The sequence below is a fragment of the Chionomys nivalis genome, chromosome 15 (genome assembly GCF_950005125.1).
Source record: "Chionomys nivalis chromosome 15, mChiNiv1.1, whole genome shotgun sequence".
NCBI lineage: Eukaryota > Metazoa > Chordata > Mammalia > Rodentia > Cricetidae > Chionomys > Chionomys nivalis.
The window spans coordinates 33,360,158-33,499,383 of NC_080100.1; the positions used below are offsets into that span (position 1 = coordinate 33,360,158).

The window sequence follows — 139,226 nt, forward strand, 5'->3', positions numbered from 1 at the left end:
CTGCTGAGCATGGCATTTCAGATAATCTGTCACAATTGTGGAAAACTCTGAATGCCACAAACACTGTCTTGGTGACACCTATTGCTTCAGGATCCTGTCTGGGCTCAGACCGCTAGCACTGCTTTCCAAGAAGAAACCCTCTCAACCTCATGCTTCTTACATCAGCCTCAGAGAAGCAATGGGATCAGCTGCCTGAGAAAAACCCAGACCTAGAGCTCCCAGGTCTGACTTGTTCAGGCAGCCAAGCACCCAGCTTTTAAAGGATCAAGTGACAAAAGGATCTATCTTGGGGATTTACTGCTTTATGGAGACTCTAGTAAATTTTAAAAGTATAACTTTAAGCTTCTTACGCTAAGATAAAGACTACATGTAATTTATGAGAAAGAAAAATAAAATGAATTTTTAAAAAAAAAAATACAATGCAGATGGTAGAACTCATTATGAGGATCAGGACAGCCTTGGAAGGAAGGACAGTAAAAGATGGGGGAGGCCAGAGAGCAGATTGTGTAGACAAGGGCAGAATAAATCTCTATTAGTTTCTTTTCTCATCACTGACAAAATAATATAAGATTTTGGCTCATTGCTTTAGATACTGGCCATTATGGTGAGGTGGGCGTGGGGACAGAGATGGGTCAGTTCCTAGCAGCAGGAGATTATGGCACAGTCAGTTCTTGGCAGTGGGAGATTGTGGCCCAGCTTATTCATATCTTGATAGTCCAGAGAGCAGGGACAAGATGAGAAGCAGATCTCACAAGTAAGGCAAAGTCCTCAAAGCCAGACTTATTCTAGCTCTTCTCTCCATTGACCAGACCGGGGAGCGACAGTGGTGAGCATGCTGACCTTTCCACTGTCCTCCATTACACTCTGCTCTGCAGGCTGCCTTACACAAGACTTCCTCTGGCATTCTTTATTCTCCATGCAAACAAATATTTAGTAAGTGTATATCGAGAAAAGCCAATCTCACCTAACCACGCAGGTCTGGATTTTTCATTCAGTTCCCCAAGATCCCTACACACACACACCATGTCATAGTAAACTCCATTTTCAGACTTTGACTTCCCCCTTTCTGCAGGCTCTTTCCTCCTGTGTTGCCTCATATTTGAACGTTTTTAAATCTTGAACTAAATTATATATATAATATATTATATATATATTATATATAAAGCTTGCTTGAAGATCAGAGTATGGAGCTAGCTACACTAGTTGGCCATAGCAGCCAGGCAGTGGTGGCATCTACCTTTCATCCCATCACTCGGGAGACAGAGGCAGATGGATCTTTGTGAGTTCAAGGCCACCCTGGGCTAGACAAGACTGAATCTGTCTAAAAGAGAAACAAAGCTAAGCGATGGTGACTCACACCTTTAATCCCAGAGCTAGGTGGAGACTGGAGGTAATATATATATATGTATGTATGCTCCAGCACTAATTCCAAAAGAAATCCCAATTTCTGCCACAATTCACACTCTTCATTTCTACTTTCTTCTTAAATATCATCTTTAATAACAGGTCTCACTGCATAGCCAAGGTTAAGCCTTGAACCCAACAATCCTCCTGCCTCAGCCTCCTGAGTGCTGGAATTATAGCAGTCACCATCCATAGCAAAATGTCATCTTTTCTTGACTAGTTATAAAGCACTCCTAAATTTTCTGCTTTTATTTTTTTTAATGAGTATATTTTGTGTTTTCTCTTCTTCTTTTTTTTTTTTTCTTTTTTTGGTTTTTCAAGACAGGGTTTCTCTGTAGCTTTGGTGCCCGTCCCGGAACTAGCTCTTGTAGACCAGGCTGGCCTCGAACTCCCAGAGATCCTCCTGCCTCTGCCTCCCGAATGCTGGGATTAAAGGCGTGCGCCACCACCGCCCGGCGTGTTTTCTCTTCTTTCATTTATCCCTTAGAAGGAAATATTCCTTAGAGTTCTACCCAGAGTCATCTTGTTACATATGGCCTATCTTTGAGGAATCTTAGCAATTCTTATTGGCTTTGAGTTTTGTGTATATCTGTAGTTTCTAATTTATACTATCCTGTCAAGTTTCATGCTCCATCATGATGAGAGAACACTCTTGTGATTAGAAGAAGGAGAAGGAGGAGGAGTTGGGTATTAAGGGTTAGCAGATTAAGGGTTAAAACTTTTCAGCAGATTCCCAGAGAGAAGCACCTTAGAGCTTTCTGGTTCTCTTTGTTTTCGCCAGAATGAAATTCAAGATTCCTTGCGTGGTTGGAAGACTACCGTGATCTGTTCTTCTCTCTTCCTTTCCACCACCACCTCTGTACTATCCAAGCCAACCACACAAACTCCTTCAGTTCCTTGCAAGGATCAAGATCCCTGGCTTCTGGGCCATGTGCATGACATTTGTGTGTCTGGAAGAGCCATTCTCCTTTCTACTTGGTAATTCCAACTCTTCTGGTTGTCTAAATTTAGATTGCTGCATCTTTTTAAGAGCTTCCTTGATTGTTAGCTTTTTTTTTTTTTAATCGAAGTGGTACATATCAAAGAAAAACCATTTGAAAGGAAGAAGGATCAGTGTTGGGCTCCTGACAGAGGGTTCAGTCCACAGTTGTGCAGTTCTGTTGTCTGGGCCTCTGGTGAAGCAGGACATTATGGAAAGGGGCCCAGTGGGACAAGGCTGCTCACCTCATGGCATCCTGGAAATTAGAGCAACAGACAGGACGAGGCCAGGGCAAGATAAAGCTTTTAGTAGCGTATCCCTAGTAACCTCCTTCCCCCAAACAGGCACCCCTGATAGCTCCTTTGGTATAAGCTCACCGATAGATTAAATGATTGTTAGAGTTGGCATCCAGCAGCCCACTTACCTTTCATGACTTGAATCACCAACATACAGAGTGTTGAATACGTGAGCCTTTTGAGTGGTTCTCAATTTATGGATTGCAACCCCTTTGGGGGTCATGTATAAGATCTCTACATATCAGGTATTTATGTCAGGATTCATAGCAATAGCAAAATTACAGTTAGGAAGTAGCAACAAAATAATTTTATGGTTGGGCTTCATCAAAAAATGAAGAACTATATAAAAGGGTTGCAGCATTGGAAAGGTTGAAAACCACTGCTTTACAGAGACATTTCTGAATCTATTCAGTCTCCGCTTCTCCCCAAGACTGCTTTGTTATTCTGGGCTTAGAGCCCTTTATATACTTGCGCCTCCTTTTTATGCACCCACAGTGTGCATCATTCATATTTATTCTTTTATTCTTCTCATTAAGCTCAAATCATTTCAATACACAGCTGAATCTGTTAAGACATGCTGGTTAAAAAACATAAAACCTCTCTTGAACTCATTCAGGTCAGGACAGCCTCAGAACTATGAACATTTTAGACGAGATAATTCTTGGAGGAACTATCTGGTACTTCACGGAATGTCTAACAGCATCCTTGCCCTTGACCCACTAGATGATAATCACACATAATCTTTCAAACATGGCTCTTTACAAGTGTCTTCAGGTGCTACTGAGTGGCCTTTAAGAGCCAAGTTGCTCCCAACTGAAAACCATTGTTTTAAGAACCCAGAAAGCACACTTCTGGTATTGCCTAGAATCCAGACAGAGGGAGCAAAATTCCCCTATAGATTAGGATTATTTTGTTTGTGAAATACAGAGAGTAAGGTGCAGATAATGGGAGCCGAAATCCAGGGAGGCCTTGGAAGTCACATGCTAGAGAAGGGCTTTAACCTGTTGGGTGTGGACAGGAAGTGACATAGTGATAACAAATGGGACAGTTATGTGAACAGAGGTACAAAGGGTAGAGGTTTAAGACATGAAGTCTGGCCTGTCCATTGCATGACCATGAAGAAGGCTGTATGATAGGTTCAGGAAGTTTGAGGTTCTCTGTCAAGGCAGGTTCCCATTTTTCCCCTCTATTCTTTATAATGCTTCTATAATCTTCTCATGTTGTGGGATAATGCTATTGTATACTGTAAGGATTTATTACTCATATTGGTTTAATAAAATGCCGATTGGCCAGTAACCAGGCAGGAAGTAGAGGTGGGGTGACCAGACTAGGAGAATTCTGGGGAGAGGAAATGCAGAGATATAGCTGCAAGCCAGATGCAGAGGAAAAAGATGAGAATGTCTTACTGAGAAAAGGTACCAAGCCACGTGGCTATCTCTGTTTATTATAATTTAAGTGTAAGAGCTAGTTAGTAATAAGCCTGAGCAATAGGTCAAACAGTTTATAATTAATATAAGCCTCTGTGTGTTTATTTGGGACTGAATGACTGTGGGATTAGGTAGAACAGAAACTTCCATATACCTATATACCTTATTATTTGACAAATTGTTTCTTTTTATAGAACTAAAGATCTAAATAAAGGGAAAGACAGTAGGGTGCTTTACTAATTGCTATGCTAGTGTTGAAGAACAAAGGAATGACTGAAACAGAGTGGAGAAACACTGTCTTTAGAGCATGAAAAACAATTTGGGTTTGCATGTGCTTTGCTTTTATGGAGTATTTTCCCACATGTTTTTGTCTCAATACACTTAGGAGGTGAATCATAACTCCAGAATGTCCCTTGACACAGTTTTCTTTTTTCCTATAACTGGGGAATTCTGATTTTTGATTTTTTTTTTTGTTAAACTTGTAGATTTTTGCATCAAGGTTTGCAGGAATGATATGGATAGTAGACATGATAAAGGGACTAACTTCTGGCCAGATGAAGCATAAATGAAGTTATTTTTAGATGGGAAAAACAATTTCTTCTCTTTTGCAGTGACTTGAATGCAGGTCTAGCAAGATGGTAAGGAGCCATTTGGTCTGAACTGAAAACCTACACTAAAGATGGTAGAACAGAAAAGAAAAAAAGAAACCTGATTCCATAACACTACAGACCAGGAGCCAGCAATGTTTTTTGACAAAGGACTATATAATAACAAATTTCTGTTTCATAGACTTACGGGTCTTTGCCACAACTAGTCGATTCTGTCATTCAGAGTGATGATGGTCATAGAGAATATGTAATTAGTGAGTTCTAGTATGCTTCACCTTGTGTCCCACTGTGACTTTGTAGACAGAAAATACAAATTTCTTTTGAGACAGATTCCCATATGTCATGTGTTTCAGGTTGGCCTCAGACTTGCTAGGTAGCCAAGAACGACCTTGGACTTCTAATCCTTCTGCCTCTACTTCTTGAGTGCTACATGCATGTACCACCAAGTCCACTTTATGCTATGATGAGGAGTGAACCCAGGGCTTCGGACATGCTACGTGAGCACTCTACCAACTTACCCACACCACAACCCTGAAATGTGAATTCCTAATAACTTTTCTACATTCCCCCCAAATTATACAACCTTCACAGTACTATTTCACTTTCTGCGGTGATAGGAAGGAACGAGTTAAGCAAGCACTCTGCAACTGAGTCCGTTTTCATTGATTTCCCTTCAACTGTTTAAAAGTGATGTGTAATTCTTTATTCTAAGGCTACACCAAAGTCGACAGATGAGTGCCTTCAGTATGCTGTGTGTTGGCTTGCCCCAGCTGTGAAGCATCATCCTGTCTTCGACAACTGTGCCTCAGGCTTTATTTACAGGGGAGAGATGGTTCTCTATTGGTCAGGGTGAAACTTCCTGTGACTAAGCAGAACTGAACCCTGGCACATGGAAATTCAAATTCGATGCAGCTGGGGATGCTCCACCCATCAATAATCCAGACCAATCCTGTCCGGGCTTCGGATGTTTCTCTGGCTTTTGTGATTTTTCTGCCTAAGTTTCTCAAAGTTGCTATTGTCGTTGAGGATCTTCCTCAGACTACCAGAACCTGGGGGTTGGAAATAGTATTGCAAATTTATTTTCCCTTACATGTGCACATGCATCCACACACCCAGAAACAGTCTCCCTCTCTTTTTCTCTCTTTGTCTCTCTTTCTATCCCTCTGTTCTCCCCTCCAAATAACTACAGAAAAGGGTTGCTTTGAGTCTATATAGACTACCAGCAGTTTCATACTGATATACAGTAAAGATTGTGCAAAATCAGTTTGCGCTAATGTAATAGGACATCACTGGTGTTTATCGTTTCCCTTACTGCATTCCTTTGTAAGTAATAGAAGAACAAACGCTCTCTGTTCTTTGAGAAGCTAAAGGACAGTCAAACAAAAGGTTTTCTATCTTGTAGATAGTGTTTGGCTATTAAGCACCACTCTCAAAAGTGTCCATGTTAAGGGACATATTTTATGCTAAAATTTCAGCAATAAATCAGACTCAGCTGTACCATGCAATGAGGGACCCGGGAGCTGCAATCCCAGCTCCATTCCTTCCAACTTGATAAAGACCTTAGTATTGATTTACTCAGTGCAGCTGCCAATACTTACCTCCTAAGGCAAACAGAACTCTGCATACAGAACATTGGCCATTGCTTGTTAGGGAACTAATGTACCAGGCACAAATCTGTTGTTGTCCATTGGCTGATTGCACGGAAGAGGAGGGGAAAGACTCCGAACATCACTCAGCTGCCCTTGCCCAGTGACAGTGTTTTAGCCATGGTGCCAAGTCTCAAAATACAGTCTTTTGTAAGATAATCCCCTGAGTCTTTCCTTGGCTGTTGAACTCAACTTTTTTGAGTCCATTTGCTGGAAGACTACCATCCCAGCAGAGAAACACCAAGGAAAGCGGGCTTTGTTCCGCTGTGCCTCCTGCTCACACGGCCAATTCAAGCTAGTCTCCCTCTAATCAATCCTTGGAAGGGTAGTGCGGCTGCCTACCACCATCCGGGTGTCTCCCAGGTAGCCCTTGGTGGAGTCTGTAATCACCTTATTCAAGTCAGAGCTCCAGCCTAGACAGGCAGAGTATTAGAGCTTAAAGGCAAAATATACCTCTTCTGTGAAGGCCATGAAAGTCCCACTGAAGAGCCCTCTGTGCTAGGGGAGGAAAGAAAAGATAAAAGCCAAAACCTTGTAATCTGGGGGACACTGTAAATGCATACAGTCTGCCAACTCACCAATTTGGTTTGAATAATAATTCCCCTTATTTAAATTAATAAACGATCAGTAGGATTGTATTTCTATGAGCTGCAGAGTTCTTATTTAGGGGCCCAGTTTTTGTTTTGTGTGTGTGTGTGTGTGTGTGTGTTTAAGTTTTCCTCCACATTCAGCAATTACTATCTGTTGCTGAATGCCTGCGGTCACATGCCCAGCTTCCTGTTTATAAACGCGCCCCGTTTTCAGTGAGTCAGCATTTCGTGCTCTACACAGAAGCGCAGCAAGTTCTGTCAAGGCTCAGGAGGCCCAGGGGGCTTTGTGAATGGCCTAAGTATGGAGGGCCTTCCCTTGAAGGGAGCAAGATCTCACACCGAGTGACTGCACAGAGCTAAAATTAGCGAGTGGGGTTGGTAGTTTCTCACCTAGTTAAAGGCTGGACCACTGCCAAAGATGAACAAAGCCAGCTCCTGTTGGATTAAGGTGGCAAAGACAGATTGCAACTGCTGCAATAAGAAAAAGGTGTTTGTGTAGAGAGAGGTGAGGAGTTTTCTCCCTGGGCTGAGAGGAGACCAAGAAACATCTATCATCTTCTAAGGTCCCAATGATAAACCCTATGGAGTGTGGATGACGGGTTACTGACAGGAGTGTGCCCCTGCCCACAGCCACACTGGACCGACTTCACTCTGCATGGGTGATGGCTTTGAAGAAATATTTCTGACTTCTTAGTCAGAAGCTCAGGTCTTCAAGCAGGAGACTCCCACCCGCTGCATAGCAGGGGCTCCCTCCCAGATCCCGGAGTAGGCGCAAACCACACCCAAGCATCTGCTTTCTCAGAGATCCTTTATTGAGCAGGGAAGAAAAGTTAAAGTGGCTGCTTTCTGACTCAGGTAGAAAAACAGCAGCAAATAATCTTGCAGATGTGATTCTCCAAAAGAGAAAAAGGGGAGGTCAGCGTTAGAATGGGCTAGGATGTGGTGGGAAAGGAGTTAGAGGACGAGGGAGAGGGGGAAGGGAGCAAGGGAAAGGGCTCAGGGATGTTTGTCCCTGAGGGACAAAGGACTGCCTCTGGATAGAGGGGCGACAGATGTGGCACATGGGCAAATGGTGGTTTATAAAGGTAAAATGGGAAACCCTGTGTTAGGATGAGGTGTGGGCATGTTAATGAAGTGAGCCAAAGGGGGCTTCTGGTCTCTTAGTAGTGGACCTTGGTTGGTAGTCAGCCTCAGGAGGAGGGAGGCAAATGAGACTCTAGACCTTGGTGGCTAGCTTTAGGAATGTCATCTGATGGTTTAGCATGGAAGAGAGAATTGGGGGGAAGGGTAAGGCCTGCAAGAGCCACATGCTCAAGTGGGCTAGTGTCCCTTTCACATGCTTGCTCCCATGATGAAGCAAAATGTGCACCCCCTTTTTAGATTTCTATGAGAAGTCCCCCAATGCCCTACTCTGTCACTCAAATACACCACTACCCTGCCTTGATTCCAAAGGAGCAGAGTTAGTCACTACTTCCTCCTAAGGGTGGGGGAAGGTCACGTTGTGGAAGACCTTGTGACGTGGGAGATGTCACTGTGGCCTGCTCTTGGTCACTTTTGCATCACTGTGCTCCAAACCTGACTCAAACAATTTCTGCAGGAAACATTAATCCTAATTTCCTGTTTCAAAACAGCTTTTATGTAGCCCCGTGTAGTGGCACACACCTTTAATCCCAGCACTTAGAAGGCAGAGGCAGGCGGATCTTTGTGAGTTCAAGACCAGCCTGCTCTGCAGAGTGAGCTCCAGGACAGCCAGGATTACATAGAGAAACCCTGTCTTGAAAAACAAAACAAGGCAAAAATGGCAAAAAAGAAAACAAAATATGGACTACCAGTGTTGACTGTGAGAAAATACTAAAGACAATCACCTTAAAAGGAGAAAGCATTAATTTTGGCCCATGATTGCAAAGGCCAGTGTAGTCTTTGAGCTCTATGTTCAGCCTGTGATGAAGCAGACTAACAGGCAACGGGAGAAATTGCTCGCTGTGCAACAGCCATGAAGCCAAGAGGAGATAGCAATGGACTGGGGTTCTAGTGTTTCAAGGACACACACTCAGCCTCCACCTACTGAGGGTTCCACCCAGCGGTAGCACAAGCTGAAGACACGTGGGCCTCTGGAGAGACCTGCAGTCTTATAGCACTGTGGAAAGCTGAGTGCAGGAGAGATCTTGGTAGTTGCTTTTTGGAGGAGCTCAATACATATTTCCAGTGATTCTACAGGATAGGTGAAGGTACTGATGAATGTTTTAGAGAAACCAATAATGAAACGGCTTACTTAATGAGGCATGGCATGAAGACCTGAGTCCACATTGCCTTTGAATCATTCAGAAAATGTGTTTGACCCAAACTGATTGAAATAGAGATTGTGTCAAAGAATCTATGGGTCTTGTGATGTTAGTTTAATAAAAGGTATTACTATACTTCATGAAAATAGGGGAAAGGAATGCATTTATATATTTATAAGCATACATATATATTCATAATATGCTTATATACACAATCCATTATATTGTACATATAAGCATATTTGGGCTAATAGGATAAGAAATAAAATTAAGATCAAGGAAAATCCTTTAATAGAAACTTCATTTCTGTCCCTGCACAATCACTCCTCTCGCTAGCTCCCCTCCATCCTGCCCATTCTGAGTGATGCCACATGCTAGACTGTGCCCCAGGCCACTGCCAGATCACCTCACTTTGGATGGCATAAGTGGTCTAGACCCAGCCAGGAAGGTCCCACCTGCTTTCTTTTGCACTGGAGCATCACGAAAAGTCATGCAATGCCGTTTTGCTTTCTTCCCCTAGAGCTTTTGGCAGGTCACTGAGCAGGACCCTTGCTGCTAAGGGTCGCAGGCAGGGGTACCTCATAGAACAAAGCCTTTGACCAGAGCTGCCTCTGTTCAGTGCCAAGACTAGTGTGACATGCGAGTCATCGAGTCCTCTGCAGCAAGACCCCTCCAGCAGAGATTACAGACAGACCCACTGAGGTTCATCAGCTTCTCATTCATAGAGCGAAGCTGACCTACAAGATTTAATGGACTCATCCCGCAGGTAGCAGCTCCCAGCCTTTTGAAGTTCTTCTTTAATATTTTTATTGAATTCCCCTCAAGGAAAAGGGAAGGGTTTCTTCTCCGCTTCTGATTTGCCCTTTGCAGGTTAATTATCTGCTTTAACCTCTAGAACTTCTTCACAGCCTCTGTGAGAGAGAATGGGCAGACTTGCCAAGATTATCTGTTTTCTTCCCTGTCCCCTTTGTATGAGGACAAGGACAACGTGGGAAAGGCTCATGTTGTTTGGTATACAGACACTATGTCAGGGTCAAGGGTAAGGGAAGAAATATTTTGAGCACGGCACTGTCACAAAGCTGACTCATAAAACTAATGGCCTGTGACATAGACTTGTGTCCCAGAGAGAAGAGGCCTGAGGCTAAGCTACCGGGTGTTGGGTGGGCAGTGCTGGGCGGCCTGAGAAGTGGTGTTGTCTCCTTGCACCTAACAGAGATGAGACCAGAATATGGGAAGCAGGGTTGCTATGTATTAAACACTTATTAAGCAATAGCTTTCTATAGACCTTGGCACAATGGTGAGCACCAACTAAATATTGTCTTTGTTAACCATTGCTTTTTCCCCCTCAGTCCTCGCCATGGCCCCATAAGAAAATTATCATTACTGTCAGTTTATAGATGGCATCAATGTGTCATCTGGCCTGCCCATGGTGATGTGAGGTATGGCAGAACTGTAAATCCCCATATGAGTACAAGTGTGTCCATGTGTGAGTGCATGCATGTGTGTGTGTGTGTGTGTGTGTGTAAAAGACAGAGAGAGAGGGGAGAGGGAGAAAGAGAGAGAGAAAAGGGGAGGGAGGGAGGGAGGGAGGGAGAGAGAGAGAGAGAGAGAGAGAGAGAGAGAGAGAGAGAGAGAGAGAGAGAGGGAGAGAGAGACTCATTAAGCCTGGGGAAATTTCCTTCTTGACAAGATTGCCTGGGATCCACCTGTCTCTGCCCCATCTACCAGTGTTGGGGCTACAGGCAAGCCCCACCATTCCTGGCTTTATGTGGGTGCCAAGGATCAAACTGAGATTTTCTGGGGCAAGCGCTTTGCCAACTGAGCTACCCCATCAGCTCCCCCTGCTTTTTCCCTGTAGTCTGGGATTGTAGCTATGACCTCACCCCTTCGAGGCAAGCACTAAACGATTTGTGCTCTTATTTTCCTGGTCCCCCGTGGAAGTAACAACTGCCTGAACAGCAAGCACTGTTCTTCATTAAAGCACCAAAACTGAGTGATGAAAGTCAAGAGAAAGCCATGCGTGCAAGGTAGAAGCTCCCGAGACAGAGAAGCCAACACCTGGAGGAAAAGTAAGGCAAAGGCACTGTGAAGGGGTGGGGAGATGGCTCAGTTGGTAAAGGGTCTACTGTGACCCTATTTGATCCCCAAAATCTATATAAAAATGCAGAGTTGGTGAATTCATAATTGCACATTTGCAGTTCCAGTGCTGAGGAAGCAGTGATGGGGAATCCCTGGGACTCGATGACCAACCAGCCTCGTCTACTAGGCGAGCTCCATGCCAATGATAGACCATATCTTCCAAAAACAAGGTGGAGGACTGGAGAGATGGATCAGTGGGGTAAAGGTGCTTCTGCACAAGTATGATGTCCCGAGCACAATCTCTAGCATCCATGTAAAAATGCTGGAGCCTGGGGACATGGAGATGGGAACATAAATGGTCAGCCAACCTAGATTAACAGACGGTGAGCCCTACCCAGGGTCAGGGCAAGTCTCTGTCTCAAGGGAATATGGTGGGGAGTAAGGGAACTGAGCATCCAGTGTCTTTCTCTGGCCTCCACGTGTGCACACACATGCTTGGGTCCACACACACCTAATAGATACATTTAAAAACAAAACAAGGGAGATATCACCTCGTGACAAGCAAAGTTGGCATTTAGCCTCGGCAGTCATGTGCTCCCACGCAAGGATGGACCCACAGGAAAACACATCCACAATGTCATGTAGTAGGTGAAAGATGAGCCCTGGAAATACAGGATGCAGTCATCCCTGGTGGATTCTAGAATGCATTGGGGAGAAAAGAAACAAACACGGTGTGATGGCTATTCTCGGTTGTTAGCGTGACTGTATCTGGAAATTAACTATAATCCAGAAGTCAAAGGATGAGATGATCTGAAGGAGGCTAAGGATCAAGCAAGGGGAGTGGAGAGAGAAAAGGGGTGAACGTATAAGGGGTTCAGCTTGAAAGGGACTTAGTAGGCTAAGATTTCAGAGGTGGGACAGATCTGAAAAACGTTTAAGGGTGTGGATGGTGTCAAGGGTTAAGTAGAAAGCCTGCTGTAATAGAGAAAGTTCCAGAACTTGAAGGTGGCTTGATGGATGGGTACCCCATGTGGTAAAAGCACCCTTTGGTGCTGAAAGGGCAATGGTCTGCATGCTGGAGATGGCGCAAGATGAAGAAGACATTACTGGGGCTTTAGCAGGTGACAGCAACTCAAGGGACATTTTGGAGGACAATGAGGTCTTACAAAGGAGAGTCAGTTATTCCAGTTTGAGAATGTCCCATGGAACATTCGAGGGAGAAAAGGCAACCTCTTTTCATTTAAATCACAGCAGAAAGCAGACAGTCCAGCTATGGGGGAAGTCTAAGGAGCGTGTAATAAATGAATTAGTGCCCCAGCTGTGAGGTGAGCATAGGGAATCCAGAAGCAATAGGGATGTCCTGCGTCAGCTACAGGAGCTCATTCCTGCCCAGACACAGGAACCCTCGTGCCTACTCCACTTGACCCCAGCCCCATCCACATCCCTGACTCTTATCTCCCCTCAGAACTGCTACGCTTTTGAATCTTAGCAGTTGTTATAAGACGTTTAGAACCAGTCTTTTTCTTTTCTTTTCTTTACTCTTATTTTATCAAAAGTTTGTAATCTGCTAGCCTAGCTCCAATCACAGCAGCAGAGTTGAAGCATTTTAGCAGTGTCCAGGCCTTCTCTACCAGTTTTCGCTTCCTGGAGTAAAACAAGGGAATATGAAATGCTCACACAACCCTGCCTTTCAGCATGTGAAACTGGTTTGATCTACTGAGATCTAAGACCTCTTGGTAGAAATAAGCAGAATTCCTGCATGTTGGGAACATTAAACCCAGTACAGGTCCTGTAAGATTTTATTTTATGTAGTGGCCAAGGGCAAGTCAACACACGACTGGATTGCAAATAGTAAGTGGGCTGATTCTAGGAGCCCTGTGATGGCTTCCACACAGAGTTTCTTGGAAATTATCTCACTACAGTCTGAACTCTCATTTTTAACAAAAGAGTGACTTTCTCTGAACCAATTTCACTCATGTTTCACTTGTTCCAAGAATGTAATTTTTATGCCTACCCAGGTATACCCAAAGTATCAGGCAAGGTGGCACAGGTCTATTGTCCCAGCATTTAGGAGGCTGAGGCAGGAGGATTATAAAGTTAGCCTAAGCTATATAGGGGGTCAGTATCAAACAAAACAGAACAAAACAAAACTAGCCCAAGGAAGACTAGACCCAAACATTGGGATTGTGTAGATGTAGCATAAGAAGGTTGAACTATCTGATGGCAGAAGTCACTTCCAAATCTAGTTATTGATAAATAGAAGAGCCCATTGAGTAGACTGGCTGCTTGGGTTCTTTTGTGTGATGCAGGTTTCCCGGGGACATTGCCTTGTTCTATCATAGAGCTACAAGTGATGGGAAAATAAGAGTAATTCATTGGAGGATGTTCCTATCTGCTCCCAGGAGTCCTTTGGAGCTTTGGACCTTGATCCCTGCTTGGACCACTCTCCATCCTCTCCTCCATGTGCTCACTAAACAATTCTACTTCAGAAGCCTCCTTCCAAATAAAGCAAAGGGCACATGCAACTGACCTGCAACAATTCGAACAGTCACACTGCTAGCTCTTTGTGAGCAGACTGGTTTATCCCTCTAGAATGTCACACTCGGTGTCACATCCATTTCCATTACAGCATCAATGTATTCCTTAAAGGATGCAGTTTTCCAGCAGGACAGCCCAAACTGGCTGCAGAAAGAGACCGTGCCACGTGCAGTTCCTTCTGCTTTCAATTATGTTTTTCAGGAGACAAATAGACAGGTTTCTGACTCCAGAAATACGTCCCAGTATTAGCCAAAAATACATTCGCTCTTGGATTCATAAAAATGCAGGCCATGTGAAATATGCGGGGAGCAGGAACTCTCATGAAAAATATTGACCAGAAAGAAGAAAAGAAAAGAACTCTTTAAAAACCTTTGATTGGGAAGCAGCGAGGATGGTTCAGCTTTTTGTGTAGCAGGAAAACAGAATGGGAGATGGGAAAGCTTTGCCCTTGAGGGAAACATGTATCTAGGACCACCCTCCTAGCATCCCAGAAAGGCCCTGAGCAACCACAAGGCAGCTCTCCCCTCCTCCTGATTGGGGTAATTCCTAAAGCAGAGGTAAGAGCTATCACAACTCAAAGCCTTATCTTTGAGATGTCTATTCTGAGCAGCCAAGTTTGGTTTTTCTTTCTCCAGTTCACAATAGGTCAATGCTCTTACAAAAATACAATAAGAATGGACTACTAAAAAAGGAATGCAAATATAATTAATAATAATAATAATAGTCTCTATTTTTTAGAGTGCATTTGATTTAACACACACAAAGTTACCTTTGCAAATCGTAGTCAGAGGCCATTTTGACAGGGCGCCCGTCATGACGGGAGCCAAAGCAGCGGCACAGGTGCCTTTGTTTCCTCCTCCAACACAGGCTGACTCCCCTAAGCTGCCTACACTACATGGTCTGGGTCTCACCATGTTCCAGAAACAAGAAGAGGAGACCCATGTAGAAGAAACAGGTAGGAGAAGCAGAACATGAAGGAGTCAGAAGGTATTTCCTGGAAGAGTCTAGAAGGCAGAGAGAGGACAAAGGCCTCGCTCCAGCTTCTTCATGGTGAGACTCAAAGGGCAAAGGTGCATTGACTGCGGACACACCAGTATGGCCAGAGCCCCAATGAGCAGCATCTGTGACATTCAGGGCCGGACAAGAACCCAGGGACTGGCGACCACAAGCCTTCCCACGGCACGTGGCCCCAGAGTGTATCCTCTCTCGCCAGCAGCAAGCTCTCAGGTAACCTGGGCCCTGTCTCTTATCACTCAGGACTTTTCTCTACCACAGGCAAGGATGGACTGCACATCTCGTTAGACCTCACTTTACTAGCCTGGAAAAACAATGGTTTTCCTGGCAGTTGCTGAGAAAGTAATATGGGCTGATGAGGGGCTCTGCGTTCATTTCTCTGCTTAGACTGAGATTCCCACAACCCCGTTGAGCCTAGAGAGGTACCTAGAAGTAGAAAAGACTACATTGAGTAAACACTGCTAACTCTCTCTTTGGTGAGACTCTGGGGAAGCAAATGTTCCAGAACTGGTTAGGCAGAACCTTGGGCTCATATGGCAGGTTTAGCACCCCAATACTACAGATGATATGGCAGTGCCCCAATACTAAGCTGCCATGACTGAGAAAGGCAGAGTTTTTGAGTTGCATATTTATAAGCCAATGGTCATTTATTAGGTCTGTATTGCTTTCAGTACCACTGGTTTAATCTACAGTTAAAAGAGAAAAGACAAAAATAAAAATTAAGAAACATTGCCCTTCATCTAAAATACTTTAACAACAAGTTTGGTTTAGTTCTCTGGCTGAGTCTTACAGTGCAGCCCGGCTGACCCAGAACTATGTAGAATCATGCCTCAGCATCTCAAGTGCTGGGATAAAAGGCACGTGCCACCACACCCTGACAGTGACTTAATTTGGCTGACATTGGGATACAAGCAAATGCTCAGACTGTCTGGGATTCTGAGAAGTTTGACAACAAGGAACATAAAATATCCAAGGTAGAGTATGATGGAATATGACGTGCTCATGAAAATGGTCATCCTGTCACCTAATAATAATATTTGCCAACATTACTACTTAAAGGCAAGTGACAACCTGGTTTCCATGTGACAGAGCAGTGGCTCCTGACTGGAGACGTGTTTGCTGGTCATGACTATGCAGGTAGGGGAAGTGACAGTGGCATTTAGTGGGCAAAGTCTGATAAACATCACACAGTGCCTCGCAGCAAAGAATTTTACAACCTGTAATATCAACAGTGCACAGGCTGATGAATCTACATAAAAGTCATAATCAGTGTATTAAGCCCTATATTAAGGGTCATGCGTGAGGGAGCAGGAAGAGAGAGGCGTAAAGGGGACAACAAAGAGTCAGGGCTAGTTCTTGGGGAAGTTCTAGAAACCTGAGGTTCCCACGTCAAACAGTCTTGGTGGTAGATGAGGGAGCAGGACTATTTTTGTCCTTGTGTAGTCTTTGATGACGCTGCCCTTGTTCCAGTCCTCTGCCTATAGACAAAGCAGGTTCTGGCACCTGCTTGATCTGCCTTCTGCTCCAGACTCACGCTACTGGAGAAGAAAAGGCCAAGGAGATGGAGGGGCTAATGGGAGCTCCGACAATAAAGCGGCAGTGCTGTCATCCCCAGCGGGGCAGCCACTGCCACACAAATCATTTGTGTTAGCCCGTCTCTCTTAGCATGATTGAATACCACAGACCAGATTATTTATGAAAAACAAAGTTCATTTAGCTCATGGCTCTAGAAGTTGGGAGGTTCAAGGTTAAGTGGTTGCAAATATGAGAGCTGCTTGTTCTATCATAACAAGGGTTGGACATGAAAAGACAGAACAAGGAAGCCAGAGAGGCTGCTTCAATAAGGGAGTCACTTGGCTCTCGCCTGTGAATATATTGATCTACTAGTCCATGGAAGGTTTAATTCATTAATAAGAGCCTGGCCCACATGTTGTCCTCACCCCCCACCACACACATAAAGGCTCTGCTTTCGAGTTCCGTAACATAACTGGGAATTAAGCTCCCAATACACGAAATTTGAAGGACACGTCAAAACCATACCATTCTGCCTCTCCCCTCTCCAAATTATGTCTTTTTAGTATTCAAAATACATTCATTTTTCCTGAAAACCTTAAGTTTTAACTCATTCCAGTATCAATTCAGAAGTCTAGAGTCTCACTGGAATCAGATATGAGTAATACGCTCATATATACTCAAATACATTCCAATTTACCGTAGCCTATGGAATCTACTTCTAAAACATACAGGACAGGCATTCCCATTCCAGGAGAGAAATGAGAGAGAAAGAGAAAGAAAGAAAGAAAGAAAGAAAGAAAGAAAGAAAGAAAGAAAGAAAGAAAGAAAGAAAGAAGGAAGGAAGGAAGGAAGGAAGGAAGGAAGGAAGGAAAGAAAGAAAGAAAGAAAGAAAGAAAGAAAGAAAGAAAGAAAGAAAGAAAGAAAGAGGCCCTAAGTAAGTCTAAAACCCAACAGGAAAGCCCACAGTGTCAGGATATCACAGAATCTTGGACTCCATATCCCAGACCCAGAACACACTGGTATAGTGTTTGGGTTCCCAGTACCTGGACAGCAGCAGTCATATGGCTTACCTGGGCTCAGTATGCATTTCAATTCTGCCAGGTTTGAGTGTTCTTTCCTCAGCTCTCCCATACACTGATAGCTACGGTTCTTGGGGTTGACCATCAGTCTTCCTGCGGCTCCACTGGGCATTACCCTGGTGGGGGCTGGGGCCTAAGACAAGTCTCTTCTTGGAACTTGTCCAAGACATTCTTTGAATTCTCCGTGGCTCTTCCATCTATGTGCTTACAAAATTAAAACCACATGGGATGGTAGTTTGAGTCACACTTGAGTCCCTGAAGTCACATCTGGGAGACGACGCCCAACACTGAAATGAGGGAATAGAATCCTTTGGTAGCTTTATCAGGAAGCCCTTGGAGGGTACCCAAAGCCTGTCCTCACAACAAAATCTGATCTTTGAAACCTTATAATGGGAAGGGCAACCTCAGAGAAGACACTGAGGTCCTGTCCGTTGGTTTAACCTTAGTAAACAGGCCTTTGCATGCCTTTCCTAAAAGTGTGCTTTCTCTGTCAGATGGCCGGACTGAGACTTCTTTCAAATGTTTCCACTCTGTTCATCTTTTAATCATAAACTCAACCCTTTTTAGTCATTGTTTTGCTCCCTCATCTTTCTGGAAGCAATCAAAAGTAGCTGTGCAACAGCTTGGATGCTTTGCTTCTAAATTCCTTCTGTACAATGTAAGTCCTACATTCCAGGAAGTCCTACACCATGAACACTGTGCTGCCAAGTTCACTGCAGCAGATTCGTAACAAGAGCGGCCTTTTTTTTAATTTCAAGCCCTTGCTTCTCATTTCTGCATTAGACCCTTTCAGAATGACCTGCACTGACCCTGTCTCTATTGTCATTCTGGTGACAACTGTCAGAATCCAGACCAGACTTCTTTAGAACAAATCCTTTTTCCATAAAGAAATAACAAAGCCTAGGGAATCTCTCACCTCAGGTACCCGAATTCCAAGAGAACAGTCAACAACATTCTCAATTTTCTAAAAAAGTTCATTGTAGCACAGATAATAAAAACCCAGAGATAGAAATCAGGGTTCAACTCCCCCAAAAAACAGAAAAGCAAGGCAGCCAAACCACTAGAGAAGTCTTACCTCAACCAAGGCTGGGCAACTGCAAACTATGCAGACTAAACCTCTCCCCCATCTCATGTGATATTCCCTCTAGTGCTGGAATTAAGGGCATGATCCCCTAGTCCTGGGATTAAAGGTGTAGGCCACCACCACCTGGATTTGTTTCTGCATTGGTCTTGTGCACTCATAGAGATCCATCTGCCTCTGTCTCCTAAATCCTGGGATTAAAGGTGTGTGTCACTATTACCTGATATCTAGTGGCTTTAGCTTTTTCTCTGGCCTTCAGGCAAGATTTATTTATTAAAATACAAATAATATACCACTATAGTTCCTAACTCTCAGGTTGCCAGACTCCTTGGACACTAGAAGGCTACCAGCGCAGCTCATCCTTCAGGTAGGACATTCCTACCTGAGAATTCGCTCTCTTCTTCCTGCCTCTCGGGAGTGGGGCCAATCTGACTCATGAAACTGCTCACCTTTTCTCTAAGATAACTGAGAAGGGACTTGCAATCTGCCCTGATGGCCTGAGCTCTCATTAGAGCCCCTATCACATTCTTAATCTGGGGCATTAGGCCTGAAGAGCCTTCACCGTGTTGATGTCTGTATTTATGCATGCCCATGGCATGAATAACTCTCCTAATAAACTTCTTACCCAAAGGGAAAATTCTGTCAATGATACCCTTAAGCCCCAGACTCAAGACCTTTCAACAGTCACATAAGAAATGTCTATGGAATTTCAGACATTCTTCCATCTTTCTGTCCTCTGGCCTTAAAGCACCCCTCACAGCAAGTAGGCTTTCTCTAGACCGTTCCTTTAGATTCTTTTTATTTATTTTAGATTCCTTTAGATTCTTCCATCCTCTGACCATTACTCAGTTCCCAAACCATTCCACATTTCCAGGTATTTTCTGTCTAGGGCACTTTTCAGTGACTGTAACTGGACACCACAGACTGGTAAATTTATAGACAATAACTTTTTATTCAGCTTGTGGTTCTAGGACCTTGATGACTCCAGGTCAAAGAGCCTTTATCCTAATGAGAGTTTTGTGCAGAGTCTCAGGGCAGCACAGAGAATAACACAGTGTAGTAGAGTAAACAAAGCCACTTTCATAATAATCTGCTGATTCGTCAGTTCTTTAATACCCCATTCGTCAGAGCATAAGACCTGAAGACCTTCTCACTTCCCAAAGTATGCCTCTTCAGCATGACTTCCTCCTCATGACTCCAATACTGTGTTTCCACTGCACATCTTTACCCCAAGTTCCTTTTCTTGTAAGGGCCCCTACTGGATTAAAGCCCACCTACTACCTTACTTTAACCTACTCGTTCTGCAAGGTTCTCTCACCAAACGCAGTCACGTTTGCCATATGAAGACTTAGCCATGAATATCGGCAAAACAATTTAGTTGATAACGTGGACAATTCTCCAAATCCTTTGCATCATTAAATGTCAGTGTCCAGTAGTTCTGTCTCGGATGCTTAATCATCCTTCCGCAGGCATTTTTGAAATATGTTGTGTGTGAAGATAAAGCAACGTGAGCACCGGCCGTGGGAATTTACCACCTATAGTTGAACCCAAGAACACTTCAAAGAGTCTCATCCTTTACTTACAGTCAGGAGTAAAGAGAGAGGCCTGTGGGTGACACACATAGACTGGGAGGGGCCAATGGTTCCTCGTGAACACTAATCATAACGACAGAAGAGCCTTCTCCCAGCCAGTCTCCTACGCCTTCTGCACACCACTTGGGGGATGATGAGAGAGATGAAGTCTCATTTGCAGATGTGGGACACAGGGAAGCGCGATCATCTGAGGACACATGGTACTCAGCTTTCCACCGCTCACTAGCCAGCCCTGGGCCTTTGCCCTCGGGACTATTTGACCTGGTCTGTTCCAGTTCTTCAGGGATCAGCATCCAAAGAGCAAAATACTTGGCGAAGAAGTGGGAAGAGATGATGTAATATTTTGACTCAGTAAGTTGTCCATTGTAGAAAAGGTTCTCACAGCTGATTTGGTTGAAGAAACTCTAGTTTAAGTTGAAAAGAGTCAGATGTTTACAGTGGCCTTCTCCTGTACCGAGAACCCTTCTAAGAGGTTTGCATAGAATTACCCTTGCAAAAGTCAGTGGGGTGAAAATCACTATTACTCCTGGTTCATGAGTAAGGGATCAGCAGTCAAAGGGGGGCTGGCTTACCAGAAGAGAATTTGTTCCTGAAGGTACTTCTGAGAATCTTAACTAATGATAGTTGTAATGATAAGGTTTGGGGGTTTTTGTTTGTTTGGGTGGGTGGATAAGTGCATACAAGGTCATTTTTCAACCCCAGAAGGAAAGTTCCATGGCTTTAACAGTGGCCCTTCTCACTGAATAAGAGTTCACTAAGATATAGTTTAGGACTGGGGAAGTGGGTTTTTTTTTTTTTAGAATTGACAGAGATATCTGGCTGCCTGGAGAGTCAACCAAAGTTCTTCTGTACCATTGGGGCATCCATCTTCAGCCTACAGGCCCATAGTCTCCAGCAGACTTATCCATGAATTTTGTATGCAAATGGATGGAAACAGAAAACACTTTACTGAGTGAGATAACCCAGACCCAAAAAGAGGAATCTGATATGTACTCACTCATAAGTGGAGTCTAGCCATGAACAAAGGACATTGGGTATATAGTTTGTGATCCTAGAGAAGCTAAATAAGAAGGTGAACCCAAAGAAAAACATATAGTTACCCTCCTGGATATTAGAAGTAGACAAGATTGCCAGGCAAAAGTTGGGAGCAGAGGGATGGGGGTGGGCGGAAGGGGAGATGGGGAGAGAGAAGTGAGAAGGGGAGGATTGGGAAGAGCTTGGGGGAATGGGGTGGCTGAGATGGAGGAAGGGTGGATATGGGATCAGGAAGAAGATATCTTAACTAAGGGAACGATTTTAGGGTTGGTAAGAGACTTGGCTCTAGAGGGGTTTCCAGGTGTCCAAGGGGATTTCCTCAGCTAGGTGTATGGACAGCAAAGGAGAGGGTGCCTGAACTGGCCTTCTCCCCTAGCCACACTGATGAATAACTTGCATATCACCATAGAGCCTTCATCTGGCGATGGATGGAGATAAAGACAGAGACCCACATTGGAACACTGGACTGAGCTTCCAATGTTCAGATGAAGAGCAGAAGGAGGGAGAACATGAGCAAGGAAGTCAGGACCACGAAGGGTGCATCCACCCACAGAGATGGTGGGACTGATCTAATGGGAGCTAACCAAGTACAGCTGGACTGGGACTGAACGAGCATGTGATCAAACCTGACTCTCTGAATGTGGCTGACAATGAGGGCAGACTGAGAAGCCAATGATAATCACAACAGATTTTGATTCTACTGCGTGCACTGGCTTTTTGGGAGCCTAGTCTGTTTGGATACTCACCTTCCTAGACCTGGATGGAGGGGGGGCCTTGGACTTCCCACAGGGCAGGGCACCCTGACTTCTCTTAGGACTGGATAGCGAGGGGGAGAGGGAGGGGGAAGAGGGAGGGAAATGGGAGGATGGGAGGAGGTGGAAATTTCTAATAAATAAATAAATAAATAATCAAAAAACAAAAACAAAACAAAACAAAAAAAACAACAACAAACCTCTGGCTAGCATGGAATTTGTTATATAAACCAAGCTGGCCTGGAACTCATAAGATCCACCTGCCTCTGCTTCTAGAGTGCTGGGATCAAAGACTGTCCCAATACCTAGCTGGGATTCAGACAGACAGACAACAGCATGATTTCTTGCCATTCTATTTACCTCGAAATATCAAATTGTCATCTAGTAAAAATACTTGTGGCATAATTAACTGAATTTTAAGCGTAAGCTATTCCTTGGTAGATCTGAATACATACTGACAGAAATGATAACACAGCAATTGACATAATGCCTAAATAGTAACAAATAGAACAGTTTCTAATGCAGAATAAGTCGTCAATAAGTGATATTTAACTGGTTTTATTAGGTAACTGTAATAAACCTAAAAAGAATATATTATCTTTTGTTCTTCATTCTTTTTAAAAGTTTCTCTCCTTATGATAAATTTAAAGTTAAAATTTATGTATTTCCAAATATCTGAAATTCTTTTATTTTTATAAGGTTCGTTTATATTTAAAAATTTTTATCTGTATTGATTTTTTGCCTGGGGGGTGGGGAGAGAGAGAGAAAATGTGTATAGTACCTGAGGAGACCAGAAGAGGCATTAGTTCTTTTGAAACTGGAGTGATATGAGCCACCATGTGGCTGGGACTTCTCTACAGCTCCAGAAGGTCTTAATTTACCAGTCAGCAAGAGTGTGTTGAATAACCCCACTGGTAGTGGTGCACACCTTTAATCCCAGCACTCAGGAGACAAAGGCCATCGAGCTCTGTGAATTTGAGGCCAGCCTGGTCTACAAAACAAGTTTCAGGACAGCCAGGACTACACAGAGACACAGAGAAACCCTGTCTCGAAAAACTGAAGAAAAAAATGACTTTAGTTTAAAAAAAAAAAAATCCAGTGAGTCCAATTGGAGACAAAGAGCGTGTTGAATAAGGCACCATATATTGGGTAGAGACAGAACAGCCTTTGTCTTCAAGTTTGTATGGAAGACTTAAAAGGTCTGTTAGTCAAAAGCAAGCAAGTTGTTTCAAAAATACGGTGAAATGACAACGTAGCCGAGAATGAGCACTTTTCGTTCAGTCAGAACAGATTCACTTGGTAGAACACTGTGCCATCCTTAAGAAAGGGGGTACCCAAGTCTCCCTGTGCAGGAGCCATTTCCGTCAGTGGTGGTGGCCCCAAGAGATGAATACTAATACTTCTGAATACTAATTCTAATACTAATACTAATATGAATACTAATACTTCTGAAGTACACTGTCCCCTGTCCTGTGGCATATGCTAACTGAAACAAGCCAGGCCAGTACTGTATGACCCTACTTATATGGGGTACCTACAAGAACCAAATCCATAGAAACAATAAGTAGGTAGTTGTTGCCAACAGTCAGGGAGAGGGGTCAAGGAGTTACTCTTCAATGGTGTAGGACCTAAAGCGCAATTAATAAAAACTCAGAGAGAGAAATTGGGGTTCAGTATGAAGGTCCAAAAAGCAAACAGCTAGCCACTGGCTCTTACCTCTACCTCAGTCCGAAATGGCGCTCCTGCCTCAAGAATCTCAGAATTAGACTGTGTCTGAGAGCTCTCTCCTCTCATGTTATAATCCTCTCTAGGGTTGGGATTAAAGGCATGCACCGCCCTGCTTCCATGGCAACTAATGTGGCTACTGGGATTAAAGGTGTGTGTTACCACTGCCTGGTCTGTAAGGCTGACAAGTGGGGCTGTTTTCTCTGATCTTCAGGCAAACTTTATTTATTTAAATACAAATGAAATGCCACTACAAGGACCTGCGTTTTACAGAGTTCTGGAGGTGAGTGGCGACAACTGGGGCACAGCAGTGCTATGTACTCAATGCAGCTGCAGTGTAAAGCGGCCGCAGTCCTGCTGAATTGTGCAATGAGCCATCGCCTGATTCCAAACGGGCTTAGATGAGCAGTTTAGCTAAAAGAGTGAAGACCCAACGTGTTTGCCTTCTCTGGCAAGCTCACTAATTGATACAGTCGGAGTGTTCCGGTTCTGTTGCCTTCACAGACCCAGAGCTGGGGAGAGGTCAGGGAACTTAACCTCTTTCTCTTCCTGAGTCCAGTGTTTCTCAGGTACAACATTCCAGGATTTGTGTTCTAGATACTTCCCCACAGATGAGTCCTGATGTACGTATTGAACTCAGACCCCCAGGCTTAGCGGCAAGCACTTTACCCCCAGAGACAACTTGCTGGCTCTGTGGATAATGAGTAATGATCTCCCTGTATCAGCTGGAATGGGATCAAGGAGAATTACATCAGGAAACAAGCCTTAGAAGCATCTTTCACCCAACCTCCACAGCTAAGCTTTTCTTGAAGACCATCACCTCTTATCCAAAAAGGGTTCTGAAGACCATAGCCTCCTACTAACAGATCTGAAACTCAGCCCCTGCAGAAGACTTTCTTCTTAACACTTTCAAAATTTGGTTTTCTAATTCTTACTAGATTGTGATCCGTTCCTAACATAGGTCTAGCCAGGCATGATGGCACTCAACTTAAATGCCAGCACTCAAGAAGCAGAAACAGGGAAACCTCTATGAGTTTGGATTTGCATAGTGTCTTAGTTAGGGTTTCTATGCTGTGATGAGACACCATGACCAAAAGGCAAGTTGGGGGAGGGGGAGGGTTTATTTGGCTTATACTTCAGCATTGCTGCTCACCACTGAAGGAAATCAGGACAGGAACTCAAACAGGGCAGGATCCCAGAGGCAGGAACTGACGCAGAGGCCATGGAAGGGAGCTGCTTACTGGTTTGCTATCCCTGGGTTGTTTGGCCTGATTTCTTATAGAACCCAGGACCACCAGCCCAGGGATGGTACCTCCCACCATGGACTGGGCCTTCCCCTATTGATCACTAATTGAGAAAATGCCTTATAGCCTGATCTCATCGAGTCATTTCCTCAACAGAGTCTCCTTCCTCTGTTGACTATTTTATGTCAAGTTGACACACAAAACCAGCCATTACATATAGTAAGATCCAGGCCATCCCAGGCTACATAGTGAGGCCTTGTCTCAAACAAACAAGTAAACAAACAACAAGAACAGCAACAAATAAACAAGTAAGTACATATGTAGATAAATCTGAGAAATGGATATATATTACCTCAACAATAATGAACTGTGTGATGTAGTAAGAGGAACTAATGCTAAATTCAGGATTTTTTTTCTATTTACTGCTAATAATGATTCTGATTTCAATTACACACATGGACACATATGCATAAATATATTCAAATTTATATTTCATGCACATGCATACACATAAAATCTTCTAATAAACCTATCCCAGGACAGTTTCAGTTGGCTGGAGGATCTGTTATCTTGTCCACCTCTCTCCTCTGAGGAACGCATTTGCTCCCCTTGGCCCGTGGGATTATTATTTACCTATTACAGCATATGAAATTATCAAGAACTTTGGACTTTAGAAGCATATATCATCTGTTATTGTTGTCCATAGGAGTTTGAGTCAGTGATGCAGAGAAGACACAGCATGACTGGTGTCTTTGTCATACAATGCTTGGAACCACCAACGGGAGATGCTCGAGGCTGGGCTTCATTCACTCGGGCATCTCCTGGCTTCAGGTCATCGGCACATTGCCTTTTTATGTGGACTGGGTTTCCTCGTGATGCACAGGCGAGGGTGTAAAGATCACCATCACAAAAGGAGAGCATGGACGTCGCTGTCACTGCTGACTCTTGAAGTCCCAGCCTCAAAAGCTACATGCCACCATTTTACAGCTATGGTCACATACATAGTTCCAGGCTCAAGGGAAACAATGTCCCTCTCAGAGCTGTGTCACTAATCCTGTAGAAAGAACACATGGAATGGAATAAACAGGCTAACGTGGGAGCCTTCAGAAGACAGAACTGGACTGATAGCCGAAGAGGAGCCAATGTACATTTCTTACATAGCATAACGGACGGTGGAAATGAGACCTCGCGTTTGCTTCGGGCTTTGGAAGTGACGGCAAAGCAAGCTGAGTCAGAGAGCTCTGGCTGTGCCATGGCTGTCCCTCAGCTTCTGGCACGGTGGCTAGAACAGAACGAGTGCTAACGTAGAGTCAAACACAAATGAAGATCTCCACAGCTACAACACTTCCAAATGAGGGAAACCTCAGCAAGTGAGAACAGGGCACTGCATTTGCTACAGCCTTGTGTTGCTCCCTTGGGCAGCCCTCTGCTTGTTCCCAGGAAGTCTTACCCTTTGGGTTGACCATCTCCCGCCTGCCCTGTTTCTATGCAGAATCTTGACTTTTGCTCTCTGCTGCTAGCACTTTGACCAGTTTTACTCATTACTGCTAAGGTTAGTTTTCCTGGAAACAATAGAAAAATAGTCTTTTTCGATTTTTCTACACATACTGCAACTCTTCCTGGTTTTATATCTTTTCTTTAAATATCATTACCTTTGTGATATAGATTTACACTTAAAGGAATTTTCTCAGTGATTGTTTTGCATCATTAAGTGTGGTTCGGAAGTATATCTCAGCTGAGAAAGCTAGCAGACATGAACCGCCAGTATAAGAAGTACTCCAAGATGCTGAAAATGGCATAAATTAAGATCCTGGTAGCTTCTTCTTGTGGAATGACAGGATTTGGCTTTGGCATATGGCGCATGTATTTCTAGACATGTTCACAGATAATTATAATATGCCCCCAGGAACCACTGGGATTTTCAGGGTGTTTGGGGTTAGAAGTAACCCTAGGAGCCCACTGCCTCTCAAATCCCTGTTCCATTCTTGATGCAGTTTAGAGAGGCTTAGAAGACATCTTTTATCCTCTTCCCATCGGTGTCTGTAAATGAAAAGTGTGGACCCACCACTCATCCCCAGCATGGAGCATGACTTCCTTTCTCCTACCATATGTGCAGTGATCTCCTGGAGATGGTGTCTTGAGAAGTCTGCCAATTGCCTGACCAGTAGGGACAGCCAGGGTAAATCTGATCAATGGTCTCCATTCCCTTCCCTGTTCAGGGAAACCTACAAATGAGACTTCAAGTGTGCCACGCTCCACTGAGGAGCCAGAAGTGGATTCATATGTGGAGAAGCAGCCCAAGAGGCAGTTTTCCAGGGTTGGTCTTCTAGGAGAGAGGAAGAGAGGCTTTCATGGCCAGCTCACAGCCCCCAGGCTGAGGCAGAAGGAACACAGAAACTCCTGGGCATAAATGCCAAGAACAGTCTGTTTGTACTTCAGGCCACCTTTCAATTTCGTGGGGCTGAAAAGGAGCCAGCGGGGGAATAGTCTCATATTTCCCTCTGAATATGGCAGTGAAGCTGTAGACCTAGAGAAACTCTAGGGGGCAGTGGGCAAGTTGCTGTCCTGCCTCTACAGTTTGCACAGCTGCAAATGGGAGTTTTCTGTGCAGGCTCCAGCTCGAGAGGAGGCAGGCAAGGCCTGACGTCAGCGCCACTTCTCAGTTTCAAGAGATGTCCCACGCCCTCTCCCAGGACTCACAAATCTCCTACTGCCCCACCCTGGCTTTCCAGAGCTTTCTGGAAAGTGCCAACATTTTGGCTATGAAAGAGAAACCATTGCACTGAAGGATGGAGCCTGACGTTTTGGTCCAGGATGACAGACACCTACCTCGCCAGGCTGACGTGGAGGGAGTTGAACAGACTTTGCGGTGGCTGGAGTTTTGGCATAAGACCCTTGTTTCCATCTTTGCTTTGAGCTGATTTAGGAAGTTTCTCTCTTTTTAAAGTAGAAATATATTTTAGATGTGCAAAGTCTGGTTATCAGACTCTCTTTGCCTCGTGGCTTCCAACAAACTTTGGGAAACCACTTTGTTCTAAGTTGCCAACTTAGAGGCCATCCAAAATGTCCCATTTCCAAAAAAAAATCTACAAACTGAGAAGACAAGCTCAGGTCCCAAACATATTTGGTGTAGTTTTCCATAGCGAGTGGGATGATATGGTTCTAGCCCAGCAGTGTGCGCCGCAGTAGAGAGCACCGTTCCCACAGAACCCTAGCAGTGATATGAGCATGTGTTTGTCATCCCGGGCTCTTAGCTACTGATTCATGGCTTTTCTGTTATGGTTCTGCCTCTAATAGGAGTTACTGTGTCTAATCTTAGCAACTGATTTAATCTGCTGTGTGTTCCACTTCGTCCTTGGAAAATGAAAAGATAACCCCCATTCCTTCAGCGAGCTGTGTTGACAGCGGGAAAGTTAATCATGCTAGACAAATGTTTGTAAATGCTCAGGATAGATGGATGGAGATGCCAGGGAAATCCCAGGAGATGTGAAGACTTTAGAAACACTACCTGCTGAGTATGGGCTGAGTCCAGGTGGTTTCAAACTCCCCGATCCTGTGGAGGAACAGAGACCTGCCTAGCACTTGGACACGCTGAAGGGGGGGGGCAAAGGAAAGATGCTAAGGGGTATCACATTTTTATAACTTGTATCTTTTTGAGGGATGAGTTCAAGACAGGGTTTTTCCGTGTAACAGTCCTAGACGTCCTAGGACTCACTTTGTAAAACAGGCTGGCCTTGAACTCACTGAGATGCACCTGCCTCTGCCTCCTGAGTGCTGGGATTAAAAGCTTGCACCACCACCACCTGGCTATGACTTGCGTTTTAGGGGGCTCACAGACTGAAGAACAGAACACCTCCGTCTCTTGCATCTTAGGGGGCTCACAGACTGAAGAACAGAACACCTCCTTGTCTCTGGTTCTTCCTCACTGCAGTTCACTCTGTTCCCTGCCTCAGAACAGAAACAAATCTTGACTCTAGAAGTCAGGGATCTAGAAGTGGAAGAAACTCAGGAAGCTGTCTGTAGATAGTAGCTGATTTGGGGGTACATGCCTATCTGCCACACTCCAGCCCCAGCAACTACACCGCATCACTACCACTTGTCACAGTCTGGACCCAGTTTTCTGACCATTTCCCATACCTGGTCCTATGCTCTAGGCAGACAGGAACCTGGTCCATCACTTGGAGATTACAGAAGTTCCTAGCATCAGCACAGGTTAGAAGAGGCCCTGCAAATATGCACGAGAGGTCAGGGTGTGGACTGAAGGATCTGGATTCTCACGCTGATGTAACAAAATGCCGCAACCTGAGGGTCTTAAATAAGAAAAAGTTCTTTTCCTCATTTCTGAGGCTGAGCAATCAGGGTGCCAGTGAGGTTGAGCCCTAGGCAGGGCACATTTCCTGGGCTTGAAGACATCCACTTTCTTACTGTATCCTCATTTGACAGAAAGAAAGAGACAGAACCTCAGGGCTCTCTGCTCTGGGCACCAATCTCAGAACACGGGCCCCATCCTCAGGCCTATTTATCCCTAATTCACAAAAGCCCCAGCTTTAAACACCATCACACTGGAGTTGAGGGCATGATTTCCTTGGAGCTGGGTCACTGCAGGTGGACTTGAAGGTTTCAAAAGCCCACCCCTTTCCCAGTTAGCTCTCTCTGTCTCCTGCTTGTGGCTCAGATTTAGATTGTCCGTGCCTGCTCCAGGGCTATATTTCCTGTCTGCTGCCGTGCTCCCTGCCATGATGGTCATGGATTCCAGCCCTTTGGAACTGTGAGCCCCAAATGAAATGCTTTCCTTTATAAGTTTTCTTAGTCATGGTGTTTTGTCACAGCCGTAGAAAGGTAGCTAGGACAGTCTGTTGGGTGGGGGAATCTGGGAAATTATCTAGAAACCAGTACAATCTTCACCCTAAAACCTGACAAAAATAGCCCTTTGGAAAGTGAAAAGTTCCACTTAAGAATACCTAGGGAAATGGTGTATCATGTATAAAAGTTATAATTGCAGTTTTCTCAAGGAATACTAGAAAGTAAACCATTTTTTCATTTATTAAACATATTTTTATTCAATTACTGGAAGATGTTTTATTATTACTAAAAATGAAGGGGTAGAGTTGGGATGTTAGGGAGGTAGGGAGAATCTGGGAGGACATGAGGGAGGGGAAATTGTGATAAGAATACATTGCTTGAAAATGAAAATAATTTAATTTTCAACAAAAATAAATATTTAAAAAATGCATAACAAAATTTATCATCTAAAAAAAGAAAAAGAAATAAACAAAAACATTAGCAGTGAATGGAGCCTTACTCTATCAAGTCTGCAATAGCTAAAACATTCTAGATTTTACATAAGTATCGGAAAAGAGATCCATGAAGTAGAATATAGAAGATATATTCATAATATACATAATATAAATAATATATACATAATATTTATATACTAGAATATTTCCACACATAATAATATTGAATTTTTAAGGTGTAGCATTCAAACAACTAATTGATTATTAAATTGTAAAAAAGTAAATCAAAATACTCTTGGAGAAAACTTATGGAAGATGTAAGACATTCTTAGGCTTATTGTTTTCAGTTTTAGAAGATCTAGAGTAGCTCTGCTGAAGCTCCAGTAATCACGAAGGACGGACAGTGCCGGAATCTAAGCGCCATCCTTTTATTCATGAGCCAGTTGCAGCTTAACTGACCATCAGCAGAACGTATTACATAGTTGTGTGCAGCCCACATCTGTGCACTGTCTGAGGCTTTCAGTCAGCTGTCACTTGTGCACCCAATGTGTTTCTCCAGTGGATGCTGGGTACCTTCTGATGGCATCAACAGAAGGCTTTCTGATGAGTTCACTCTCCTCTGAGGGAGCAGCTGGCCCTGCTCCTCTTAGTGTTCATTCTTCTTGCCATTTTGGTGTGTGCCTCGCTGGACATGTGATCCATGTTTGTGCAAGAGCCCATGGTAGTCAGAAGAGGGTATTGGATCTCAAGAAACTGGGACCATAGGCAATTGTGGCTGCTAGGAACAGAACCCAGGTCCCTGTAAGAGCAGCAAGTGCTTTTAACCACTGAAAAAAAAATCTAGCCCCATTTAATTTGTTATTAAACATTTTTTTCAATACAAAAAAAAAGAAAATCTAGAGTAGTGTACTATTGAGGTAGAGAAGGCTTGCAAGCCTACTTTCAAACCACAGGAAAGGAAAATATTAACCTTGACACATTTGCCTTTGCAGAAGTACATGGCATCTACAATCAAATCTTCCATTATGAGGAGGGGCTAACACAAAAGTGTTATAGAATATCATCAGTGTATATAAAGATGGTTAACATTTATAACATATAAACTTGTGTATATGTATATATTAGTATTTACCACTTGGAAAGCATATACAAAAGAAAAGTGGAAAAAAGTCAAATAATCAATTAGTAAATAAACTACAAATAAGTGCCTGTTATTATTTGAAGAAATGCCCCTCAAAAGTCTTCAAAAAGCAATGCAAATTCTCAAAAGCAAGATTTATTGTAACCTGTTAAAATATTGGGAGTGGTGCCGATAGGCTGTGACAAGACAGACCCTCAGGCTAGTACAGAAGTGCAAGCATTGCAGCATGGACCAAGAGGCATCCTGGCAGTCGAGAGCCAAGGAATACCAAAAAGTCACTGTAAGCATAGCGACTACAATTCTGCTTCCAGGGAAAGGTTTCCCCAAAGCCAGTGTAACAACTCTGCTTTAACACTGGAGGATTTCCTCAGTGAAGTTATAGCTCTGCTCCACTCTGCTCAGGCCCCCTGAAATGTAACAAGTCTGCTAGGCTTGGGTAAAGTTTCCAGCCAAAGTGTTACAGTTCTTCTCTGCTCTGGCTCAGGCGAAAGTTGTTACAGCTGGGCTCCTCTCTGTGAAAGTCTCACACCGTACAGCAAACCTCACTGAAGAGATTTATTGGGAAGGAAAAATCTAGGAGGTTGGCAGTCTCTAGGGTGAGAAGCAGCAGCAAACTGAACAGGGTGTGGAGTATATATGGAATTTCTTGGGGTAGGGGAGGTGGAACGTTCCAGGGTGACTTGGGATTGGTGGGATTTTGTATCCTGATTCTGGGGCGAGCTCAGGGATTGGTGAGATTTCATGCTCAGGAATCTCTGGGATCAGTGGAATTCTGCAGCCTGACTCCATGGCAAGCTCAGGGGTTGGTAGGATTTCAAACCCTAGTATGGGGTCAAGTCAGGGTCAGGGTGTTTTTCATTGCTCTTTTCACCCTACAGAAAGACTCTGCATCAAACTCTTATCTGTCAGAAAGTTTATATTTTTTAAAGTTGTAGTTTTTCTATTTTGTTGCTGTAAATTTAGTAACTATATCAGAAACCACACACACACACACACACACACACAATTTCCAAAGTGAAATATAAGGAAAATAAAGTCTGCCACAGGGCACCTTCGTTTTGTCTGTAGGATGATGGACCTTTACCTCACCACACACCCGTGACACAGTCAAAAACCCGGGGTCAACTGTCTTGCTGCTCATGAAAACAGAAGAGGTCATTCACTTATGGGAGTTTCTTTTTTTTTTTTTTACTTATTTATTTATTTTTATTCTTTTTTAATTAAAATTTCCACCTGCTCCCCATTTCCCATTTCCCTCCCCTCCTCCCAAATATTGCCCTCCCCCCACTTCCCTCCCCCTATCCCCACTCCTCTTCTCCTCCCCCCACTCCATTCCCCCTCCCTCTCGATACTGAAGAGCAGTCCAAATTCCCTGCCCTGCGGGAAGACCAAGGTCCTTCTATCTACGTCCAGAAAGGTGAGCGTCCAAACAGGCTAAGCTCCCACAAAGCCAGTTCATGTATTAGGATCGAAACCTAGTGCCATTGTCCTTGGCTTCTCATCAGTCTTCATTGACCGCCATGCTCAGAGAGTCCGGAATCAACCCATGCTTATTCAGTCCCAGACCAGCTGGCCTTGGTGGGCTCCCAATAAATCAGTTCCACTGTCACAGTGGGTGGGTGCATCTTATGGGAGTTTCTTATGCTAGCTAGATCATCAATAGCCACTGAACCACTTTTTAACTGCCGCACATCCTGTCTTCTGAAGAGTCCCTATGCAATAAGACCACTAATGACAACCTTAAAGAGGGTCTTGTCTGGCCGGGCGGTGGTGGCGCACGCCTTTAATCCCAGCACTAGGAAGGCAGAGGCAGGCGGATCTCTGAGTTCGAGGCCAGCCTGGTCTACAGGAGCTAGTTCCAGGACAGACACCAAAGCTACAGAGAAACCTTGCCTCAGAAAAGAGAGAGAGAGCCAGAGAGAGAAAGGGAGAGAGTCTTATCTGAAGCTCTGTGAGGTATACCCATGACACCGGCAGTATGTCAGGCCTGTGACTGTGGAGTCTGTCTGCAATCAGACGGCACCAGCAGCAGGAGAAAGACTCAGCCACCCAGCCTCTCTCTGTGGACTGCACTGCTAGGGATAAAACAGACTTAGTGCCAGGAAATCCAAGGGCATCAGAGCCAATCAGCAAGAATTCAACATAGGGTTAGCAATCCACACAGTACTTCAAGACGACAGAATCAAAAATCACTCAGTGATGCCTCCCCCACCCCCAACCAAATACAAAAGTCCATCCAAAGATGCCCTGTCTTCTTTCTATTTTATTTCAGAGTCTCGTCTGGAGTCACAGTTGTACCCAGCAGGGGAAGTGTGTGTTTTCAGATCAGAGCCAGGTCCTGCCTGAGGGGCCCACTGCAGGTGGGGACGTGAAGAGGGGTCTCGAGCAATGGTTTCATGGAGAAGTAGCTGTGGGTTGGTTCCTCCTATCGGTTCCTGGTCTGCTCACTTGTGGGTGGGGATGCAGCTGTGCTTGGGCTGAGAAAGCCTGTGGCCAAGGCCCACCCATCCTTGGGAGCAAAAGGAGAACCAAACTAGAGCCCAGACTGCTGCCTGCCCTAGGCTTTTTCTGAATCTGGGGACTCCACCTCTGGAAGCGGAGTGGAAGGGACAGTCCACCAACAGCTGCCATTATGCCTTCCAACATGGAGAATCACACCTCTATATTCAACAGGAAACAATGGCTAACAACTCCAGGAACCACATGACTGGAGCTGAGGACATAGCGCTGCAACTGTCAAGACATGTGTTCCCAGGAAGCAGAGCCCATGTTCACGGAGTTCACGCAGTGTTCCTGGGATCACTATGGAAATTCAAGGAAAACCATGGGGTAAGGCAGCGTGAGAAACTAGGCTGTTGTTCGTCTCAGCGAAGTCAATCATGCAAGGATGGGGAAGTTGGACTTTATTTTGATGGAACAAGAAGGCTGAGCCTCTGTCTCTGTGTGGATCAATCGTGGAGTGTGGGATGTCCCGGGAAATAAGCCCGGCCCTCTTCAGCCAGGATCAGTTTCAGAGAGGGCTTATATCTGTGGTCTGTCTTCTAGCTACACACACTGCAGCTGAGGCCATGTGTGCTTCCTTTTAGAAAGGGGATCCATGCTGCTTATTAAAATATTTCTATAAGTTTACTATTTATAGGACCTCGAAAAGTTACTTAACATTCTTATCTAAACTTTACAAAGTAGAAGGCAAGAGTATCATATAACAAGGTCTGTATCGAGTGTTCGTGGCCATTAAATGAACACATGTACTGTGTCTTCAAAGTGGAAAGGCCCCGCAGATTCCTGTTTGAATTCAGGTCGTAGGATGGCCCTAGGAACTTTTTGAGGGGGTTCCGGAATCTTTGGGACTCAGCCTTAGCAGAAGTGGGACACTGGGAGACGGCCTCTGAAGGTAACACCCATTTCTGGTTCCAACCCAGGCTGTGTCTACTGCTCTGCAGAACATGAACAAGCCAGGTTCCAAGCGCCTACCACCCTAGACCAAGCAGCTTCACTATGCCTTCCCACCATGATAGATGGCGTTTTCAGAAACCATAAACCAAAGGCTTCCTGACAAAGCATTGTTTACATTGAGTGTCCTGCCACAATGGTGTGAAAATAACTTAAAACAATGTGTAAGCCATTTAGTGAGTGCTTACTTAGTGCCTGGCACTGCTCACACTGGTAGCTTTTATGTTGCTCCCATGAGCTTCATGTGGGCGGCAGTGTTACCATTTGGGAATTAGATGGAATTACACTGTGGAGACTTTACAGAAAGGCCTGGCCTGTGGCTTGCTTCCCAAGAGGCCCAGATTTCCAGCAAAAATGCCTAACCCAAAGGGCTCTCCATTGCCACATATTTCTTCTAAATATCACAACCAGAAAAGATTCTACGAGGCACTTTCTGCTACAAATTTGCCTAAGAGGACCTTTTTATTTTATTGGTTTTTACTGAGCTCTACATTTTCTTCTGCTCCCCTTCCTGCCTCTCCCCTCCCCTTCAACCCTCTCCCAAGGTCCCCATGCTCCCAATTTACTCAGGAGATCTTGTCTTTTTCTACTACCCGTGTAGATTAGATCTATGAATGTCTCTCTTAGGGTCCTCATTGTTGTCTAGGTTCTATGGGATTGTGATTTGTGGGCTGGTTTTTTTTGCTTTATGTTTAAAAGCCACTTATGAGTGAGTACATGTGATAATTGTCTTTCTAGGTCTGGGTTACCTCACTCAAAATGATGTTTTCTAGCTCCAGCTCCATCCATTTGCTTGCAAAATTCAAAAGGTCCTTTTTAATGTAATTATATCACACTGGTTTAATGGGGGAAATAGTTGATCTCATATAAGGAATGGAATTTAAATGCCCTGTCTTCTGAAATTTGTTCTTAAATTCTCTGTGTTCTCCAGGACTCTGGGGGAATGTATCGCTACATCTCCTGGGAAAATCTGTATCCTTTTCTCCTGCAGGACCAGAAGTCACACTGCTCAGGGTAGGGCATGTTGCCTCACTAGCAGAGAAGCCCCAAGGATGGTTGTTCACTAGGAACAAAATTATGGTTCATGAATGAAACAGGGTAGAGAATATGGGATTCATAGGAATAATAAGGTAAAGGAAATAAGGTAAAGGTTACATTGAGATGACAGTGTGTTTGTGTTTGTGTGTGTGTGTATTTGCATGTGTGCAGGTGTACATGCGTTATGGGGGAGTATATACATATGTTATATGCCAGAGGCCAGCCTTGGGTGCTGTCCCTCAGTGCTGTCCATCCTGGTTTTTGTGACAGTGTCTCTCGTTGGCCTAGAACTCATCAATTAAGCTATGCTGGCCAGCCAGAAAACCCCAGAAATCCACCTGTCTCTGAAGTGCTGGGATTACAAATGAGTCACCACACAGTTTTTGTGTCGGTCAGGGGATTGAACTTGGGTCCTCATGCTCACACAACAAGTACTTTACCAATGAGCTATTCCTCCAGCCCCAGGAGAGACTGAATATTCTAATCTCCATAGCTGGAGCTGCTCTGATGACTGATGGTTCATAAAACACTTTACCTGAAAGCCCAGGGTTTGTCGCCCATGTCTTCCTCATCGCGCTGAACAACATCTCAAAACAAAGATGACAATGACCGTCTCCAGTCATCTTGATCTTGGAGATTGGGGCTCAGCGCTGCTCCAAACTAGCCTGTCACTACCTGGATCTCACACTGTGGCTAATCACTAAAGTCACCCGGCTTTTCTAGACCTCTGCTTATTTGACCATCAGAGCAGGTCAGGTGGAGATGTATTTATATGGAAATCTTGGAGGATCCCTTTTTTTCTAACCTACAAACTTGCTGTTCTCGTCCCAACCCAACTCTTGTCTTCCCTCCCGCTTGCCCAAACCAGTCCTCGCTCATCCCTCCCTGATTAGCTGAAGTACTGTTCCAGCTCCCTGCATGTTTCCAACTCCATTTCAAAGCTCAGAAGACATTTCTGAGAGCAGCTTCCTCCTTTTCAATCGGCCGTGGCAATAGCAGCCTCAGAGAAGAAATCACTTTTGTGAAAAAATGAACCTCACCCGGAAAGCGAAGTGGGACCTTTTCCCCCATTACATATGCACACAAAAACTGGGGGGGAGGGCTTCTGTGCCCATCAGGAGCTGCCCCCCAGTGCCCACTGTGGAAAAACAGGACCCTAGGGATCTGATGGAGAGACTGTGAGATGAACTCTGGGCTTCTAGACCTGGAGGAAAACCCAAGAAAGGCAGAGAAAGGGCTCAGATCTTTCTCCCAAACAGTGTGAAATGCAGGCCGAAATGGGTCCCTCTTGGTTTACAAAGTTATAAACTGTTCCTTCCGCTGTGTAGCACTAAAGGACGCTGGAGCTGCTCGGGGTAAGAGAATATGAGAAGGCCGCAGGGTGAAGCAGCGAAAGGCAGGAAGGAGGGCTAGGCCCCTCCGCTACAAAGTTGCTGTTGGTCGTGTGCTAGACACCTCCTGATGCCCAGCCTTACTGCCTGCTCACCACCTGGCACTTTCCCCAGGTGGCTGCTTGAAGTGGACAGGATCAGAAGCAAGCAGCCCAGTGACTTCTGGATTGAGTCAATTAGTGAAAGCCCAAGGCAGGGAGGGTTGGGGGCGGGGGACCAGAAGGGAGGGCAAATGAGAGTATCAGTTCCCTAAGGCCCCTCACTCCAGCTCTCTGGAGTTGGCTGCCTCTGTCTCTGCACACCACAGCTCCCAGCAGGTGATCATCTAGTTTGGTTGGGGGAGCTAGCCTTCCTTTGTTGTCTCTGACAGAGGGGGTGCAACAGCTCCCTGTTGTTGCTTGTCCACATGACACCAGGCCATACCTCCACCAGCTCTGCTCTCATCTCTACCAAATCTGTTTATTCATTGTGCCTCAACTACCCGATTTGGGTGCATCTTGTTCCCTGCCGCCATATTCATCTTTATGAAGGTCTGAGTCAGGGGCTCTGAATTTCCCAGAGACCCTTAATGTAATCTTGGAGAGGAAGCTAACATAGGTACCAAAGCAGTGACTTCGCTCTTCAACTTGGAAGCGGAAACTGATCCACATTCCTACAGCCATATTTTGAGGGAGATCTTAGCAGCCTCTGGGGCAACAGGGAGGCAGGGAAAGGATGGCAAAAGCCCATGATGAGATTGTGGGTGGAGCAGCTCTACCTTACCTGCTTTACACATTTTAGAAAGCAATGTCCAAAAACAAAGCAAACAAACAGGAAGGAAGGAAGGGAGGAAGGAAGGAAGGAAAGAAGGAAGGAAGGAAGGAAGAAAAGAAAGCAACGTCAAGATCCTAAAATGAAGAGGGGCCTTGGGACATGTTGAGCAGAGGAATCCATGTGTGGGCTTTGACACAAACGCAGTCTCCGCTGCTATTTTAGGAACAAAATGCTATCTCGGGGACAAGGAAGAGAAAGCACGGGAGGAGCACACTGTGGTGTCATCCTGCGGTCCTCTCTCTTCCAGGAGTAACTCTACCCCACTCCTGGCCACACTGATGGACACACGGGAACACAGTCCAGGAAGAATGAAGCAAAAGTCTGGGCTGAGAAAATGAGGGTCTGCCTCTTCAGAATGAAGGCCTGGCAACCTTCAGTTGTGTTTGCCTGTTATGCCCTGACTTATCCAGAGGCATACATATCACAGGATGTCACCCAGCCACCAGAGGCAATGGCCATTCAGGGTATGTGGAAACCAAAATGAAGAACCTTGGGGCGGAAACCAGTCCTCTGGCAAGGGAGTCCAGCCCGCCACAGTTAGTCATGTTTCTCACACAAAGGCTCATGCGTCGGTTTCTAGTATCTCTTCGGACTCTGCTATGCTGGTTACGTTTCCTGCTAGTCCATGTTTTAAGAAACTCACCTGTGATTTTTTTTTCTTGGTCAACAAATATCCTTTTCTTATGCTATATTGAGGACTACATTATTAAGAGAGGGGACTTTGATCCCCACAACTCCTGTGCAGAACCGAAGCCCACTTTAATAACAGCACTTCCAAAAGACCAGGGAGGAGGGTCACCCTTTTCCACTCCCGAACTTGGGGTTACGACCTGATACACGACATCACCTTCCACCACCTCCAAATGTGCACATTTCAGCTCCAGAAACCGGAAGAACCCGGGGACAAGGGCACCTTCCAACCCCGTCTAATGCCATACTATAAGGACAGGCTTCTGGGTGTTTGAAGGGGACGCCTAATGGTTAGAATCTATCATGGCCTTTTGTTAGGAAAAGATATTTGTGGGAGGTTGAGCTGAGATGGGGTCTGGGGGGAGAAGCAAGATAAAAAGAAAAGATAGAAAAAAATAGGAAAAGCCTTCCAGTCCCCTCCCATCCCGGAATCTTCTGTCAAGCAGAAATCAGCCGTTCTGCTCTTTGCCTCAGTGCGTGTTTACTAACTGCCCACAGGCTTTTAAAGAAGTATTGGACTCATCATGATGGAGCTGAAATTATTCAGTTATAATCTTCCTGTGGGGGGAGCCATTTCCACCGATTTTCCATTCCCAGAACTTCAATTTTTAATGCTGAACAATGCCTTGCCAAAAAACGCTTTATTTATGCTTTCTTTGAGCCAGCACCAAATGGTAGACATTGTTTCTTTTTAATTGACTCCATCTGCAAACCAGACGGCTCCAGAGCCCCTGGAAGGGAAGGAAAAAACTTTCCAAAGCCTGTATTAATTACTTGGTTAATCAATGAACTTTGACATCTGCATCTCACACCGGCCTTGCTCTAGCAGGCACGCCTGCGAACAAGAACATGAACTATTGCACTAAGCATCTCTGTGTCTCTTTCCAACGGGGACACAAACTGTCGTTGGAATTGCAGGATTAGCAGGCAGGGTTGAGGAGCAGAGTCTGCTTTTGACCAGGCTGGCAAGCCTAGCTGCAAAGAGCTTATGGCCCAAGCGAAGCAGCAGCCAACGGGCTGGGTGAGCCGAGGACATCTGGCTCGTCCGACAAAGAGAAAGCATTGAGCGGTCAAGGGGGAGAGAAGCCCACCTAATGCATGCAGATGTTCCTGAGCCTCGGCCTTGTGTGTGCTGCAAGTGGTGTCGTGGCTCTGAGTGCTTGGGTGAGATGGAGGCTGAGAACAATTCTGAGTTAGATCTAAATCAATCCTGGATCCTTCTTCCTAAAACAAAAATGCTAGGGAGGGGCAGTTTATGAGTGAGGAATATGGGAACACGGGAGGAGAGCACTTTCGGAAGGAGAGTGAAGTGTTCTTTAGTAAGGAGACATTTGTGCCCACCCACCCTTTAAACAACATATCCCCAGCAATTGGACATTTGTCCAGGAAACCCGTGCTAGGAAAAGGAAAAGGCCAAATCCTGGCATAAGTCAAAGGGGAGCATTCTCCCAGAGAGAAGCATCCCTCCCAGAGGGGAGCATCCCTCTCAAAGGGGAGCATCCTCCCAGAGGAGAGCAACCTCCTAGAGGGGAGCATCCCTTCCAGAGGGGAGTATTCCTCTCAGAGGGAAGCATCCCTCTCAAAGGGGAGCATCCTCCCAGAGGAGAGCATCCTCTTAGAGGGGAGCATCCCTCCCAGAGATTTCTTAGTTCTCACAACCTATCAGACCATTGCAGGAGAGAGTGGTACCATAAACAATGGGGGGGGGGTGGTAGTGGTGTTGATGCTGGTTGGTAGCTCTTGGCTTCTGTTTAGCCCTATATTTCTTGTCAGGACCTAGAAGATGGGCTGGTTGTGTCATTGGACCTCCTTGTTTCCCTTCCCAACATGGCCACACTGGATACAACTTTTTCTGCTTTTTTCCCCTATTACTCTGAGTCTTTAATTGGCCTATTGAGAGCAGGTGGCTCAGTCCCACTTGTTAGCACTGCCAGGGCCCAGGCTCTGAGCCTAACAGCTAGAGAAACATTAGTTTTCATGGCCAATGATAAAAGGCAAGGATGGAACCAAGACATAAGTGGTTGTCTCTGTGCCCAAGTGTGCCATGCTGTGGCTTGGTCTGCAGACTGGGAAATTGTTTCCAGGGAGCACTGAAAATCGGGCTGGGAGGGAAGATGAAACCAAAGTATTTTCCATAGGAAGTCTAATGGAAGCTAACAGGCTCTAGGCACACTTTGACCTCACCTTTACCCTGTGGTTTTTGTCCCCTGGATGTGTTCTATCTGTTAGTAAAAGGTGTGATGTTTTCCTTAAACAAATAAAGAATAGAAATAATTTGGCTGTTGGGTTTTGGTTTTGATGTATACTTTTAAAAAGACTGTCCGTGCATGTTATTAGTCAGGGTTGTAAACACGCCATGGCGTTTTCAACCCTCCATTCTGTTTTCAGAACATACTTTTTCCTTAGACTTAGTAATGAGACCACGAATCCTCCCTTGGGTGGACAAGATGCTGCTTCGTGACAGCTCCCCTGGCATTCCTCAGTCTCAGCAAACTGACACCTGGGACTGGACCCAGAGGATTCTCTGCTTAGGGTAGGCATTGGGTGGATGTTTGGCAGCGGCAGCATCCTTGGTCTCTACTGACTGAATGCAATAAGCACACCCCTCAGCAACTATTGTCCAATATCCTTGAAAACACCTTTCCCCTCACACAGCCCCATCTTTCTGTAACAGGGACTCAGAAATCACTTTTCTAAAAAATGCTGGCCCCTCACTCGGGCTCACAGGTAGTAAAGAGTAAAGATGCCACCATGTTCCCCACTTCCTTCACTTTGCGTCTGTCCTTCATCTTAAAACCATGGGTGGGTCAGATTCCTGCTTAACTCTGCCCATAGGCATGTTGACCATTCAGACACTGTCCAAATGCCAAATGCTTTCCCTATCTCTCTTGCCTTCAAGGCTGAAGACACAGAGAGTCTAGGATCTATCTTCGAGACAGGGTCTCAGTATGTAATCCTGGCAGGCAACTGAACTCAGAGATGAAAGCCTGGGGGACCATATGATCAGCTTTTTACAATGTCCATTTCCAGACCCTTCAGAAGATGCCTCGAAGTCTCCAGTGGCTGCCTCAAACCTGCAGTCCCCTTGCATTCCGGGAACAGCAGGCCTCTGCTGACACAACATTCCAGGACAGCAGCAGCAGCAGCAAACCAGATAGTCCCTCAAGCGTTAAGGCCATCCTGGAATCTGCTTGTAGAAGCAGAAGTAAGAGCAACCAGACCACACTTCAAGCAACACTACAGACTTCTTGTCATCTGCCTCAATTCTTCTGTTTAAACCACAAAGATAGACTTGGAGATGGGTATCACCCATCCCCTTTGTCAGTTGATGCATTTATCTAATTATTCTTTATCAATAAAAAAATCGGGAGTCAGATATCAGAATAAGAACCTGAAAGATCAGAGAAGCCGTGGAGAAGCAACCAGTGACCTTCTGTCTCTTCTGTTACTCCATCTGAAAGGACTGAGATCCTCTCTAAATCCTGCCTTACTACTTCCTGTCTTTCTATCTGTCCTCAGTCCTCCAAAACCTCTATGGTTACTTTTGGTCAGCTGGTGGCTAATTCTACCCTCTGATGCAAAGCAAGTTTTATTGTCAAAATGCCATCAAAATCTCACACAACAATCCACTCTTCCAGTGTGACCATGCTGACTAGATCTTTCTCTGCCTCATCTGTGTGCTATCTGATTTTGTTTTTGTTTGCTTGTTTTGTTGTTGTTTGGTTCTTATTATAACACAAGCTGGCCTGGAGTTTGCCAGTAGCCTAAGTTGGCCTCAAAACTGCAGTGATCCTCCTGCCTCAACCTCCCAAGTGCTGGGACTGCAGGAATGTGCCATCCCCCCCCACACACACACACACACCAGCTTTGCTTACCTCTTTAGCTGATGTACAGAAACAAGTGCCTCAGCTCTGTCTGTTGGGACTCCCAGACCCGGGACTTTTGTCCTAAAACTGGTGATAGTCTTATCTCTGAAACATGGGCTCCAACTTTAAGAAAACCATTAAACATAAAAACGTGGCAGGTGCCCATTTAAAAAACCAGTACCTTGGTTTCTTAATGATTGCAATACCTGAAGAATATTTTAATAGGTCCTATTGCTGTTTCCCTAATAGTGATTTCTTCATCTTTCTCTAAATCCACAGTGGGCAGATCAGTGACCTCAGGAGAGGTCATCAGTCATGAGATTCCCATTCCCTGGTGGTTGCCGGGAGGCTAGGAAGGATGTTGCCTAGTTAAGACATTGAGAGTAAAATGGGGAGAAACACTCCTTATGGTAAGATAAATAATACAAATAAAATGAGTCTAACAAGGAGCCGTATGTTGTGTGATTGTACCTGGAATATGTTCACTCTCTGGGCACTTTGGCTGCCATCTCACAATCACAAGGAGCCTGAAGACGACAGAGAGTAAGGGACAAAAGAGCTCCTGGCTTTGATAACAATGAGAGGAATTCCCCACTTTGGAATGCTAACCTCCAGAAGGCTCACTAACCGTCATAATTTGATACACCTCTATTGCTTAAACTAAAGACTGGCAAATGGCGTAGTCTATGGGGCCAAATTCAAGAGTGAAAAATTTTTTTTCTTTACATTTTCTTAAAACAAACTTTGTTTTAAGAAAGATGAACAAAAGAAAAACAAATGGCAGAGACCATGTGTGGTCCCCAAACCTTAAATCTTTACCACATTACTCTTCGCAGAAAACATTTGCCTGCTTCAACCTAAATCACTTGTGGGCACACTATATTCTGCAGCTCATGACATTCTAAAATAAGTACTAAAAGCTTCATTTTATAGTTACAGAAATTAATGTTGGCCATGGGGCAAGTAGACAACTCAAATACGCATTTGTAATTATGTCAATTTATTGCAAAAGGATGCTACAGTAAGGCATCATTTTTTTTTTAAGTTTTTAACATGCCTTTCTACCCCTCAGGGCTTCAAATAACATTTTTTGACTTTCCAGATCAGAATGACAAAGCTTCTTGCTGAAACACAATGTATTCAATGACTGTCCTCAAAGGAGGTCAGACTGCCCCGTGACCTGAACAAGGCATTTCTTGCATGAGGAAGCCAACCCTAGAAGACTCCGCAGAGGAAAAGGTGACACATAAACATTACACAAACAAACTCACTGATGTAACAAATGACATCTTCTGTGGAGACAGAACTGGTACTTCCTGCTGACTCACCAAGAGAGTGACGCTTCCATGAAAAGCAACCAACCTTCCCTCTTTAACTCCAAGCCCCAAGTTAATGCTTCAGCTTCCCATTGGGTCCAAATGCTCAATAGCACCTTAGTGAAGAGCTTAATCCTTAACAGAAACGTATGTCTTGAGAATGCCAGGTCCAGAAATAGGGCCACTGTGGAACACCAGGAGCGACTGAGCCTTGTTTAGTTAGGACAGCCTTCCTTGATTCAATAAGCATTCGTTCACCATTATAGTCCAGTCCAGCATTTCATACCTGTACACAGTAAGCAGTTGGTAACAGAGATGGGGGAGACAGAAAGTGAGATGGGGGAGAGAGAGAAAAAGGATGAGAGGGAGGGAGTGGGAGAGAGTGGTGGGAGAGGGGTGGGGTTCCCATTTATACCCAGTACTGGTTGTGTTTCAGCGCTGGGTTGGTTTGTCGACAGAGCTTGGCCATGTCAGGATCCAGGTTCACCCATGCCTCCCAGGGAGTACATTTCTCCACAGGCTCAGTCCCCAGGGAGGCCTTCTGCTCATACTCTGGGGGCAGGAACAGACTGGTAGCTTGGCTGCTGGAACTTCTTATTAGGGGAGTGACCTTGACGGTGGGAACAGCTCTATTCCCCTCTGCTCTGCAGCTGGGGGATGGGGATTCGAGGTTGGTCTTGGGCTGGATGAGAGGGTAAGCCTTTTCCTCCTTTTGGCTCAGCAGCCAGACACACAGGGCCACCACAGCCACCATCAGGAGGAGGAACACAGCAGCCAAGGGTATGATGACCACCAGAGGGGAACTGCTATCTCGGGGCCCTATGACTCCTTCAGAAACAACTTTGGTGGCAGTATGTGGCCAGGTGACCTTGGTGGGGGAGACCTTGCCATCCACATTTGGTTCTTTGCCATTGGGCTGTCCCCAGGTATCTGTCCCCTGCCGTTTGCTCTGGGTCAGATTCCCTGGGGTTTCTGTCTGTGTTAAAATGGAAGTCCTAATTTTTTTCTGAGAGAAAACTGAGGCCACGAAGCTCTCTGCAGTGATGAATGAAGGCACATCCGGTGTAAATGTTTGTAACGGTAAGGGGTCTGGTGGCACTATGGTAAAAGCCAGACAACCTGTTGCTGGTTGTACACCGTCTGCACTGAGCAAGAAGGTGAAGGAGTCGTTCAGCGTACCAGTGCCTGTCAGATTAGCATGTGGTTCAAGCAGCAGCTGACCTCGGTTGACATCTCTCTGGGTGAACCGAGCAATCTCTTCCATCACAGGGCTGTCAGCTGCTCTTCGGACAAGTCGTCCATGAGTAGGAGGTTGTATCACTTCAAATGTGGGGTCACTATTGGCCCTGTTAGCTAGCTCGGTTGCATCTAGATCCCCTCTCTGCAGCCGATGAGGCATTCTGTTGGCCACTCTCAGGTTCCGCGTCACCCGCAATAAAGGCCGCACTCTGATGCCCAGAGTCTGTTCTGTCAAGTTGTTTTCCGCTGTAAAGACTGAGAACTGCAGCCGATCTCCTGAGGCTGTGAGATTGGTCATGTGGTAGGAGAGCCTTCCTGAATCCAAATCCTCCTGGCCAAAGCTGGTGACCACCTGGTCTTCGATCAGCAAGTGGCCATTTTGGAGGGGTTGTGTCATCCTGTAGATGATCTGGAGGCTCCTTCCATTGGTCACGGCAGAGAGGTGAGCATTGGTGATGGAGACAGTGGTCTGGCCTTGTGGGAGAAGCAGGTCTGTGAGGTTCACAAGAGTGATGGAGATGGGGATGACATCCAGGTGGAAGAGCTTGTAGAGAGGGCGGTGTTCACCATCAGTCACACTAAAATAAAACGCTCCAGAGGATGGGCTTCCATCTTGTATGAACCACACCTGAGCGTTATTGATGTCAGCCTGTGTAAAATGATGAGCTGTGGTGTCTAGATCGTGAGCCATTGCTAAAAAGCCATTGTTGGGCTGACGGATGATCATGTATTGGATTTCACTCGGAGGACTGTCTAGATCATCTACTTTTAGGATTTCGGGTCCCACAACCAACCTGCTGCCCTGGAGAACTGTCAACCGAAGCCCTTTGGTCTTCAGTTTTGGAGGCTGATCATTCACGGGGGTGATGGTAATGTTGAACATCTCTTCCAGAAAGTCAGCCTCTGGCTTGCTGGTGGCTGCGCTCTTTGGGTTTGGCCAAACTGCGAAGGTAAAATTATCAGCCAATGATTCAGAGTCATCGTGAAGATATGTGACTCCCAGTGCATTAACTGTATGCTGGGAGAAGTAGGGGTTTCCTGTGGTAATGTTTCTTTCTCCAACCATAATGGTCCCATGGCAAGGAAGAGCTGTAACCTGGAACCAGATTTCATGGGACGAACGTTGAGGCTGGGGCAGCCAAAGTAAGAGGTTAGAAGCATCTAATTTAGATCGGTCAATGAGGACTTCACCTCCCTCCTTGACAGAGGCGCCTATTGAAACAGTTAAAGAACAAAGAGACGTTTAATCTGACATTGCAGATGAAGACCACAAAGCTTTCTCTCCCAAGGACACCTCTCAGTGGATTATTCTAAACACACAGGTTGTGCAAGCACCTGAAGTGGCATATGAAAAATAAAACTTAAACGTAAACCCATCTCTTTGAAAGCCAAACAGAGGTCCCTCAAAAAAACTATGATATACCCCAGCTATGCACTCTTGGGTGTATAGAACTCTTAGCATTCCACAGAGATGCCTGCACATCTGTGTTTACTGCTGCCTTATTCAGAGCAGACAGGACATAAGATCAGCCCAGATGTCCATTAACATGTCAACGATAAAGAAGATATGGTACATATGTCCATGGAATCCTACACTGTCTTAAGGAAGAAAGGAATCATGACATTTTGGGGAAAATGAATGTAATTGAAGATGAGTTTGTTAGGTTAAATAAGTGAAACTCAGAAAGACAAACGTAGCATGCTTTCTCTTACTCGAAGAATCAAAATTTATGCGTGTGTGCATGTATGTGTGAGTGTGTTCATGTGCATTTGGAGGTCGTGACAGTACAAAAGGGATCACCTGCAGGGAGGTGGGAAGTGGAGAGGATAGCATACATGTGGCAGGAAGGCAGAGGTGGGAAGGAAACGGAGGAAAGAAGGGAATGGCTGAGCAGAGGAAGGGCACTGGGAGAAAGCAGGGAGGAGACTGATGAGAAATGAATGCAAACAGCCATAAGTCAACCTGTCAGGCAAGCAAGCGTTAAAACCTGCACACTCGCTTATCAGATATTAATTTCCTAAGTTAACTGATAGCTGAATTTCTCTTGCTATGGAGACAGGCACAGCTTTTTAATAATTCTTTTTCATTCATCATTTTCATTTTTATCAACAACTCTGAGTCACGGGCATGATACAGCTCCCGTTCTTTACAGCCAAACTCCTCACCGTTTTGGCTAACGTCAGGAAACACATGAGGGCCTGCAGAGTAACTGCCGTTGGCTGCCTGGGTCTGTCTTGCTGAAGAGAATGATATCACGGTATGATCCAAAGATTAGTTTCTCTCTACTACAACACACAAAGCACTGGCTGGCCATAGCTTGGTGGTGTGATAGCCAAAGTTACATTTTAAGTTTTAATTACTGTGCCATAGAGATCCATGAAACAAAAATGCCTCTGATCCGCAAGCCCTTTGCCCAAGGATAGATAGTTCCTGGAATGCTGGAGGTTGTTGCTTCTGGGAGGTAACAAGCCACGTGTTTTCACTCCCCTAACAAGTTTGTTTGACTCGTACGCACTGGATGATCACAAGTGGGTGGGATGTAAGTAGGAAATACGTCAGGACGCATGCTTGCCCCTGGTTGGACCTGATGAGAAATGTAATAAATTACGGGTTTTCCTTCTTAAGCCCTTGCAAAACCTGACTCAGGGCCTTTTCCCAGGAAGCTGGGCACTAACCTAGCCAGAGCCCCATATTTAATTAAATCTTGCTTTAAATTGTGGCCATGGTCTTCTTCTCAGCCAGCTGGATTAACAGCGGTAGTACCTGCATTTGCAAGCAGCCAGCTCTGTCTGCCTGGCTCATTTGTTTCATATGAAATGGTAATTCGGAACTCCTCCGGACCCAGGGCCGCAGGAGGGGAGGAGGCCGTGAACGTGAAGGCGTCTTCTGAAGCCCACCCTGTGTTCTCCAGGTCCACATGCTGGTACAATATCAGCCCTTCACTGACCTGGGGAGAAGGAAGAACAGTTAGCACCCAGCTTCAGGGATACAAGGATCAGTTCACACTCTAACTAGGGAGACATGCTCTTTTTAGGGCGTACTGTATTCGTGCTCAAATTAGTCCATGTATTTGTGTAAAAGAAAATAATGAAAAGCATGGTCACGTCTTTTTCCCAGCTAGGAGATCCTACTTCAGCCTTGATCTAGTCGTCAAAGAGAAAGAAGCACTATGACTTGAGATGGTCATACCCTGGAACGCCTTTCTTAGGGAAACTGAACCCTCCTTAGACAGACAATGTGAGCCATTATTGGCTCATATAACAAGTCTTATTTTGTGGATGGCTTTGTTCACTTGCTATCTAACAAGCTATTTGTCATCAAATCCTAGACATTGTACAATCTCATCTGTAAATACTCCTTCACATAGACATACATGTAGGCAAAACACTTTCGTACCTAAAATTTAAAAAACCCTAATTCACATTAGCAAATATGCAGTCAGTGTCCAAATTTCTCTAACAGTCCGTTTTTTTTTTTAAAAAAAAGCAAAAACAAAGACAACAAACAAACAACAAACAGAAACCCACACACATACACACAGTTGTATTGTCTGAGTCAAAATCCTTAGACATCCATACCCAACACTTTATATTTCCCACAGGTGTGTTTTCATCTGCAAATCCCCTCGTGTGTACATGTGTGTGTGTGCGTGTGTGTGTGTGTGTGTGTGTGTGCGTGCGTGCGTGTGTGTGTGTGTGTGTGTATTGGGAGAAGGCCCAGAAGAGAGACTGAAGCGAGGATTCCGTGTGAGGTAAACCTGTGGGAACAAGATGCCTACAGAGGCTAGGAATTTTGTCACCAAAACCAAAGTGGCCTTGAGAACAACTGTGGATAACTGTGAATTTCCACTGCATGGCATATTTATGTGGATAAACCACTGATTACCTGGGCCGTAGGGTTGAGGAGGGAAGGAGGGTTTTATTTCCTATCCATTGAGATTTGACAGGCTATTTCCATCTTACAGAGGGAGTCATCAGAAAGCCAGTGATGTGGAATCTCAGTCAATAAACGAAGCAAGAAAACAGAAGTGAGAAAACTATCACTTGGTAACGAACAGCCATAACAATTCGGGTAAGAATCCTAAAATGGTTGCTAAGACTGTTGACCAAAGAGTGATGACAAACAGGATACATACATGGTTATGGGACACTTACTAGTCACAAGAGAGGATCATTCACTGACAGTGGAAAAACTGGAAACCCAGGGAGAGATGATGCCTGGCATGATGAATATAAACAGCACCCCCAACCTCAGGACAAGGTGAGCATCAGACAGGAAGCTCTGAGATGAACCAACCCCTCCCTTGGTATTTCTGCCCAGAATCCACAACTGAATCCTTGTCCAAGATGCATAACCTGAACCATACCCAGTATATACAACCTGAATCCTTACCCAGTATACACAACCTGAATCCTTACCCAGGATGCACAACCTGAATCCTTGTCCAGGATACACACTCTAAATGTGATCAGAAGGAAAAATCAGGTAAAATATCAGACTATAATCAAACTGAGGAACATTCTGCAGAGAGCTGTCCTGTACTCTTAAGTTGGCAAAGTTGGGCTAGCAAAATGGCTCATATGATTAGGGCACTTTGCCACCAAACCTGATGACCTGAGTTCCATCCCCAGAGTCACAGCACAGGTGGAAGGAGAGAACTAAGTCCTACAAGTTGTCCTCTGACATCCACACACACACACACACACACACACACACACACACACACACACACACTAAATAAAAGTCATAAATTATTTTGATGACAAGGTCATAAAAGACACTATATTGATAACTAAGTCTAAGGGATGGCTCCAAATTAAAGGATACTAAAAACACATGACAACTAAATGCTGTGTTTTATATTGTGGATAATTTCCCCTTTCCTGTTTAGGACATTTATTGGAACAATTTGGGAAAGCTTAAAATGACATATAAATTGTATATTGACATTGTAAGAAATGTCAATTTTATAAATCTGAAGATTATGCTGTGACTATATAAGAAACTTGCCTTAATTATAGAAATGTGTGTGCAGAAGACATATGTGTGAAAAGAGCATAAGTCTTGTTAAACGCTAAAGTTTTGGGAATATGGAGGAATAGAATATGTGAACACTTTATGCTTTTTGCAATCATTTCATAACTTTTGTCTGATTAGGAAGGAAGCAACATTCCCTTTCACAATGACCAACACAGGCAGGATGAAGGAACTAACCCACAAAGGCGTTGTACACTGAAGACAGGAAGTGGTCTCCATCTCCTGTGCTGACGTGCTAGTCTGTCCCCACCCTCCAAATTCTCATCTCCATCTCTCCATGATCCCCAACTCAGTCCTTTCTGAGACTTTTAATGAGGCTGTAATCCAATGTCACCTGTGAATGGGTGTATATACTTCCAAATCTTTCAAAAATATTTCTATTTATTTTCTGACAGTTTTACACACACACACACGATGTATTTTGATCATATTCACCCTATTGTCATCTCTCTTCCACTCCTAGTCAACTTGTTCTTTCTCAACAAATCTCCCTCCCTCCTACTTTGAGAGATGGCATGTGTGGTGTGTGTGTGTGTGTGTGAGAGAGAGAGAGAGAGAGAGAGAGAGAGAGAGAGAGAGAGAGGGAGGGAGGGAGGGAGGGAGGGAGGGAGGGAGGGAGGGAGGGAGGGAGGGAGGGAGGGAGATCCACTGGGCTTAAGGCTGTTTGCATGAGCATGGATTGGAGGTTGCTTATGGCAGCATGGGCAACTCACCACTGGCTACACGACCAAAGAAAATGACTCCTTCCTCCAACATTGGTTCCAAATCTTAAAACTCTTCATAGGTAGCTTTTATTTGAAGGAAGATAGTAAAGCATACTTTGATTTCTGTGATCGAATTTCTACCTTATATCTTTGATTTCTATAAAACCTTCAAGAATACTCAAACGCTAGGGAGGGAGATTTGTTCTCAGAAGGCCAGAGGCTTCACTGGGCTTTCTGTGATGGGCTAGAGTTTACAGATGAAATTGTTAGAAAGACGAATGTCTGGAGGACTCTGCCCTTCCTCTCTTCCCCCAATTTATGGTGTGATAGTTAATCTTAATTGCAATTTGATAGCCTTTAGAATCACCACAGAGATAAATCTCTGGAGTGTCTGACAGGGATTTTCTAGATTGGGGTAACTGAGGTGGGAGGCCCACCGTAATATTGGTAGCGCCATTTCCTGAGCTGGGGTACAGAAAAAGGAAGCAGCGCTCTGGGCAGCAGCGTTCATTTCTCTCTCCTTCCTGACTGTACATCGTGACTTCCTCGTCATGATGGATTGTTTCCCCAGGAACCCTAAGTCCAAATAAACCCCCCTTTTCTTAGGGTACTTTTTGGTCAGGCATTTTGTCAGCACAGCAACAAGACAAGTAACGACTATCCAAGGCTAGCTGATAGCAGAGCTGGGACCAGAGCCCGGACTGCCTGACTTATACATGTGAGCTTTTCGGGCCTTTTCTGGGCTTTCTTTGCCCCCAACTGCCTGAATTTCAGCTTCTCTTCAGCCATGGGAAAAAAAAAAGAAATAACGATATAAAAATGGATGCCACTTAATGGATTTAGAAACTTGGATTGGTCAGACCTAAATCCAATGTATGCAGTACCAGTTTTTAGTTCTCTGTATTTGTATATTGAAATGTAGAATGCCTCAGTTGTAGATATGTATTTCATCTTATCAGTGAGTTACTATTTCAGTGGTCGAAATGCCAGATCTGGGCATTTCTAGGTCCTTCCAGAGAAGAGTCTAGTTCTCACTAATCAAATTCTCTATTGGGATCTGATTTGGGTGAAAGGCTACGCTCATTTCTCATACTGGATTACAGTAAAATATCAAACAGTTGGAAAGTCCCATCTCATGTCTCACAAGGTAAAGATTTTCTAGAGCACATTTGGAAGCTCATTTCCAGTTGCTCTTTTAGAAGTATTTGTTCAAAACGTGTTTAATGAACACATAATCTACTTTGAAACTGCTTTGTAACATTTAATTGTGAAGTATATGTGCTTACAACTTTGTATAGATAGCAATAAGGCAACTCAGAATAGTCCTTACGCATACGTGGACTTAACAACACAGAAAACACCTAACTTTTCTTAGAGTTCTACAGACTGCAGGCACTCCACAAGGTTCTTTGTGTAAGTTCATTTAGTTTTGTTTAGCTCCAAGAGGCTTTGTAAGACTGGGCTCTGAAAGTGTAAACAGTAGTGAGTGGAGAAGCCTCGTTTTGTACCTACTTCTAGGCAACTCCAGAGTCCATGCTGTTTCCATGATCTAAGGGTTGCATTCACAGTGTGGAACACTGAGATTATCGGCTACAAAGAAATTCATAAAATATGTTCTGAAACTCCAAGAGCCCAGTGATGGGGAGAGCCCATTGAAAAATATGACCAGAACAAACAAATGCCATTTCATTGTCTGGCCTGGTCGAGGAAAAGAGTATTGACCAGAACTTGTCTTGATGGGCAGTGATTCTGAGAAATCGCTTATCCTATAGCTTGTGTGTATCATGAATTATAAATTAAAGAAAGGAAGTACTGGGGTTGAAGTGATGGTTCAGTGGCTAAAAAGTGCTTGTTCAGCATGTGGATCTGAGCTCAGACCCCCAGCATCCACACAAAAAGCTGGGAATGGTGAGGAGTGTTTGTAACCCCAGTGTTGTGGGGGCAGAGGCATGCAGATCCCAGATACTGGCCAGTTAGTTTAGACAACTGGTGAGCCCAGGTTCAGTAAGAAACCCTGCCTCAAAGGATAAGATGAAGCAGAGGAAGACAGCTAACTTCCACCTAACTTCTGACTGGCTTGCTTCCCAAGGTTTCTCAGCTTGCATACAACCCTAGACCACCTGCCCAAGACTGACACCACCCACAGTGGTTCAGTCATCCATCCTGTATCAATTATCAATCAAGAAAATGCCTATAGCCTGTCTACAGCCCGATGTTATGGAGGCATTTTCTCAACAGAACTTCCCTCTTTTTTAGGTGTTAGTTTTTCGTGTCAAGTTGACAAAAACTGACCAGCAAAGCCACCCTATGCGGGCATGGGAACTGAGTACAAGCAGATGGAATGAGCCACCCTCACTAAAATGCGAGTGAGTGCTGTCTGCCTTTTGATATAAAGAGGCGGTCATTTTAACAGAGTGTTTTTGACAACTCAAAGACACTGGGCCAAGATCTGTCAGTCAGTTTTGTTTGAACAATAAATTGGTGACTAAACACCACATATGAAAAAACACTCTCCACATAATTCAGCGAAGGATAATGCAAAACAAAATTTCTAAAAGAAAAATGCTGCTGGAAAATGACAATGACAAGTGAGACTGGATGCCACTGAAGCAGTGAGCCCAGGAGACACAGGCTGGGGAAGGCAGGAGCATGGATGATAGAATGCTGATCGCTCCCTACTACGACAAAAGCCTAATGAGACTTTAACTGATTCTACTCTTCAATAAATTATAATAAATTAATTTCCAGCTTTGGGGAAATGTGTCTATAATTCTCCAAAGTATATATTATGAAAGCAAGACGTCCAGATTTTGGAAGAAAGAGCAATTGGACAAAATTAACAACCCAGAATGGCTTTGTAATCTTCTAAATGTTGTCCTGGAAAACTGTTATCTACGCTGCCGAAGCAGCACAGCCCAAGACGGACGGATGGCACCTTGCCCACAACGGCACAATAGCTGAGATGCAATTACTGGCTTTGTGGAAAAGAAAAGAGGCCGGCTGTCATAAACCTCAAAGCCAGAACACTTTGCTGTTTTAATGACTCTAAATTATCCCAACAAGCAGCGGAATGAAAATCACTCAATTAGCCGAGAGCTCAACTTGGAAACCATCGGCGCGCTTTGTGGAAGTTGAGGCTTACTTTGTCCATGCCTTCTTGGAAAGGGACAGGATTCTCTCAAAATTTGTAAGAGAGCTTTCATGCAATTTCAGTCTGATGGTTTTCTTCTCTGTGGATGCCTATGTTTAATTCTTTAGGACACGTGATTTTCACTAAAAGCTTGTGTGGGTTGGCTTTACCCACGTAGGATTTGACACTGGAAAACAAGGCAGCCACTTGCTTATCTTAGTAGGCTGATATGACACGGATCAAAATATCATGACCTTATTCCGGGCTAAAAAAATCATGTTGGGTAATGACATCACAAACATTTTCTTGCAGTTATTTTGCCAAACTATATTAAGCATAATGCAGTCAAGATTTTTTATAAGCTGTTTTTTTTCCCATGAGCACTGATTAAAAATGGTTATTTCTGTTTATCCATTGCAAGCAAAGAAACTCCGTGTCTTAGATGCAAATGATGCAGGCCCTTTAACCTCCACCACATACTCCTGGCAGGTAGAGATTCAAGGACAAATTAATTTTCAGTGAAAGGTTGAAGGAGCACTCAGCCATCAACTGCCGACAATGTCCCTACTGAATACTCGGCAGGTCACTTGGCTAGAACTTGAGTAGGAAGCTGGTCGAGGAAGTCTGGTAGTAATTAGCCCTTGGTACGTTACACAGGGCTAAACAGCTCTAACTTTTTATATAACTGAAATCATTGAACACTATTTTTTTATCCCACCACATTGAAGAGGCCTGGTGAACTCACATATGTGCAATCAGGGTCTTCATAGAAGACTTTGGAGGACAGCTTCTCACTCCATGGAACACAGAGCCTGAGGCAAGGATTGCTGTACCCACTGAGCAGACCCCAGGCCAAGAGAAATGCTCTCTGTCCTCTCTTCCACCCTCACAGCCTGTTGCCACCATTTGTTCTAAAGCTGCGAGGTGGTAAATCCAAGTGAGGTAGCACACAATGTCTGGGAACTGCCCAGTGCACCATTTGACAGAGGCTGTAACTTCAGGCTGGGCCAAAGCCTAGCCAGTGCATGTAGAAAAGGAAGCAGTTTGTGGGAGGGGCAAAGCAGGAAGGTGAATTTCTTTCATTTCTCAAGTCACATGACAACGTTCATTTCTGAACATATAAACTAACCAGGATTGGAATGCTTTCAGTTTTGTTTAATGTGTGTGTGTGGTATATGGTGTGTGCATTCATGTGTATGTGTGTGTGTGTTACAGACACATGAGTGTGTACATGCTTTAACCCATGTTTGTGTATACAGAGGTCAGAGGACGATGTCCCATGGCTTCCTCTCTCACTCTCCACATTTTGCCTTCAGACAGGTCTCTCGCTGAACCAAAGCTTGCCATTTGCCTAGGCTTGCTGACAACGACCTCCCAGAAGTCACTGGCTCTACCCTCTCAATGCTGGAGTGACAAGAACATTCATTTATACACACAGCTTTTTATGTGGGTTCTAGGGATTTGAACTCCGGTCCTCATGCTGGCACAGCAAGTGCTCTTATCCCTGAGCCATCTCCCTAACCCTGGGATGCATTCGGGTTAGTGACCATTTGCTGGATTAATGGGTGATGCTTCTTTCTGTCTTGATACATATTTAACATTTTATTGTTTTTTGATCTCACTTTCATAAAAGCATACATTATAGTTTGGATATGAAATGTCCCCCAAAGACCTGTGCATTAAAGTTTTTGTTCCCTGGCTTTGGTGCTCCTGGGGGTGGGGGTAGAACCTTGAAGAGATAGAGAGACCATTAAGGGTAAGTCAGGTGATCAGATGTGCCCTTAAAAGTGATTTTGCACCCTTTGCCCTCATATCCTTTCCTCTCTTTCTTTGCTTCCTGACTCCCAGGAAGTGAGCATTTCTCTGCCTTCTGCTCCCTACCAGGGTGTTTTGCCACACACAGAAGCCCCGAGGCCAAGTGGCACCTGACAATGGACAGAAGCCTCAGCAACCACGAGCCAAAGAAAACCAGTTCTCCTTGAAGGTGAGTCTTCTCAATGTGTCATAGTATCAGAAAGCCCGTGTGTGTGTGTGTGTGTGTGTGCGTGCGTGCCTGTGCGTTTGTGTTTATGCGTGTGTGTTTCAGAAAATAATATGCACGCTGAAACATCAAAATAATCTAGGGCCCTGAAAGAACCAGAGTTCATATTTTGGTTTTCACCCTTCCACAGTTTTCTCTGAACTCTCTTCTCCTTTAGAAACCACATTATTGACTCCCCTTATGATGGCTGAGGAGGAAAGAAGGACCAGGCCTTTGAAGTGACAAGCACAGATAGCCCCGTGAGCCCCTAAACTTGTTGCAACAGTTCTCCACTGCCCTCTCCCCCCACCACATCCTCTTGCTCTGTCATGGGAGAGGCCTCGGAGGTCCCCATCCTCATGCCTCTTTGTTCCTCCAGCCTGTGCTCTGGCCAAGGGTGGAAAGCTCGGTCCCTGCATGAGACTTCTTCTATTTTCTTAGCTCTCTCCTCTCATCATCCCCGAGGGAAATGTATTAGAGAACACCAGGAACCTAAAGGAAATAATAAGTGGGTCAGAGGTGAAGCAAATGTCACTCTCCTCTGATGACCTCATTTCCATTCATTAAATGACTCCAGCACATTAGGGCAAACACCAGCCAGTTCCAGTGTAGCAGAAAATTGCCTCCTCCTGGGAAGCTCGCCTTTTAAATATGAGGAGCAGAAAGGGACTTTTCACATATCCAAGAACAGAAAGCTAAGCATCCGCCTTAGCCACCATCTAATTAGCTTTTGCAACTCTTAGAATGTCCGGTCACCTCCCCATCCACTTGAATACCAGCCGAACTTTCTCAGTCATTGTGACGCCAGTTTGCAGCTCTCCTCATTCAAATTCTTCAATGTGGTCTATCCAGGTAGTCACCTTAAGTAACCGCTCTGGGATGATCACCTCCCTACAGGACGGTTAATGTAACCTGTGGGACTGACCTTGCTGATTCTCACACCCCACCTGGCCCATGCAGGTAGGTACATGACCACCTCTAAATCCAGTGTGGTCTCCTGGAATAACTACCTATCTGATTTAAAGTCACACACCCAACAGTCCCTTGGAAAAGGTACTTGGACAACACTGGATCCAACAGAGGCATTGGCCCTTGAGTTCTCTTTCTCTGTGTACTTCTGACTTTGTATATATATGGCCTTTGGGTGTGCCAGGTATCCCTAGGATGTATAAGTAGTACACTATTGCTAGCGTGTGTCTCTCCTGATGGTTGAAGAATGCTGTCCACCTCAGTGAACCTAAATAAAGTGTGGGGAGCATGCTATGCCCTCTACATCTATCGCTGTCTTACTCACACTTAACCACCCGGGGGAAAGCCATGGCTAGTTTGGCAGGAGCCTGACCTAGACTCCAGACTGGCTCTGCTATCAATAGGCCTTCTTTGACCAATGAAAGGTGAATACAATCACATTCTAGAGCACATTCTAGATCATCACCAACATCACGCTGCCCTTTGCTGCCGTCAACGTTATGATTAGAACAAGTGAGGCTGTTCCATTAGCTAGATCCTGAAACAAAGAAGACAAGGAAAGCAGACCGCAGCCGATCCACAGCTGCCACGCGATGCAAGTGAGAAGAACGGTCTTGCTATCATAAAACCACTGGGACTTGCGGGTTTCTTGTCATTGCAGCAAAAGCTACTTAATTCAGCTACAAATCCACTGACACCTCGATCATATCAGTCTTAATCTAAAATCCCACGTATTTACAATCAAAAACTGTTGGAAATAATATGTAAAATGACCACAGTCACTTTCTAAAAGAACTGAGGCTGGAGCCAATATACTCTTATAGGAATAATATCATTCTTGTTAGTATTCAGAAGGCCAACTGGCCCTGGGCATGTTTTGGTGCTTCTGGGCTCATCTTAATTCCCCCACACAATGGGGTTTTCATTCTAAGTTTTTGTTCTGTGCCCCGGAGAAATCTGCAAAGCACAGACACTAGACTTCTTTTCAGTCACACTGGAAGCTCACGCTAGCCCCATGATCCACTCCCCCCAATACACACAGACAAAGACAACTAAAAAGCCTACGCCAAGTCCAATCTCGTCACACCATCCGGAAAGCGCTCAAAGGTTATGGGCTCTTGCTATTTCCTCTAAACTTGATTTGAGATTTAAAAAAAAAATCATTAGTAGTAAAAATCTTCAGCCAAATAAATCGTCAGAGCCAGTATTTCAGGACTGAAAGAGGGTGACGGATGACAAACCTAAGGAACGCCTAAAGAATTACATTTGGGTATGTCACTTTTGGAAAATGAAATAACACATAAACAAACATGTCTCGTCCACTCAATTCCTGGCTGGGAGGCAAGAAAATTTTTTTAGTGCTTATTCATTTCAATAAGAAGATATGTAAGCCACGGGTCTGGTAACAGTACCAGTGATGCTCGAAACACCCTGAATACAAATTATATACACACACGATTATAAGATATTAAGTAAAATATAGTGTCATATTAAATATACATACATGTATACTTTGGATTTCATCTTAAAGGACCCCCCTCAAAAAAGATTTAGTTAGTTAATTAGCTAATTAGTTTTATTTTTTTTATTCTTTTTTACTTAAAATTTCCAACTGCTCCCCATTTCCCATTTCCCTCCCCCTCCTCCCACATATTGCCCCCTCCCTCCGCTCCCCTCCCCCTATCCCCACTCCACTTCTCCTCCCCCTAGTCCACTCCCCCTCCCTCTCGATACTGAAGAGCAGTCCAAATTCCCTGCTCTACAGGAAGACCAAGGTCCTCCCACTTCTATCTAGGTCCAGGAAGGTGAGCATCCAAACAGGCTACGCTCCCACAAAGCCAGTTCATGTATTAGGATCGAAACCTAGTGCCATTGTCCTTGGCTTCTCATCAGCCTTCATTGTCCGCCTTGTTCAGAGAGTCCAGTTTCAACCCATGCTTATTCAGTCCCAGTCCAGCTGGCCTTGGAGAGCTCCCAATAGATCAGTTCCACTGTCACAGTGGGTGGGTGCACGCCTCGTGGTCCTGATTTCCTTGCTCATGTTCTCCCTCCTTCTGCTCCTCATTTGGACCTTAAGAGCTCAGACGGTTGATCCAAATTGGGTAGTTTTAGTTTATTTTTGAGATAGGGTTTCATTGTGTGGCCATAGCTATTCTGGAACTCACTTTGTAGACGAAGCTGACCTCAAACTCACAGAGATCCACCTGACTCTGCCTCCTGAGCACTGGGCTTAAAAGTGTGCACCACCACTGCCTAGCTATTTGATTGTTTATTTCTAATTGTGTGTGTGTGTATATACAGTGCATGTGAGTACACGTACATGCAGAACCCAAAAGAGAGGAAGTTGGATCTCTTGAAGCTGGAGTTACAAAATGTGAGCCACCTGACAGTGAGATTTGAACATGGGTCTTCCTCAAGAGCAGTACTTGCTTTTAACTGCTGAGCCATCTCCCCAGCCCCAAGTAGTTTTTTTTTCATTGTTACTTTCAGAGTGTAAATTAGCACAGTATTTTCTGACCACTGTGTCTCATGCTACACTGCCTACAAAGAATCCTGTTTTAAATTAAACAAAGGGTTGCCTGGGCTATGGCCACGTCTAGTTGCTTTAGCAGGATGAGAACAAGTGATCGATGCTCCCTGTTCAGCTCCCTGACAGCCCATCTCAGAGTCACGATGCGGCTGTCAGTACTCACCAGACGTTGGGTAAAGATGGAAACGTCCTCTGTGCGGTTGTCAGAGTTCGTCTTCAGCAGCCTCCCAAACCTAGGGGAGCTGACAACTGTAAACGTTATGGTTCTGTTTCTCGCCTTGTCATCGTTGGTCACAGCTCTCAGGGCCTGAGACGAAAGTGGCTTCGTAGAACCTAAGGTTCAAATCTTCACATAAGTACAAAGCACACAAAGGTGGTCAGCTCCTCACGTGATCTCTCTAGACTTGTGAGAACTGCCGGGAGAATGCACCGTTATGAATGGGAGTGCTAGCTATTATCCAAACTGACCAATGGGGCAGGGAGGCTAGTGTTCCCTGGGACATCTTCTCAGGGGCATGAATTGCCTCTGAACCCCAGGAAAAAAACAGCTCCTCAGAGCTTCTCCTCCTATCATGGTCTGGAATCTATTTGATTCCCTCGAGCAAAGAGTCCCTGCCAAGACCTCTGTGGCTTAGCCCTGGGTATGTAAAGAAGGATCTGATTGTGTGCTGCTGGGAACCTAAAAGACTGTGGTTCCTAGGAGGGTGGGGGCTGGCTCGTAAGCAAGCACAAGGAACATCCCAGGCCTATACCAAAGGCTGTGTGAATGGCAGGGTTCTGGATGTGGAAGGATCATCCTTGTGGGATGAAAAGGCTGAAGGTTTCAAAGCTATCTTCTGGGACAGAATCCTCCCTCATCCCTCTCTGACATAACCTCTCTGAAAGGTCTTTAGCCTGCGTCCTCTGCCTAGCAGCCCTCAGAGTAGGTCCTTTGTAAACTGCTTTTGAATTTATCAATAATATTAGTAAATAATAACTATTATAATACATAACCATATAAATGAAATATTTATCCAATAATAACTAAGCCTCCTACACAGCATCCATTTTGTTTTCCTTCCTTAGCTTTGTAGTCTTGAACAGGAAGGGCCACCATATTTGATATTTAACCACATTAGATATTTGATAGTTCCATGGAGAAGGCAGCTCTGGGTCTGGATAACTTCCAAAATCTCAAGGACCATTCTGAGTTCTCATTCAAAACACCTGAACCTCTGAACTGAACACGAGGCTCTTGTGGTGAAGGGGGTGAGCCCGTGGAACCCAGCCTCAGAAACAGGGTTCTGCCTCAAGCTCAGGACCTCACACAAGTTCAGCTGCTACACAAGTCCCGTGTGCTGCTCAGAAGTTCTCATATGTCCTTCTCATGCCTGCTCAGCCGCTTTCTGGCTTCCAGAGCTGTCAATCAGGGTTAGCGGTCACACCGGCATGCTGAGTGCATTGTTTCTGTGCCCGTGATCAAAGTCATAACTGGGGCTCTCCTCCGATACCTGACAAGTTTCCTCTTACGTGTATTATGTATAGCCCCTGACCACCTCAATATCCAACTTCCCCTGTCCCCAGCTTTGGAACACCCCCTCCCCACCTTAATTAGTCTTCTTATAAGTGACCCTATTTGATAATCCAGTTCTTCCTTTACTTCCCAGGTGATCTTTAGGGGACAGGAAGTAAAAAGGGGACTCTTTAAAATATGACGGACTTTTGTTCCTAGACAAAGGATATGAAATCATTTGTTGAGCCTCCCTCTACAGCAGGTGGCTACTTACCATAGTCAAATGAGGATGTCTACCTGAATGTGTATATCAGATAATAGATACAGAAAGCATGGGGGCATGGAGATGTCTCACGGGGGAAGAGTGCTTGCTGCCAAGCAAGAGGACCAAAATTTAATCCCTAGAACCCATATAGTGTAAGGAGAGAGTGACCTTTGATATCCCACCACACGCACTCTATTGTGTGTGGCACACACACACACACACACACACACACAAATGTAATTTAAGATGTTTTTAGAAAGAAAATGTGATATCTACACAGTAGAATGGTAAACCCTTCAGCATATACTACAAATCCCTTCTTCTTTCTCTTGGTTCCTCCTACAAGGGACAGATGGGTTACTGGTGTCATTTCCTCTCTTTCATGACAAGAAGCTGAAGCACAGGATTCAGGAAAATGATCTTTTGTTGGTGAACGGCTTGACTCTGAACCTACAGAAGCATGCCTCTACAGCATGACCACAAAACTTTCCGGGTTAATCCCTCCAACACCAGAGACCAACATACCTTGAAAAGGAGCCAAGTAAACAAAAAAAAATCTACAGCCTAAGGCCACAGTATATTCCAACATGCCACCACTAAAGTTAAACAAACAAAATCTGTGTAGAATTCAATGCGAAAAACTCTTACAAAACCTTTTCTTGGAGAATAAATCACAGAGAAGGCAACAGAACACATGTCAATTAAATCTACATAAATACCTCCCATATATACATATGTGTTTGTATATATATATACATGTGTATATATATGTATATATATATATTCATGTTATACACACATACCTATTTTACTAAGTTCACAAAAAATATTTTATTTAGAGTAACTGTTAAAAACTGATTTTTCTGGGTGATGGTGGTGCATGCCTTTAATCCTAGCACTCAGGAGGCAGAAGCAGGTAGATCTCTATGAGTTCGAGATCAGTCTGGTCTACAGAGTTCCAGACAGCCATAGCGACATACAGAAATCCTATCTCAAAAAATTAAAACCAAAGCAAAAAAAACCTAAATAACGAAAACTGACATGCAAATTTGGCAAAGCATAGACGCGATAGTGAGTCTGAAAGCATTCACAACTCTAATGCTTGTTTTGTATAAGTATCAAGCCAGGGCTGAGTGTACACAGGAGCCAGCACAAAAACTTCCAAGTCTGATGAACTGCAAAGGAAATTCAAATGGTACGGTGTGGACCAGATGTGAATTAAATTTCTTAAAGGTTTAATTTAATTTTCTTTTGGGGGGGATGTTACTAACTTAGGCCAGGTTGCAATACTTCACCAACCAAGGAGATTAAAACATGGAACGTTGCTACATTGTTGTGGCTATTAACTTGCTGTGTATCCCCCCCCCCCTCTTGTGCATGTATCAATATATCAGTATGATTGGGAAACAAAATGAACACCTACCCCGATGTCCCTTTCTCAGGGAACTGACATTTCTACAGGAGACACCCTGGGATGCTGCCCCACACATACAGGAGAGGAGCTGCTGAGTACAAGCTCTAGATCTGGGATCAGAATTGCTGTGCTGCCTGTAGGGCTTGAGACTTCTGTCAGCTATGTGACGCTGAGACCTCCTGAGCCTTGTGTCTTTCACCTGCCAATGGGGATGTTCAAAAGCTGTGTTTCATATATACCATTTCACTTAAATTTTTTTTTATAATAACCCAATGTGGTAATTAAAAATCTAAGTATCAGTAGCTGAACATCCAGCCTATAATAGGAATAGATTTTTACTCCTGCAACAGCCCTAAAATAAACCATGCTTCTACAAAACAGCAGACTTGCCCCTGGGATTTGAGAATATGGAAGTTCTGAACACATGGTTCTGCGTGGCTGGCATAGGATCTCTTACATCACAGCCAGGGGCAAGATGCAGCGTGCCTCTTTGCCCTTCAAGGGACGTGGCATAGCAAGATGAGGATGGGAACGCTCAAGGAAGATACAGAACATGGATGGCATCGATCATCACCTTACTGCTTCACACAGCAGCGGGGACAAAGAGCCCTCGGGGCACTGCTGAAGAAGCCCTGGGAACAAGGTTAGGTGGATCCCTAGAAAGGGGACAAGGTGACAAAACCACAGGAATCAGGGTCATGCTAGGTAACTCGAATATACAGCTGGTGGCCCCTGCTACTTGGGAAAGCTATTGCAGGAAGAAAAGAACAAAACAGGGGAGGCATAAGGTCCGCCTGAACTCTAGGACTGCGAGTACCACAGCTAGGAGATTCCATCACACATCCCTGCTACTCAAGAGGAATGGATACGAAGATTGTTCCTCCTGGCCACGAGCTGGAGCAGGAAACAAGGCAGGGTGGAGACACAGGCGACTAAGAATATCAACTGAACTAACAGGGTAGGGAGGGCTTGGGAAAGTGAGGCCAACATCTGAGTTCCAGCAGGGAGCTCTTGAGATGCACACAGGCTGGGCTGCGGTTGATGTAAGACTTGCTGGAAAAAGAAACAGTTACCAGGACTGCGGCCAATAATGCACAGAAGACTGTAAAACCTGTGAGTTTTATATGATCTTCCGAAGGTCAAAAAGGAATTTGGCTGCTTTAATATATTTTTTCCGGCTACAGTGATTCGGTAAAAATTCGCCAGAGACTCAGAAGTGTCGGAGCTAGTGTCTCTGTCTTTCCGCTAATACGGCTGTCATTAATTATTAAACCAGACGATGCTGAGCTAGATGAAAGGTACTTGATCTTTTGCAGCAACCACAATTACCCTAGCTTTGGAATTTTAAAAATAGATTACCATGTTTTTCCGATTACTGAAATGTAGCTGATTATTAGTTTTTTAAAACACTAAATGACCTCCTAATTGCCTGGGGGAGGGGGAGAATTGTAGAGTTTCAGACTTACTGGGAGAGAAAATTCACAGAGCATGGAAAAAATGTTGTTTTCTAATAGAAGAATCCTAGGTGACATATCCCTTGCTGCATTTGGAAAGGTTCTTTCCACAAACTTAAAAGCTGAGGAAGCGCAGAACCTAAAAATGAACATTTAAGGGCTGGGGATGCCACTCGGTGGCAGAGGGCTGCCTAGTTTAGCCCTCAGCATGGCCACCATCACAATAACAACTAACAAGACATCAGCAGTTATTGTAAAAATAATAGTGGACAAGTGTCATTTTCCTTGAAGTCAGCTTTGGAAGCAGGAGGGCTCGCTCCACCCCTTGCTGGCAATTTGTATTCTTTCCTCCAAGTGACAGAGCCTGCCAGCTTCCCAAGAACATATTACCTGGCTCATAAGCACTGAAATACTGGTACAGCCTCCAGCCCTGTGGATCCCAAGCTAGTTCCACTTTAAGACCAACTAAGATTTTAAAAAAGGAAACAAGATGGCTCAATAGTTCCCAGCACCCACATGGTGACTCACAATTCTGTTACCCCAATTCCATTCCAGAGCATCTGATGCCTTGTTCTGACCTCCGCAGACACAGGCATGCACATGGTGCATAGACAAACACACAGGCAAAACACCCATACACATAAAACAAAATATATAAAACTAAAAACATTTTAGACGATCCAGTCCCAGTCCGGAGACTTGCAGGCAATTTGTATAAAGTGAGAGGCAGGCACTGCTGCTATATTTAGGATTGCTGGCTAGCTGGACCATAATTAATAAAATCACCAGGGTCCTTTTCCATCTATATTAGATTGCTGATGTCTGTTCCTTTTCCATCTGTATTTGATTGCTAATGTCTGTCCTTTAAATAGGTTATAAAGTGCAGGACTGCCCTAGCCTTTCCTTTTTCCCAACATTCAGGCCATCTTGAGATGTTATTGTTTCCGTCTCAGTGTTTTTTTTTTGTTTTGTTTTTCGAGACAGGGTTTCTCTGTGGCTTTGGAGCCTGTCCTGGAACTAGCTCTGTAGACCAGGCTGGTCTCGAACTCACAGAGATCCGCCTGCCTCTGCCTCCCGAGTGCTGGGATTAAAGGCGTGCGCCACCACCGCCCGGCCGTCTCAGTGTTTTATTGGAAATAAGGAACCCCAGCTTTCTCTCTCTTTCCCTTGCCATTGTGCAGATCTTTCCTTTTTCCTAAGAGTGTTTGCCAGAGTGGGTCACAGCTTCTTCTGTATCAGTCTGGCTTAGATTACTGGCAAACAGCCGCTCAAACCCAGCACTAACAGAAAACATGGGCAGGCCCCAGGTGCTGCAGATGACCTTCCTACTCACAATGCAAACAGTCTGAGGTAAGTTAAAGAGACAAGGGATGAGGTTCAGCTGGTGAATGCTTGCTTAGCATACACAAGGCCCTGGTTGACCCAGGAACGTGTAAACTAGGCATGGTAATGCAAGCCTGTAATTCCAGCTCTTGGGAAACAGGTGGGAAGATGAGGGGTGCAAGGTCACCTGTTCAAGACCAGCCTGGGCGAAGGGAGATGTAGCTCCAAATACATAAATAATAAGAGATTTGGGGTCTGTAAGGACTCTATAAGAGGGGGAAGTACAAAGATAGTAAAGACAGCCCCTCCCATGAATCCTTCGCACTGCCCTGTTCCAGTCCTTCCTCTTCCAGGGAAGAGGCGAGGGGAGAGATAGAAAGGTTGCAGAGTGCCAGTCTTGTCTTGCTGCTGTCAAATTTCTGCTGGAATTCCGTGGGGACGAGGGACTTAATAGAAGTAGCTAGAGCCCTTCCACAGTAAGGGACATACACGTGGATTTTCTGAACGAATAGATAGGAAAACACTCCACCACCATCCCCAAACACTCCCTAAGCCTCTTACCTGGGAAGATGCTCAATCCTCTGTTGACTTCCAAGCTAATGATCAGAGCTCGGGCGGTGACGCTAAAGATTTGCCGAGGTGCGAAATTCAAACCGTCAGTAACCTGGAAATTAAAGCCTCCTGACATTGCGCCTTCAAAAGAAGAACATACACTCTGGTCAGTTTGATTATCCTGAAAAAGTCACATACCTTCACCCCGTCTCCCTCCATGGTCCCCCTGCAAGTGAGCCATAGCAATTGGTAGTGTGTGAATGAGCCATTGAGCTCACTAGATCAAATGATGCTGCATGCCACATACATTTGGATTCACAACAGTCTGTAGGACTGTGGTCCCATAGACTGCATCACCCCCAGAGATGTCACAGCCTGCTTAGTTTGTGTAAGGATGCTCCACGGTGTCTGCACACAGATGAAATCATTTCTTAGACTGCACCCCTGACGTTGAGTGCTACTTGATTGTATTATTGACAAGAAACAACATTAAGACACATCTACAAAGGTTAAAAGCCAGATTCCCTTGACCTCTGACACATTAAAGCAAAGCACAGATGTTACCACTGAGAAATTTTTGAAAATTAAAAAAATGCTCATCACCTGTATTTTATTATTTTGAAATCAGTCCATATAAATAAAGTAATGCATGTCTATAACCACACAAATAATTTTTGAAATCTTGAGAAAGCTTTATACTGAAAATGAAAACTTAAGGGAAGGGGATATTTAGCATCTTGCAACTGCTACAAACCGCAACACTTTTAATGGAATATGCAAAAGAGAGGGTGGGAAGATTGCAGCTCAACCCTGCACAAGGAACTGTAGGCAACACAGATGCTGAGAGCTGGAGAAGCAGTCTTTCCCAGGGAAGAGCACACTCACTGGCTACCCAATACCAATCAACCAGCCCTGAAAACATAAACACAAACATACACACATGCACCTAACAATGAAAAAAAGGGGCCATGAACTTGAAAGGGAGTTGGGAAGGGTATACGGGAGGTTTGGAAGGGAGAAATGGGTAGGGGGGTGGAGATATTTATAACTATACTATAATCTTAAAAGATAAGAGAAATTAACAAATAAATATCCATATCAAGGTAACCATGTTCTGAGTGCAAAGAGAAGGAAGGGAAAGACCTGGCCTCACTTTTGTTAAGGATCTGCAAGGAGATCACACTCTCACCTCTGTCAGAGACTAGTAATGCCGGTAAAGTGGAAAATTAACTTATGTACATCGCTGACGTGGAGATGGACCTGCATCGATCCAATTCCCCACGGTGCTTTACCAGTCTCTACTCAGGGAGACTGGTGTCCACATCCACATCACTTTTTGAAAACGTCTATCTAGCAGTAAATTAAAAGCCTTCATGCCCTTACAGAATATACTAGGTAAAATGCATCTTTGTTGCCCAGGGGGAAATAAGGCAAGGAAGGCTATATGGTCAGACTGCAGTAATGTACAAATACTTCCTCATTAACACAGATTGACAGGAGGTCGGTTGATACTTGACATCTTTTACCTCTTAGCTAAGCAAAACTCACTAGGAGGCCCCGAATCCTCACTAGAATGTTTACTGGTGGTGTTTCGGCTTTTTTGTTTGTTTGTTTGTTTGTTTTTTGTTTTGTTTTTGTTTTTTTTTTATAGAGCATATTCATAGGTCACTATGAAAGAGACAGAGTCCAGGAAAGAATAAGGCAGAGGCTGTGCCTAACTCCTAACAGGGTTCACAATCAATTGTTGTGCATTTGATGCTTTCCCAGAAATAACTTTTCAAAGTTGTATTTAATGAAACACAAAATTAAAGAGAGAGTGCCTTCTACTACTAGGAATTCTTAAAGTGCCTTATGAATCCAGAAACAAAACAGGGGCGGAACTAGAAGATATTAAAACAAATACAGACTGTCAGACAGCGTGGGACCTAGCACTAAATAGGACCAGGAAGGAAGCAGACACATAGGGCGCTCTGTGGATTCTCCATGGTAGAGCTCTGAGTTTTCCCAAAGGTACTCTCAGGAGGGCCAGGGATGGAGAGTCCCTGGCTGCAGACATCTTTGTTGCATTAAAACCACTTACGTTGCTGTACGGACTGGTGAATTAGATTAGAGCAGGGCACTTTGCAAATGTAAGATGCTAAGCAAGATTAATTAATCCTTCCCCTTTGTTTGGGGCTGGTGATGGACAGACGGACAGCTGGTTCCAGCAACAGAGGCATCTGCAGCTGGGCACCAGTCACTTCGAGAGTTAGCCTGTCTCAATGTCCACTTAGGAAATATAATGAATTAGCCTTCACGTTATCCTAGCCTTTACCTCCTTTTCCTCCTCCTTCTTCTCCTCCTCCTGTTCCTCTTCTTCCTCCTCCTCCTGTTCCTCTTTCTTCTTCTCCTTCTCCTTCTTCTCCTTCTTCTCTTCCTCTTCTTCCTCCTCCTCCTCTTTCTTCTTCTTCTCCTTCTTCTTTCTCTTCCTCTTCTTCTTTTTTAAAAGAAGCTATTTTCTCTAGCTACTAAAAGCAAATATTGACCTGGTAGCTGACAAGTCAATCAACCCAGAGAGCTTACTGTCGTTTCTATTCTTCACTGCAAATGGGAACCCTGTCTCCTAACCCGCCATGCCCTTCGGGGGAGAAAGAGCAGCTTGGGGGGCAGGCCACCGTGAGCCTTTCCCAGCTGTCGGTTTTTTCATCTCAAAAATGGGGTCATGACTCTGTATGGCTCAGAGGATTGAGGAGCACTTGGGAAATGACATGTTCAGTGTGACCGCACCTCCTGTGCTGCCTGACAAATGGAAGAGGTTTAAGAGTGTTGAAATAAATCTAAGCCCGGGGTCCCCGGCTCCAGTCTGAGACCACTACACAAGAGCATCCGTATGCTCAACTGGGTTCAGATTCTTCCAGCAGTTGTGTGTTAGTGCACAGATCATCGGGACATCATTGCCGCTGAGTTTAGGTATCTTATCTTTCTTGTCTTTACTACATTCTCAAAGACAGTTTAAAGGAACTGGGGAAAGGATGTGATTTAAGCTTTCAGGCTATGTGTTCCTATGCACCTTTCCCAGCCTCCTTCCAGCTGCTGCCCATCCTGGTCCATTGACAAGACAGACTTATGACAAAACCAGGCCAGCCTGGCCGAGTTCCTGGGCCACCTTCTCAGCAAATGTTGTTGGGATTGATTCACTGATGACTAACAGGGAGCAGAAAGGACCCCCAACCAACATCAGGACCTCATTGACACGCATTCATTCATGAATACAATCCTCGTATCATAAATACAGTGACATGCATTCATTCATGAATACAATCCTTGTACAAAAGCTGCTTTGTTCACTAATGAACCCCAATGTCTAGAACGTTATTACCTGGTGCACAGTTGGTGTTCAAAATTATTTCATTTGTTCAAAACAGTTTTATTTATGAAGCATCTCCTATGTTCTAGTCACTGCTCGAGGGGCTGAGGATAGAAGAGACCCTGCCCTTTCTTAGAAATCTTACACTGTCATGTGGAAGGGAGGTAAAAAGCAGAGGTCCAACTCAACCTCACAGTCAGGGCAAGAGCAGAGAGTCACAGAGAGATGCTATGCCAGTGAGTGGAAGGAACGGGCTCTCACAGAAAGGAGCTGACCTTACCTGCCCTCCTGAGTAAGCCTCGGGGGAGGCATGCGCAGGCTCCAGTGTTTTTATTAGCTTTCCTAAATATGTTCTTTAAAAATCACAGAGCTTGGGAAGTTTTTGCATCCTGTGGTTTTTCAGTCAGTAGCTCTTAGGTATGATGGCCGCATCACTCGCTGCTTGCTCAGAGCACGTGTTCTTGACCCTGCTCTGCCCTGTGACTTACCAGAGTGCACAAACACGAGGTGACCCTCATCAATTTGCGCCTGAGTGAAGTTCTGGATGCTTCTGCCAGGAACGGACTTGAGAGCCAGGTGCCCATTGCTGGGAGGAGTGACCCAGTAGACCAAGTCCTGTGGGGGAGAGTCCCCATCTTCAGCACATAGGTCATCTCTGGTCATCTCAGTGATAGAATTCATCCACACCTGAAAGAGAAAAGAACCAATTCTAGTCCACCCACATAATCACGATCCTGGGCCCAATGTGGAAAGATGAAAAACAACTAAACCAGTCCACTGGAGTTTTTAAAGAATGGATTTGCTTTTCAAATTTTTAATTTTATGCATATAGGTGTTTTGCCTGCATGTATGTCTATGTGCTATGTACATGTCTGGGGCCAACAATCTAGAGTAAAATATTTACTATTTACTCAACATTAATTACCCAACAATGCATATGAACTGATGTCTATCTAACTATAGAGCCAATGTGTGCTGAACATGCTAAATTCACCATACAGAATCTCAGACCATGCAGCGTTGACTTCGTTAGGTTGCTTTGAGAATACCTACACATTGCTTTCAGTAGCCAATGGTGTCACCAGCTTTTAACAGTTGAGGAGGAAAAATACTTATTGCACATTTGCTATGCCCTTTATTCTGTCTTACATGAAAACAAGGGTCTGGTTTCTTTGTTCTTGTGCTGTTTGCTGTACTAATAGTTCACAGCTGTAACCATAGCTGAGAAACATGGCGGCTTCCTCTTATGTTAAAACCATATACACTGCCTACACATATCTGTCTCTTGCTCTCTTCTCATGCTCATCTCTTCCACGGTGTGTGTGTGTGTTCAGGTGTGTGTGCAAGCACACACACGCATGTGCACATGTGTGTAGATGTGTATGGATATTCGTGTGCATGCAGGTGTGTGTGTGTGTGTGTGTGTGTGTGTGTGTGTGTGTGTGCGCACAGGCCTGGGGAGGCCAGAGGAAAACCTCAGGTATCTTTCTTCAGGGTCAGGTACTTTGTTTGCTTTTCAGTGGTCTCTCACTGGGACGGGGCTCAGAAATTAGCCTTAGGCTAACTGTCCAGAGAGTTCCAGGGATCTGCCCATCTTCACTTCCCCAGCACTGGGGTTATAAATGCAGGGGTATAGCTGGCTGGTGTTTCAATAAGGATTCTGGGGACCATATTGGGACTCATACTGGCATGGCACTTTACTTAAACAACTTAACTCAACTGTTAACCAAACTGATTGCTCATCTACCATGTGCCAGTAACTAGTTTAGACACCTGCACTGTACCAGTGGATGAAACAAAGGGGCCGTGTCCTTGTGGAACCCCTACTTCAGCAGAGGGCACAGAAGGACACAGAAAAGAGGCAACAGGCACAGTAAGAAATGGGCAACATAGTGAGTTATAAAGTCACTGCGCCATGAAAAAGACAAAACAAAGTAAGGAGATTCTGGGCTGTGGATGTTAAGACAGGAGGTTTGTTGGAGGATGACCAAGTAGGGCGAAAGAGAAGCCATGCCAGGCATACATGTGCATATTCAGGAGTGGGAAAAGAAGATGGCACGGGAAACCCTAGAGTTAGTTCAGGGGTAGGAGGAGTGAAGAGGCCATTAGGGCGGGAAGAATATAAGCAAGGTAAAGAAGAAAGAGGTTCCAAAACATAAGAGACGGTCAAACGTGCTGTCAAAATGTCAGCTTGTCCTTGAGGGCAGGAAGAGAATTCAAATAGAGTCCTGACCTAGCAAACAAAATTTCCAGCTAAAGCCACGATGGTCTATAGAGGCAGGGACACCTGCCAGTGGGTGGCACAAGAGCCCCAGAAAGAAGGGTAGAAGGGAGGCTTGAAGGCGCCTCAGGATGGGAAGTGGTTTGGTTCTGGGAGTCTACTGCAGGTGTCCATGAGAGTTACAGGAAAAAGAAAGGTGAGGGACTGATGGCACATTCGGGGCCTTGCCAGTGTGAGGCAGCTTGGCACACACCTCCCAAGACTAGCTCTATAGAGACCAACTGGAAAGTAGGCCCGAGTCTCAGTTTACTCTAAGGCAACACCTGCTTCCAAGAAAGACCTCAAACCCTAAGGACATCAACTTTTTAATGTCTACTGGAAACACAAAATTAATGGAATGTTCAAATCACAAGATGTTGGGCTTCATTTAACTTGTGGAAAGGTCACAGTTCCTATAAAATATGTAAGTCGGTGTGTTTAGCAAAATGCCATGCCCAGTCATTCCAGTTTCAGGTTTTACATTTTAAAATCATTCTATGAGGCTTATTTTTATTTCTTCAAAAATGAAAATTGATTCGGGAATGTGATACCATTTCTTTCCCTATAACCTGTAAACACCCATTTTTTTTCCAATCAGGAGCACAGAAAAGCTGCCCAAGCCCATTTTCCACTGCAGTCCCTTTACAGCTGAACAGGGCTTCCCCTTTCACCACGGAACACACTGTCTTCCAAAACAACTGGAAAACCTGTCACTCAACACAAAACACCCTCCGATCTTCCTTTCTCTTCACATCCAGTTTAGTCCAATTAGCAACCCCATTGCTTCAAGGTCGGCGTGGTTCAGTTATTATTTGGATCATAATAACTCCACATAGGTGGGAAGAGCACAGCAATGACCTCACGCTTGAATTCAATTTAGAAAATGATCTAAGGCTCAAAAATTAAGCATCTAAAAACAACAACACTGGAACCTGGTAGCAATCCATCCAAACTCACTTTTGCTCATAAATGAAAGTGCAGCTGACCCACGGCCAAACCTACTGGGATATACTGGGTCTAGCTATGACTCAGTGCCATAAGTTGTGATACTAACATTTGAAGACCCCGCCCTTTGTTACAGATCTCAGGAGAGTTGTGCAAAGCATTCTGAACTCGCTGTCCTTCTGGGTGGCACTCCAGGACCACAACTGACTTGGCATCTTCCTTCTCCTGCTGCATCTGCCTGTAAAGCTCCTTTGAGTGATAAGTTCTTGCCAGGGTGTATCTCAGGGGGAGAATTCTTGGCTAGCACATACGGGTCCTTCATTCAATTCCTACCACCGTCTAAAGCCACTTCAAGGCAAACAAACAGGAAAATAACTAAATGGTTCAGTTTTTAGGGTAAAAACAAGGTAACGCATTATAGTATTCTATTACAGAAACTTGGAAAATGGAGAAATGAAGCCCCCTTGTGGCAAGAATTTTATGTGACCTGTATTTAAAAAAAAATCACTGCTTATGCTTAAATACAAAAGCACTCTTAAGAATGGATTTCAGATCAGAATACAAAGGAGTCACTTGGGGATGGCCTAACTCTGAGCCTGGTTTGTCGAAATACAAATGACCCTACCCATGCCACCAATGGCCGCGCGACACACCTGAATGGTTGGGGATTTAAGGATGTGTCTTGTTTCTGCAAGAGAAATGCACGCCCCCAAATGCTGAGCTAGAGAAGGTAATGCTTGCTTGGACTTTGGCTCTGAACTCCCACCCAGAGTCTAGGATGCCATCGGACTCTTCCCACCACCCCCATAGCCTTCTCCAAAGCAGACTCCGGGTGGACATTCTTTTCATCTACAGGCCTGATAAGAGTAAGAAGAGAAAGACCACATAAGATCACCTGAAGGTTTTAATAAAATGCGGGTTGGAGGTCAGAGATGACATAAAGTCTGGGCCAGGGAGATGGCTCAGCAGGTAAAGGCACCTGCTGCCAAACCTGAGGTCCTGAGTGTGATTCCTGGGACCTAAACAGTGGAAGGAAAATCTCAGCTTCCTGAAGTTATCCTCCAACCTCCATACTTGTGTTTGGTGAACATGCATGACCCCTCCCATGCCCCAAATAAATAAATAAATGTGATTTAAAACAAAACAAAATATAAATCTGAAGACTTGTGGGAATCACATTTTGCCTCCGTCCCAGACTCTCTCTCTGCCTAACTTTATTACTTGGTCAAGTCCTGTCTATCTACTGCCCCCACCCTACCCTACTCCTGCAACCTAGGCCTATGTACACATTCTAGGAGTAGCCTCCTCCTAACCCACTCCTAAGCCCATCACTTCCTCTCTTACATTTAATTCCACATTCCTGGGAAGTTGTGTCCTTTTCCTATTTCCTTCAGGTCCTTGGGTTCCTTCACTGTGACTGTGAAGAAAGAAGCAATGGTGCTTGGCCATCGTGATCTCAGGCTCTTAACCAACCAGTCTGCTTCTTGTTCTCCCTCCCTCCCTCCCTCCCTCCCTCCCTCCCTCCCTCCCTCCCTCCCTCCCTCCCTCTCTCTCTCTCCCTGTTTCTCCCTGTCTCTCTCTCTCTCTCTCTCTCTCTCTCTCTCTCTCTCTCTCTCTCTCTCTCTCTCTCTCTCTCTCTCCAGCCAAGAGTCTTACCCTGTGCTACAGATTCTTCATCTTTATTAGCTACCACTGTGACTGGGAAGTGGTCATTATCTTCATCAATGAATTGCTCTGAGAAGAAATGACACTGTCAGAAATGATCCCCTAAATTTGGGAAGGACTAGTTACATATCTGCTCCTGGAAAATGTGCTCTCGTCGCTGTTATTTTAATTTAGTGCATGTGCTTTCCATATTCACTTCCTAAAGTGTTGACAGACCCGGGAATTCTTAAATATTATTAGCGATTGATTCAGGGAACTCCCTGAAATATGACCGAGACAATTAGCCTTTCCATGTTAATCTGCCATCGTTACTAGACAGTCTAGTGGGAAAGACAGAAATATTTTGAAAACAAAAATAATTGGGGGGCCGAAAATAATAGCAAATCTTAGATTCTATGAACTGCCTAGACAGGGTTTCTTTCTTCTTCGAGACAGGGTTTCTAAGTTAATAAATCCAATCCTGGCTGCTTTTTGGTTCCTTTTCTAGTTGAAATTAGATTGAGATTGGTAGTAGATATTATTATGCTTTAAAACCTCAATGCACAAAACTACATTGTTCTGAAACCTTTAGGCAACTTTATTCACTCTGTGTGTGTGTGGTGTGTGTGTGTGTCCTAAACTCTAACCCTCTCCTTGGGATATTTAAATTCTTGTCATTTGTTAATTTTCTTCCCTTATGACCATGACTTTGGATGACCATAGCAGTTCATAAAGTGAGCTGGTTTGAAAGAAGATACCTACTGCTCATTATCCCAGCCTACTTTCTAGCCGGAAAGGGCAAGGCCACGTGCAGGGGCAATGAGCAGGTGGGGCTACTTGGATGACAGAGCTGGAATGAAGAAGGAGACTTCAAAGCTGAGGACAGGAGGCAGGCTTCCCTGCTTGGAAGACAGAGGACTCTTAACGTAGTAAAAAATCCTGACAGTATTTGGAGAGTAGTGTGGGTCATTATAGGTGGGAACAACTTTGTCATAACCCTATGGTATCAGTTTCTAGGAGTTGAGAATTTAGCAATTGCAAGAGATGAGCCCCTAGAACTTGACTGAACCCATAAAAGATCAAGTTTTAGGACTAGACAATGACTCAGTCAGTAAAGTGCAAGCCACACAAGCTTGAAGAGTTGGACAATTCCCAACACCCATGCAGAAAGTCAGGTCTATCTGCCATATGTCTATAATCCCAACAGAGGGTGAAGATGGGAGGATCCCTAGTGCTCATAGGTCAGCCAGCCAGGCTAGTCCAGCTGAGCGTCAGTCCAGTGAAAGACGCTATCTCAAATAAACAAACAAACAAATAAATAAACAAATGAGGTGGAAACACGGTTGAAAAAGACACTCAATGTTGACTTGACATTATTCTCCACAGACATGTGCACATCCACCAAACACACATATACATACGTACATGCGCAAAGATCATTTTCCCAAAAACAGACAGATGAAGGGGCATTGCTCATTTATATAAAAATATCTGTCTTTGCTAGTTTCATAGCTTAATGCCTTTCAATTACCCAAAGCAATTAGTACATTTTACACACCAACTCTCTCTCTCTCTGTGGTGTATTAGACACAGGTATTTTGGTTCTGTATATTATATTTTTTTAAATATATTTTTAAAATATTGATTTGAAACCATAGGACCTGCAACCTCCAGATAATTCCTACTATGGATGGCAGGTGTGAGGTGTGACTCTGAGCTCAGACTACCCAGGCTCAAACCCACTTTTACTAACTGTATGGTATTTGTCAAGCGACTTACCTTTTCATTTCCTCAAATACTTATTGTAACCCTCCTTTGATTTCAAGAATCATTGAAAGAATTAAATGAGGAATTATCTAATCAGTTAAGTGATACATTTATACATTTATAGTTGAGTCTGTTTCATAAGCGGGGCTTGCAAATGCTGGCTACTTCCCAGTATTATCTCTGGAAACCAAAAGAACAAAATTGCATCATGCTGAGGGGTTCTTATGCTCAGAAATCAACGTCAATGTGGAGCTGATATTTATCATTCTTTCTACACCTCCCCCCAGTTATTCCCACACTCCCCTAAGTTTTTCACAGCAAGCTTACTTCAGACTGATCACCTCTGTTCTGGAATACTCCTTGACTAATAAGGCTCCTCTCGCTAATATGCATACACATGAATCATCTAATAACCCTGTCCAGAAGAGTCCATAGAAGTGAATGGCAGATTCTTCTCAGAGAACTCCACTTGTGGCCTGGCCCTAGGCGGGTACCTGAGGCTGTTAGCCAGTTTTGTACACTGGCTTAAAACGCCCCACAAATGATACCAGGGGCTCCCTTTGTCTAAATTGTTTGTGCAGTGTGGTCTGTGGTGGAGCCCTCTTTTTCTCCTGAGGGTCTGGGATTTGGGTTCTTCCCAGGCAGGAGGTGCCTGCCTACCTGCCAGGTCTCAGAAAACATCTTGGCAACTCGGCAACTAACTGAGCTTCGTGGTGGAAGCCACTTCGCAAAAGCTGTCACGGTCACTGGGCCAATCGACTGTGTCCCGCGTGACTTCACTGCGAAAGCACTCGCCAGTTGACCTAGTTTCCTCTGGACTCCACCCCGGGTGCCGCTTCCCTCTGCTGATTTTGCTTTATTTGTTTCCCTGAAAAAAATCTTAAGCCACAGCATGCCAAGTTCTGAACGTCTCTGCCCATCCCACCTAGGGAGGCCTTGGTTCTCCTAACACACAGGCCGCCTTAAAAAGGACCTGTCCTTGAGAGATCTTCCCTCTCTACAAAGTCAGTGTTCTCTGAGCAGAATCCTCCTGAATGGTGGCACGTGCACCCGACCGTGCACCCGACCGGAGGGACTCGGCTTCAAGGCCGCTCCTTCCTTTCTGGCTACACCACACTTTAATGTTCCCAGCAGTTCCTTGGGCGGACCATGAAAACACCACCAGTTATAGAAGGGACCAGGACTGAGTGAACATTCAATAAATGTAAACATTTATGGCAGTGTTTAACCACCACTGACAGCTACAGTTTCTCTCGGTAGCTAACGCGTCACTTCTCAGATGACTCTGCTACAGAAGAGCCTGTGTGGGGGAGAGGGACAGAAGTAACTGAAAAGAGGAGGTTTAGATGCTTGGCCAGTACATAGCATTCGAGAACGGGGTGAGACCGGAAAGAAAACCCAAACCAACACATTCCAATGGCACAAGTGTTTTCTCGTGAAAGGCAGAGGCTGAGAACTTGCTACGCTGTAAGACACCTGAAGCACTAACGGGAATATTCCTGAGTCCCCTTGCCTGGAGCGAACAATAACCAATACTGAAACTCGAGCCCTTTTCTAACAATGCAAGGCCTGCTACCTAGACTAGCCCCTGTGTTGCCTACACAGTGGATTAATAGGTCCTGAAATGCTTCATAAGTTGAGGTAAAGGTTTTCTGCTTCTGATTTCACTTTTATTCCTTCTTGTTCCTCTGTCACCTATCTGGCACCACTGTCAACAAAGGTCCTTTGCTGCTTGCACCAACGGTTACTCATACATGGTGATGTGCTGTGCCATCCTGTGGCATGGTGGGCTAGACACTTGCTACTTACAAAACAACAGAAAGTACTTTCTTGGCATGAGCAGAGCCCTGGGAACCCCTACATCATTTAGATACCAAACTACAATACCCTATAAGTTAAAAAATATTTGATGTTTAAAATCCCTCCTCCAAAAAGCACACTGAAGAAAGCAGGTGGAGACTGTCAGAGTAGAAGTCAGCAGAACTCACAGCCAACCCCAATCAGAACTCATTTCCCAAGTTCTAGTTACCTAACTGAAAGAGGGAGATAATTTGATACTATTTTTTAAGTAACAAAAACTTATTAAAATGTACATAGTAATATATATCCAAGCATGTATACACACATACATAAATAGTATGCATAATGCTAAATATACAATCCATAAATATACATTGTTTTTATTTAACAGTTACAAATTGAAGGTGCATTTAAATTATATAAATTTGTAAGATACAATGTGTGTAATGATCAAGTCAGAATAACTGATATTTCCATCTCCCTAAACATTTATCATACTTACCATTTTGTCGGCAATCATCAAACACCTCTCTTACAGTTCTTTCATGAGCATTTATTATACAGATCGGTTGATCTATGTCAGCTGTTTACTAAGTAACATTGTCAAAACTCATGATGAATTAATGGAGCCTTCAAGAGCCATAGTTAAATTCAACCACATGGGCAATCAGAGACTGTTTCTTGGATTTTCCTGTTTGTTAGCTCTGAATAGAATGAGCTTCAGAAATGGAGGGAGGACCAGTGAAGTACTCCCAGGTTCACACTGGCAGGAACGGAAGGCAACGTGAAGGAATAGGAAGAAAAAGTATTTAAAAAGTGGAAGCTCACTATAGCTTGTTAAGCATTACGTCTTGGAAGGGGTTAAATGGCTCTCATGGGACCTCCGCATTAGTTCTCAAGAGAGTATGTGGTTATAAACAAACAAACCCTTCCCTGATCTCAGGTCTCCTGCTTTGTTATGGGGCATCTTCTTTCAGGAGCTCCTGCCATCCTGAGGCCTCTGACATGAGGCCTTTACTGGAACTGGCACTAGGCTGTTAGGATCCCCAGGATCCAAAATTGTGAGCTACATCAACCTATTTTCTTCCAAATCACCCCAATTGTTTCATGATAGCAACAGGAGCAGCCCACCCTCAGGTCTGTGAAGAACAGTCGGATTGTTTTTGAAGGGATAGAATTTGGCCTCCATGGTATTCAAAGCCAGTGTTTGATCTCTAAGGAACACACCCTTCTTTTTGTACTGTTTTATTAATTCTTTTAGAATTTCATTCAATATATTTTGAGGATATTTACCACCTCCCTCCCAGTTCTTTCCCTTACCATCCTTCCATCCCTTCCTATTGAACTTTGAGAAAGTTTCTTCTTCTTCTTCTTCTTCTTCTTCTTCTTCTTCTTCTTCTTCTTCTTCTTCTTCTTCTTCTTCTTCTTCTTCTCCTCCTCCTCCTCCTCCTCCTCCTCCTCCTCCTCCTCCTCCTCCTCCTCCTCCTTCTCCCTCTTCTAGTATAGGGTTTGGGGCCTGCCTGAGGGTATGGTCCACCTATCAGGGGGCATATCATTAAAAGGAACTGACTCTCCTTCTCCCAGTAGCTATCAAATGTCAATAATTCTTCCACTAATCAAGGGATTACAAGTCTATCTTCCCCCAAGTATGTTGGAATTTTGTCTGGCCAGAGCTTTCAAAGGTGCAAGCTGTCACAATTTCTATGAGTCCACAGGTGCATCTGTCCGGTCATGTCTGGAAAACACTGTTTTCTTAATGTTATCAATCTTTCCATACCCTCTTCCAAAAAGATCCCTGAGTTTTGAGGGAAGAGGTATATGGTGGTTTGAATGAAAGTGACTCCCACAGGCTCAGAGGGAGCAGCACTATCGGGAGGTATGGCCTTGTTGAAGTAGGAGTGGCCTTGTTGGAGGAAGTGTCTCACTGGGTGTAGGCTATAAGGTTTCAAAAGTTCAAACCAGGCCCAGTGTCTTATTCTCTTTCTGCTGTCTGCCAATCCAGATGTAGAACTCTTAGCTTGTTCTCCAGCACCATGTCTGACTGCATACTGCCCTGCTTCCCATCATGACGATAATAGACTAAACCTCTGAACCTGTAAGCCAGCTCCAATTAAATGTTTTCCTTAATAAGAGTTGTGATCATGGTGCCTCTTCTCAGCAACAGAAATCCTAACTAGGACAGGATGTGATACGAATGTAAGATGGCTCAGCAGGCAATGGCACTTGTCACCATGCCTGACGACTTGATCCCTGAAACCCAAATGGTAAGAGAGAACCAGTTCTTACAATTTGTTCTCTGACCTCCACAAATGTGCCATACTCTGTGTGTATGTGTGTAAACACATACATACACACACACAAAGCAAATAAATATAAAAAATTAAAAGGAAACATAAATTATTATCTTCCAACAGTATCCCACAAGATATTGACAAGTAATAGCTAATAATTCTTTGAAACAGAGGAGACATGTTAGCATACAAGGATGGTCATATATATGTCTTATTATTTTACAATAGCAATGATATAAATCCAAACCAATTTGGTTGCCCTGAGGTTCTTATGTAAATCAAAAGCACACAGAACTTACCTGGAGGATTTTATTGGCTGTTATTACCGGAGCCTTGTCATTTACAGACTCAACAGTCACAAAAAGAGTCTGAGGCAGACTCTGTTTCCCAAGCTCCGAGCTGCTGGCCAAGATGGTGAGACTGTCCGTTAGCTCCTCACTGCCGTTATGAACATAGTGAATCAACCCCTGCTCCACCTGAAACCAAACCAACAGAAGCACTCAGTCCCAAACCATGACAGAAGTGCTCAAAAAGAAGTCCAAGTGCAAAACTCTCCCTAAGGCACAGAAGCATGTCTTCACCCCACGACGGAGTGGGAACTGTGATGGGCGGTATCACACTTCATCCTAAAAATAAGCGAAATGCCACTTTGTCCTAAGGATAGGTTTAAAGAGAGGTAGAGAAATGCAAGGTGGTGCCGGAACGAGAATGCTGAATTAGTAGCAGAAGACGAGTTTAAATGCCATTTCTGACAGTAATGTGTGCTGCTGGGTGCACATAACCCAGTCTCTTCTACCAATTGGACACCACGGTGAAGTTCAAGTTCAACTTGCTTATTTCAGGTGCCTACATTTGGAAGGTTTTGGTTGTTTTGACGGCTCCCCTGGGGTTTCGTTTCTCTTCCTTGGAAACACATGGATCAGGGAAACTATAAAGTTCCTCACACATTTTCTGAGCTAAGGAGGCGCTGTTTCCTTAACCATTTTCTGTGTCTGAGGTTATGTGTGATGGTGAGTTTTAATTGTCAACTTGAGACAATCCGGACTCACCAAAAAGAACAGCTCAACTAAGGACTGTCTCCATGGGTGGGGGTGGGGGGCGGTGGTGACTCAATTAAAGCCATTGATGTAGGAAGACCCAGCCTACTGTGGGTGGCGCCATTCCCTAAGCAAGGGGTCCTGACCTATTTAAGAGTCAAGAAATAGAGCTGAACAAAGGCAAACGAGCAAGCAGCATGCATGTATTTGTTTCTCTCTGCTCTTGATTACAGATGGGATGCAAGTTCCTGCCACTGTGACTCCCCTGGAACTGTAGGCAGAAATCAGCCCCTTCTCCCTAAATCACTTTTTTTGGGGTATTTGGGGGGGTATTTTATCATAGCAATAGAAATGTAACTAGGACAACCTGCTACCTTCTAATCCTGAGCCCCTCACTTTCATAATAAATCATGTATCTCTTAAGTTAATCTACATCTCCTGTAGACAGACTATGGCAGAATACATTACAATCAAATCATTCTACCACAGAAGATCTCTTTCACAGTAAAAAAGCAAATGTAATATTTACTTTTATTCCCTGTTAGACTCCATCTTTTTAATTTCAGTTCTGAAGTTGTCACTGGATGGTTAAGTTATTCCTCTTTGATTTGTAGAAACCAAAAGCCTTATCAGAGTCCTTTCCCCTCTCTTAGACTTGACCGCTGGAAACACGGAAGATTACAGTTCTGCACCAGATTGCGTTCAAGCTAGAGGGGAATTTAGCTTCACTGAGTCTGCTACCAAAACACAATGGTAAGAACTTCCAACGACCCAAAGGAGTTGTTGAAATTCCGAACAGGTCTCTAGGGGCTATATTTGTTTTGACAAAATTTAGCCAAAAATTTGAGCGGTTCAACTGAGCCCATTCCTGTAGCGCACACTTCCTTTGAGCAAAGCTTTTTGATCTTACAGGGGTGTTTCTGATGGGGGTGGAAAGTTCAGTCCCCTCAAGGGAAAATCATGGCCACAGGTGCTATGAGAGATTCTGGAATTCTGTGGGTAAAAGAGGCCCAACCTCGGATTCCTAGAATACGCTGTTAGGCTACTCAGGCACAACCAGTGAGAGGGACTCATCACAAGATGAGAGATCTCAGAAATGAAAGCACTCTATTGATAGTGCTCACTGCCAGGACACTTTCCTGGAGAGATATATCCCTCCCCCAAATCACACACCCTTTAATGAGCAGTTTGTCCCAAAATTGCATAGCACTTCATAATATTTAGCTGGGAGCTAAGAAAGGTCCCAAAATTGCGTACCATTTAATAATATTTGGCTGAAAGCTGCCTCTTCCTATCCTTTGAAATCCAAATTTATATATCTTCCGATCAGATGAAGGCCCCAGCCTTTTCTAGCTCTCTTTTCTGGTTTATTTATTTTTCCTATATTACTAATAATCTTCACTCAACATGCTGCCTTTCACACTTTTCCTGTCTCTGCCTCCCTGTTCCCCCACATGGGGAGAAGCTCCACAAGGACAGGGTTACTGCCTGGTTAATTCGTCATGCTGTCCTCATCACCTAGCTCCGGAAGCCCTGATCCAAGACATTCACACACTTCTTACTGAGCAAACAAAGCCAGGGTCTCTCCACTAAGACACTGAAGACCACACATAGGATCAGAGTTACTTTAAGTGAAAATGACAATATCTCAAAACCTAGAGACCACGGGGGTTACATATAAAGAGACAGTGTAAGGAATCACCTGATGAATAGGGACATGTGACTTTGTCATATGTCTATGAACATATGTCATATGTCTATGAACAGGCTGCATGAAAACACAAATGCCCCAGGAGACAAGTATGTCTCCACACAGATTTCAACAGGCAACTCAGAATACATGAGGTAAAAGTATTTGATTCAGCTTACAGCAAAGCAGAAGGTCACTATTGATAGGTTTCCTGGATGCCATGATTGAGAAGATGAGAATAGTCCTCTTCCCTGGGTCAGAAGGAGAAAATGCTCTCCTAGCCTCTGCATCCTGTTTCTTCATGGCTTCCTAATGATACCTAGGTACTCTAGCCTCCTTGACAGTAGATGCAGACTACACCTCCTATGGGCAGAGGCCGGAACCCTCCAAATGTAGCCCCAAGTACCCTCTGCCCCCTTCTCAGCCTGTGGGTACACCTCCCCAGATGGCCCCTCATCTCTCAGACCCCCACATTCTTGGCTATACTGCTCCTTTAACTTGTACTGCCTTTTTTGGGTTCCTAATCTGTTACTTCTGTGCTCTTTATCTAACTCCTCAAAGTCTAGATTGACCATGGTCCCCTCACAAAGAGTTACAGTCTTCGCTTTGCTCTTCAGTTAGAATTGGATATGCCAGCTCTGTACTCCTACAACACGACCGTGGAAACAGAATATGAGAGACAAGAGAGCATCCCAATTAGAGATGAAGCATCTGGCTCCTCCATGGCACCTCCTGAGGCAAGAACTACGTTTCAGTTACCACAGCAACACATAGCAACTAAAACAGAGCACACCTTTAGTAAGTGGATTTAAATCCATTAGGAATCCCATAACTTAGATTTTCACATTTTTATTTACTTTTATGTTTGGGTGTTTTGCCTGTATGTATGTCTGGGCACAACTTGCATGCCTGTTAGCCATGCCAAATCCCTTACAACCAGGTTTACAGAAGTTGTGAGCCACCATGTGGCCGCTGGGCACTCAACCTGGGTTCCTCTGCCAGAGCAATCACTGCTTTTAACTGTTGAACCAACTCTTCAGACTCCAACTTGGCATTCTTAGAGGCAAAATGAAGCAACATACATGTGTTGTTAGCTGGAGAGGCAAAGCCAGGCAAATGTGGTGGTGTGTAGGGGGTTGTTTGTGGTTTCCAATCTAAAGAGTTTGTATTGCTCGGGGTTTCTAAGGAAGAGCTGCAGGGCAATTTTCAAAATTGAAAAAATAATAAACATTGGTAGAAGTCATTAATTTACTCCTGTAAGAAAACACAGTTTAATAATAATAATAATAACCAAAGCAGAGAAACCTGATAGCAACCTTGAGATGACTTTGGTTATTTCATCTGCTTTCAAAATCTGGATGCCAGATGAGCCATTGTATCCAGCTTACTGACTGCCAGGACTGAGCCGCCCTAGACACCTGTGGCCCCATGTTTGGCATATAGTATGTTCTTTGTAAAATATCTGGTGAATGGATGAAGGGATTCATGGACGGAAAACGTTCACCAAAGGTGAAGTAGCTGAGTGTTCCTGGTATCAATAGGGACAGGGTACTCTTGTAGAAGTGGGCATTAGTAAGGATGGCAGAGTCAGTTCCTGGTGTACAGTCAAAACTCAGAAGACTGGGAGAGAAAAAAAAATCGAAGACCTCTGACCATCTTTCTCTCAAATGTTTAGAGTGTGTGAGGGGTGCGATGATGTTTAGAGTGTGTGAGGGGCACAGTGATGTTTAGAGTGTGTGAGGGGCACAGTGATGTTTAGAGTATGTGAGAGGCGCGGTGATGTTTAGAGTGTGTGAGGGGCACGGTGATGTTTAGAGTGTGTGAGGGGCGCGGTGATGTTTAGAGTGTGTGAGGGGCGCAGTGATGTTTAGAGTGTGTGAGGGGCACAGTGATGTCTCCTTGTGGGAATAAGGCCTCTCACCTCGTATTTTCAGCAGAACCAGGATCTAAGAGAAGCTTCCAAATTCATGTCAGTGAAAAAAAATGTTGAATGTTTTTAAACTACAAGACCCATCTCAGGACGTAGTAAATACGCCATCACTGAAGATGTTCAGACAGTGTTAACCCCATCCCTATGGGGACACTACAGACAGGCTTCTAGCATCCTGTGGGAAGCTGGACCCCAAGGTCCCATCACCCTGAAGTCTGTGAGTCTAAATGATAAAGAGTCAATTCCAATCCCTCCCCCCGTGCCGGAACAACATACTCAAATATATTAACTGTGATTTATTACCTGTTTCCTGGAAAATTTCATTAGTTTTATTCTTGGAAAATTGGAACTTTGAACATAACCGTGCTTTGGTGGCTCGAGGAGAACAAATTCACAGTCAAGATTCTCAAAATACTTGCTTGGAATTCTGAGGTGGTCTGATAGAAGTGCTTTGGAACCCCCTTCCTGAACCGTGAGATTCTGTACCTCCAGGGGGATCCACTTAGGGATGATATCCAAACGCATCTCTACCCTCCTTACAAAGGGGGAGTCCCGGCTCACATCTAGGGTGAACTGATCCTTTTGTTGGCCGGGAGCTGTCTGTACATAAAGGATATTGCCGTCATCAATATCCTGCCAGGTGAAGCTCAGGGTGGACTTCCTGTTTGTACCCACGCTGCCATCTTCTGCAATAGATTTTTGGAGGTATCCATGCATTGGTGGAGTCCTGACTACAAATTCTGTCTCTGGAGGGATCTCATCTTCAGTCCCAACCTTGTTCACAAACACAACACAAGAAGAAAAGCACATGAAGAACCAGAAGCGCCAAAGCTGTCAATGAACCAAACGGTTTCACTTTGACAAATGGCCTAAGTTACAATCCGCATTATTACACAGCTCAAGACCAGGTCTGACCTGGGGCCATGCTGATTATGCCAATATTTGGAATCTCAGCCCTGGTCACAAACAAACAAACAAATGAATAAATGGTCAACAGCACTTGTGTAACTATGAAGCATTTGCACACAGCAGAAAACCACCCTGAATATTTTTAAAGTTAAGGCAAAAGAACTAAATGTTATAAGGGGAGGGCTGGAGGCTTGCCTAGCATCCAGGACGTGCAAAGCCATGGATTTGATCCCCAGCACCGTGGTGGGGGAATTATGAGGAGAAGGAAGCAAGGATGGTTTCAGGAAGAAGAGTTGCATCACTAAAATTGCATGACCATAGAGGGGGAAGAAAGCCTTTTCCCTGTTTAGTTCTACTTTCTCTAGCTCAGCATTTCCTGTGCATTTTCATTTTATTGATTCAGCGAAGTCCATTTAGAAACTGTCTTTGCAGCAGATTAAGTCACAAGAGGGAGCATGCCCCCTCGTGGTGAGACGTATTAACTCTCTAAGTTTGAAAAAAAAAATGTGAACCGCTAGTTAGTGCCTTCTCTTCCCTTAGTCAAGTTTCATTATTTACCAACTTGATTCCAGCTCCCGCTCATCTCTGATATGACAGGTTACTCTTGGGAAGCTGGTCTGCATCCTGAAGGCAGAGCTGGAGCAGCCTGCATGTCTGTCCAACTGTTAAAAACACAGCTTTCCCAGCCTGCACCCTATAGGAGACGACCCTAAAAACAAGAGCCAGGCCAAACTGATCCATAGGTAGGGCTGTGCCTACTAGGAACTTCGTGGCTCTGCTCTCACCCTGGTACAGCTCCACTGGTCTAGATCAGTTTTATCCACCAGTTTAGGGAAACTAAACAGGGCCACATCCAGAAATAAAGAAAGAGACTGTGCAATGGTGCCCTAAGATGTTTGGGGAATCCCTTTTATGTCTGTTAAATCACCTCTTCCTCCCATCATAGACTAGCCCATATCAAATGAAATGATGCTAGTACAGCTGTTAGCAACAAACAAAAATGAAAAGCTCCTTATTTGCCATAACACATACTTCCCTCCCTTAGTCCTAGGTTCACACTGCAGTAAGCATGGGCACATACATGAACGTGTATATAAACACGGCTTTAAAATAAGACTGAACATTGTGCAGATTTCATTTCCAAGCGAGGGAAAATTGGTGGAATCAAATTCCAAACCTGCTAACTTTTCATCTCACTGGCACTGGCATAGTATGTATATTAAGGGTGCATACACCCACCCGGTGGTGGCAGTGCACGCCTTTAATCCCAGCACTCAGGAGGCAGAGGCAGGCAGATCTCTGTGAGTTCGAGGCCAGCCTGGTCTACAAGAGCTAGTTCCAGGATAAGCTCCAAAGCTACAGAGAAACCCTATCTCAAATAAAAAAAAAATTGTACATACACATACATTAGAGCTACTCCCAGTACCATGAAACACACACACATACACACACACACACACACACACGGAGAGGGACAGAGAGAGACAGAAAGAGAGACAGAGAGAAACAGAGAGGGTATTCTCAGAAGCAAACAGATTATTAGTCCCCTCGAGTCTAAGCCAATAAAAACACCCAGTGTTTTGGGTGACACATACCTGGAGCTTTCCACTGCTCAGTTTTACTGCTTTTCCTTCTTCAACCGTAAGGCTGCTGCCGTGCAGAAACTGAGTGTAATGTGGGTGACTTTCCAAGGACACTTGGACACAAATGCTCACGTCTAAGTAGGCATCTTTAACTTTTGCTGTCAAGTTAAACGTATCTAAGTTCCCATCGCCATTGTGCCTATAAATCACGTGTCCCTGCTTCAGGTCATGTTGGGAAAATGAGTGCAACTCAGAATTGTTGACCAGGATTCTGCCATGTTTGGGGGGTTGCGAGATGTGGAATTCAAACTCACGGTCTGTTCTGACATCTTGGTTCGTGGTGATGCTCAGGTTGGCTGTTGTGACGCAGCTGTCTCTCCCTCTGGACACAAGCAGCCCTGTGTTGTTGACTATGTGGACATAGGCCTCTGACACACTGACCTCGAAGAGGGATGACGTGTGGTGGACACCATCTGTCACAAACAGCAGGAATCGGGCAGAGTCCGGACCATGGTGCCTGAAGAGCACACGCCCTTCCTGGAGGTCCTCTTGCCTGAACTGGTACAGCTTTTGAGACGGGTCATCGACTTTCACCAAATCTCCATTTGGTATGCCACGCCGAGTGTAGAGCAACTGCCCATCATCAAAATCTACATCAGGGTCACGGAAGCAGAGGTCTGCTAATGTCAGTAAGCGCTGGCTATCCCGCACAACGTGAAAGACCTTATCCACCACACGCACCGGCTTCTCATCATTCTTCAACTCAACAGAAATGCTGACTTTGATTTCTGTAGACACGTGTTCGGAGTCAAGATTTTTGACACCTCCCTGTTGGCCCAGATCTGTGGCAGAGGCCAGCACAACGAATTCATCACACTGGGTCTCAGAGTCATCATGAACATACATCAGCCTTCCACCCACTATGTCTTCCTCTGTGAACCCACTGATGCCACTGTCACTTCCCAGAGAAGCGGAAGAGCTGGTCAATTTCAGTTCCCCATGCTGAGGACTCTTGGTGACTTCATATTGGAAGACATGATTGTCCAATGTTTGAACCAAGAGTTCTGATTTTGAGATTAATGTCCATTCTCCTTCTTTTACAAATAGTCCAGTGTTTGTTAAAATAATATGCGTCTTATCTGCTTTAAGGTTTATCCTGAAAGTATAATCTTTTGTTTCTATGTGTTTTACAATAACTGAGAAAGTAAACATGTCCTGTGAGTCTTCCCTGAACCTCCCCTGAGGTTCATAGCTTACCTTAGAGTCTGTAATATTTTTCTGACTGAAAATTGAACTTCTTTGAAGAACTTCATTGCCAAGTAGCAAGCTTCCTTTCTTGGGTGGGATCAGTAATTTGAAATAGAGTTCCCTCTCAGCTACTTCCATGCTCTCTGTTCCAGCCTGCAGATGGTCAGAGTCCAATACTTTCTTGCTTGCGTTGCTAATCTCTAGAGGAACATTTTTCAGAAGTGTCAATTTCGGCCACTGAACAGTCACAGGAAACAGGAGTTCCTCGCTTACTCTTCCTTCTACGTTAGCTTTAAATTTAAAGTGATCTGTTGCATTTTCTCGCTGCAGTTCTTTGAATGAACTATAGTATCGGATCCGATTCTGGTCAATGGAACGTTGGGAAAAGGTACTAACTTGTTTCCATTCCCCATTGGATACCCGATGCTGAATTTGGCCAAACTGAGGTGGACGAGTGACATCATAGCGGGTGTCCGTCTCATGCGGTTCGCCATTCACCTTCACCGACAAGTCGCTCTGCGTGATAAGAACCGTACCACCCTGTGGGACCACCACGCCAGTTGTAACTACCACCTCAAAGTCCCAAGGAACAGCCATGACCCGTAACACCACAGTATTGCTAACCAGCTCACCATCAGTCGCTCTCAGGACAATCCGAGAGTTTCGATGACCCTTGTGCACGTAGAAAATGTTGCCAGCTTGTAAATCCATCTGTGTAAAACTATGTATGGCTCTGCCAGGGTCGTTGGCACTTTCTAAAAACCCAGCATCCACGTTGAAGTCGCTAAGAATGGAAAACCTGAGATTCCTCGAATCAGTGTCAGGGTCTGATACTTGTACCACACCGGGAGTCAACTGTTTCTTAGAGTTCTCGAAGAGAAGCAAGTGTCCCTCTGGGAGCTTAAGGAGTGGGGGGTCGTTCACTGGAATGACTACAATATTAAGAACATGCGAAACGGGATCCTGCAGCTGGGATGGCATCGCCTTCTCGTTACTAGAAAAAACCGAAAATGTAAAGGAATCTGCAGGCTCTTCCGAGCCATCGTGGACATACCATACTTTCCCATGCGTCAGATCTAACATAGTAAAAGTCCTCTCCATTTCTGGTGCATGCCGAACATCTATTTGAAGGAAACCATGAGCTGGCATTTCCTGTATTTTAAATAGTATCTGAGAATGGTTGATACCCAGATCCAGAAAGTCCACATTCACTTTTATATGCTTTTGTCCCAGTACGGCCTGTCCACCTTCTTGGACTTCCAACTTACTCAAAACCAAAAAACCGCCACTTCCGTTTTCCGGAAGAGAGCTGGCACTGGGAAGCGCAGTGGAATGGGCTGGCTCTGGCTGAGGCAGGTCTTGCGCTGCTGTCCCGGGAGGATCTGGATCGTGGACGCCCTCACTTGTGCACCCAGCAGAAACGTCTTTGGAAACCACTGCGTCCCTTAAAGCTCTCACTTCCAAGTTTGCTTCCAAGCCTCTCAGGCATCCTTTCAGAGCGATGCCCCGAGCAGATTTCCCAGGCACAGACACAAGTTCTAAAGGCCGCACTGCTTCCCACATCCGGTGATTCAGGCCTCCCACGAACAGGGGCCCTTCAGATACAAACGCTTGGTTTTGCAGAGGCAGCGTGGCCCTTACCCCTTGCTCGTCTACCGTGAGGTCCAGACGCCTCCTCGTGACCCTGAGTTGAACAACGTGCCACTTGTTGTCACTAACCAAGCGGGGCGATGAAAGCTGAGTTTTTGTTTCTCCCTTTCCCACACGAGCCTTCAGGAGACCCTCGTGTATTGCCAAGGCAACAAAGTCTCTTCCTCTACCTGACTGAAATAAAAGCAAGGCTTGTTGGGTTCCGGTTCGCACGGCAAATCTCAGTGTCCCATCCCCCTGTACCCTCCATTCTGGAAAGGCGACATAGGACCTAGAACTGAAAAAGCTAATAGCTTCATTCTTCCCAGCAAAAAACTCATCGTTACATCCCAGCGACACCTCATGAACCTTCTTGAAGCCAGGGAAAGACCTAAGGGAAGTAAGGACCTCCCTCTGGTTAAACACCACGCCCTCTATGCATCCTCGGAAGTTGGGAGTCTTTCTGTCCAGGTAAGGGACGCTGAGTCCCCCACGGCCTCCTACATAGACTCCATGGTGAAATGTGAAGCTCGGCATCCCTCCATCCCGCTGGCCAGTCGTCTCGTACTGCTTGTCAATAACCAAGAGAACCTTATCCTTGCCATAGTACAGTTCCACCGAATGCCACGCCAAATTGTCCACACGAACTCTTTGCTCAGAAAGGAGAAGCTGTTCACCCGTACCCAAGTTTATTTTCACCTAAGAGAGACAAGAATCATAATTAATGAACCTCACCAAGCTGTTCCTCTCACAGAGTTATACTGGAGGCATGGGGTTGCTATGGATCGACCCCACTAAAACTCCTGGTGAGACCTAAATCCCCAGCTCAGCAGTGCTGAGAGCTGCTGATGCCTCAAAGAAGCGATTAGGTTGTAAAGAGGGGTTAATGCGCTGTGAGGTCTCTCAGGGAAATGGACTGGTGGCCCAAGAGGGGGTAGAGGTGTTACAAAGCAGGCTTGCCTCTCGCTTCTTCCCTTCCACCATGACGCCTTCACCAGAAACCAAGCAGACTCTACCATCATCCTCCTACACAGCCCAAAACGAATCTACTGTCTATTTCCTTTATGAGTTACCTACACTACCCAGCCTCTGGTATTTTATTTTTGCAAGAGAAAGGAGAAAGAGAGGGAAAGGGGGTGAGAGAATAAGGGAGGGAGAGAGGGGAGGAAGGGGAAGAGAGTGAGAGTGAATTGACATGAAAACCTTCTATAGTTATGGATTATATATTGAAGTGGAAAAGTTCAAAGTCAGAATATTTAGGATACACTGGAAACATCTGAGACAATCCCACCCTAACTAAATAGTATATCACTTTATTCTAATGAAAAATGTTTTGTTCTATTTTTCTGTGGGTTTGTGTTCTCCAGTAACTGAATTCTTATTTATTTTAAAGATTAAAATAAATACCTGTAATATTCCCGACAGAAGCTCTATTAGGCAATAGTCAATTTTCCCAGCTGCAAGAAAAAGTAAGCCTTGTGGCTTGCTAGTTTGAAATCTCAACTGAAGCGACAGTCCAGAGAAGACTTCCGTGATGCTGAGCCCCACGTAGCTTTCGCCATAAAAGGATGCTACAGGGAAGAAAAACCCAGGTCAGTAAATTTGCTACACAACGGCTATGCTTCATATTCTCTTCCTCGTCATGGGCTGACCCTGCTGAAGAAAGCTGCTTTGCCAAAGGCCACCCCTGCTGTCTAGGGTGGCCCACAGACCCGGCATGATGGATCAAGACACAGCATTCTCTTCCCTCACTCAGGGCAGACTTAAGGGGTCCCTCTTCATTAGAACCAACCAAAGGAGCAGCCAAGGCTTTCGCTAACACCAAAGAGCAACTCAAATTCGTTATCTAAGTCTGCTCCCTTGCCTTCTGCCAAGGTTGATTCCCCCTAATAAAATTCTTGTATGTCAAGTTCCATCTCAGATTTAGCTTCCCATGGAAACTAACTAGCACTAAAGTGGCCTTAAAAAGTAGACTCTGGAAGGGACTTGATGCCGAACCACCCTCGACCAAAAGGACAATTAGGACGAGTGTCACTGTCAATAGATTTCAAAGAGAAATTCAAAAAAGCATAAATAAAAATAATCTACCAAAACATATGGAACACATGGGACACAGTAAAAGCAGAGGAAGTGTGTTTCAAAATAAACGAAAAATTTTAAACATGCGACCTAATGATACATCTCAAGCACCTAGGAGCAAATCAAACCCTAAGTAAGCCAAAGGAAAGAAATATCAAATATCTGAGAAGAAATAAACAAGACAGGGTCTAAAAATGGATTAAAAATCAGTGAAGCAAAAGGGTTTTTTTTAAGATACACAAAAATAAAATAAAACACCTAGAAATAAACTTATTCAAGGAAATAAAAGGAAAATTAGAAAGAAATCAAAGACACACACAGAAAAGAAAGGCATCTCATGTTCATGAATTGAAATAAATCATATTATTTAAAAAATCTATATTGTATCCTAATGATTTACAGATTCAAGGCAGTCTTTACCAAAATGTCTATGATACTCTTTACAGAGTATCCTAATTTTATATTAAGCACCAAAGACCCCAAATAGTTTTTTTAAAAAAAAAAAAAAAAGGTTTGAAGAATCACAATACCTGATTTCAAGGCATACTGCAGGGCCATGGTAACCAAACATCAGGCACAGGTATACAAACAAACAGACATAAAGACCAGGGGGAATAGCAGGCGTTCCAGAAACAAGTCGATTCTCAATAACGGCATCAAAAACATACACTGGAGAGACAGCACTGGAAAAACTGGATGATGAAACTTGACCCCTTGTACAAAAATCAACTCAGAATTATCCAAGTCCTAAACATAAGACCTGAAAAGTCTCAAATTACTAGAAGAAAATAAAGAAGAAAATACCTAAAATATCTCATTGATAAAGATAGCAAGGACTCTAACATCGCATAGCAAACAGCAAAGACTGTGTTTCTTCAGAATAAAAACGTCCTGCACAGCCAACGAAACAACCGACACAGAAGGGACAACGTGAAGGGTGGGAGAAGATGTTTGCCAACTACTCACCTGGCAAGGGACTGGAATCCAAATACACAGGAGCGCAGAGTCTCAAGAGCAAAAGAAACAAATTCCTATTAATGATCTGAACAAACACTTCTCAAAGAAGAAAGACAAATGGCCAAGAGATGCATGAAAACTGTTTGATGTGATTTGTGACTCGGAAAATTCAGTTCAAAGCTAGGATATCATCTTACCCCCAATTAGAATGATGACTACTGAAGCAATAAGAAATTCTGCTAAGTATATGCAGAAGTAAAGGAATGTTTGTGCACTGTTAAGAAATGTAAATTAGGACAATCAATATGGAGATTCCTCAAAATAGTTAGTTAATAGAGCCACTATAGAACCCAGCCTTCCCATTCTGAGAAAATATCCAAGGGATGAAAGGAAAGCAAGGGATGAATTACATACACGTCCATGTTTCCTACAGAGCCAGTCACAGCAGCTAGGAAAACTCAGCAGCAGACAAATGGATAAATGAAATTAGATAAACTGTGGATGGCTGATACATGGTACATTGATGTTGGACAGACAGAGATAATATTTAGATATATAATGCATTATTAGTCAGCCATAAGATTAGTTACAGCAAAATGGGTAGAAACAGGGAACATTAGGTTAGTGAAATATGCAAACATGTTCTCTCTCATATGTGGAAATCTTCTTTTTCTTTTTTTTTTTTTTCTTTTTTTTTTTGAATCCTTAATGTAGGAAAGAGATAACTAGGAGCTGGGAAGAAGGAGGATAAAGGGGGCTGGAATTGATCAGTATATACTGTATTAAAACAAACATAACTGATAAAAATACATTCAAAAAGTCAATCAATATATTAATAAGTAAACTCAGTACTAGAATATAGAGCTAAAGTCATTAAGGTGAAGCAAGCAGTCACTAACCTCCCAGTCAGCTGAGTTTATTCTCCTGAATCCCCCTCCCACCCCCTGCCAACTTCCCAATTTCTGACAGGCCTGGAGATTGTATTGTTAAGTGTTCAAAGCCAGGAAATGTTTTCGAAATCATAAGATCTACTGACCTACTGCTGAGATGACTAAATAACATTTGTAAACAATATCCTTATATTTTCCCACGTTTCACCTCTCTGGCACTAGTCAATTCCAGTTCCGGCTGGCAGCCAGAAAATTCCATCGCCTCCAGAGGAAAAAAACCAGGAAGTGGGTTTAAAACTTCTGGCTGGACGGTCTGAAGCCACTGATGCCCTCAGTTACCTCCAGGTTGACCCCATCCTCCCGGGTCCCAATACACATCTCGGAATAACAATAAGAATAAACAGGAAAGCAAGTGCGGTCAGTTCCTGGAGGGAAAGGGATCTGAGCTCTGGTGAAGGTGAGGACGTGATTGCAGTATCTAATCAGGTTGACCAGAAAGCCGAAGACACTGTGTGCTGTCCTGCGCTGAAATAAGGGGCAAAATGCACAATGCCAACTGTGTTTGGTAAGAAGGTAACTAAACCACAGTACTCCTGGGAGGCAAATATTTATATTGGCCTGTGATTTCTCCCGTGGGACAGTTTTCAGTCATCATATTTACCTCACAATTGACTCTAACTTGTTTTTCCAAAGTGTTCCTAGGTTTTTTGTTGTTGTTGTTGTTGGATTTTGGTTTTTGTGTTGTTTTGGGTTGGGTTTGGATTTGACTTACTATTTACTGAGTGCTTAGCATGTGCCAAGTATCGTCAAGAGAAGATGGTAAAGACTTCATCTAACAGCTGGCTACCTATCAGAGTAAAAAGGTTCCCAGAAAGAAGAGGGTCCTGAAGTGGTGGAGTTGGTAGGATGGGAGCTGGCTTGGGTGAGCTAGGGACTAGGGGAGGGAGCAATCAAAGCAAAGTGTGTCTTTCCTGGGTCCACAAAGGAGCCCAAGGATTTTCTGTGGTACTGAAGACTCAAAGGTACACACAAGAGACTGTTGCTATCTTGCTTTCCTGTAGCTATGATGAAAATACCCTGAGGAAAGCAACCTAAAGGAGAAGGGGGGATAATTTTTCTTACAGTTCCTGACAAGGAAGACATAGCAGCAAGCGAGGACACTGTGGCGGCAGGAGCAGGAAGCTAGCTGGTCACACTACATCCACACTCAGAACACAGAGAGTGAAAAGTGAGGCCAGGCCAGTAAGTCTCAAGGCCTGTCCCATGTGGCACACTCCCCCCAGAGAGGCTCCCCCTCCTATAGTGTCCATGACTTTCCCAAACAGCATCGCCAGTGGGGGACCAAGGGTTTGAACACATGAGCCGGTGGGGGGAAGTGGGGCATCTCACATTCAAACCACTACAGCTAATCAAGCAATCACAGTTTTTATTAATTAGACCACAGTTGACTCACTCAGTCTGGCTAAAGGACATGGGTGGGGGGTTTCCGGTTCCGTTCAAGATAGAACAGGAGGAGGAACAGAGGGAGAAAACAAAGAAGAGAATGGACAGCACAAGGGATTGAAGGTCCTGTCTGGCTCAGAACATGATGAACGGGACAGGTACAGTTGAGCCTGCAGCAACTTGCAGCTGCCTCCTCCATAGGGAGGGTCTTCGCTCACCTTTTAAAGTACCTTTACAACAGGAGTGACTGGCTGCTCCTTTAATGGCCTTTACAAATCTCTACTTTAAAAAAAAAAAAATCTGTGTTAGTGGTTGTTATCTGGCCCCAAGAACATGTCACCCCAAATGGAATGTTAAGATCTGGACATCAAAATCTAGTCAGTCAGAACACCACCTAACTCTCAATGCACAGAACTATGTCCAGTGCACGTTAGACTACTTAATAAATGACTGCCTGGAAATCAGGACTCTGTTGAAAGGGCATCAGAAAGGAATCGATAGGGAAATACACAATCAGACCGTAACTCAGACGGCGACAGTACTGAAACGGCTCGAAGGGGTTCCCAGAAAGGGATGAGAAGTGAGTGAGCTCCAGAGAGATTAAAGAGTAGGGTCCTTGCGGGAGGGAGAGGGAGATGCCTGAAGGCAATCCTAATCAACTCCAGATTTGGGGTTTGGTTGCAACTTCCTGGGGTGGCAATCTGGGATGAGAAGACTCTGTGCTTTGAGCTGTTGATGTGCATACAAGCTTGGGGAGCAAAGAGATGACTTACCACATTGGCAAGCAGAAGGTTCCTCGTTCGTGGGCCTGTTAAGAAGGTTCTGGGAACAACGGAAAGCATTAGGTAGCTTTCAGTTACAGAGACAGGAGTTCTGCCTTTTGAAGAAAAGGATCTGGTGGCTCTATGCTATAAATTAATTAAAGAAGTATTTAGAAAAATACTCCGGGTCTATTAGATATCATTGAAATTAGAATTACTTTTTTATAATTTTAGTATCTTTTAATGTTACATCCTGTCTTTTAGCACACTGCTGTGCTTAGAAATAAGTTCCATAAGCATCATGGGTACAGAAATTTGTCTTTAAAGTTTCTGCCCAAAATTTCAATCTCCAATTGAAATTGGGAAGAAAAAAAAATGTTCCCTGGCATCATACAAAAGCCTAAGACAAAGTTCTAAGAAGAGCCCTGCACTGGAATAAAACATCACACTCATGAAGAAAAAAAAAGAGAAAAGAAAACTTACAAGCAAGCAATAACTTAGCAGAAACATGCTATGTTCCCTAGGCAACCTCCGGGCAGACTAACACAAACTCTGCTCCATTCAATTTAAATCCGAGCAGGAAATCAATGAACTAAAATCTGCTCTGTGGCTGCACGGCAGGAGGTTTACTATTTGTCCAGTGAGCTGTGAAGGGCAGCTCTGGCATCAGGCCCCTGTGATAACTGTGCAGCTGATGCTGTTGGACAAAGACAGAGAGCAGAGGGCAGGAGGTTCAGGCACACTAAAACATCTTCAGTGTCCAGGGTGATGTAGGTCAAGCCATTTACAGCCCTCTGGCTCTTTGCAAACCATAACCCACTAGGCTCTCAACTCTCCAATCCACCCAAAAACTAGCCCTCATGCAATTGTTCTGGCTTAGGTCCTCAGGCTACCAAGTCAAACCAGCAGTTACTCCACCCTTACTGCCTCTCAATGAAGGATTCCCATGTCTGGCACCACTCTGGGAGCTACAGTTCCTGCAGCCTCTGATGCAAACAGTCTCTGCTGAATAAGTGAGTGATGTAGTCTTGATGCTGCCTGCCCTAGTTGAGCTTCCTTCCCTCTGTTGTACCACAGAGCCTGTGCCCAGCCTTGCACGCTCTGCATACGGTTTTCTGCTGCCCAGCTTCCACCCCAGACATGCATCGTCCGTGCTGGACCCAGGCATCCTCCCTAGAGTGACAGTGCCTAAGAGATGAGCCTCCCCCAGGTTCTCTCTAGCTCCTCTCCCAAGGCACCTGCCTTCTAAAGCCCTTGCAGGAATTCTATGACCCTTATCTGTTTCTTGTGCACTCGTGGTCAGGCGTTAGGTGTTTCAACTGTGAGGAGCCAGCACCTTGTGCCATGTGCCAGCTGCTCTCACACCAGCTGCGATAAGAATCTGAATCTGTGCGCCCAGTTCTGAGACTCCAGTCGGAAAAGGACTGCCAGGATATTTCCTGCAGAGTCGAAAGAATATATGAGGACGTCTGAGGTAGTCGCCATCTAAAAACCAAAGCAATAACGACAACAACAAAGAACTTCATTTGTTTCAACATGGTTGAAATTCTGTCTCCATTGGCATGTGAAATGGCCGTCTACCTCTTGCCTTCCGAATGCAAACAGGGAACTCTACAGTATGGGAAGTGGGCTGGTGCTCCTCTCCTCTCCTGGGATTCACTTGCACCACAGGCAGGCTTGCCTGATTAGCTAGGTTCAACAATTGCATTATCTCACTGCAAGTAAGCACATCCTCAAGACAAACAAACAAGGCCAAATGTGCCTTGGTTTGGATGTGGTCTGCATCTCAACTGTAAGAGTTGGGCACCTTGTCTCTACCATGCCAAAAGAGGTAACGGAACCCCTTTAAAAGGTGGCAACTAGTGGAAGACCATCAGGTCATGTAAGGCATCATTCACAGGAGAGACTGGGCCAGTTTTCGGGGAACCCTTGCCAGCTCTCTGGAGAGAAGTGTTCTAAATGCCAGACAAGCCCCACCCTGGACATTCTCTGGCTTCCCCTCGCCATAAACTCCACTGCCATGGTTCCCTCACCAGAGCCAGCACCAAAGTCAGGAGCTACAGAAACCTCTTTCCTTTACAACAAATCCAGCCTTGGGGTGTTTTCACATAGCAGAATAATTAATACAAGATGTTTAAAAATTCTCCCAACAACTCACGGGTAAAGATAAATTAAAAACAATGAAAAGAGCAGCAACGAGGAGCTACAGGTCAGTCTGGCACTTTCCTTCTGGAACAAGTGCCCACTCAGCCTTGTTGGGATGCCAAAGCAACATTGACAAGAAAGTGGTCAAAATTCGAAATACCAAAAATAAAAGTGATAATATGCACTTAGTTGCAATGCACAATCTCTTCTTATCTTCCAGTGTGGGCAATGGGCAATAGTGTGGTTCACAAACAGAACGCATAAGGCACCCGCACTAAAAGTACTTTTACTGGACAATTTCCACTGGCAAACAAAGGTGGTTTCTGCTGTGGTGACTTGTCAGGCTGACCTATCCATTACCCTGCACCCTTCAAGACTAAGAACATAGCTCTCTTTGGGTGATTCAGTTGTTCAAGGAAGCACCCTGAATTATTTAAGGAGACAAGGAGGGGAATGAATTCAAATTACACATGTGGTAACTCAGGAAAATATTCTCAGGACTGGAGGAACGGCTTGGCAGTTACAAGCAAGAACTGATCTTCCAGAAGACCTGGGTTCAATTCCCAGAATCCACACAGTGCCACGGAACCATCTGGAACTCCAGTTCCAGGGTATCCAATCCCCTCTTCTGGTCTCTTCCAACACCAGGCACATGTGTGTGGAAACAGACACATATGAAGGTAAAACACCCATAGCCACATCCATGCACGTCTGTAAGGACTTGGATCTGACTGGGGAGGGAAGGGAAGGAAGAAACACAGACAGAACGACACACAGAAAGAACGCTGGGGTCAGATTGTCTGACCTAGAAGCTCAATGTATTTATTATATGGGGTTGAACAGAAAGAGAGAGAGAGAGAGAGAGAGAGAGAGAGAGTGTTATTATTACTACATACAGATAAACAAGGAAGCTGGGTTTGTGGTACCCATCCGGATTAAGGAGACAAGTTCAGCTCATCTCAGCAGCAGTCTCTGTAGGCCAAAACTGGGGGTGGGGTGGGGCTGCAGTGAACATTTTCTACACATATTATCAACATCCATACATGGACCAGAGGAAGGCTTTGCCTGTCCTGTGTGAATCTGAGGCTCTGGGGTCCTGGACATGGTGGAGTTCGGGGCCTCCTATTCTCCCTACAACCCCTATACCAAAAAATAAAAGAATAATAATAAAATACTCTTCCAAGCATCACAGAGTAGATTTTGGCAAGGTTTAGGCCTACAATACCTGTCATGCTGTGGGGGCCATGGATGAAAAACACACATGTTAAAGTCCATGTTGTGGGATTCTTTAGTCACACACCTGACCTATCAACCTATTGTCTCCTAGCCACGTTAACTGCAAGGAAGAGAAGGAAGGGGGAATAATGAATATGGAAAGCTGAAAATGAGTGTTTATTGAACATTCTCAGTCTGCTAAGCCAGTGTTTGGTTAAGCCTCTCTGAGGACGTTATTACTACAGTAAATGTACAGAGGCAAAGCCAAGACTCAAAGAAGCAACCATGCAGAGTAACTGAGAATGGAAGAAAGCCCATGGGTCTGAAGCCCACACCCAACAGACTGCCAAGCTAGGAGCTTCTCGTTGCCCCCACATTGTTACTGGCTCCCTGTCTGACACCATCTGGGTCGTCAAAGGCCATTCTGCCCTTTGGAGACTCCCTCCTCCTCAACTTATACCTGCCCCTTCAGTCACAGTTACTGCGGCTCCAGACCTCGGCCCTTTGCCACACCCACAGAAAGGAACCAGAAGGGGCAGGAAAGCCTGCAAAAATAAGAAGGAAGGCCATGAAGGTGCACAGCTTTTCTAAGCAGCCTCCTCACCACCTGAACAAGCAGGAGGGTGAGGCGCCTTCCAGAACCTAGATGGCCCCTGGAGCGTCACTCTAAAATGACATTATCACCAACGATCACCTGCGGCAATGCTGTTTGGCCATGGCCACCCTGAAAATGAATTTAAGACTTTAGAATCTTATAGAAAATACTACAGACATGCAATGCTTGTGATTTGGAATTACTGGAAGGCTTTTGTTGGATTGAAGGTGGGAAGACCCAGGAACTAGGGCGCAATCATGCAAGTTTAAAGAACCACGTGGTCAGTAATCTGGAAGGTAGGCAAAACGCCATGGAAAAAGAAAACACTAAGTATTTGGGCTCAGAAAAGCTAAGGCCCTCTAAGGTGGGACTAAAGGGACAAGGAGCCAGGGGGGTCAAAGAATATCCTAAATGAACTGAAGAATCCCCAACGCCTCGCAGGTCACGTGAAACCAAATAGCTCCCCGGCCGAACTAAAAAGGACCAGCCAGGGCCGCCCGCAGGAGTCGGCCATTCTGCTGGTCAGATGGCCGACCTTAAAACTCCTGGAGTTAGCGGGGAGGAGGTGGGGCGCAGGCCCAGGCTGGGAGTTGCAAGTGCTCGACCGCCGCGAAGCTAGTGCGCAGAGCCACTCTGCGTCTTCCCTCTACGACCAGCTTGAGGACAGCGGGCCTGAGTGCTCCTGGGGTCCGGAGGGCCGCTCGCCCCGCTCGCCCAGCCTCCTCCCCGGCCTGCGCCCCAACCCGGCCTCCCACCCCCTCCGCGGAGCGCAGCTTGGCTTGGCCCACCCCGGGTGGGGAAGGGAAGTTGGGGCGCGTACCTCCGAGCGCCCCGCGCGGCCCGCAGAGCTCCAGGCAAGCGGCGAGCAGCACGAGGCGGCAGACCCCGGGCCGCCCCATCCCGCCGCGCCGTCTCGGGGCCGCGCCGAGCTCTACCTGCGCGGGCCACTGCCCGCCGCGCGCCCCAGAGCCTGGAGAGGGGCGGTGTCCCCAGCCGCGGAGCCCGACGGGGCGGGGCACTTCTGCTACCTGCAGCTGTTGCGCGGGTCAGCGCGGGTGGGCGGCCTTGGTGAAATCGGAGAGGACTAGGGTGTGGGCTCCAAGGCCATGCAGGCGACAGAGGGGACAGGGAGGCGGTGGCCCCCTTCCCTGCTTGTAGATCTGGAGCTCTGTGTGCCTGAATGGAAGAGAGAGAGCTCTGGGCAACAGGCTCGGGGAGAAATAGCAGGGAAGGACCTAAGCTGGCCTTGAAAGAACCGGTTCCTCTGACCACAGCACATCTCAGAAGGACAAGTGGCTCGTTTTTCTCGGCCTTAATAAAGCCAGCCATCTGTGTAGACATTTGTGAATATTTGTTGGATGAGCAGGAATGGCAGGAGAGATGGTAGCCTAGACATTTCTTTGCAAATGGGAGCCTTAGTTTTGTTTCGTTTAAAGCTTGGTCCCTGTGTTTAATCTTTGAATTTTTGTAGCAACTACCTGTCAGAATAATTAAGGTGTAAGAGTTGATATGTGGCCCCTGTCATTTCCTACCTTGGGAGCCATGATTATAAACCACAGTGAGGAGACGCTCCATACAAGTAGTGCCCTTTGGATCAGAACATTTTCAGGGCTCGGCAGAACCAGCTTCCCTGGGCTACAGTTACGCTGGGAGTTGTCAAAACGCCAGTTCTCCGACTGCGAGCACAGTCAATGTTAGTCTTGCTTTGTTCCTAATAAAACCAACGATGACTTCATTTCCCTTTCGTTCCCCTTTTTAATTCTGTCATAAAGTGCTTTTTAAGCATTGAATCACATTTTGACCTTTTGTGCAACAGAATGTCTGTCAGGCCACTGTTCCCCTTCTAAGAAAATCTGCTTTGTCCACAGAGGCCTTCCGTGATCCTGGGAGCCCCGCCTTCCTTTAGGACAGCTGCATTATATTGTCTGCCCCACCATGTGTGGGGAAATAGGAGTTGGCACCCGCTTCTAAGACCACGCCTTTGTCACTTGACGGGTTGGGGTGGGTGCTCTTGACCCGAGTAGGGCAATCATTGGTCATCTGAAGAGTTCTACTGGAAGCAGGGACGAAGACAGCCAGCGACTCACCCGAGGGGAGGTAGAGAAGCTATGGGTAGCTTTGATCGCAGACTTTTCAAATAAGCTAGTGCACAAAAAGGAGACGAGACATAGAAAAGGTTTGTTGCTCTTTGCCTGGCATTGGGATCTGCCATCTCCATTCATCCCTGCAACCAGTGCACCATAATCCTTGCTGGACTGTTTTGCATAAACCATTCAAGTCCCCTTTTAGCTGAATCTACCTGGTGTTAGGCTCCAAACTTGTAACCAAAAGCAGCCTGTCAACTGGAGCCCAAACACAACAGACATTGGTAACTTAAAGGAGGAAGGCTGATTTGGCTCTTGACTTCAGAGGTTTCGGGCCATGGTCGGTTGATTCTGCTGATTTTCGGCCTGAGGTAAAGCGGAAACAACGGCAGAAGGGCAAGGCCTGAGAAAGCTGTTCTGCTCACGGCAGGCAGGAAACAGAAAGCACAAGAGAACTGTCTGAGGATAAAATACACCTTCAAAGACACTCCCACTAACCTACTTCCTTCAGCTAGGCCCACTTTCTAAGAACCCATTCAGCCAGGAATGGATCCATGGAGTAATCCCTTAAGACCCAATGTAAATAGCACAACTAGCTATGGACTAAGTCGTCAGCACGTGAGTTGGGGAGCTGTAGTAGGATGTAGCGGGAAATCCTTGAGATCCAAGCCGTCAGCAAGACATTTGTAAGCCCTGAGACGAACATCAGACATCTAACAGACTTCCTGGGCAGGGGGCCTCTCTGTATTCATCCACATCCAGGTCCTTTGTGTCCTCTCTCCTAAACAAATATGCACTTTATCAGTGTTATGATAGAGAGGGACACTATTAGGAGGTGTGACCTTGTTGGAGGAAGTGTGTCAGTGTGGGAGTGGGCTTTGATGTTTCAGAAGCTCAGTCAAGGCCCGGTGGTTCACTCTTCTTTACTGCTGCCTGAGGATCCGGGTATAGAACTCCCAACCCTCTCCAGCACCGTTCCTGCCTGCACCCCGCCATGCTTCTTGCCATGACCGTAATGGACTAAATCTCTGAACTGTCCACAATTAAATGTTTTCTTTTATAAGAGTTGCCATGGTCATGGCATCTCTTCACAGCAATAGAACCCCAACTAAGACATAAAAACCTCTGATAGCAATAACTGTCAGCCAGCCCCAAATAAATGCTTTCCTTTATTAGAGTTGCCATGACCATGGTGTCTCTTCACAGCAATAGAAACCCTAACTAAGACTATTTATTGTTCTTAGTTCCTTTAAGCAAAGTAAGGACCACTCTTCTGTAAAGAATATTATTCAGAGGCTAGAGAGAGAGCTCAGTCTGTGTTTGAACTTCCTGTCTGTTGCTGTCATGAAATACTCTGACCAAAAGCAACTGAAGGGAGCAAATGGTTTATTTCATCTTATAGGTTAAAGAGTCAAGGCGGGAACTCAAGGCAAGAACTCAAGGCAGGAACCTGAAGGCAAGCCTGCTTGCTATTCCGTGCAACATTACCTCCATCACAGTCAAAGAAGTACCACAAAAACATGGAAGACACTGCTTGCTGGCTCAGTCTTGGGGTCATGTTTAGCTCGCCTTCTTATACAGTGCAGGACCCCCTGCCCAGGGCACAGCACCACCCACGATGGTCTAGGACCTTCTACATCAGTTAGTAAAGCAATCACTCCACAGACACGCCCACAGAATCTAGGCAATCCTCCGTGGAGGCTTTCCTCTTACATGGCTCTAGATTGTGCCAAGTTGATATTCAAAGATAATTGGGACAGCCATGAAGTGATTGCCTGATAAGTCTTAGGATCTGAGTTTAATCCCCAGAATTCATGTAGAAATTCTAGGCATGATGGTATATGCTTATAATTCTCACATGAGAATGCAGAGACAGGAGGAGCCCTTGCTGGTCAACCCATCTTACCTAATCGGTGGGCTCCAGGCCAATGAGAGATCCCATCTCAAAGATGTGGATGACATTCCTAAAGATGGCACTCAAGGCTGTCCCCTGGCTTCCACATATATATTCACACATGTGTATGTATATGCCCCCACATATATGCACCCATACACATGAGCACATGTACACACATATATGCATGAATGAAAAGTAGAGGTTATACTGTTTAAAAATATTCAAGTACCAGGAGGAAAAGGGAATACCCAAGTATGGGAAGTAAATAGGAACTTACTTGTCTGAAACTATTATTCCAACACCGAGTTTGCGTGTGCGGAGCAGAGCTACATTGACAGTGAAGCTGTAGCCAGGTGCCGGCCCCCAGTTTTTAGTATCCGTGTGGAAACTGTTTCTCCCAGCCCCTAGGACACTCATAAGCTCTTGACTTCGCTTCACCACCTCATATAGATGATTCCCCCATAAGAGCTGAGTCCCCTTTAGACACCAGCAGAAGAAACAGTGTGTTTCCCAGGAACACAGCGGGAGCAGATTCTCTCTGAAGGAAACTGAGGCTTTCGCAGACTGGGAGTCCGCCCTCAGGCATGTCTTCCATTCTTGGCCAGGCCCATTCATCTAGCGGTAAGGCCCTTGTCACCTCCCTTGGGGTCAGCCTTTCTGAAGCTCTCCAGCATCTTTGGTGGTGATGATGACAATGATGCACTCTTTCCTGTCATTCCTAGACATCCACTTCACCTTAATCTCTTTTGATCTGAAGAGCAATCTGGCCCCTCAGCTTTCTGTTCCGGCTTTATTCATTGACTCACAAAGAGAAGAACATGGATGGAATCCCTGTAGCTCTTGTAACCTAAAAAGTATAAACTTTGGTGGGAATGAGATTCATAGATACAAAGACAACTACCTGTTTGAATGGCTTATGAAAGGTAGCTCATAAAGAGAAAAATTTTAAAATTATTATTTCAGCCCCCTCTGGCTCTAGGACAATCTTTTTATTTTTAAAAGATTTATCTTATTTTTATTTATGTGTGTGTGTGTGTGTGTGTGTGTATGTCATATGTATGTAAGTATCCTCAAAGATCAGAAGAGGGTATCAGATGCCCTGGAGCTACAGGTAGAGGGGGTTATGATCCAACCTAAGTGTTGGGAACCACTTACAAGGGTAGCAAGTGTTCTTCACTGTTCTTAACTGCCTACAGGACAATCCTTTAGTTAAGAAGAACTAGTCTCTTTTTCCATTACTTTTAAAATCCAGGGTTCATATAGAAGAAAAGCTTATCCAGGAGACAGGGTCATGGCTTGAAATCTCCCCAGAAAACTAGTATGTAGAGACAAATGAAGAGAAGAAGGGCAGAAATCAGTTGGCAATGGGGTAGCGGGGAGAGAGGGAGGGAGGGAGGGAGGGAGGGAGGGAGGGAGGGAGGGAGGGAGGGAGGGAGAGAGAGAGAGAGAGAGAGAACAAGAACACTAGAATCTGATGGTATGTTATACACTTGAGGAATTTGACTTCAGAAGCCTTCACCTGATTATCACTTGTGTTGCTGTCAGTGATGAGTAGCTTCCCACTAAAGGGATGTGAAAACTGATGCTCTCATCTGGCTTTATGGCACTGCAGAGGTCAAAGCACCACTGGCATCCCCAAGGCTTCACTCCACAAAAGGAGATGGTCCGCACGGTCCCTGCCGACATTCCACAATTTCTCAATCACTGGACCACTGCACCTGAACTTTTACAGAGCTCCTGCAGTATCACAGGGCACATAAAGGCGACGCTTGTCACAGCCAAGATGGGAATTCTCATAATCGTCCCTTTCCTAGTAAATGCTCAGCCTCAGACCACCCTTCCTCCTGCCTATATTGTCTCAGAGTTGAGTCTCTCTCAGGCCACCGACTGGAATGTAAAACCACATACTGTGTGACGAGACTATTGAGGTAGCCACTCTCAATAGCTGCTCCCCACAAACCCACTGAGAAAATTTGTGTGGAGATCCCACACAGAAGTCCTGTGCTGAATCCCAAAGCTCCAGTGTAGTTTATGGTCATTAAATATGAGAACTTTACAGTAAGGAAAACCAGACATTGTCTCCACCACCCTCCCTAGTTTAACAGCATGGGGTTCCGACACAATGCCAGCAGGCTCCAGGCCTCATTAGGGAAAGAAGTATTTCTGCTGAGTGTACATCTTAACACAAAGCTGCCTTCTGGTTAAAGAAATGTAAGAAGCCGCGCGAGACTATTTTTGGCTCTCTTGGAAATACAAAATAGATTTGAAATTGTTGCGCTCTACTTTCCAAAGAGCCGTTTTTCTGTTTTGCTTTCCCCTTCTACAAAGCACATGTATGACTAAGCCCCACTTTCCCCCTGCAACGGAATGGGGCAAGATGAGTACCACAGAGAGGACATCTCAGTCATGCCCACCCCGCCCCTGCTAGCCCTACTTCAGCCCCAGCTCCCAGAGCTTGCCATCTGAGAGTCCTGCAGGCTTTTCCATGTGTCTCTGGTGCCACCCGCAGGAAGAAGAACATCCATGCGGTGTCCCTTGGAGCACCCAAGAGAGGCTGGGAGAACAAGGGGAGTTGGGTTCCTGAAGAAGGCCAGTGTCTATTAGGAATGCTTAGCCATGCAAGAAGACTTTGTGGGAGATGGGACAGAGGAATCCCATGGAGCAATCCTTTTCTACAGTTTAAGGCCTCGTGTGGTCAGGAACAGGTAGAGATATGCAGTAGAGACAGATTCCGATGTGGGCGGGGAGCATCTTCTGAATGTTTTACGGTGTGTTTAAAATATAATAGGCTTGGGAGATAATAAAGAAAGTATATACAGTCTTATATTTAAAATAATAAAATAAAGTCCATAGAAAGGGAAGTAAATAATTTAAAGGAAATAAACCACATAAATATGGAAAATACACAGAGTCTGGATACCGTATGTAATTGTGTTGTCTTTAAATTTCTTGAACAATTGATAACTGCTGGAAGACATTTGATTATGAATGCTGCTAAACTAAACCAACCTTTATATTTTAAAAACATCTTGACTTCAAAATTTAAGTCAAAAGATATGTTACCTTGGGGGAGAGGTTATGCTTTTGTTTCCACGGGAAATGAGAGGCTGTTATTCTGGGCTATGGAAAATTAGGTTTGATAGAGGAAGACCCCTGAAAGTTTTCCCATGGGAGCAGATGATCAAGACAATCTAACATCTCAGAGCACCTCTGTTGCAGTTTCCTCTGAGTTCTACATCCAAAACAGCTTCAAAGCAACTGGATTAGATAATCCAGCCACACAGAATACTCCACTCAGGACTTGACCATAATCCTAAATTTTCTCAGGGTCCCCCAAAGATCACTGGTGCTCCCAATCAACAGGAAATACCCTGTGGCTTTTATTGGAGCCACAGACCCACATTGAAGCCTAATCCACGGTGCAAAAGCTGAGATGGAACTTGGGTGTGGAGAGACTCCACTCATTTCTCATGCACCCCCATTTTTTACTCAAGGGCTCTGTTTGGTGGACGCATTGCAACGGGCTTGAGTCACACAGGCAGACGCTTCTATTGGGTTTCTTGAGATTCCAAGCCAGTTCCAAAATGCCTTTAGATGACCGTTTACAAAAATCCTTTTAAACTGGGGCTATCTAATCTAAATTAACAATGCTCCAAAAGTCCACAGTCTCTAAATGTGCACTCTTGTCCCGTCCCCCCTCTTTCCCCCCCCGCCCCCGTATTTGCTGCCAACAGTCTGTCCTGCCCCCACCTCCATTTCCAATACCACACCTGGATTCACAATGGCGCTTGCCCATCAGCTGTTTGCTATGCTTTGCTGACCAGCTCCCGCCCTGCTCTGCTCCTGCCCCCTGCCGCTTAGGCAGCCTTTTACAAAAAAAAAAATCCTTTTAAATTGAAACTAGCACCTATCTTAAACAAGGCTCCAAAAGTCCACGGTTCCTAGACACACACTTCCGCCCTGCTCCCCCACTCTCCCCCCCCTCTTCTATCACAGGTTTCCAAAAGTGTCCTATTTGTCTGTCAGAATAATGTGGCCACAGTATGTCTATGTGAATGTGTAAATGTGTTTTCTTAAAGTGCTCAATTCAATTTAAGTTTCTGTATGCATGTGTGCTTATGTTAAAATCAGTAAAATTTATATCCAGATTACAGCAGCACTGAAAAAATACAAACACGTGGGTAACCGCCATTTTAACCTCACCGCCATCTTTGGTAAGGGTAACCATGTGTGCTAGTCTGCCATCTTTGGGAAAAGTACCCACATATGCTAGTATTCTTTGACTTATTAAAATATCCCTTTTAATCTTTTTACATCCACTAGCATTGATAAATTATAACTTATTGGATAAAATACATGCCTAAATCTAGCTTATATACCTAGTATAAATAACAGGTAATGGTACCTAGTTCTCAAGTGCCCTTGCAGATCTGAGATTATGGCATTTTAACCAAAAGCTCTAACACAGACATGCAGCTCCTGCAGCACCCTATAGCTCCTCCAAGAAGACGCATGGTTACAGAAGGACCTTCTGCCTCCAGGCTTGTCCTTGGCCTTGGCAAAGCCACCCACACAGCTAAAAGTGGCCTTTCGCCTCTTCAGCATCCTGGATGCTTCTTCACCTGGGGAATAGAGCTTTTCATCCTGCCAAGACAGGTAGACCAAATCTTCCCCCACAGGAAAAATCTTTGGGCCTCTTGTATTCAGCAGCCAACAGCAAGCACTGCTTTTAAGACTGATGTTCTCCAAGGACTAAGGAGAGGATTTGGGATGGCCTGAGTAGCTAAAAATACTGTCTCATTTTTGCTCATTTATCTCTCCCAGATCTATCTAATGACATTTGACAACTTAAAGTACTGTTAACCTATTACTTCATTCATGACATTTAATAAAGTGTCCTGCTAAAATACAGACAGGTGTGCCTCTTTCACAGTCTTCACAGTCCAGGACTGACAGGTTTCAGGTGTGTCTTCAGAGGGTCAGAGTTCCCAATTCCTTTACCTTTTAACCTAAAGCCATAGCCTTTTGCTATGACACCAAGATGTAAGTCTGTTCCTGCTATATCAAAATCAGGTCTGGTAAAAAACAAAAGAACAAAAAAACCAAAAGAACAACAACAACAAAAAAAAACCACTAACAGTCTCCAGAGCATTTTGCTGACCTCAGCCAGTTTCAATCATATTTTACAGGTCACTCCTGCTGGCTGGGCCAAGACCGACCTTCAAAGCACCCCCCAGACAACATCAAAAGATCTGCACCAGCTTTTGGGGCTTCACCATTGGTACCAGCTCTCCTGGATTAAGGACAAGTGTCAACTAAAATCTGATTTTAAAAAGTCAGGGATATCTGCTATTGTGTCCCATTCCATGACTAGCCCCATTTCACAGGACCAATAATTACAGTTTTTTTTTTTTTCTCCTAGCCTCCTGCCTTCTCATACTCCAGGATGACAGCAAACTGGACACCACTCCAGCCCCACCTCTTGCTGAGTGTGAGCACACCAACTCCCAGCTCTCCCCTCTCCCACGTCACCCCATGCCCGCAGGAAGTAGCCTGACTTGAGCCAATGCCCCTATATCCAAGGACTCTGGGATGTTTGGTCAGAATATTCCCAGCCCTCTAACACCCCTATATTCAAAGAGTCCAGAATGTAATATTGAGTTGAACACTAATTCCCAGCCTGCCAAGTGCTGACCTCTCCCTGGGGAGGATCAGGACCACACCCACAGTGTATTTAGGCTCGTGCTGAGAAAAGGAACACATGGTTTTGGGTTTGTATGACTCCTCTCTCCACCATGTTGTCTCGGTCCACCCAAGAGTGCCGCATTTATTAAACACGAGCATTTTAATTCAGTCTAATCTGGTTTTATTGGAGTTCTTTGCATTGGCGGAGCAGCTTTTCTTAAGATTAAACCAAACACGATTCTCTTACAAGGACATTCAGGGGTATTAGTTACTTTTCTATGCTGTGACTACAAAATTTGGCAATATCTGCCAGAAACAACTTTAATAAGGTAAGACTTCCTGTGGCTATGCTGTCCTTTGTGTGGTAAAAAGAATGGTGGAGCGGGGACATCATGACACCTGTGTAGAGTACATTCACAATGCAGTGGATCACAAAGCAAAGAGATGCGATGTGGGCTATGTCTAGCCTGCAAAGGCCCACCTCCAGTGATCTGATTTCTACATGTACTTTCCACCTTCAGAAGGCTCCAAAGCCCCCCCCCCACACACACACACACAAATAGTATCTCCAGCTGGAGGACAAGCATTCAAAACATGGGCCTCTGTGGGACACGCTCCTTCTGGCTGTGCCCAGTGCTAAGAGCCTGTCGCCAGAGGTCAGCTGCCCCTGGGCATCTGGTGTTTTCTTTGACAAATTGGGTCTGAGAGTGGGAGGACTGGGTTTGAGGGATCTGCGAGGGGAAAGCAAGCGACCCCAGAATGCAAACAAGCCCCTTATTAACTTCAAAGACGCCTCTGTTCATCGAGTCAGATCCTTTTTCTAAGGTGCCCTTCGCCATGACTTTAGCAGAACCGACTTTATCCCCGCTGTCTTCTCCATGTGACACAGCAGGAACTCAATGTCCATCCTCAGGAAGCCTGTATTCCCAGGAGACCTAAACAAATCTCATCACCACCAGCAGGGTTCTTACACGGCTGCAACCTGCTCTGCATTCATCTGGTCATTCAGCAAACACTAGGATCCGGCTCCCAAAAGAAGTCCCGCTCTGCAATGGAAATTCTGTGGCCCCCAACGTGAAAGGCAGACATATTGCTAGGAATGATCAGCTTTGCAGTCAAGTCAGATAACGAAATCATCCGTGGAGCCAATGAAAACAGGGACCAGGAGATTTTAGACCTAGGAATCAGTGGTTAATGGCACAGGCTCACTAGATTCCTAGCGCTCATTCGCCTATGGTCTCACTTCGTGTTCATTAAAAGACAGTACAGATTCGCCAGTCAAGCTCCCTTGCACCGCAATCCCGGATATCCTTCTGTTAATCAGGACACTCCATTCCTCCCCTCTCCAAAAGAAAGCTGGCAACGTTGCGGACACACAGGAAGCCTCGTCTACACCTCAGCTGTCTGAGTTTTTAAACAAATGAAGTGGGAGAGATGGAGTCGTAGCTGAGATACAGTGATGAGGACCGACCAGAGTTAGGAGACAGGTTTGCCTACAGCAGGACTTCCTTTGCTGACACCACAGGAGGCTGTGTCAGGCTGAGGCAGCATTCTCCTTTCTCAGAGGCCAAGTGATCGCCTCCTGCTAACAACAGGCGTTCAAGCCTAATTGTTTTCCTGGGTGATTCGAATACCAGTGCTGGAAAGTATTTCTTATATTTCTGAGTGGAAACTTATATTTTTCTTCTTATAGTGATCAGATATTTGATTGGAATATAGTAGCAGTTGGAGGGCTGTTTGAAAATCAATATTGAAGTCGGGATTTATTTCTATTAAGAAGAGAAAAACATTTGAGGCAAGGGTGCGTGCTTCCTCGTGGCTACTAAGTAAACATGAGCAGACAGGTCCCCCTCCTTTTGTCCCAGAGGCTCCTGTTCAAGGCAACTGCTTTTTTAAAATTTGGACCATTAAGTTTTGTTTTCCTTTTGCTTTGTATATCTAGGTTTTTGGTTTGTTTGTTTGTTTGTTTTGTTTTTAAGTTAGCATCTGCAAATGAACTGAAGTTCTGCCTCTCTGCTGGGACACAGAGAAATTGCTCATGATAGTATGGCCATTGCTTTTTAAATTTAAGATCTTGGCCTGCTGTTTTAAAATGACACGTATGAAAGTATTTCCAGAGACGCTCACAAGGTTGATACCTGACAGAAATGAGCATGTGACAGATCAGGGCATGTCCTGGCATCTCCAAAGGACTGACATTTCCTCATTTCAATAATGGAATGTCTGCTTTAGCCCTAAGAACTCTCGCTGCACACTATGCCAGCTTCAAAATAAATACTTTTAAAAAAGAAGTCTATATATTGACACCTTTATTAGTCATCTACTGTGCATTCAAAATTAGAGTTCTTGGGTTTAAAAACAGCACAAAGATCCTCCAAATAACTATTAAGACTAATTTAGCTGTGTGGGTGGTGTTTACATGCAGATAAGCCAGGGTGGGGGCTCTGTTCTGTAGAAGTTTGGGTTCTGTTTTTACACTCTCTGTACTGTGTGAGTAAACAGTATTTTAAGTCCTTAGAGACTTTGAAGTTAATACTTTTTGTGCAACTGTGTTTTAAATAAAACCACCACGGTGTCAAGCACAAGGGCAGGCAGTACTGGGTACATGTTTCTATTTTTATTTTGTTTTTTTGTTTTGTTTTGTTTTCCTGGCTACTGTAGCTTAACATTTTTGAAACGGAGTTGCTTTGAATAAATCAAGGGGTTCTTAGTAATGATTTAAAAACTAAGTTTTGAGGAATTAGCTGTTGGGATTTAGATTGGTATTCAGCTCTTTTTTAAGGTTCTGGGGGCCTGTGAGTCTTACACTACAGACTCACTGGCTGGACATACACAGCACACTCTTAGGTCGTTTCCCCATTTTAAGTGTGTGCATCCCTCGACACAGTGACCGACAGATACAGAAGTCCAAATGACCAAAACTCTCAGTGTAAGCCAGTTTACAAAATGCCTTGTTTCCTGTAACCTGACCTCTTGGAGGAAGATTCTGAAAGACACAGAGAGCAGGTAGTGAGAGCCAACAGGATGTGAGTCCATATCATATCTAACAATCCTGTTCAAAGTCCCCTACTGTATCTAGGACTTAACTGGGAAACAACTGGAGACTTGTGTCTTTCTAAAGCTGTTGTCCATTGACTCTGGACTAAACAAGAGTATTGAGGAAAGAGTATTTGAACCTTATAACAATGGAATAACTGAGACTCAAGTGGTCAAGTGTTATTTCTCCTCCCCAGGGGATAATTAGCAATTGGAGATATTTATTGTCATGGTTGAGGGTCGGTGATTTCTGGTTTCTAGTGGCCAGGTACATTGCTAAATACTCTACAAGACAGAACCTTCGTCACAAAGATGATATGGTCTGAGATACCAGAATGTTAATCCTTCAGAAGGATTTCAGACAAAGCTGCAGCTGGGATTCTGGGCAGGGAATACTGGGCAGGCCCGACCTCTAGTGGCCAGTGTGAGTAATGCAACTGAATGGATATATGCTAGTCTAGTTGTCTTAATCCTCACTCATTTGCCCTGTATGTCCTATCCTTTCTAGGTTCCGCACACACCTTCCCCGTTCTCATTTACAAAATTAAGCCTAGCTCTTCACTCTTCATGGTGGAGCTTCTACCCTTCAGTTCCTCGCTGTCTACCATATCAGTGTGGCTACCTGAACAGCTACAGCCAGCTTCTTGCACTCCTCCTTAGGGTAGTAATGAGATTAACAGCTGCAACAAATCTTCCCGGGATTCACTAGGTCAGCACACTTTCTTTCTTGTTCCTAACTCTCCATGGCATCCTAGCGAGGCGAATCCCTCTTTATGGGTGCAATGAAAGAGGTGTTCACATGCAATTTCCTTTTTTTATTTTAAAGAGCTTTAAAGTTCTTAAACAATATCACAGGCCCTTCTGTGTGGTCTGTATAACATGGAAAAAGAAAATTTAGAACGTGCCAACATGAGGCTCCCTTCACTGTGGGAAATGACTTGTCTTCCCAGCCCCCAGACTAGGTCTGCATGTGCCAGATTTAATTAGGTCCACTCAGCCGGGTTGGGGGAGGGGTGGTACAGTGCTTCCTGGCTTCCTGGGGAGCTAATTCTTTGGACCAAGGAACCAAAAAAAAAAAAAAAAAAAAAAACATGCGAAAGACCCTGACTATGCAGCCTCACGCACCCCTGAGCCACTGTGGTAGTCTGAGTGTAAATGGTTCCCATATTCACAGGAAGTGGTATGGGTAGGAGGTGTGGCTTTGTTGGAGTAGGTGTGTCACTGTGGGAGCTGGCTTTGAGGTTCTATATGCTCAAGATACCACCCAGTGTCACCGTTCACTTCCTGTTGCTGTCTGATCAAGATGTAGCCAGCCCCATGTCCACCTGCACGCGGCCATGCTCCCCGCCATGATGATAATGGACTGAACCTCTAAACTGTAAGCTGCCACCTCAATGAAATGTTTTCCTCTATAAGAGATGCCGTGGTCATGGTGTCTCTTCACAGCAGTAGAAACCCTAACAAAGACAGCTGCCTAGCCTCTTTCCTTGCTCACTTCAGAGTGTGAAGAGGTCTGGCAGATGGTTCTCCATCGAGATGCAGCAAGGAGTTTATGTTCAAAGTCAGCCTTGAGAAACCACAGCCAATATGGTGCTTTCGTCCCACCAGTAACTCCATCATTGACACTTCGGAGCACGTCAAGGCACTCAGTACCATTTACTACGTATGAACAGAGGGTATTGCCCCTCCTTAAAACCATGTGTGTTAGCTGGGCAACGGTGGTGCATGCCTAATCTCAGCACACAGGAGGCAGAGGCAGGCAGATCTCTGTGAGTTCGAGACCAGCCTGGTCTACAAAGTGAGTTCCAAGACAGGCTCCAAAGCTACAGAGAAACCCTGTCTCAAAAAACAAACAAACAAAACAGAAACAAACAAACAAACCTACATGTGTTGCAGAGAGAAGATAAGAGCATGGCCACACTAATTCTAGTTCAGATCTCTTACCAGTTTTTTCAAGTTTCCTCTTGTTAATCTGGAAACATTTATTCTAAATTAACCTGCCCTTCCCATGAGAATGTTCAGGAAACCATCCTCTAAGCATGCTCTTACACAGGTTTGTCCACGCTGCAGCCCCTGGGCTGCATGCAGACCGGGAGAGCTACGAACATGGTTCAGCACATCTGACAATGACAACATTACATTATGACGTCAGAAGGTTGGACACCCCTGCTAACATCAGTGCTTGCATCTAAGTTTCTTTCTCATGGCAGTAAGTTGTGAGAAACATCTCAAGTACTCCAGAAACTACAAACTAATATTGAAGAATTCGCAGAACTATCTTAAAAATAACGTGCCTCAGGGACTGGAGGTGTAGCTTGATGATAAAGTACAGGCTTAGCATTTACAAGGCTATGGGTTTAGTCTCCAGCAACCAAAAATGATGATGATGATGATGATGATGATGATGATGATGATGATGATGACGGTGGTTCAGTGTTGGGTAACGGTGGTGGTGATGGTGGTGGTGATAGAGCTAACTGATAATGTTGATTATTCTAAAATCATTTATCCAGTTTCTAAAAAACAAGACTTCTGGGGTTGGAGATACGACTCAGCACTTTAGAGCATGAACTTTTCTGGTAGGGGAACCAAGCAGGGTTCCCAGCATTCCTGTCAGGCAGATCACAAACTTCTGCTAACTCTAGCTTCAGGAAGACCCGATGATTCTGACCTATGCTGGCACCCAAACAAATGTGCATAAACCCACACACAGACACATACGTATACACATTAATTAAAAGTAATCATTTTAAAAGAGAAAGAATGGTTTCTCAAAGACCTGTCATAGGATGCTGTATCTTGAAACAAGCTATGCCACTTGGGGGCACCGTTAGGTTTTATGAAAATCGTCTACTTTAAAGTGTTATCTTTGACCCAGTCCCATGTCCCGTGAGTGTTAGGAAATAAAACTGAATTTAGAGCTCACTTCTAAGAAAAGAAACAGAAATGGTAGTTTAGTCTCTTTATATTCAAGTGGGATTAGGCAAAACTCAGTTGATACTCTCTCAATTCCCATGTACAAAGCCGGCTTTATCCAGCCAGATGAAATGAAAGGATGCTGAGTTAAAAGAGGCTCTGTATATTTTGATAGAGGAGACAGTTGCTTAAGATCAACATTCCAGTGTGAAAGAGAGTCATGATGAGAAAAATTGCACAACAGGAATTTTCTGACTGAAAACTGGAAACCTAAACTGTTTGGATTCTGTGGGGCAAGTTTTTTTTTGTTGTTTGTTTTTTTTTTTTGTTTTTTTTTTTTTTTTTTGGTGCTTGAAGCTCCCAGGGGAAAAAATAAGAAAGAGAAAAGAAAAGAAAAACTGATGTGTGAACTTAACCTCTTGATCAAGCATTGTTTGTCCAACACAGACCCTACTTTCAGCCAGAGATAGCAGAGAAAGACAGGGAGACTTGAAATCCCCAAATATTTCAGAGGGATCTGCAGAAGGAGGCTAGATGGGACTCCCAATTCCCTAGTGTTTCATGGAGTTAAAGCTTCACTGGATAATGAGACTGTCAATGGGGAAATACATTTCAGAGCTAGAGAGAACAAAAGCCAGCATCAGTGACCCAAACAGCATTTCCTTTCCTTGGCTTCTACCTACTTCATCCTATCCAGTCTTTGGTACTGAGCAGATGCTCCATGTTTCCCTTCAGACCATTTTATTTTTTTCCCAAATGATCACATCCTATCTTATTTTGTCATAATAGTTATATTGTTCTAATTATAAGACCTACAAACCCAATATCTCCTGTTCAACTCGAAGGCCCCTACAAAGACAAATGTTCTAGTTTTGTTATTTCCTTTCCTCCAACCCGGAAAAATACCACAACATGATAAGCGCTTTCAAATGTAGACTTACCCAAAGAGAACCAAGAAAACAAACAAAGAAAGGAAAATTCTGGCATCCCTGGGATCATGGCTATGAGCCTCTTACACTGCTGGGAGACAAATCAGTATGCCATACCCCGCCACCGCCCCGGAAGCTCAGCATATGCGGGTGACAAGAGCCCTTGCTTCTTCCCTGGTGTGACCAGGGACTGGGGTCCAAGCCTGCCGCTGGCTTCGTAGGGTCTCATTTCACAAGGTGCAGTGACTATCCTGTTTCACGCCACTGTCCCTGAAGATGGTCTGGTTATCTGCCTGGAAATTTGGCTGTATTTGTCAAGATGGCCATGTGTCTTGAATCATAAAACGTAGTCCACTGTCCTCTGTCCAAACCCACAAGATTATTTCCCAATACATCAGCCCACCATTGAGTGCCTGGAAAGCTTATTCATTGAAAGAGAGATGTGTTGTGTGAGCCTCCAAGCACGGCTGTCGGACTCACGGTTCAGCCAAGCACCTAGACTCCCCTGCAAATAGCTGCCGAGCGGTTCTGCAGTCAGGAAGTAAACCGGAAACTCGGAGCAGTGGGAAATGAAGTCCCGATGGTCAGTGCGTCTACTAGCGAGACCTCCAAAGAGCTTCTCAAGACGGATGACTGAGCTTGCGAGCTCAGCAGCTCTCTCAGGCGGTGACCTCGTGTGAGAAGATGCAGACTGAAGAGTCAGAGAAGTGCCGAGACCTGAGAAGGGAACGAGAATGGAAAGAGAGGAAGCAAACGTGCATCCATTTCCAATTTCCAAAGAGGCCCCGATTCTGGAAGGAGAGTAGAATGAGGGAATGAGGAATGACTGACTGCACAGGGCCACCACCCTATGGAAGACTGTGCGACAACCTAGTACTTTAGCTCTGGAGAGCGGAGCCTGTGCCCTTCGTCCCAGTGAAGATTCCTGGATCCTCTTTGCACTATCACTGCCTGGCTCCCCCCACCCCCACCCCCGCCCCAGCCCCCGCCACACACACACTTCCCTTTCTCCTCATGGATTCTGTTCCTCATTGGGTTTCAACCTAACTTACCTCATTCTGATAAATTCCTCATTCTGGCTCCCTGTATTGTTTCTTCTCTGCCTTCCTCACTAAGGTCAAAGATCCGTCAGCACATGGCCCTGCCTAAACCTACAATTTGACCTGTTAGGAGAGGTCCAGAATCAAAGACAGACTTTAATGGGTACTTTTAAAAAAAACTGCATGAGATACGTATTTGAGAGTTTCTCAAATGGGCTAAATGAATGCGGTCACCAGAAGTGCTGTTTCAGAAGCAGGATTGGGAGGGGGGGGTGAGTAAGGCAGGGTGTAGGGGTGCGTGAATCTCTAGTTCTTAGGGCTTTTTTGTTTGTTTTTGTTTGTTTTGTTTTGATTACCTTTGCCCTCATTCGGAGGTTTAATGTCAAGAGTAGCCAGGGTGACTTCTTTTTGGAGGCTACCTCATGTTGAAGAAAGTGTTCTCCACAGAATACCAGATCAAAACTCACCGGATAAACAGTAATGACGGATTCTTTCTCGCGGTTCAGTGGATTGGTTATCAAAATAAGTCTCGACTGGGAAATTCTCAAGGCATTACCGGAGGTCATTGGCTCAGCTTCCTTCAACCGATGGATAGGCTGGATTAGGAGGTCTGGGTAACGTCACTCACGTACCATCCCAACACCCTCCCTGTGTTCCCTTCTCACACTCATTCTTTATAACGGTCCAGCCTATGCTTCTTTGCAGTGTGAGGTGTGATGGTAAAGAGGAAGAAGGGAAGTTAAGCATCTAATCTTAAGGCTAGATCTAGAATTGACTATTGTTTTTGTTTTTGTTTCTCCTGATTCTGCTTTTCAAACCATGTTATAAGGGCATCTGAAGTTCAAGAAGGAAAGAAAATCAACACCTCTCTTGATGGAGGGAGAGCCATGTGCACACAGGGAGAGAAGGAAGTGATGGCTCCTGTATTTGGAAATTCCACTACATACCAAACACAGTGTGAACACCCCACCGTCCACATCGTCTGTGGCTCTAAGGCAGGGGTTCACAACCTTCCTAATGCTGTGACCTTTTAATAGCTCCTCATGTTGTGGTGAGGCCCCACAACCATAAACTTATTTTTATTGCTACTTCATACCTGTAATTTTGCTACTGTTAGGAATTGTAATGTAAATACCTGATTTGCAGGATATCTAATATATGAACCCTTGTGAACAGGTCATTCAATTCCCCAAGGGGTCACGACCCACAGGTTGAGAACTGCCGCACCAAGACATCATCTCCAAGTCAACATGCTCCTTAAGTCAACAGCCAAGTCCTCCAACTTCTTGTTTTTCCAGTTTTTAAACAAGTTCTTGCTACAGTTTGGATCATACGCATTTCCCTAAGAATCACATTTTAAAGATTTCATTATTAAACAATGATATTATTGGGAGGTGGCAAACCTCTCAGGGGTAGGTCACTGGGGATGGGTCCCTGCAGGAGGCTGTGGGACCTTGTTCTTTCTCATCTTTATTATGGATGAGTGGATATACCCGCCACACTATCCCCACTGTGAGCAGCTTCCCTCCAAACAGCTCCATGACCCACGTTTCCCATCTCCTCAACACAGAAGAGGATGGATAGTTTTCTGCCGTGGTTGAATAAAATACAAAGGAGGTAAAGGCAGACCATTAAAAAGTGGAATTCAGAGTTCTCTATTATCTTACACTGCTAGCAAAAAGACTGTCTAAAGATGTCCGGCCTCTCATCAAGGGTGATGGAGCTACAGAAGGATGTTTTATTTCTTCTACCTCATCTCCAGTGTTCTTCCTGCTCCCTAATTGAACACATAATGCTCTAATTGTGAACAGGTGGCAAGCCTAATGCTGGCAAGTAGCAGAACAGATAGAAAATTAAAATCACAGATAGATAATCCTGATTCTTTAGAAACAAAAGTAATCGGCAAGCTGTATGAGTCATTTTCTGTACTTTAAGATATTCTGGTTGTGGGGTTATGCCTGTAACCAACCCCAGCACTTGGAAAAATAAGGTAGGAGCATCAGGAATGCAAGGCAAGCCTCAAATTGAAAAAGAGAATGACTTTGTCATTATATATACAACTAAATCCTATAAACATACAGCAGAAACCTAAGTTAACCCCATGAGGTGCGAAGAGGCAAAGGAAGTTAACGAAAGCCACCTGGGAACGTTGTCACCGCCAATCAGCCTTTCCTGGGTTCTGGAAGGAAACCCGTGGGTGAGAAAGCTTCTGGGCTCACCTCCCCTGTGTCTCAGCATCCCACACCGAGTTCTGTCCCTGCTTCTAATCTGAGCAGCAGAGCTGAGCTCACACAATACAAAGAATCTCATACCACCACAAACATCAAAGTGTTTCCTGGGGAAAAACACCAGCACTGTCTTGTGGGCTTTCCCAGCTGCCAAACGCTTCAAGAGCCGTTTCTTTCATTTTTTCCCCTCTGGTTCACATCCTTGAAATTGACCACTGGCAATAATTTTTTTTTGCCTGTGATTCAATGATGATTCATTTCTTTGCCATTTCACACTATTTTCCTTGCCGTTTATTCTCTTGGTCTGAAGCTTATCTACCCTCCCCTATAATTTCTCTACCAGGGGATGCATTGGCTACAAAATGGCACAATTATCTCATAATGCTTGAAATATCGATTGTGCAAATGACTCTTCAGGATCTGTGAAAATATGACTCACTCTGACAACTCATTTATTCCTGAACCAGGCCCCAGTGTCTTCCTGCCTTCATTCCTTTGGCCTTATGCACTGTAAACAGGGCCACTAGGATCCTGTCGGGTGATGGCGCGGCCAGGCATCTGCATGGGATACTTTTGAGAATGAATGGAAACACTACAAATAATAAGACACCCCAACTGAGCTATACCAGATGCAGACTGAAATCTCCCTGGGCAAAGCAATATTCAAAGCTGTCCGATTATTTATACATCCTGAGGCACTGTGTCATACAGCAAGGTCAGAACTCTAGTAGAAGTGAGTCAGGCAGTGGGACTCTGAGAAATAGTTTCATATTTTTGTGCATTAGAGTTTTTAAAGCAGTGGCAATGGAAATCTAGACTAAAAATCCTGGAAGTTAAAAAAATATAGGACTTGAAGCCATCTGCTTCAACTCATACGATGTTCAAATCTCTCTTCCCAGGAGCCAAGCGTTTACGTGAAAGTTGGAACTGCCCCCCTTTCCTTCCTGACAGAATGCATTCATGTTCCAATGATTGCCAATGACCACAGAGTGCAGAATTTTCTCTCCGTCTCAGAACCAACTGTCCTACTCCCATATAAACTGCTGACTTATAACTCTGAGGCTCCTCTTTAGATTCATAGTACTTCACAAGTAACACACGCACACACATGCACACACACGCAACGCACACACGCACACACCTAACTTCCAGCTACCTGACTCTGTAGCACTGATCTACTGAGCCCTTCAAACACCTCCTGTTTTTGTCAATGTACTTCTGGACTTGAGAATGTGCGTTTCCCTCTCGCCCCACTTCTGTTTCGTTATTGATATTCTCTACCTAGTGAGAGATTCTTCTCACACATTTACAGCTGCTTTAGATCTTTGGAAACATTATTATTTATGGTTTATATAAACCACTTATTTAAAGTATTAGCATAATGAGGCAAAAGTCCAGGCTTCCTTGGGGACGACTTTCTGTAGGTTGGTTTTTGTTGACATTTGGGAATTTTGAACAGCATTCTGTGATCCAACAGATGTTTGGAAATCAGACTCTCTCTGCCAGTATTATCAGTTTCTGTTTATTCAGTGACTTGCCTGAGATGGTTCTGTTAAGTCTATTTCCTTTGCCATTGAAGTCTCTACTCAACTAATTTTAGGACCAGCAAATGACTTGATAGATATTTTGTTAAATCAGACACCATCTGGTGTCCAAGTAGCCATGTCCACCTAACTGACACCCCGAGGTTCTCAGGACAGTCTGAAAGCAGCAGCCATCACTCCTGTCAACCTGATTGTGATGGCCCTTGATCTAATGTTGCTAAACCTCTCAGAGTTTCAAAGGAAGCTGAAAAATGTGAATTCTCTATGTGAAATTTTTTCAGGGTTTCCAAGTGAGCAGCTAATAGCAGAAAATCAAGAGTCCACTAACTGAACGGAATCTGCCGTGGGAACTGCATAGGCCATAGGCTGGGTGACTTAAAAGTGGGGCAATGTGAGGAGCATTTTATAGGGCTGAACTAGGGGTATGTGGGGGAAAGCCCTTTTGAGTTAGAGAACGGGGATGGTAAACTTCCCAGGGAAGGCTAACGTGGTAACAGATGGAGGTCAGGGGATTTGGGGACTAGAGCTATCTTTTATATAAGAGACAAAGAAAATCCGTATTGGGTTAGGGTTTAATTTAACATTTTTTGCTTCATTTTTATTTTTTCGTGTTTGTTTTTCCAGCGTGTTTAACTGTGCACCATGTACATGCAATGCCCATTGCGGCCAGAAGAGGGCATCAGCTCTCCTGGGTCTGGAGTTAAACAGACTTGAATCACCTTGTGGGTGCTTGAATCTCTGTGGTAGGTGGGTGGAACCATGTGGGTAAGGCCTCTGAAAGTGCTGTCCGTGCTCTTAACCACGGAGTCATCTCTCCAGTCCCTGGGGTAGAATTTTAAAACAGGCTTTCAATGAAATATAGATGCATTGGCTGGAAAAAAAATACTCCAGTTGGAAAAAAGCATCCAAAGGGCCCCAAGTTGTCCTGAAAGTTTAAAACAAAAGCCGGGTGAGGACAAATGAGGAGGGAATGAAGAAGTACTGGCTAGCTTTGCTGCTGTATCTGGGCCCAGGCGCTTGTGTGGAAACTCGTGTTCCACCCACACAGACGCGCCACAAAAACAAGGCACCAAGCGAGCGAGCTAACGATGACTGACGAATCATGGGACTGACCCAAGAGAGACCTTTGCCATATAAAGAGCACTAGGGCAGCCTCGTTTCAGGTTATGTGCAGTCCCAGTATCTTAATTGGGCTTCTTAAAGTCCAGCAAGACCAAGCAGGTCAGGGCAGGCTGGAGATCACATCTTGGAACATGCCTGCCACACTTTCCTTCTGTCTCCCGGGGTCCTCATATGCACAGCTTCCAACACCGAGCCTTTGCCTCAGACCATCCAAAGAACGTGATCCCAGCCTTTGTTCACGGCCCCTTCACGGCCCCATCTCCTCTTCCCGAATCAAATTGTGCCTGAGCTCTTTTGTGTTCTTGGACTTTCTGGCTCTAGTCCATGGGATGAGCACTTGATGCCGATACTGCTGATGCCCCGAGCCACGCTCTTTCTCCCCACCCCAACTTCACCTGAACTGTAGGGAACAGTCCTGCATCGTGTCTATGTCGATGTCAATTGCCTTATCTTCCTGTCCTCTGCCTGTGACCCTCTCCTATGACATTGAAACTCTGTGTTCTGTGGGATCTACAGATTAAGTGTCTCATAGGAGAAACCCTTAACCATTTAATGAGGGATGTCTGCCAGGGGATAAGTACCCAGCTTCAAAGTGGTTCTTGTATGCTTACCTCACCTTTCCTTGTGGGTCAGGACCCCCAGGCCTTAGCACAACTGACTCCATGAGGGCAGAATCATTCAGGTTGTAAAACTCAGCATATGAACAGTACCACCTGCCTCAACTAAAACAAAGGCCTGACTCATCAAAGTCCACAGTTATGGAAAAGTCTCTACGTGGGCTAACCTTGCTTTTTGGCTTCTTTATTCTGCTACTGGCTAACTATTCATGTTATCTTAAGTATGTCAACCTAAAGCATGTTTGCTTTGGTTTTGTGTGTATGTGCTTAAAAGTTCACCCCCAAAAGGGCTTGGTGCTGCGCTGCGATCCCAAACACCCAGCGTAGTCACCATTGGGATAATACAGACTTTCTGTTGGCTTAAACTCATGTCTGAGCTGTCTTCTCCAGTGAATACCCACAACACTTGGTAGCTCTTTAGTGGGAGGACAGTCCACATGCCAAGAGCTGTCACTCTCTCCTTAACACAACTTTTGTTGGCACGACAGTTTGACATCTTCCTCTCCTTCCTTCCCTCCCAGAAATCACTCTCTATGTCCTAGAGATGGCGTTTGAGTGGCTCAGAAAAGACGTTGCCCATTGAACCCACCAATGGGTAGCTGTGGTCACAGGTTTTCTTTTTAGATTACCCTCGAATACTGACAAATGCCCTTGTGTTTATGTCAGGGTCTATATCTTTCAATATAAAAACGTTCAAGTGCCATTGGTGATTTGGAACCTAATTCTAGACCAATAAAGGAGATACTTTGAGATACACAACACCTACAAGTAAACCTAAGACACACCACTTGAATCTGTACCAAGGAGGTTTTACATTCTATAAAGATGAGAACATAACATTTCCAAATAAAATGGAACAAATCTAAATAAGAGTTCCACATCTAGACAGGTTGTTTTATTCATTAGGGGAAGATAAAGACTACTTTTCTCCTCAGTGGGGCTCAATTTGAAATAGAGATGATGGATTGACAAAGGTTGAGCTGAGCCAAAATTGGCTGTACTAGCTACAGCTGTTGATTGATGATCTACCATGCACTAAATTAGTCAAGTCTTATTCAGAAAGTATTCATGAGCTTTATAACCGAATTTTAACGGAAAAAATAAAAAACTGAGTCCATCTTAGAGGGTTTTTTTTTTTGCTGTTCTCATATAAAGAAATGTTGAATTTAATGAGCAGATAAACCACATTCATACTCAATCACATTATACTCAATGAAGAAATGGTCAAGGTATTTAAATGTACATAATTTCTCTCTGTATCCTTTTCTTTTCCTATATTTTCCCATAAGCTTCTGGATTTTTTTTTATAATTTCTCAATCTACTCTGTTAGATTTCTTTGTTAGGCACTTGTGCTGTGTAGAAAACACAGCGCCAGAGCCAGGGGAGACAGAGAGCTGACTCATATAAAGCTCTAGCCCTCCAGGAACTTACGGTCTAACAGGATCAACGAAAAGGATTATATTTTCAAATCAAATCCACCATCAAATCCATCAAATGTTGAGTTTTATTAATGATACAAAAATACAAGCATTCAGGAAGAACAGGCAAAGCTAGGGGAAGTCTAAAACAGCCATAAGGCTCCCGGGGTCCCCCTCCGACCATAGACGTATATGTTATCTCAGTATGCTTCCGGTAGCACAGAAGTTATGTCATGTCTCTGAGTCACATTGAAAAGAAAGTTGACCTTACCAGATACTCTCCAAGTGACCATGTTTGGAAAGACCTCAGGTCAGCTATGCTTCTAAAGCAAACTAAAGAACTCTTATTAAATAACCAATCCTCAGAGAGACCCTCTGCCTGGAGAATGTCATTTATTTCCTAGAAGTTCAGCTACTGTAATGACAATGAATTCAGTCAGGTCAACTGTCTTCTGTTCTTTCCCTTGCGAGCATCCTCATAATGGAGAGAGAGCATGAGTCATAGGACAACTGCTTCGGTTCCTTCCTCCTAGGTGGACGAGACATGCACACAAACACCTACAAGACCAGATAGAAACTGACGTTAGGTACCAGCTGATCTAGAACTCGGGGGAGAGTAGAATATAGAAAACCCTACTGTTGTTAACACTTAAGTCTGTACTTTTTAAGCTCTTGTGGGTTTTATCTATGACCAGCATATATAGGGAAGTCCCAGAGTTAAATCTTGTCCGTTATTTGAAGATCTGAACCAACCAGATGACATATGACAGACAGTCCAACACGTCTGAGGATAGGTGACCTGAGTAGGTAGTTACAAGAGTGAGAAACTATGGGCATAATTCCTTACACCAGCTGTCTGAGGTGGCACTTAGCAACTACAAAGTACTTCGGAGCAAAACAGGAAAACATGCAATTCCCAATATTGTCTTTTATGAAAAAAAGGCTGAATTCTATTTATTAGCCTTTTTCTCATTTCCCTTACCTATAACAAGCACAAAATGACACTGACATTGACAGAAGGCACCAAGAAAAAAAATCAAATGTCTGCAAAATACCAGAAAATATAAGAAGTCCATTCCATCCTTCATTCTGCGTTCTTAGAAATCTAGTAGGGAGATGATCATATTTTAACATCAAGTTATTTCTAAATATGTAGATAATGAAAAGTCTAAATTGTTTTAATGGAGAAGACAGTGAGCTATGAAACTGCGAACAATGTTCTCAGGAAGTGAGTGCTAAACCAACCAGAGCTTTGATTTGACTGTTAAACTCGATCAAGGCTGTGCCTAACTGGCAGGATCAGATATTAGACAAAGAAACAGTGCTTGCCTCTCACGTTTGTTGTTCTGTTCGGTTCTCCAGGGTCACAGCCCTCACACTGAACAATACCCAGACTTTTCTGTGTGGCCTGCTGTCCTTCCAGAGAGGTTGTTGGCACACTGGCTACAAGTTACTTTTTGGAGATGTCTCACTTTTTAGAAGTCAGCCTGGCAAACTGAATTATAACCTACTTAAAGAATGCTGCAAACAGTAGGCTCAAGAGAGTTTCTATTTCCTTGACCAGATGCTTGTGGCTTGTGAGTGACCTAGGACTTCTCAACCCCTAGGAAAAATAACACCAGAGAAGTTTAGCCTTCGTTGTTGCTATTATGTCCGGTGCCCCAAGAGGCTGGGATGATACAAGAGGCCTGGATAAGTGTTGGACTGCTGTGAAAGTGGACCACAAATAGCGTGGCTTAAACTACAATCAATGCTTTCTCATAGCTCTGGATGCTAGAAGTTCAAGTTCGAGGTCCAGTGTCTACCAAGAGCAATTCTCCTTGATATTCAGATGCCTAATTTTTCATGGGACCTCACACAGTCATTTTTTCTGTAGGCATATCCCTATTCTCTTGTCATGATCCCAAACTTTATTTTTTATGAAGATCCCAGACAGAACAGATTAGGGCCCACCCCAAGGATTTATTTTAGCTTAACCATCTCTTTAAAGTATGCAGAAAGCCACATTCTGAGTTACTGGGTATTAGAGCTTTAATTTTATTCTAGGAGATTCATAAGTTAAGCCCTAACAAGGGTTGGCTTAGAGACTTAGGAACTAGGATCATATTCATCTTCTTAAAATATCAGGTGGCTTATGGGCAGAAGCAAAAGAGGGCTGCCCACAAAAAAGTCAAGTTCAGAACCCAGGAGCATGTTGCGAGGTGCTCAGTCCCAGAACCAGGTATATTTGTGAAGACAAGACAAACTGACCCTCAGCTAGCCCTCTTCTCTCTCCTGAGCTTTCTGGATACCTAGGTGATCCCAGGACAAAGACTTGACCCCACCCAGGTTGGAACGCATGGCTCCTCATCGCGGGTCCCCGCACCTCACCCAGGAGCTGGTGATGGAGTTAACAGAAGTTGAACTGGGAACCTGGATGTTCTCCTCTCCTGTGATGGTCAGTACAGGCTCCATAGTGATGCTATAAGGTCAGAGCACGGGTCAGCGATGCCTATCAGGATAACAGACGACAGTGTGCTGCATCCTCAGACTTACCTTTCAGAGGGCACATGAGGGGCTGACAAGAGAGTACCAGAGTCAGAAAGAGCAGGCTGGGGTGAGGAGGGGCTCAGAAACCATAGTGTAAGCACTAAGAAAGCAACCTCTATGTGTCTGACCACCACACACGCCTTTTCCCTGAAGGTTTTGTTGCTTTGGTTTTCCATGACCAGGGGAGGAAGAATCAGTATTGTCTTCAGCCATTGCCAGAAAACATACAGACCCTCTAATGTCTTTTCATTCTGTCATGGGCAGATGAATCTTCCCTCCAAGAGGGCATATCATTCTTGCAGGATGGTACCATGTAAGGCATGGAATGCTATAAGGTCCTGGTCAGCAGATGACCTTCCAGGAGTCCTTCAAAGATTCAGGTGTTTTCCATTTTGTGATTCAGTATTCAAGAGTCTCAGAGACATGCCCATCAGGAAAGATACAGAAAGAAAATGAGGATCCGCAGGGAGCAGTTTAGTCGCATTTCCTAGATCAGAACTGTTATGGAGCTGGAAGATGGGACAGTAGCAAAGAGACACCAGGGAGGAAGGGGCATGATTTCCACACAGCTTGTTGGCAATAGGGATCTACCAGGAACTATCTGTTGTTTTTTAATTGTCTCCCACGAACAACATGTCCATTTTATCTATGTTAAACAAGTGTTGCAAAGCAACAACATGCTAAGAATCCTCAACACTTGCTGTAAGATTGTTGGGAATAATCTGACATCATTTCAGAACAAAATCTTTAGGGGAATCTTTTTAAATGCTAACAACTTCCTGTCAATGGGAGTTGGGACTTTTCAAGAGACTTGAGCTAGGCTTTGCTTAGTTATACTCCTATGACTGCTTTTAAAACCAAAAGGAAACATTTTATTCTTGATGGAATCCAAATGAGTAGTTCCCCCCAAATATATATCCAATTCAATAACTAAAAAGATACAAAACACAAAACCTCTATTATATATAGTCATATTTGGTAATTATGAAAAAGTCCAAAGTATCTTTGCTAACTCTGACAGATCCTATGATTTCATCCCAGCCTCTACAAAGTTGATGTGTCATGTGATTACAATGTACCAGGGTCCTTGGCTCTGGCTGAGTGGCCCGTGTACAAACTTAACACCCTAGCTTTGCAGCTCAGACTGCGGCAGAGTTACCAAGCCCCATAACTCAGCCTATGCTGACAGTTTGCAGAAAAGAGCCTTTCTCCATAAGAAATGCAAGAACCCAAATTGTGTGCTTCTGAGATATCAGACCACTGCCTTCAGCCCAAAGTCTCTGAATCTAAGCCATTGAGGAGGAAGCCTTGACTTTACTGTTTTTCAAGCGCCCTGATGCCATACTTATATGCACCTACTCCTCTTGTATTAGGACTCAAAACAAGACACAGTTTCCACAGAACTAGTACGAACAGCTAACAGGGAAAAAAATGACTTTGTTTTTTATTGCTGTAACAAATCATCATAAACTGAGTGTCAAGATGATACAAGTTTATTATTGTTTATTTAGTTCTATATGTGTCAGAAGTCCAAACCAAGTTCTGAGGCTGAAATCAAAGCCCTGTGGAGTCTCCAGGGAAGAAAGTTCACCAGCTTCTGGGGGCCACCTGAATCCCACGGTTCATGGTCCCTGTCTTCAAAGTCACTGCCGCAGCATCTTCAAATCTCCGTTTTTATTTCTACTGTCATATTACTGAGGCCCCCAAGAGGACCTTTGTAATTACAGGGTGCTCATCCTACAAAATTGAAAACAAACAAACACCTCTAGGTCCTTAATTTAATCACATGTGCAAAGTCGCTTATATCCTGAGGTTATGTAGTCACAGGTTCTAGAAATTGGGATGTAAACATTTGGGGAAGGGTGCATCATCCCACCTTCCATGGGATCATTTAAGAAGAGAGGAACATGATAATTGTCTTTCTGAGTCTGGGTTACCTCTCTCAAAATGATGTTTTCTAGCTCCATCCATTTGCTTGCAAAATTCAAGCTATCGTTATTTTTTTTTGCTGTGTACGCCATTGTGTACCACATTTTCCTTATCTATTCTTTGGTCGAGAGGCATTTAGGTTGTTTCCAGGTTCTGGCTATGACAAACAACGCTGCTATGAACGTAATTCAAAACATGTCCTTGTGGCACAGTTGAGCATCCTTTCGATATATCCCAAAAGTGGAATTCTGGATCTTGAGGAAGGTTGTTTCCTAATTTTCTGAGAAATTTCCACACTGACATCCAAAGGGGCTGTACCAGCTTGCAATCCCACCAGCCATGCAGGAGTGAGTGTTTTCTTTACCCCACAGCCTCCCCAGCATAAGCTGTCATCAGTGTTATTGATCTTGGCCATTCTTACAGGTGTAAGATGGAATCTCAGAGTTGTTTTGATTTGCATTTCTCTGATGGCTAAGGATGTTGAACATTTCCTTAAGTGTCTTTCAGCCATTTTAGATTCCTCTGTTGAGAGTTCTCTGACCCAGAAAGATAATTATTACATGTACTCACTCATAAGTGGCTTTTAAACATAAAGCAAAGAAAACCAGCCCACAAATCACAATCCCAGAGAACTTAGACAACAATGAGGACCCTAAGAGAGACTTACATAGATCTAATCTACATGGGAAGTAGAAAAAGACAAGATCTCCTGAGTAAATTGGGAGCATGGGGACCTTGGGAGAGGGTTGAAGGGGAGGGGAGAGGTAGGGAGGGGAACAGAGAAAAAATGCAGAGTTCAATAAAAATAATAAATTAAAAAAAACATATTAACACAAAAAAGAATGGAGGAATGACAGTAGATAAATTTTTAAAAAGCAAAACAAACAAGCAAACAAAACACCCAACTTTCTAGAGATACAGAGAAAGATGCTTGAGAGTGTTGTCCTGCCAGCCGCGGAAGAGCGGAGCCTTCACAGGTTTACTCTTTGTGCAAAGCACTGCTCCCAAACCTCCACTTCCACTAGAACATTAGGTCTTCCTGTAAGCGGCCCAACAAGGGCTTCCTAGCTTTTTGCAGTAAGAAAAAGGGGATAGGGCAGGAAGCTAAGGGTTTTCTTGCTTGCAACAGATAAAACGTCAGTTCTAATGAAAAGAAAAGGCTAACTCTGCTAAGCACAGCCACTTGTCTCTTTCCTTTGCTGCGACACACAGATACCCACAGGCATGGCATTTCCCTCCAACCGAAATCCTTTAAAGAACAAAAGGAAAATTTGTTACAGGCCTAAAATCTGGAGGCCAGTGCCATCCCACCTGATGTCTAGGAGGAGTTGCTGCCTCTCGGTGTTTTCAAACCACCCATGGGTGAGAGCGTCTCCTCCTCCCCCTCATGTCCCCCGTGGAAGCTTGTGATTGCAGAGGACACACTTTGATAGATTACAGATTGTTTTCAGCAGCTGACCTAGACATAACATCACCGTTTCCTGATTATATTGATATATGCTTCTATTATTTGCTTATTTGCGCCTCCAGAAACAATTCGTTTTTGTTGTTTTACCGTAAACAACACTGCAAGGCCTCTGTATTAAATCATAATTATTTACCCGTGCAGTTCATGCACCTTTGTCCCCGGGGAACCGAGTGACGTGAATTTACAGGAACATCAGGGATTTCTCACCAACAGTTTCCTGTTATTGATGCTTTTGTTTGCTTGTGATCTTTTTTTTCACTCATTCGGTTTCTCAAGGGAAAAACAAACAGGCACGTGACAATGATCCCGGTCATGAGATCTCTTCTGGGGACCTCACAGATGTGTTTCTGTGAAGGGCTGAGCCCTCTGACAAGGCCAGACACAGTGGGATTGTGTGGACGGACAATTGGTTATCACTCGTTTGTTCCCTCGGTTTTCCCACGCGCCTCAGATCTCTATCTTAGTGAAGGCGCGTCTTTCTGTAAGAGAAACGCCGCCGGCCTGAAAGAGACTGTCCCGAGATAAAAACGAAACGAAAACAAGAGACTTGTTGGTGAGATGCCATTGATTATCATGAAACTCCGAAACACTGGTATCCAAAGTCTAAATTTTCACCGGGCAAATAATTGGTTAGGTCGCTCATGGCCCTGTGAGTTCTTCTCCGCTAAAGTAGAAAACTGAATTTCCAAAACTCGGACACTCAGGAAATGTGCCCTAACTACTGAGTCTTTTCATGTCCTTAGCCTAATACACAGTCATCACGGTGTTCGGGGTTTGCTTTTAACCCAAGCAGTGAGAATCCTTATCCTCAAAAACATTTGGGAAATCTTCACAGCTTTTTAGAAACCCCTCTGTTTATCAATATGCTGTTTCATGGGAACCCATGATCGCCCAGAATTCTGCTGCCAAGATGGCAGCCATCAGCTAACGATGACTATTTAAATTTAAATTGATTAAAATTAAATGACAGTAAAGTTCCCTTTTCCTTTCTTCCCTCCCTCTCTCCCTCCCTCCTTTTTCTCTTTCCCTCCCCCTCCCCTCTCTCCCCCTCCTCTCTCTCCCCCTCTCCTCTCTCTCTCTCTCTCTCTCTCTCTCTCTCTCTCTCTCTCTCTCTCTCTCTCTCTCTCTCTCCCAACTAGCCACATTTCAATCGTCAGCAGCCTCATCAGGGACAGTTCCAAATATGAACCACCCCATCCATCGCTGCGCAGAGCCTCACCTGGTGTGAAGCTCTGGGGTGCACCTGGTGCGACGCTCTGGGATGCAGCTTTAGCCTGCACTGAACTCGGGGTGGTTAGTTAGTAGCGAAAGTGGCGTGTTTGCCAGCCTTTCGTTCTCTCTTAGACCCCTTAGACCCTATCGCGCCTCTTCTCATTTTCCCTCAGTTTTCATTCTGAGTCAAGAGTATCCTGCTGGAACTGCACCCACTGGGACAGGTTGACCATGTTCCCAGTAGTCATTCATTCGCCTCCTTTTCTTCAAAATATCAAAGCTACGAGTTGAGTTAGCCATCATAGCATATCGGTGTAAGAGAGTCAGTTGTTCAAAAATTCTGTTTATTGGACCAGTAAGCTGGCAAGTTAAAGGCACAGGCTACACAAACCTGATTAAAGTTGCGTTGGATCACCAGAGCCCATGGCAAAAGGGGAGAACTAGAGAACATGTGCACTGTGGCACGCACACACCCACATACAAACACACAAGGACAGAAATTAAACACAAACGTTTTTTAAGAACTTAAAAGTCTGTTTATGTTCCAACTGCTTTCGTGCTTTTGGCATGACACCTTTTCCTTACACAGTCTCAAACACTGTCTTACCTTCCCCCTGCCCCCATCACCTTCAGTGCAGCGGGCGTCTCAACAGTTTTTCCAGACATCCCAATGCTTGGCCTCTTACAGCCACTGAACATAGTACACATATATGTCTCATATTTAAAATAAATAATGGAACCTAATGACTAAATTTTTTTAATCTAAGAATTGTTTTCAAAACTTGGTCCAAGGCATAGCTGCAAAATGTAAACATTACAAGATAAACAGTGGCATTGTAACAAGAATGGAGGGGAAGTGCTTAGCCAACGTGGAGCTTTAATTTAAGGACATGTGGTCCTAAGCTTCACTAGAAAATTCTTTGTCAGGCAAAGAAAAGATAGCTTCCTTCTACCCATTTAGTACCTAGGACACCTTAGGTCTGATGGTGGAGAGAGGTTTTCCTCCATCGAGAAGGACTTTCGCAAATCTCCTGCCAAGATTTTACCACCGCCTGAAGCAGTTCCTGCGGTAAAACTGCAAATCAGGCTTCCAGCAAACTGCTAGGCTCCCTCCAGTCTTAGATTTGGGGCTGGGGTGATGGCTGGGCCCAGCCACGTTCAAAGAGCCACTCCACTGGACATGGCTCTGCAGTTTCTCTCTTCCTTTACGAAACACCCTAGACTGGAGGCCACCAGCCTTGTTGTCCCTCACTTTCCTCATCTACACCCTACTTCTCTCGCAGAGGACCCCGCGAAGACTACACACCTTATCCCACTTACAGGCCCAGGAACCCCTAGCACATGGTAGATGTATAGTATTAAGTGTGTTTATTCATCCTCCTTGTATTTGTATAGGCAACCCAATGAGCGGGCACTTACTGCATATGTAAGACCCAGCCAGCACCATCTTCCCTCACTAATAACTGCCATTGGAGGCAGAGAGGTGACAAGCGGGCACCCATGAGAGCGCAGGAAGGACGGTGCTTCAGTTCTACACAGTTTCAGGGAGGAGCAGCTCTGACTTTTTTTTGCAAAGAGTCCTAAGATGCTGGGAACAGAAATGGGGCAAAGACATTCACTGGATGGATGGATCCAAAGTTAAAAAGTGTAGGAGGTGTGGGGGGGGCACTCCCGCGTAGCATAGCCCTGGGAGTGTTAAAGAGCATTGAGAGATCAGTCTGGCTTCAAAGGCCAGTGCAGGCCTGCACAGCCTGTGGTCCACCGGCTCCAAGTAGCTAAGGAGAGCTATAAATGTCACCCAGCACAAACCATAAATTCACTTATGTCATTATGAGATTCGGAGAGGGGCGTGCTTGGTTCTTGAGTGTGGACTTTGTGGATGACAACAGCAATATGATGTTAATTAGACCTGGTGGCCTTGGAGAAAGTCTCCCTTATCCCCTGCTGTGGCACACACAGAGAATAACTGTGTTTGTACAGCACAGCATGGGAATGGATGAGGCTGCCTTTGACAGTAGCCAGCTAGAGCTGCTGTGAAGGTCAAGGGGTCACCACCTCCAAATGCCTGCAACATACTGTGCTGTAATTGGTGCCACAGCGCATGGGGGCAGGGATAGGATCACTGCTCTAAGCAATGGGGACAGGAGAGGCTTTGAGAACAGGCTGTCGTCACCAGACTTGCGAGTCTCTTGTCAACAATCCAAACCATAAGTACATGTCAGCTGACGTCCAGCGCGTGGTGGGTGTCTATAGGGGAAAGATCTCCTCAAATCCTGGGCTTTGGTTTAGTCTTCTACTTACAAAGCTAATTGTTTGAATGAGGGTGGCTGGCTTAACAATATATTTGAATACATAAAAGTACCATTTATTTATATCTGGTTTCTTGGTGGGAATTGTGATACTTATGAAATCAAAGCTCGCCCATGCCCGAATGACCAATCAAGCTATCTCTCCTCCAGAACAAGAGAGTTACAAAAGGAAACGTAATAATCATTTGTCTGAACTGCAATCCTGGGCTTAAGTTCCAGTCTTTGCTCATAACACCTGCTTTCAGTTTTTCTGAACTCCTTGGGAAACTCTAAACATATATTCAACCCTGAAAATGATAAAGGTTGTCGCTCAGCCTGGAGGAAGCCCCCAAGGTGTGTTTTTGTCTAACCTTTTAGTTGTCCAGATGCTCTGGGCCCAGCAATACTGCCAGAGATTTCTCAGAATTCCTGTGAATGGTCATTTCACTTTATCTTTTTTTTTTATGATTTTGTGTGTGTGTGTGTGTGTGTGTGTACAAGGATGTGCATGTAGGTATTTTTGGAGAAGAAAGTGTGGGATCCCCTGGAGCTGAAAGTACAGGCAATTGTGAGCCACCTGAAGTGGTCCCAGGAGCCAAACTTAAGTCCTCTGCAAGAGAAGCACTTGCTCTTCACATCTGAGCCATCTCTCTAGCCTCTGTGCTTGGTTTTTCTCTATATTTTAAGAAGACTCTTAACTAGGATAAAAACAAACATGACTTGTTATAAGGAGAGGACCCACTTGTTCGTCCTTACAACAATGACTAGTCTTAAAAAACATTTTAAACACCAATAAAATGATTCCTAATGATAAAAAGACACTTGATGCTAATATATTTTAACATAGAACCTACATAATAATGTCTCACCTACTTTGAAGGTTGGAAGCCATGAGAGGCCAGAGTCTTACTCAGACAATGCTCTTTGATTGTTTTAGCTCAGAAATCCAAGATGTTTTTTAATGGGCTTCAAACGTTGGAGAAGAATTAGGTATGCATTGTCAAATTCTTTCAGCAAGAGTGTTAGAAATGCTTGATAAATATATAAGACATAGATATGTGTGCATGTATAAGACTATGCTTGATAGAACGAGGTGGAGGAAGCTTCTATTGGCTCATGAGAGCCAAGTTCAACAAAATTAGATTTTAAGTTAGATTTAAAATTAGATTTGAAATTGTTCATGGTGAGTTATTTATACCACAGAAATCTGAGAGAGCTAATGTTTGTATATTTATACATCCGTGGATATGCTTGTAAATGCATATACTCATATACTGATGTGTATGCATACTTTTAGAGATTTAGTAAGGTAAGAAAAGATAAAGATATAAGGAAAGAGCTTTGACAGGCAGTGGCGGTGCACACCTTTAATTCCAGCACTTGAGAGGCAGAGGCAGGAGGATCTCTGAGTTTGAGTCCAGCCTGGTCTATACAGCAAGTTCCAGGACAGCCAGGGCTACACGGAGAACCCCTGTCTCAAAACACAAAAATACAAACAAACAAGAAACAAATGAAGAAGAAAAGAGCCTTCAGAGTTAAGAAAACATCACGAAGGAACTGGGGATGAAGTCAGGGTAGAATTCTTGCCTACAAAACCAAAAGATACTGACTTTTAACTAGGCATGGTGTTATTGGGGAGCGGAAGGATCATCATGAGTTTAAGGCCAACCAAGCTAGTAGAGAGAACCAAACTGGAAAGAAAGGGAAGAACTCTCTTAGAACTGGTGAGTCAACTGAAGACTTCTGGCAGTGGAAATATGTGTTTTTTAAAAAATGAGAATAAATAGAGAGACTAAGACTGGCGAAGTAGCCTGTTGTCACTGAGATCAAGCCACACCCTCTTTCCTCCTAAAGAAAGGAACCCTTTACTCCTCTGTGCAGAGGGAGCTCCCTCTTCTAAAGCCTCAGAACCACTACCTTTAAGGTATAGGCTGCCACCCTTTAGGAGTGCCGTCCTTTTGGGAAGCCCTCCTTTTGGGGCACTGTTCTTGGGGTGTCACCCATTTGTGATGTCATCCTTTTGAGGTGCCATCCTTTTGAGGAGTAACCCTTTTTGGATGCTGTGTTTTGGGGTGCTGTCCTTTTGGGGTGCCATCCTTTGGGGGGACATTCCTTTGAGGTGCTGCCCTTTTGAGGCGCATCCTTCGGAGTGCCATCCTTTTTGCGCTGACTGAGTTTTCCCTAGGGGAAGTGCTGGAGTTCAATGTTACAATGGCAATATTTTGTTCTACACAGTCACTCCTGTTTACAATGTCTATTGTCCTCCCCCCATGCCCCGGCTACATCTGAGCTAGTGGGAGAAATTCTTCAGTGCAGGCAGCAGTGTGCCCGATGTGAGGCAGACGACGAATGTCTCAGAGGTCTGTCATTGTGTTGTCTCCTTGAGAGAAAGAGGCGTCTAATGACATTTATCTGTACACTTGCTGTACCAGTTATCATGGCTACTGAATAAAAGCTAATGTTGCTACAGTTGATTTGTCCAAAGGTCAGTACTGAATAACAGAAAATAAGAGGATTGGGTGGGAGATAAACTCATCTCGCAAGAAGTTAGATATATATTGGCTGTATGTCCAACCCACTGTATATATAACCCACTCCTCCCAGTCTCTCATCTAGTAAATACCTACATGTAAGCCTTCTTTTGGGAGCTACATCGGGAGACACACATTTCAAAGCAAACCATCATGCCAACTGATTGCTTTTAGGATAAGAATTTTGCTTTCACCTGTATCTAGATTTTAAATGTAAGATACTCTCTTTAATGAGTGAGGGTGTGCCACAGGACTCTGGGACCAGGACTGCTGCTGACTGAGTCTTCCAAATTCTAGTCACTGGTAACAGTTTGTTTTGTTGTTGTTTGTCTTTGAGATGGGGTTTCTCTGTGTAACAGCCCTGGCTGTCCTGGAACTCTCTCTTTAGGCCAGGCTGGCATGGAACTCACAGAGATCCACCTGCTTCTACCACCTGAGAGCTAGGAAGGTGTGTGCCGCCATCACCCTAAAATGTATTTTCAACCTGAGACTTTGTCTTTTTGCTTTAGCCTTTGATTCTTTCCTGTTCCTCTTCACTATCAACGCTAACCAAGGAAAGACAGTTTTCAGCACACTCCTCCTCCTCGTTGAAGCTTCTGTTTCCTTTGCTCCTTTGTTGCTGATTTTCCAAGAATGGTGTACTAATCCTAGAACGGTGTGCTCATCCTCAGCTCTGCCTCTGCATTTAGACTAGAGTCATCTTCTCTCCTAGAATTTTTATTTTAAAATTATATTTTACATTTTTGGGATATTTTTAAAAGCTGGTTCGCTTTCATAATTCTTTGCTCTGAGCACATTTCTTTCTATTTGCACACATATATTATTTCTTTATAAAGATTTAAATTTATTCAAGGTCCTTGGTTTCTACCCCCAAAAACTCATTTTTTTTCCAAAAACTCATTTTTATCTGGTTTATGCTCCAGTTATTGATTTTATTGCATGATTTTCTGAGCAGTGTTTGATGATGCTGGTATTCAGCCATATTGTTGAGTGGAAATTTAGAGGGTTTGTGTCTTTTTATTTTGTTTTGACTTCCTCCTCTGTAAGAGTAAGAGTCTCCATTAATAGCTTTGTAGTTTTCTCTACCAGGTGCCACCTACTCTGCATGGCCCCTGGCAGGACACAAAGCTTACATAGGAATATTTTATGAAGAGACTGTGAATCCAGCCATGTAATCAAAGACCACCTAAGTTCTTTGGACAATGTTGGCAGGTTTCCTCTAATTCCAAAGCTTTCCCAAACCATCTTCCCTGAAAGAGTGTGGTGGTATGAAAGAAAATGGCCCCCAGAAGGATGGCATTGTTAGGAGGTGTGGCCTTGTTGGAGGAAGTGAGTCACTGTGGAGGCGGGCTTTGAGGTCTCATATGCTCGAGATACCACCTATTGTTGCAGATCACTTCCTGTTGTCTGCAAGATGTAGGACTCTGAGCTACTTCTTCAGTTCCACATTAGCCTGCATGTAGCCATGTCCCATTATGATAATGGACTGAACCTCTGAACTGTAAGTACGCCACTCCAGTCAAGTGTTTTTCTTTATAACAGTGGCCATGATCATGGTGTCTCTTCACAGAAACAGAAATCCTAACTAAGACAAGGGACTTTAGCCTCCTTTCACATATGCAGAAGTCTGCCCTCTCCTTCCATTTCAAGTGAGTCTGGTTCTTGTTTTCTGTTTGGCACAAATGCTTTGGTCCTGATTTTTCTTACAGAACCAAACCTCTAGCTCCAACTCAGTACCCAGTGTCCCTCTGACTTCAATCTTGCTCACCACAGTTTCTCAGCGTGCCTTGACTTCAGCCTCACTGAGCACAGTCACCCAGCATGCCCATGGCTTCAGCCTTGCTCACTATAACCACCTGTCTCCCATTTTATGAAGACTGTTCACAAAGATACTTTTTTGTCTTTTTCTTATTTTTCTAAATTTTGTCAAGGTATGTGTTTGTAACAAAAGGCATTACTTAAGATTGATCATTCTGAACTTTTTTGGCAGAAGTCTGTTATGACTTCAATATTCAACAATGAACATGTTTACAATTTTTCCTAAAAAATGAAAAAAAAAAAGCACAACACATTAAGTCTTAGGTCTACTGAAAACCTGAAATGAGAACTCATTTTAAATTGCAGAGGGTAACTTTGTATTTCAATTTTTGAGTTTTTCTCCTATTAAAATTTTCTTCTATAAAAAAATCTTTGGAGACTTTTTAAAAATATTGGTGACTATGTGGTTTGACAGCAGCAATTTTGGTTCTTGACTATTATGCTATAAATACTTTCCATTTTTTAAAAAAACAAACAAAAATCTGGCCTGACAATATGATCTTTAAGAACTAAATACCAGGCTGAATATTTTAAGTATAAAGTTAATGACAGGTTTAGGGGCCCACAAAAATATTTGTCAAAGATCTTCCATTTAAACAGTAGGATAGAAAAAGGAAATCCAATATATCTATCTAGGGAGCATTTGGTAGAACTTCTTCCTATTCTCGCATTCCTTTGCTGAAACTCCATCAGGTGAAAATTAACAGTTCCCAAAAGCAATTTTTATCTTAATAGTTGATGTCAAACATACTTCAAAATTATTTCTTCAATTTTACTTACTTCACATTTCTCCAGAGTTTTGGTTTTGT

At 44.4% G+C, this 139,226-nt stretch overlaps 1 protein-coding gene across 1 annotated transcript; it reads right to left on the reverse strand.

Moving 5' to 3' along the window:
• Positions 1-43,537: 43,537 nt before the first annotated feature.
• On the reverse strand, positions 43,538-101,024 carry LOC130887611 (chondroitin sulfate proteoglycan 4-like). Its single transcript, XM_057790137.1, has 10 exons — positions 100,946-101,024; positions 91,448-91,611; positions 87,176-90,739; positions 84,975-85,445; positions 80,314-80,490; positions 69,796-69,994; positions 65,971-66,102; positions 59,625-59,794; positions 47,835-48,018; positions 43,538-46,282 (listed from the first exon to the last, which is right to left on the reverse strand). Exons 1-10 carry the CDS (start codon positions 101,022-101,024, stop codon positions 44,241-44,243), a joined length of 7,182 nt encoding a protein of 2,393 aa, XP_057646120.1. The 3' UTR covers positions 43,538-44,240.
• Between the last annotated feature and the right edge of the window lie 38,202 nt (positions 101,025-139,226).

Coding starts and splice junctions, on each gene's coding strand:
- LOC130887611 (XM_057790137.1), bottom strand. CDS start 101,024: ATGGGGCGGCCCGGGGTCTGCCGCCTCGTGCTGCTCGCCGCTTGCCTG. Junction 69,995..80,313: donor CAGCCAATAAAATCCTCCAG/GTAAGTTCTGTG, acceptor TTTCTCTTTCAG/GTGTGGATGAATTCTATCAC. Junction 48,019..59,624: donor CCATCTTTACCCAACGTCTG/GTGAGTACTGAC, acceptor CCTTCTCCCCAG/GTCAGTGAAGGGCTGATATT.